The sequence below is a fragment of the Salmo trutta genome, chromosome 7 (genome assembly GCF_901001165.1).
Source record: "Salmo trutta chromosome 7, fSalTru1.1, whole genome shotgun sequence".
Lineage (NCBI taxonomy): Eukaryota > Metazoa > Chordata > Actinopteri > Salmoniformes > Salmonidae > Salmo > Salmo trutta.
In genome coordinates, this window is record NC_042963.1 from 18,216,100 (window position 1) to 18,360,278 (window position 144,179).

Genomic DNA, 144,179 nt, shown 5'->3' on the forward strand with positions numbered 1-144,179 from the left:
ACCTACAGTACCAAGCTCTAACAGCATGAAGCGAACCCATGCACGTAGATACTGTGTGGAAGTGAGGTCTTGCATCTTGCTTATCGCAATATCTGCGGTGCTGCTCGTGGCAACTTCATTACACTGAGTCTACCTTTTAACCCATCCATTCACGCACATCCCACTGGACACACACTGGTTGAATCAATGTTGTTTCAATTGAATTTTTATACGTATTGTGACGTCGAATCAACGTGGACAATACATTGGATTTGAAAAAAGTCAGCAACGTCTAATTTCAACCAGCATTGTAAACATTGAAATTAGGGTAAAACTTCAACTAAATACATTGACTTAACCTGACTAACTGGTTGTTACATCAATCTAATTTCAACAATCGTCAGAACTATGTATACGTTGAAATTTAATTATTAAAATGTATTTCATATTTGATTAGACACATTTGACCTTATTTCAATGTTGATAGTAAAATGGTATGTTTGAATCACATATTGTTTCAATGCCATGCCGTCAACCTAAAAAAATGCAAAGCCACAGTCCATTGATTTCTGCCTGAACAGTGACTCCTACTGGTATATAAAGGGTAATGCACTTCAGTAAGAGCTAGCCTACCATCCAGATACCTACCTCTATGTACTCTGTTTATCTTTGGAAACAAGCTGCATTCGATTCAGCTGAGCTATCAGGTCAACACATTTAGACATTGATCAGCTCCCAGACTGATTCCTGTACACCATCTATAGTTCAAAGTAACTTCTCTAACTTGTCTTACACAAGCTGTATGTGAAAGTAAAATCAAAGTGAGATGAGGTTGAGTTTTTGTAAGCTACATTGACATCGGATTTGCCCAAAGGACACCATCGTTCCAATGTGAAGCTGGTATAGTATCATTCGTCCACGGTTGATTGGATCTTTGGAATTTTAGAAGTAGTTACCATTAGTCACTCTCTCAGTCCTTTTCCTCAGACTTTCATCTCTCTCTGCTCATAATGGGCCAAATCTGAACTTTAAATATCCATGTTATTCATACATTTTTTGCAATAATTGATCATTGATATTAATGCATTTATGAACTTTTTCACTAAGTTCGTTACCAACTGAATATAACTTTAGGGGTGGTGTCTCCGGAGCCAGAATGAGCCTAGTCCTGAACTAAATAGCATATTTAATAGAGAATCTCCATAGAATACACTTTTTAGTTCAGGACTAGGCTAAACTATAGGTCAGGGAAGCAGGCCATATTGCATAGTCTAGTCGTGGACTATAGTGGCAGTATGTAGTTCAAAACAACTGATCGTCCCTTGAAGAAGTGAGATGATCTCTACAGTAGTGAGTTGAAGGCTTCACCCAGCACAGCCAGAAGAGGACTGGCCACCCCACATAGCCTGGTTCCTCTCTAGGTTTCTTCCTAGGTTTTGGCCTTTCTAGGGAGTTTTTCCTAGCCACCGTGCTTCTACACCTGCATTGCTTGCTGTTTGGGGTTTTAGGCTGGGTTTCTGTACAGCACTTTGAGATATCAGCTGATGTAAGACGGGCTATATAAATCAATTTGATTTGATTCACCCGCAGCCTAATGCAAATCCACCGGTAGATGTGTTAGCATCCCTGGCCGTCAGCCACGTGTTTTATGGCATAGACACTGATAGACAGGGAGGCTGTTGAAAAAACATGCTGTTTGATAGAGGTCAAAGTCCCATCTGACTACAGACTATAGGATTGTCTACAGGGCTGCAGGAAGACGATGTACCGTTCAGGTTTTTTGATTGCTCCTGTTTATGTGTGCATTTACCATTGAAGGATACAAACCATGTTAATGAACATGCAATTACTGACCCAATAAGGTCTGGATATTCAGCTGATTAAAAGCAATCAAAACTGATGGTATGATACAGGCCTGTGTTCACACTAGTCTATAAATGATGCTTCTGCAGTGACAGATATTTACCACTAGATGTCCTACATTTTCACTAGAGGAACACCTCACCATGTTTTGTTTTGACCAGGAAATATTCATACATTAGAGTAGACTGTTGCACAGTATTGGCGCCTACATTACTTTCACTTTTACCCCCACAGTAATTTGAAATACATATTAGGTTGGAAATCAGATAGAGAGCAGTGCACTGTTTGATTGTTCAAGGCTTGTCATTTCTAAATGTCCAGCTATGTTATTGGTGAGGAATTTAAATGGACATGATAACATCTCCGTCATGGCAAAGTGATGTAAGAATTCCAACATGGTGACCATGGAGCCTGTCAACTCAAGGCTGCTGGGTATCAGGCCTTTTCCAGTATCTTTAACCTGTAGTCGGTTTGCCCTACCCGCGGATGACCTCCAGGGAACAACGTGTGTTTGTCTGTGCATATGCGTGTGTGCATATGACCGCCCGTTATTAAAAAAAAATGTTACGTGCGTCACAATACCGCAGTATCCCGCTGAGCTAAAGCCTGCTTAGAGAGAGCATGTGCTTTACTGTATTATTATTGAACTGTTTTGGTGTTAATGAGATGGGGGGGACACATACACAGAGACAGAGGGAGAGCATGTCTTGTTGTGTATCTGTGTTGATGGCTTATGGACTCCTGGTCAGTTCAGAGGGCTGCCAAAGAAAAGCTACCATGAGTATTACATCACATATAGCTAGAGAGAGATGGGGAGGAATAAAGAGAGAGATAGCTGGAGAGAGAGAGAGTGAAAGGGAAAGAGAGAGATGGTGAGCGTAGGAGAGCGCGAGGGGATGACATAAAGAGATGGAGAGAGGAGGGGGGAAAAAGGATGAGCAACAGAGAGAGAGGGAAAAGACAGGGAAAGGGAGAGGTGGGTGGCAAAGCCTACAGCTTGGTATGAGAGGGGACAGTGGGGGTGCTCACTGCTCAGCGATGTGTTATGATTCTTCCCTCCTCCCTACTCCCTCTCTCTATCCCTCCCTCTCCCTCGTTCTGGCTCTGTTGCCAAGGCTACCATATAGCCTCTTGCTGCATATACCTAGACGAGGCTGTCGCTTGTGGATCTTTCGCTCTCCTCTAGGAAACAAACAAAAGAAAACCCGTCACATACACTCTCTCTCTCACACACACACACACACACACACACACACACTGATAAAGGAAAAAAGTATTTTCAGATTGCGTTGTGTCAAAGGGTTGAGCTGAGAGGGAGGAAGGATGGTAATGTGAAGAGAAACACACCCAGGTAAGAAAGCTCTGCCAGACTAGACCATACGACTGGGTAATGACAGCCTAGAGCTGCCACTACTCTCTCTCTCTCTCTCTCTCTATCTCTCTCTCTCTCTCTCTCTCTCTCTCTCTCTCTCTCTCTCTCTCTCTCTCGCTTTCTCTCTCTCTTCCTCCTCTTTGCGCGACAACATGGAGTGAATATCAATGTTTACAGCTGGCTGCTGCGCTACTGACCGTAAAAGGTAGGGAGAGAGTCATATTGTGTGCGTGTGTGCGAGTGCATGTGTGTATGTGTGTTTTCTTTCAATACTTATGCTTTGCTGCCTTCCAATATAAGCATTGAATCTAGTACTGTTTTCATTGTATAATCTAGTGTGTTTGTCTCAGTAACTGTATTGTTTGGGTATGTGCATATCTTTTCCTAAACGAAAATATGTGAGTTACCATAGAGAGATGCAACAGCTCCCATCCCTGTGGGATTCATTACGGATGTTTTCATGCAGCTCTCTCTGTGCAGTTTGATCTCTCTGGCTCAATGTAGCGCTGTACGTGATATGAATGGTGTTTTGTCTCAGTATGAATGACTACCAAAGAATGAAAATATTCGGTATACTTTGTAGTTAGATGCAGGCCTAATGTTGATGCAATCGCTCCTCATTGAGGAAGTGAGAGGTTGTAGATAAGGATGCTTTCTTTTCTGAGATGGTGAAGGATGATACTTGGCTGCACACATCTCCGCAGGATTGATTGTTATATTTTGTTTACCAACTAACCGTCCCTTGGGGGAATTCATTTTATGTTTATTTATTGATCCATTTTTTTTAATGCACTGTTGTTGAAGGGAATCCAGTGTGTGTGTCTGTGCGCGTGCGTGTGTGAAGGATTTAAGCTGCTGAGGGAGGCATGTCTCTGTCTCTCATGACCATGTCTCCTGTTACTGTCCTATCATCACTTTCAGTAAGAGCTTCCTGCTCCTGCCTGCCATGGGAGCATTAACACAACACTGTCCGATTCCTCCCGACCTCTAACCTTCCCGCCCACTGTCTCAGCTGGAAGGAAACACCAATGTGATAGGCAATTTCCTTATTTTCTATTTTATTTTCTCTGAAATTCCTTTCAAATATAGCATTTGTTCTTCTCTTGGATGCCATCTGCTGTTTTCACTAGTTCAGATGTTGGCACCTCCGCCCCCAGAATTCAATTGAGTTAGCTAGCTGGTGCACATAACATTTGCTTCCGGATGGTGCAATTATCCTTCTCCTAAACTCAATTTGACCTTTAGTTCTGACCTTGCACGCCATAGTCTTCTTTTAAAAAGAACAGGTGCAAAACTTTCCCAAGTGTGTGAGAGGCTTAGTTAATCTGATCCTTGGAGAGCTCTTGGGCCTGTATTCACAAGACGTCTCATGCCTTATTCATACTAGTGCCGACCTGAACCATACCGAGCTGGTTTGGATATTTTCTTTTCACAGTGTCCTTTCCAGCACGGTTCCAGCATCTACGGTGGATGCATAACCAGGCATACCCAGTACAGCTCAGCTCGGCTCGGTTTGGCCCTGTAGTGCGAATCAGGCATCAGACTACGAGTGCTGATCTAGCATCAGGTCCCCCCTGTTCATATCATCTTATTCACTATGATGTAAAAGTGCAAAACTGATCTTAGATCAGCACTCCTACTCTGTGCCGATTTGTGAATACAGGCCCCTGGTCTTCTCTCCTGGGACAGGGACTGTGTGAAGTCTCATACGGTGACTTGTCTTTTATGTGAGAGGCTCACGGAGGGATGTCTTTGATATCTATCTCTGTGTCTCATAATCACACGTTATTAGGCGTACTGTATTATGTGATAGACAAGACCAGGAAGCCCACACAACACGCATTCTAAAATATTATACTGTGAAAACACATTAGTCTAGAACCGTCGTTGAGGGGGTCATTTTCAACCATCTGAATTGTGATCGTAGAACGCTTAGCCGTAATGGCCGTAACTTTCCACTGGGTTTTTATCCTACTCAACGCCAAATTATCTCCACTCTAATTTGTTTGTTTGTTCCAGTGCTTTCGGGCCTCAGAATGCGTCAACTGTGGATGATTAACTGCTCGTCCATCCACTAACCTGCCATATTCGATGTCATTTACAAAATAGCCTCCAATAGCCTACTCAATAAACTGGATGCAGTCGATCACAGTGCCATCCGTTTTGTCACCAAAGCCCTATATACTACCCACCACTGCGACCTGTACGCTCTCTTTGGCTGGCCTTCGCTTCATACTCGTCGCCAAACCCACTGGCTCCAGGTCATCTACAAGACCCTGCTAGGTAAAGTCCCCCCTTATCTCAGCTCGCTGGTCACCATAGCTGCACCCACCCGTAGCACGCGTTCCAGCAGGTATATCTCACTTGTCACCCCCAAAGCCAATTCCTCCTTTGGCCGTCTCTCCTTCCAGTTCTCTGCTGCCAATGACTGGAACGAACTACAAAAATGTCTGAAACTGGAAACACTTATCTCCCTCACTAGCTTTAAGCACCAGCTGTCAGAGCAGCTCCCAGATCACTGCACCTGTACATAGCCCATCTATAAATAGCCCAAACAACTACCCCTTCCCCTACTGTATTTATTTATTTATTTATTTTTGCTCCTTTGCACCCCATTATTTCTATTTCTACTTTGCACTTTCTTCCACTACAAATCTACCATTCCATCTACCATTCCATATTGTATTTACTTTGCCACTATGGCCTTTTTTGCCTTTATCTCCTTATCTCACCTCATTTGATCACATTGTATATAGACTTATTTTTCTACTGTATTATTGACTGTATGTTTTTTTTACTCCATGTGTAACTCTGTGTTGTTGTATGTGTCAAACTGCTTTGCTTTATCTTGGCCAGGTCGCAATTGTAAAATGAGAACTTGTTCTCAACTTGTCTCCCTGGTTAAATAAAGGGGAAATAAAATAAATACAAGAAATATTCTAAAAGATGGTCAGACCTTCCGTTGCTGTCCTCCGCCGTGGTCGGTCTATTTCATATAAGGATCTCAATCGAAAAGTTTGATTTCCCCCCAAAAAAATTCCATTAAAAAGTTACCTGGGTGCTTCACGACTGAGGGTCTTTACCTGCTTACCAAAACCAAATGGCAAGAGGAACATGTCCCACTTATCGCCGGGAATCGCACAGCATATCCTTATTCTTGTAGAGTAGATTCCCAGTGCTGTTGCTACACATGGCTTGCTTATTGGGGTGTAGACTACTGATGGTAGCCTGGGTCTCTTGCCAAATAGAGAAACAAGCAACATTGTTTAAAGCAGCAACCATTAGGTTACCAGGCTATAATTGGGGCTCTTGTGTTTGGCGCTGCATACTCTACCTTCTGATCAACACAATGTACCGTAGTCTTGAACTGGGATGAATGACTGAGCGAGAGCTGCCTTCAGGACCTAAAGAGGAGGTTGGTCTCACTGTTAGGACCAACATTAATACACCGAACGCAAATATAAACGCAACATGCAGTCATTTCAAAGACTTTACTGAGTTACAGTTCATAGAAGAAAATCAGTACATTTAAATACTTTCATTAGACCCTAATCTATGTATTTCACATGACTGGGAATACAGATATGCATCTGTTGGTTACAGATAGCTTTAAAAAAAAAAATAGGGGCATGGATCAGAAATCCAGTCAGTATCTGGTGTGGCCAACATTTGCCTCATGCAGCACGCGACACATCTCCTTCACATAGAGTTGATCAGGCTGTTGATTGTGGCCTGTGGAATATTGTCCCACTCCTCTTCAATGGCTGTGAGAAGTTGCTGGATATTGGCGGGAACGTCGATCCAGAGCATCTCCAACCTGCTCAATGGGGGACATGTCTGGTGAGTATGCTGGCCATGGAAGAACTGAGATATTTTCAGCTTCCAGGAATTGTGTAGAGATCCTTGCAACATGGGGCCGTGCATTATCACACTGAAACATGAGGTGATGGCATCGGATGAACGGCACGACAATAGGCCTCAGGAACTCGTCACGGTATCTCTGTGCATTCATATTGCCATTGATTAAAATGCAATTGTGTTCGTTGTCCGTAGCTTATGCCTGCCCATACCATAACCCCACAGCCACCATGGGGCACTCTGTTCACAGCATTGACATCAGTCTGTCATCTGCCCGGTACAGTTGAAACCAGGATTCATCCGTGAAGAGCACACTTTTCCATCATGCCAGTGGCAATTGAAGGTGAGCATTTGCCCACTGAAGTCAGTTACGACACCAAACAGCAGTCAGGTCAAGACCCTGGTGAGGACGACGAGCACACAGATGAGCTTCCCTGAGACGGTTTCTGACAGTTTGTGCAGAAATTCTTCGGTTGTGCAAACCCAGTTTCATCAGCTGTCCAGGTGGCTGGTCTCAGACGATCCCGCAGGTGAAGAAGGCGGATGTGGAGGTCCTGGGCTGGCGTGGTTACACGTGGTCTGTGGTTGTGAGACCGGTTGGACGTACTGCCAAATTCTCTAAAAAGACGTTGGACATGGGTTATGGTAGAGAAATTAACATTCTCTGATAACAGCTCTGGTGGACATTCCTGCAGTCAGCATGCCAATTGCATGCTCCCTTAAAACATGACACACCTGTGGCATGGTGTTTTGTGACAAATCTGCACATTTTAGAGTGGACTTTTCTTGTCCCCAGCACAAGGTGCACCTGTGTAATGATCATGCTGTTTAATCATCTTCTTGATATGCCTCACCTGTCAGGTGGATGGATTATCTTGGCAAAGGAGAAATGCTCATTAACAGGAATGTAATCAAATTTGTGCACAGAAATTGAGAGAAAAACTTTATCTGGGATAAAGCTCATGAAACATGGGACCAATACTTTACATGTTGCGTTTATATTTTTGTGCAGTATACATACTATTGGCTCAGCGGCATACTGTATACTGTACCTCGCGCTAAGCTTTGATACGGGTGTGTGTGTTCTGTATGCTCGTCATTACCATGGTTACTGAAACTCCAGCTTTACAGTGTCAGCGCTTCAAACAACCTTCACACAAAATTGTGCTGCTCACCTCCTATTCATCCATCCATTCATCCATCCATCCATTCATCCATCCCTTCATCCATCCACTCATCTGTCCATTCATCCATCCACTCATCTGTCCATCCACTCGTCTGTCCATCCACTCGTCTGTCCTTCCACTCGTCTGTCCATCCTCTCGTCTGTCCATCCACTCGTCTGTCCATTCACTCGTCTGTCCATCCCCTCGTCCGTCTTTCCACCCGTCCGTCCATCCACCCGTCCGTCCATCCACACGTCCGTCCATCCACTCGTCTGTCCATCCACCCGTCCGTCCATCCACCCGTCCGTCCTTCCACTCGTCCGTCCAACCACTCGTCCGTCCATCCACCCGTCCGTCCATCCACTCGTCCGTCCATCCACCCGTCCGTCCATCCACTCGTCCGTCCTTCCACTCGTCCGTCCAACCACTCGTCCGTCCTTCCACCGTCCGTCCATCCACCCGTCCGTCCATCCACCCGTCCCTCCGTCCATCCACCCGTCCGTCCATCCACCCGTCCGTCCATCCACTCGTCCGTCCATCCACTCGTCCGTCCTTCCACTCGTCCGTCCAACCACTCGTCCGTCCTTCCACCCGTCCGTCCATCAACTCGTCCGTCCATCCACTCGTCCGTCCATCCCCTCGTCTGTCCATCCACTCGTCTGTCCATCCACTCATTCATACGTCCTTCTGATCACCCATCCATCCATTGAGAGGAAGGATCTTTGTGAACTTAAACCATTGCTTTCGATACAAACCCTCAATGCTGCAACGTGTGTGTGTGTGTGTGTGTGTGTGTGTGTGTGTGTGTGGTGTGTACGTCCGTTGCCATGGCTACTGGCCAGCCCGACTGGCGTCATCACTTCAAACCCACCTTCGCAGCGAGCGGAGAGAGAAAAGGACTGAAAGCAGCATCCCTCTGTTCAACACTCACACACACACACACACACACACACACGCACACGCACACGCACACACACACACGCGTTGTGGTCTCATATTCCACTGAGTTCACCACATTCATTCAGCAGTGCAGTAGAGGAGGAGGGAAAGGAGAAGAGGAATAAAGAGAGCTAAACTGAAACACGCGGAGCCTACAGATTGGACTGGGCCTGTCTGACTGTTTGACAGTCGGTCTGACTGTTTTGCTATGTCTGACTGTTTTCATGTGTCTAACTCCATTTGAGTTATTTTTTGTCTGTGACTGACTGGGTCTGGGCCTGGTTTGCGTGGTGAATGAGAGAGAAAGAGCGATTTAGTTTAGTGGTTCACAGTTCACCTTCCATCTCCATCCTCCTCTAATCACATCCCAGCTGGTGACTGGCCAGAATGATACATCTCGAGCTTACACTGGATTACTAATATCCTCTTCAAAAGGACCACTTTATTTTACTGCCTGTTACATATTTGTGCAGATGGTTTTTGGATTCGACTCATACAGAGATTAGAAATATCTGTGTAACTGAGTAAAACATTTTCTCTTCTTCCAGGACTGATTCATACAGCATGGCCAACAACTGGTGGTTGCCACAGGATACAGAATTTGACTAGATCATGTGATCTGTCTTCCTTCCTGTACCCTTAGACCTTCCAGAGGTAAGCCACCTGACCAATGGCTGGATGGACTCTGCGATTCAATAAAACAGCTGAAAAGTAAACAATGACCAAATTGTAAAGAGAATATATTAAACAGCAGAATGGTTGAATTAGTGTCTAAGTATCTGAAGTGAAATAGGCTACAACTGGAAATCGACCTGGATTATGACATTCTCGAACCTGGTTTAATGCTACTGTACATGTTGTGAGAATCTTAGTTTCAATGAGGAATCTTTTGTTCGATAGAAGAACAGGACGTACCGTACGGAGAGATCCTATTGAATCGGGAGTTGTAATATGTCATTCTGTAGCACCATAGACATCCAGTCAGAGAGGACACTGTGTGAGGACAGCATGGCTCTGACTGCCATCGTTACTCCATATGATAAGGAATATTGTAATTTAGAGCTTTGATATAAAGCTCTGTGAGGGGTGTAAATGTGCCACAGACACACACAGCACAAACCACACACAGGCACATACGCACACACGCGCACACACACATATGGAGGGATGGCTGACGCGCGTGCGTGTGCGTGTGTGTGTCAGCAATCAGGCAAATTAGCAGCACCCTTACTAATGGGGAAAGACAGATGAGTGGTACAGAAAAGGACTCTGAATAGACTGCTGAAAGAAAGAAAGAAAGAAAGAAAGAAAGAAAGAAAGAGATGAATGGTGTACACCTGTGTGTGTTTGTGTGTTGTCTGTGGATGATTATGCCCGGGAAGGATGAGAGGCACTCTGTTGCCATGAAGATGGATGGAGCTGTAAACTCCTCCCCTGATTCATCCCTCCCTCTGCAATAGAGCTCACACACACACACACACACACACACACACACACACACACACACACACACACACACACACACACACACACACACACACACACACACACACACACACACACAAACACACACATACACACACACACACAAGAGCACAATCCCAGTAAGACAAGAGGATTCGGATATGCAAGCCACTCACACCTGAATAGGCCAGCAGAATAGACCCGACACACACACGCCAAGCACTTCAGGCTTAATGCGAGTAACACACACACACACACCACATTATTGAGCTGCAACAGGCTCATTTCCTGGATGGAGGTTTCGTCGAGAGGATTCATCATTTGTGCAGATCATGGCGCCCATCACATTACTGTATTGCTGACCTACCTGCCCCTCTCCCCTCCTGGTTTGTCTCAGGGGCATCATGACCAGACGACTGAGCAGCTCGACCCGTTCCCAGACGGAGGACTCTGTCTTCCTAAAGCCAGACGAAGACCCCATATGGCTGGATGACCCTCCAACGACAGACGGCGACCTCTCTCAACCAGGAGATGGCCCCCCGGGCCTTGATGAACCCCCAGGACCAGGGACAGGTCCCCCAGGGCCCCAGAGACACCCAGAGGAACTGTGGAGGGACAAGTTGTACACCATTGTCATGGGGATGCACTGGTGTGCCGTGTTCTGCACAATTTCCCAAATCACGGTGGGTCAGCTGAGATGCTCCCAGGTTCCGACATTATTAACAACAGGGCACTAAGGCAAAGGGTGTTGTAGAAAAAGTGTTCATAAATGCAAATAGACGTGCAGTGCAACCACAGTTCGAAAAGGCCTAGCTGTGAAAGTACCTGTTCTTGTCAGAAACAAAAAAATACTTTTCAACTTCATCGGGGTGGCAGGTAGCCTAGTGGTTAGAGCGTTGGGCCAGTAACTGAAAGGTTGCTGCATCGAATCCCCGAGCTGACAAGGTAAAAACCTGTCGTTCTGAACAAGGCAGTTAACCCACTGTTCCCTGGTAGGCTGTTATTTTAAATAAGAATTTGTTCTTATCTGACTTTCCTAGTTAAATAAACATTATCTACTGGTTTGCTACGTGTAGGAGCAGATCAACTGAAGTGTTTCTTCTGATGCAATATTCCCTGTCTTGTTTGAAAAGTGAATGAACAAGAAAATATCCAGGCCTTTTTGTAGGATACTGTCTGTTAATGATGTGTTCATGCTGGGGAAAAAGACAGGAGTGAAATTAGCACTTATGCTAAATTCTAGGTGAATGAGGGCCTTATTATGATATCATACTGAAGTTGGTCACTCTACATATTGAGAACAGTCTGAATCCAATCCTCCTCTCAGGGTTATTGGGCCTTCTTCGTGGTGGATGGTAATGGGCTTTTCTCAGCCTTCTACAAATCCCTGCAGCTCCTAGACTTCTACCTGGGCGTCCTCCTATCATTCAACCCTGTGTTTGGAGTGGACGTGAGTAATTTGACACACCTGTACACTGACATTGCAACACAACACAAGCCTATAAGGTGGTAGATGCAGAGGAAAGTTTGATAAAGACTTAAACTGTAATTGACATTACTCAAAGTGTTTTTTTGACTTGCCAGTTTATAGTGTTTGGAAAACAAATCCTGTCCAGATCACAAAGTTAGGACAGTCCCTCATAGCATTCAATCATTTCCACATGTAAAGCAGAGACCCTATGATTTATTGCAAACTCTAATGCTCGGCCAGCGGAGGCTGCTGATGGGAGGATGGCTCATAATAATGGCTGGAATGGGGCAAATGGAAACGCATCGAACACATGGAAACCATGTGTTCAATGTATTTGATACCATTCCACCTATTCTGCTCCAGCCATTAGCACAAGCCCGTCCTACCCAATTAAGGTGCCGCCAACCTCCTGTGTGCTTGACGTATTGCTCTCTGATGTTTTTCTGGCTTCAGTGGCTTGTGTTGTGTACATGTCCGTTATTGACGTGCTGCTTATTGTATTAATATCATTATAGTCTGGTTGATGTCATGTGCCTATTTGTCTGATACTGATGTGTTGATGCTTCTGTCTTGGTCCAGGTCTCTCTTTTTATCTCAATGAGACTAAAGGTTAAATAAAAATATATGAAAATAAACGTCACCGGTATGTATGTCCCACATCCTCTCTCTGTGTGTCCGTTAAACAGTCCCTGTGCGTGATGGTGGAGGTGGAGAAAACCAATAATTACTGGGTCCTCCAGGCCACCGAAGGCATTGGCATGGCTATCATTGTCTTCATGGTAGGTACCTCTCACACACACCCTGATGAACACTGCGGTGTGCTTTGCACAGAGCCGGGTGGCCCTATACGCTCACTAAGCAAGTTGCGTAGGCCCCTGCAAATTACGCAAGGGCCCCGCCTCCCTCTCGTGTCAAAGCGGGAGTCGATGTTTACAACTTGGATGAGAGGATGAAGCGGAACTATCCTTCTGGTCACGAAAAGAGAAGAACAAAAAAAACACCATGAGAGTGAATTGTGGGAACAGCAATCAGGTAAACTTGTGTTCTCTCCTCTCCAAGTTCGATGTCAGCAAATAACAGTAACGTTAAGTTGATGTGCTAGCTTATAGTGCATCTCTCTCTAGTCTGTCTGTCTCGCTAACCTAGCTGGGCAGTGCATCTCTTGGTCTGTCTGTGTCTTGCTTGCGTGCCAGCCACTTCCAGTGCTGTGTTCTGTGACTTTGTGCCTGACAAAAGTGAGAGTGAAATACAACTATTTATTACGTTTGATAAACGCCAACGGGCAACGGTGTTTATAAACTGCAGCTCGGAAAAGATAACCGCGTCGCCCGTGAACATGCGTTCATACCCTATGCGCGTGCTCGAAAAGAAACTCGCGCTTTCCAACAGTAACATCTGCGGGGACCAGTCCAGACAGTATATGGGCGTGACGGCACTCCTCACAGGCGCACATCATTTTAAAACAAGACAATGATTATCTAGTCTCTCAGTCAGGGTTTAGTTACAACTCTGAACTAATGCAAGATGGAAAGCAATGGATTGACATTGACTATTGATGTATATATTGAATTTAAAACGTTGATTAGCTGGGCATACTGGGCAATATGGATCTCTCAGTAAATAATGACCATCAAGTATTCAGCCAAGCCATAGTATAAATAGTATTTTATATTTGAAAATGTATAAAAGGAAATCTGGGGGAGCCGGTTTGAATGGGCCTGATGCAGCTGATAAAATGAATAATAGTATTGTTGTCTATAATTTACAGGCGCTATGCTTAGGTTTGTCAGTAGAGGAGATGCTGGATCATCAGCCAGTACAAGCACAAACTCAGTTGATCCACATCCAGCCTCAGCCAGTACTAACAGAGACCCAGTACAGCCGTCTTCAGCAAGTACTAACACAGCCCCAGGTGAAGTACAGGCAGCCTCAGCCAGTACTAGCACAACCAGAGGTGCACAGCCAGCATCAGATACAAGCAGCTCAGACCCTAATAGAACAGTTGCTGCTCCACCAAATGACCCAGCAGATTGGCCCCCAGGCTTAACAGACTTTATGAGGACTGAGTTAGTACGCAGAGGTCCATTCAAACCAGGACTGGATTTTTCTTACCCTAAAGACAAGTCTAGAAGAGGTTTCCATTAAGGCATATTACAGAGACAGCTGTCAAATGGGGAAAAGATTACCAGGAGCTGGCTTTTTTGTTGTTGTTGTAAGCTCTTTTCAACAGACTACAACATAATAAAGGAAGGCGTGAATGACTGGTCAAATATCAATATTCTGAAACACCATGAGGGTAGTCCTGAACACACAAACAATATGATTACCGTAATTTCCGGACTATTGAGCGCACCTGAATATAAGCCGCACCCACTGAATTTAATTTTGTTTTTTATTTTGAACATAAATAAGCCGCACATGTCTATAATCCTCAGGTGCCTACCGGTACATTGAAACAAAGGAACTTTACACTGGCTTGTAACAAAAATAAATAGGCTTTAACGAAACACGGCTTGTAACAAAAATAAATAGGCTTTAACGAAATACGGCTTGTAACAAAAAAATAAAAATTAGCAGTAAACAGTAGCCTACCAAGAAAGTCATTGCTCCAGACCAAGCTCCCGTGCAGCAGCTCTATTTCCTTTTCCAACAGCCAGATCAATCGCCTTCAACTTGAAAGCTGCATCATATGCATTTCTCCGTGTCTTTGCCATGATGAGGGTGACAAAATGACTACCGTAATCAGAATGATGGGAAGTTTGAGAGCGCTCGATTTAATCTTCGGCAATTTCATTGGTCTAATGAAAGCTTCATGCCGCCAAAAAACTGAGCACGTCACAGAATGTGTTTTTTTATTTACATTTTTTATTTGAAAGCGGGAAAAATCCATATATTAGCCGCGTCATTGTTTAAGCCGCGAGGTTCAAAGCGTGGGAAAAAAGTACCGGCTTGTAGTCCGGAAATTATGTTAAGTGGAGAGAACTTGATCTGCGCCTAAGTCGGGGACAGACTCTTGACCAGATACAAATGACAATTTTGGGGGCTTAAAGAAAGAGATGGCGGGATGTACTTACACGTTTAATAAGTATTACCCAGTCTCTGGCTGAAAGAAACCTAGCATTCAGGGGTTCATCAGACAAACTCTTCCAACCAGGTAATAGAAACTTCCTAAAAGAGGTTGAATTACTGGCAAAATTTGACCCCGTTAAGGAAAATCATCTCAGCAAAATGAAAGATGGAGAGACACATGCTCATTACCTTGGGAAGCGCACACAGAATGAGCTGATACAGATTGTGAGTGACACAATTCTGGAATCAATAGTGACTCAAGTAAGAGACTCCAAGTACTTCTCCATTATCTTGGACTGTACACCTGCCATTAGTCACCAGGAGAAAATGTCCATTATTCTGAGAAGCGTGGCTTTAAAGGGAAAGCTAGAGATCAAGGAGCACTTCCTCGGCTATGTGAATGTTGAGGTTACAACAGGCTTGAATCTGTCCACTGTCATCTTAGATAAGCTGAACGAGCTGAAGATTCCATTTGAAGATTGCAGAGGGCAAGCTTATGATAATGGGGCCAACATGAAGGGCAAGCACCAAGGAGTACAAGCCAGACTGCTCAAATAAATCCCAGAGCCGTGTTGGTCCCATGTGGAGCACATACTCTAAACGTTGTCATCGCAGATGCTGCCAAATCTTCAAAAGATGCAGTTGGGTTTTTTGGGGCATGTGCAAAAGTTTTGCAAGTGTTCATTTTTACATTTACAGTTTGGTCATTTAGCAGATGCTCTTGTCCAGAGCGACCTACAGTCATTGCATTAAAATAAGGTTGGTTTATAAAAAACAGGTCACAGCAAGTAAAAAGTTTCTGTAACCGTTACTGAGAATGTTGTTGTAGTTAAGGATACATTGGTCTTCAAGGAATTTTGTATTTGTAACAAGATACCTTTTGATGTATCTTTGCCGAATTCTGGCAAGTGCCAAGTACTTTACTGTAATATTCACAGTAACTTACCACCAGCTTCCTATAAATTACTGTAATATCAGCGCAATGATACAGTACAATACTGTAAAATTTGCCTACTATACTGTAAGAGAGTAAATGCTACTGTAATCATAATATTGGTATTTTACAGCATTTTACTCTAATTACATGGGATTGGTGCAAACAGGTTGGCTGTTAGGTATTTGTATATTACAGAAGTTTTATGAATATTTGGTGTTTTATATCACTTGCACTTCTAGAGGCCTAAACAAAGGCTTCCAAACTGGCCATGATTACAAGGCAAAATAAACCAAAAGGACTTGGCAAAGCAGTCAACCAGTAAAGGTTTAAAGGTCCTGAACAGTCATTCTGAAAAGTACTTTTTCTCTCATGGCTAACTACCAGAAAGTTTGAAAAGACAGGCTGAGTAGACGGGAAGCTTATATTCATGATCTCGCCTTGACTGACAGCACTTTGAAACGCCAATGTCAAGCAACTTGGATTCCGTGAGCGGTGTTGCAGTAAAATTATCTCAAGCTAATTTAGTGATACACAAAGCAACTCAAACAGCATTGAAATTGCATCAATGGTATAAAATATTTTTTTATACATCTCCTGTTTGGCATGTCTCTTGTGATACGGTTCACAGCAGCACTGACGGATGTGTTGACTTGCCAACTGCGTCAGAGTTTTGAACGACCCTTCCCCCCCTTTGGTTCCATGCTGGCTGATGACCTAGCTAGCCAGTAACTAGCTAACACCAGACACAGATGAAAGGGGAAACATATGTATCTTTGCCATAGATGAATAGTGTACACTATTAATTATATTTGCTGACACCATTTTGGCACTAGTAGAGTAGCTATCTAGCTATATAAACAACGGCCCTCTGCAAAAACACCTTCCCGATGTTGGTTACAAGGCGGTACTTATTTAAATTAGGTAAGAGAATATTGGTGTATTAAAATGAGAGTTAAGGTGATGTCACCTTGTCTCCTTAATAATGAATCAAAGTGTTTGACATTGGGGCGGGGACCAGTAACTTTCAGATCAAACTTGATCAATGTAGAAGCAACAGTCATTTTTCAAACTTTGGTCATCATACTTTGATCTGGTTTCCTTCAAATATCATCATATTTCATGAAAAACATGATTTTGACTGTTCGTGACCTTTAAGACTTGCTGCCACTGATCTGTCCCAAATCATGATTCTCGAGTGAGTAAAAAGAGTAGTTAAAAAATAAGGAATCATTCTCTAACTTAACATCACTAATCATCACATCTACACGCTCTCCTCTGCTCACATTTTAACAGCTGTTTGTGACCAGACTAAAATAATCTCTCCAAGCCAAACCTTCATACCATAACCGCTTACCACTACACACAGCCTACATCGTTGTCACCGTATTAGCTAACATCATAGTCAACATAGCGACTATAACTAATGGGTTAGTAAACCCAAAACTCCAATCCATGTGTACAATCATGCTGTACAGTGTGCTGCAAGCAGGTTAGCAGTTATACTGGCAATAAATGACTATAAACGAAGGCTTACATCGACTTGGAAGAATTGGAGTGGTAGCCAGCTAGCTAACATAAATAGCATTCCTCTCTGAGTCAGGTTGTTGATTAGGCTAAATTAGCTGCATTAGCTGGCTAAATGAAAGTGAAAGGGGAAAAAAATACAACTAAATATAGCTATCTCTTTTTAAAGAAATGTATTTGTTCAAAACTCAACTATTGTCTTTCTCTCTCTTTGAGTCAACTACTCACCTCATTTTATGCACTGCAGTGCTAGCTAGCTGTAGCTTATGCTTTCAGTACTAGATTCCTTCTCTGATCCTTTGATTGGATGGACAACATGTCAGTTCATGCAGCAATGGCTCTGATAGGGTTGGAAGACGTCCTCCGGAAGTCGTCATAATTACTGTGTCAGTCTATAGAAGAGGGTGAGAACCATGAGCCTCCTGGGTTTTGTATTGAAGTCAATGTACTCAGAGGAGGACTGCTCTTTCTATAGCATAGACTAACCAGGTGAATCCAGGTAAAAGCTATGATCCCTTATTGATATCAATTGAGACATGGATTGTTGTATGTGTGCCATTCAGAGAGTGAATGGGCAAGAAAAAAGATTGACGTGCCTTTGAACGGGGTATGGTAATAGGTGCCAGGCGCACCAGAATTAAGGCTGTTCTGAGGGCAAAAGGGGGTGCAACTCAATATTAGGAAGTTGTTCCTAATGTTTTGTACACTCAATTTATTTAGTATCGTTTTATCTAAAAATGATAACTTTTTTAATGTTTCACAATTGACATTTTACTGAAATTCACTTGATCCTCCTCTGAGGACCCTCCACTGCTATACAGATCGTTCCTATCTTCACTTGCTATAACAAACAGCTGTTTAGTGGGCAGGGTCGTTATGGCTGAGCTCACTGCAAATTCAATACTGGTCAGATCCTTATCCTCACTCTGCTCAATGGCATGTTAGTACTTGGTACCATCAGGACCTACATGTATATCATCTTTCCCCTAACCGCCTGCTAATACATTTCTCATATCAAAGTCAGTTGGCCAAGTCACGCTCTTAACCTCTTGGGCATTTTAAACCTTTCGCATTCATAATTTTCAAAGTTAAGGATACAAATGGTTTAATTAGAAACAACAAATTTTTTAAAAAGCTTCTTTGAAAATCTATATAAATCCGAATTCAACAACAGTTGGACTGATACTACAGCCTTCTTAGACTCAATAACCCTGAAGCAACTATCAGCAGACAAAAAAATAACCACTAAAAATAGAAATCACCCAAAAAGAAACATTAGACACTGTTAAAACATTAGCGTGGAGAAAAGCACCAGGAATGGACAGCTGTCCCATAGATTTTTATTTGACATTCAGGGACAAAGTAGCGCCCCATTTACTCAAATGACTACACACACGTCACTCAATTCAGTGCTTCCGAATTCCATGTATCAAACAATTATTTAAGTTATATTAAAACTAGGGAAATCTAGAGAATACTCTGCATATAACAGTCCCAAAATTGCGACATGAAAATAATAACAAAACTCATAAGCAACAGAATGGCAAAAGTCTTACCAGACTTGATACACATGAATCAAACGGGGTTTATTAAAAATAGACACAAACAAACACAAGAACTTGTTTCAGTATAAAGCAATACGCTGAAAAACAAGATGTAGATTTATCAATAATGGCTGTTGTTGCCGAAAAGGCTTTTGACCGTCTTGAATGGCCTTTTCTAAGAAAAAAATGTGGAAGCCTTCAATTTTCCAGCTTAAATAATACATGACATAATTTTCTGGAATTTTCCAAGCTGTTTAAAGGCACAGTCAACTTAGTGTATGTAAACTTCTGACCCACTGGAATTGTGAAATAATCTGTCTGTAAACAATTGTTGGAAAAATTACTTGAGTCATGCACAAAGTAGATGTCCTAACCGACTTTCCAAAACTATAGTTTATTAACAAGAAATGTGTGGAGTGGTAGAAAAACAAGTTTTAATGACTCCAACCTAAGTGTATGTAAACTTCTGACTTCAACTGTATATATGTTTTTGTATTGTAATAAAAATGACTAAAACATCGTAACAGTGAAAAAAAATACCCTTTTCATTAACTGAACTGAGATGCTGGGATTGTTGGTCTTCTGTTTACTGAAACCATAAAAAACAGATACCTTATTTGCATAAGTATTCAGACCCTTTGCTATGGGACTCGAAATTGAGCTCAGGTGCATCCTGTTTGCATTTAACTTCCTTGAGATGTTTCTACAACTTTATTGGAGTCTACCTGTGGTAAATTAAATTTTGGAAAGGCACACATCTGTCTATATAAGGTCCCACAGTTGACAGTGCATGTCAGAGCAAAAACCAAGCCATGAGGTCGAAGGAATTGTCCGTAGAGCTCCGAGACAGGATAGTGTCGAGGCACAGATCTGGGGAAGAGTACCAGCAAATGTCTGCAGCATTGAAGGTCCCCAAGAACACAGTGGCCTTCATCATTCTTAATTGGAAGACATTTGGAACAACCCAAGACTCTTCCTAGAGCTGGCCGCCCAGCCAAACTGAGCAATTGGGGGAGAAGGGCCTTGATCAGGGAGGTGACCAAGAACCCGATGGTGACCAAGAACTCACAGAGATCCTCTGTGGAGATGGGAGAGCCTTCCAGAAGGACAACCATCTCTGCAGCACTTCACCAATCAGGCCTTTATGGTAGAGTGGTCAGACAGTAGCCACTCATCAGTAAAAGGCACATGACAGCCCGCTTGGAGTTTGCCAAAAGGCACCTAAAGGAATCTCAGACCATGAGTAACAAGATTCTCTGGTCTGATGAAACCAAGATTGAACTCTTTGGCCTGAATGCCAAGTGTCATGTCTGGAGGACACCTGGCACCATCCCCATGGTGAAGCATGGTGGTGGCAACATCATGCTGTGGAGATGTTTTTCAGTGGCAGGGACTAGGAGACTAGTCAGGATCGAGGGAAAAATGAACGGAGCAAAGTACAGAGAGATCCTTGATGGAAACCTGCTCCAGAGCACTCAGGACCTCAGACTGGGGCGAAGGTCCACCTTCCAACAGGACAACGATCCTAAGCACACAGCCAAGACAACACAGGAGTGGCTTTGGAACAAGTCTCAATGTCCTTGAGTGGCCCAGCCAGAGCCCGGACTTGAATCCGATCTAACATCTCTGGAGAGGCCTGAAAATAGCTGTGCAGCGACACACCCATCCAACCTTACAGAGCTTGAGAGGATTTGCAGAGAAGAATGGGAGAAACTCCCCAAATACTGGTGTGCCAAGCTCCAAGGCTGTTATTGCTGCCAAATGTGCTTCAACAAAGTACTGAGTAAAGGGTCTGAATACTTATGTAAATGTGATATTTCAGTTTTATTTTTAATACATTTGCAAATATTTCAAAAAAACGTTTTTTTCTTTGTCATTATGGGGTATTGTATGTAAATTGATGAGGGGAAAAAACAATTTAATCAGTTTTAGAATAAGGCTGTACGTAGCGTAACAAAAAAAGGAGCAAGTCAAAGGGTCTCTTTACTTTCTGAATGCACTGTAAATAGCTCAGAGAATCTGGCCCCATATTCAATCTCTATTGTTTTCCTCTCTGCCTTGGTCTTCGCTTGTGTCCACCTACTCCTTTGCATTTTGTGAACTTCATTTTGACGTTGCAGTACATGGATGTCCGTCCAGTGCATGGCGGCGTAATTGGCTTCTTTCACCCCATATCCGTGGAACTGTCTGTAGGCATTTGTTGCAACCTGTGGGTGCTTGACCTGGATCTGTGTTGTTGAACAGATAAAAAGATGGTGGTGAAAATCCAAGTAGGCTACGTAAGTTAAAGACATGACACTAACAAAAAACTTCTCTAATAAATGTTTCTGGTAGAATGACATTGAAAATAAACACGGGCATGAAAAGCCTGGCAATAAAGTAGCCAACTTCATAAATAGTTACGATATATTATCGATGTACACTAGTTGTTAGTTGGAGAATATGCTAGACAAGATTATGAATGCTTTTACAGAGGAGACACAAACAACTCTGTAATAATAAACACACACGTACCATGTTCATCCTGACAAAGTAACTTCTTGGTCTATTCTTGCTGCAATGGCAATTCCTCGGGAAAGGTGGCTGTGTCTTGTCGTTCAACTGTCCATTGATGAGTTCATTTATCATAGAACTCAGCTTTGTGTTCATAGTATGCTGTCTTTCCCAAAGTCTATGGCAGTGGCCACACTCATGGGCCAAGTCCTGGGTTTGAGATCATCTGCCTTGCGCTTTGACGTGATAGAAACACTAAATCTATTCTTACAGCCAATCGTCAGTAAATAAAACAGACGTAGAATTACTGATAAAGGCTTGTGGATTCGTGCCCCAAAAGTCAAGATGGTGGATAAATGAAGATGTCTTACTCAGGCCGTTTACCATTGAAAACAATGGTAACAGTTCCAGTTTACTTAGAGGGTGGCTCTCCCATATCCTCCTATGTCAATTAGTTAATAGACCAATAAGTTCTAAACCTTTCTGCCAATAACAGATAGTTTTCAGTGGTCCCCTCCCCATTCAGATGACTCCTAGACAGTCTAGGAAAAGTCTGGCTTGAGAAATTGGTCTTTGGTTAAAAACTATTTGTGTTTCTTTTTGACCATTTTAATTGAAAATAATTATGGTAAGGTACTTATTAACCAGAAATGATTTGATATTGAGATAGAAACGGCCGCATTGTACATTTAACAGTTCTGAAATGTGCGTTTTGATGCTGTGTCTCCAGATCATCCGCACTGTGTGTAAGTTGGCGTACGGTGATGCATGGTGGTCAGCGGCGATGATGGCTGACCATGGGGACAGACGTCAGTCGGTGAGTCGCCAGCCTTCCTTCACCCTGTCGGAGTGGACAGATGCCCAGGAGGACCTGATGGACCTGGAAGCTGAACCCCAGACCCCTGTCTTTGACCTGAGCCTGGACACCAGGACAGAGGGGGACATCACCACCCTCTCTGTTACACCTGTGGGCCTGCAGGAGAGGTCAGTGGGAGGATGGAAGTGTGTGGAGGTGCTCTAGGGGGAATGTCTGTGTGTGTATGCGTTCATGCCTTTTTCTTGTGTGTGGGTTGTTGTGCTTCTGCGTGTGCGTGTGCACAATTACGGCACAACGTTCTTCTTGTATGTGTCTGTACGTTTGTTCTTCTTGTATGTGCCGGTGCCGTCCTGTGTGTGTGGGCGCGTGCGTGTCTGTGTGTGTGTGTGTGTGTGTGTGTGTGTGTGTGTGTGTGTGTGTGTGTGTGTGTGTGTGTGTGTGTGTGTGTGTTAGGAGGGGCTCCAACGTCTCTCTGACCCTGGACATGTGTTCTCCTGGCTGTACGGAGCCCTATGGCTACGGAGCCCAGCTCTCCCCCAGAGACCAGACTGCCAAGGAGTACCTGAGGGAGGGAACAAACACTCTCACCCCTAGCCAGCTCCACACACGCGCTATAGACGACCAGGCCCTACAGGCTGAGTTCTATGTGAGTAAAACACACATGCCAAGGAGCGCTGTACATCCAGAGGCTACTAGAAACAGTTGGTGGGTGAGATGTGGACACAGTGAAAAGCATTAGCATACCCAGCTCCATAGAGGATACGTTACATATTTAGGCTGAGATACACATTCTCTCTCTCTCAAGACCAAGGTAATGTAGGTCTACACACTCACAATCGCACAGAACAGGTCTCCATGCAGTAATATTGTACACAATCACACGCAAGGTAGAGGGGATAATAAAGTCAGTAACGTACAGGTGCACACTCACAATTAGTACACGGTAAATCAAGGACAGTTGAAATGAGTCATTTTGTTGTTGAATTGACTCTCCTGGAGAGTGATACGCTCCCTGGAGTTAGTGATGATAACTGGAGTTGATTGGGAGCTAAAACTATGGAGTAGCCACAGATGTGGGAGGGGGCGTCATTGTCATATTTCCCAGCATGCTCTGTTGCAGGTTGTCACAAAATACTTTGTGCTGTTGTAAGGAGGACCAAGGCGCAGCGGAAGTGTGGATACTCATATTTTAATTTTCAAAAAAGGAGTAGAGCATCCACTGAAAAAACAATAAACACCACAGTGACAGTCTTACAGGTATACAAAACGCAGTGTAAAAACAACCACCCACAAACCCCAGTGACAAACGACTCCTACATATATGACTCCCAATCAGGAACAACGATTCCCAGCTGTTCCTGATTAGGAGTCACAAGACACACACAAGACTGCCACGTCCTGACCCCCAAACTACTACCACAGCTCCATCTGCTGGTCAGGACGTGACACAGGAAGATTCTTAGAATTGTTTGTTTCAATAGCTCTGTTTTCGCATGTTTTATTTTATGCTACACAATATGTAACGTACATTTTCCTAAACAAATCTAATCTGTAAGTGGTTGGATTTATTGCAATTTACTGAGAAGGCAGTTGGAGTTTAGATGATCTCGGTAGTCTCTGACAAAAGTACTCTTCCCTGACATGCAGAGTCATGGCTGATGCAAAACTGCAGGACATCCTCCCTCTTAAATGGATACCAATCGAGATTGGATGTCACATTCTAAGCCACCATAATATGGCACATTAAGAAATAGGTGAATGAGACTTTACACCCTTACACCTCAAATGGGACCATTTAAACTTCAAAATAGTGCTGAGTTTGAGTCCGTAGGAGTTGAATGAACTCTTGCGATTATATTGTGAGTAAACATTACTCAAAATAATTTACTCTAGAATACTGAACATCACTGCAGAGAGTTATTTTCAATTAATCCTGTACTGTTACGGTCGTGATAATGGACGGACCAAGTCGCAGCGTGTGTTGAGTTCCACATCTTTATTAAAAGTGAAACTTCTCAACAAAAAACAATAAACAAGCAACGAAACGTGAAGTAACGTAGTGCAATAAGCACATACAAAAACAATATCCCACAAATGCAGGTGGGAACAGGGACACCTTATAAGTATGATCCCTGAATAGAGACAACGATAATCAGCTGCCTCTAATTGGTAACCATACTCAAACCCAAACATAGAAATATATCGACTAGAACACCCCCTAGTCACGCCCTGACCTACAACACCATAGAGAACCAAGGGCTCTCTATGGTCAGGGCGTGACATGTACAGAGTGAAATGCAGAGTTAAATATCAACACTAAATTGATCATACACAACTCTGAAAAAATAACTTTCTTGCCAGAGTACCCCCCCCCCAAAAGTGCGGACTCCGCAAAAACCTGAAACCAAATGGGGAGGGTAGGGGGTGACTAGTGTCGGTGGCGGCTCCGGTGCGGGTCGTAGCCCCCGCCCAGACCCCGGATCCGGCCATGGCGCCGGGCTGAACGCCGTGCCTGGACTGGGCATTGGCGCAGAGGAAGGCTCCGGTCTTGGAGCGGTACTGGATGCCATGCCTGGACTGGGCACCAGCGCAGAGGAAGACTCCGGCCATTGAGCGGGACTGGACGCCGTGCCTGGACTGGGCACCGGCACAGAGGAAGGCTCGGGCCTTGGAGCGGGACTGGACGCCATGCCTGGACTGGGCACCGGCGCAGAGGAAGGCTCCTGCCAGGGAGCGGGACTGGACACCGTGCCTGGACTGGGCATCGGCGCAGAGGAAGGCTCCTGCCAGGGAGCGGGACTGGGCATCGGCGCAGGTTGCACCGGACTGAGGACACACTCCTCAGGTTGAGTGCGTGGAGCCGGCACAGGACGCTCCGGGCTGGAGAGGCGCACTGGAGGCCTAGTGCGTGGAGCCAGTACAGGTGGCACAGGACTGTTGACACGCACTTCAGGGCGAGTGCGGGGAGCTGGCACAGGACGTACCGGACTGGGGAGGCACACTGGAGGCCTGGTGCGTGGAGCCGGCACAGGTGGCACCGGACTGTTGACACGCACTTCAGGGCGAGGGAGGGGAGCTGGCACAGGACGTACCGGACTGGGGAGGTGCACTGGAGGCCTGGTGCGTGGAGCCGGCACAGTTGGCACCGGACTGGTGACACGCACTTCAGGGCGAGTGCGGGAGCTGGCACAGGACGTACCGGACTGGGGAGGCACACTGGAGGCCTGGTGCGTGGTGCCGGCACAAGTGGCACCGAACTGATGACACGCACTTCAGGGCAAGTGCGGGGAGCTGGCACAGGACGTACCGGACTGGGGAGGCACACTGGAGGCCTGGTGCGTGGAGCCGGCACAGGTGGCACCGGACTGTTGACACGCACTTCAGGGCGAGGGCGGGGAACTGGCTCAGGACGTACCGGACTGGGGAGGTGCACTGGAGGCCTGGTGCGTGGAGCCGGCACAATTGGCACCGGACTGGTGACGCGCACTTCAGGGCGAGTGCGGGGAGCTGGCACAGGACGTACCGGACTGGGGAGGCGCACTGGAGGCCTGGTGCGTGGAGCCGGCACAGGTGGCACCGGACTGTTGACACGCACTTCAGGGTGAGGGCGGGGAGCTGGCACAGGATGTACCGGACTGGGGAGGCACACTGGAGGCCTGGTGCGTGGTGCCGGCACAGGTGGCACCGAACTGATGACACGCACTTCAGGGCGAGTGCGGGGAGCTGGCACAGGACGTACCGGACTGGGGAGGCGCACTGGAGGCCTGGTGCGTGGAGCCGGCACAGGTGGCACCGGACTGGTGACACACACTTCAGGGAGGGTGCGGGGAGCTGGCACAAGACGTACCGGACTGTGGAGGCACACTGGAGGCCTGGTGCGTGGAGCCGACACAGGTGGCACCGGACTGATGACACGCTCTTCAGGGCGAGTGTGGGGAACCGGCACAGGATGTACCGGGCTGGGGAGGCGCACTGGAGGCCTGGTGCGTTGAGCCGGCACAGGTGGCACCGGACTGATAACACGCTCCTCAAAACGCCTGCTCTGCAGCATACTCCTAGCCAACATCATTCTCCGATATCCCTCCTCACACTGCTCCATCGACTCCCAGGCGGGCTCTTGCTCTCTCCTTGGCTCGGCCGACCACCCCTCATGCCCCCCTCCAAAAAAAATTTGGGGGGGGTTTCTGTGCCTGCAGTCCCCGGCGTCGTCGCTGTCCTTCCTCAGTCCTCTGCGACTCCCGCCAAGGAGGGGTCTCGCATCCACCCATGATCTCCTCCCATGTCCAACTCACCTTATACTCCATGGCATGCTGCTTGGTCCTTTTGAGGTGGGATATTCTGTTACGGTCGTGATAATGGCTGCGCCCGTGTGTTTAGTTACACATCTTTATTAAAAGTGAAACTTCTCAACAAAAACAATAAACAAGCAATGAAACGTGAAGTAACATAGTGCAACAAGCACATACACAAACAATATCCCACAAATGCAGGTGGGAACAAGGACACCTTAAGTATGATCCCCAATTAGAGACAATGATAATCAGCTGCCTCTAATTGGGAACCATACTCAAATCCAAACATAGAAATATATCGACTAGAACACCCCCTAGTCACGCCCTTACATGTACAGAGTGAAATGCAGAGTTAAATATCAACACTAAATTGATCATACACAACTCTGAAAAAATAACTTTCTTGCCAGAGTATGTTTTACTCTTTTTAGAGCGGGACCAAATGTTATCTGTGGCAGAGTTACATTTTCTTCATTTAGAGTGAATTGTCATTTGTGTATAAACTATTTGTGTATAATCTAAACTCATCAAAAAAAGAAACGTCCTCTCACTGTCAACTGCGTTTATTTTCAGCAAACTTAATATTTGTATGAACATAACAAGATTCAACAACTGAGACATAAACTGAACAAGTTCCACGGACATGTGACTAACAGAAATTGAATAATGTGTCCCTGAACAAAGGGGGGGTCAAAATCAAAAGAAACAGTCAGTATCTGGTGTGGCCACCAGCTGCATTAAGTACTGCAGTGCATCCCTCCTCATGGACTGCACCGGATTTGTCAGTTCTTGCTGTGAGATGTTACCCCCACTCTTCCACCAAGGCACCTGCAAGTTCACGGACATTTCTGTGTGGAATGGCCCTCACCCTCCGATCCAACAGGTCCCAGACGTGCTCAGTGAGATTGAGATCCTGGCTCTTCGATGGCCATGGCAGAACACTGACATTCCTGTCTTGCAGGAAATCACGCACAGAACGAGCAGTATGGCTGGTGGCATTGTCATGCTGGAGGGTCATGTCAGAATGAGCCTGGAGGAAGGGTACCACATGAGGGAGGAGGATGTCTTCCCTGTAACGCACAGCATTGAGATTGCCTGCAATGACAACAAGCTCAGTCCGATGATTCTGTGACACACCACCCAAGACCATGACTGACCCTCCACCTCCAAATCGATCCCGCTCCAGAGTACAGGCCTCGGTGTGACGCTCATTCTTTCGACGATAAACGAGAATCCGACCATCACCCCTGGTGAGGCAAAACCGCGACTTGTCAGTGAAGAGCACTTTTTGCCAGTCCTGTCTGGTCCAGCAACGGTGGGTTTGTGCCCATAGGCGACATTGTTGCCAGTGATGTCTGGTGAGGACCTGCCTTACAACAGGCCTACAAGCCCTCAGTCCAGCTTCTCTCAGCCTGTTGCGGACAGTCTGAGCACTGATGGAGGGATTGTGCGTTCCTGGTGTAACTTGGGCAGTTGTTGTTGCCATCCTGTACCTGTCCCGCAGGTGTGATGTTCGGATGTACCGATCATGTGCAGGTGTTGTTACACGTGGTCTGCCACTGCGAGGACAATCAGCTGTCCGTCCTGTCTCCCTGTAGCGCCGTCTTAGGTGTCTCACAGTACGGACATTGCAATTTATTTCCCTGGCCACATCTGCAGTCCTCATGCCTACTTGCAGCATGCCTAAGGCACGTTCACGCAGATGAGCAGGGACCCTAGGCATCTTTCTTTTGGTGTTTTTCAGAGTCCATAGAAAGGCCTCTTTAGTGTCCTAAGTTTTCATAAGTTTGACCTTAATTGCTTACAGTCTGTAAGCTGTTAGTGTCTTTTAACGACCGTTCCACAGGTGCATGTTCATTAATTGTTTATGGTTCATTGAACAAGCATGGGGAAACTGTTTAAGCCCTTTACAATGAAGATCTTTGAAGTTATTTGGATTTTTAGGAATTACCTTTGAAAGACAGGGTCCTGAAAAAGAGACGTTTCTTTTTTTTGCTGACTTTATTCGTTTACAACACACGCAAACAGTGACACTCTCACAATCATGCCCATTGCACACACAATTCAGTAGGGTCCTCACTTCCTCTACACAGCCATACATCGCTAAGCCACGTCCATTGTTCTGTTGCCATTGACAGGAAACTCCCATGAACTTTGTGGACCCAAAGGAGTATAACTACCCGGGCCTGGTGAGAAAGAACCGCTACAAAACCATCCTCCCCAGTGAGTAGAGACACTACAAACGGCAGCCATTTTGAATCCGTCTCTGAACCTCTGTCACAAAATGGTATGTAGCGTAGAGGTGAGAGACAACGCTGGACACACACCTTGTAATGGGATCTGGTGTTTTCCAGACGCACACAGCAGAGTGATACTCCGGACAGCAGATGAAGATGAGTTCCTCAGTACCTACATCAACGCTAACTACCTACAGGTACGTCTTTGTCTGCCTACTGCTCCCTCTCAGCTACTTCCTGTACTTCCTCTCAGCTACTACCTGTACTTCCTCTCAGCTACTTCCTGTACAAGCACTGCCACCCCAGCTGGGGGGGGGGGCAAAAAGGCTTGGGTCGGCCCTGTGTACAAGGGTCCTGTGAGATCTTCTACGTGCCCTCACTTGAACTACTGTGTTGCTTTCCTCAGGGTTACGGGGGTGAGGAGCGGGCGTACATCGCTACCCAGGGTCCTACAGTGAACACAGTGGGAGACTTCTGGAGGATGGTGTGGCAGGAACGCTGTCCCATCATTGTCATGATCACTAACCTAGAGGAGAAGAATGAGGTGAGGAGGGAGACAGGGAGAGAGGGATGGATAGGGGAGGATGGTGTGGTAGAAGCCCATTCTTCCCAGTAAATGTCCAATGTGAAACCCTGGCTATGTGTTGCCCCCTTACAGAAATGTGCAGAGTACTGGCCTGAGGACTCTGTGACCCACGAGGGCATCGAGATCAAGGTTGTCACGGTAACCCAGGAGGACGACTACAGCCTGAGGGTCTTCACTCTGAAGGTGAGACTGATAGCAGACAGACACATACAGTATACATCTGTACACCACTGCCAAGGACACCAAGGACATGTATAAATGATATATAAAATGACAATGAGAAAAAGCAGTTTGTGTTATTACATTGACCCTTTTGGATTATGGACTCACTTCTCATCCACTAAGCACTGGCCTCTGAATGAAGAGAGATAGAAAAGCTCCCACAAGTACAGCTGTTGGCTAATAATATGCTTATGAAATCACACAATGAATAACAACACCATATACCTTTTTTTTTATATAAAAAAAAAATTAAAAAGTCACTCTGCGTTCCTCTCACAGTCTGGCTCGGCAATCGTTGTAGTCGTAGCAACTAACACCTAGGTAACAGTTTGTATGTACATGCAGAGGATGAGGCTGAAAAAATGTCTCTGTGTCTCTGTTTGTTTATCTGTGTGCCCATGCATGTGTGTGTGTGTGTGCCTATGCATGTGTGTGTGCATGTATGTGTTAATGTGTGCGTGTGTGTGTCAGTTTGGTGGAGAGGAGCGCAGCCTCAGGCAGTACTGGTACACCTCCTGGCCTGACCAGAAGACCCCAGACAAAGCCCCACCCCTCCTGGAGCTGGTAGAGGAAGTGGAGCAGGCCAGAGCGGAAGCTCCGCCCACCAGCGGCCCTGTCATCGTCCACTGCAGGTAGAGTTGGAAACACAGATATGATACCCACATGATAGTCCAGGAGGGTTGGTCTGTACCATAGAGGTAGAAAGAGGGCTCTAGATGAATATAACCCATTCTAGCATCGACATTGCCATTGAGGGATTCCACCATTTCAAAGTAGTCAACTGGGTGGGGATTCCTATGGGTTGGGAGCGAACAGCCAATGTTCAGAGCATTGTCTTCTTCTTCAAATAGGGTTGCCTATGGTTTGTCAATGGTTAAATGCTATATCCGCCATCTAGTGGCCACGATAAATGAATGACACAAGATTTGGTTCAGGACGTCAGCACTGCAGGTGGCTGTAAATCACCAATATTAGCTTTACACTTTTTATAAACACAAGAGAAGAAGAAAATTGACTACTTTAAAATGGAGATAGCCACAGTGGCTCTTCCCGTGCTGTCACAGACGCCATAATTGCACAGATGCAGAGATGAGTCCTCTTTCTATCTCTGGTCGGTACCATCAATGGGGCGGATGTCTCAGTGGACCCTGTGGAAGGTCTATGCCCCTAAAGACGGAAGACGTGGCAGCACTGCAGCTCTCATAGCTTTCAGTGCATTAGTAGTTAGTCAGGTCAGAAATACAGGTGTAAAACATTCATGGTTCCTCCTCCTCTTCCTTCCTGCAGTGCTGGGATAGGTCGGACTGGCTGTTTCATCGCCACCTCCATCTTGTGTAAACAGCTGAGGAGTGAGGGCGTGGTCGACATCCTGAGGACCACCTGCCAGCTCCGCCTCGACAGGTGAGTCAGCAGTCTGTCTTGGGCTCTCTTTCTTCACACCTGTCTGTCTTCGTCTTTTTCCTGACACCGGTCTGTTCTTTCTCTCCTGTCTGACCCCTGCCTGTGTGTGTTGTGTGTGTGGTTCGCGTGCATGTGTGTGTGTGCGTTGCAGAGGCGGGATGATCCAGACGGGTGAGCAGTACCAGTTTGTTCACCACGTCCTCAGCCTCTACGAGAAGCAGCTGTCCCACATTGTAGAGGAGTAGAGACACACCACTGTACACTATACCTACTGTACTGTACACTGTACCTACTGTACTGTACACTGTACCTACTGTACACTATACCTACTGTATTGTACACTACCTACTGTACTGTACACTATACCTACTGTACACTGTACCTACTGTATTGTACACTGTACCTACTGTACTGTACACTGTACCTACTGTACACTATACCTACTGTACTGTACATTGTACCTACTGTACACTGTACCTACTGTATTGTACACTGTACCTACTGTACTGTACACTGTACCTACTGTATTGTACACTGTACCTACTGTACACTGTACCTACTGTATTGTACAATGTACCTACTGTATTGTACAATGTACCTACTGTACACTGTACCTACTGTATTGTACAATGTACCTACTGTACTGTACACTGTACCTACTGTACTGTACACTGTACCGACTGTACTGTACACTGTACCGACTGTATTGTACACTGTACACTGTACCTACTGTACTGTACACTGTACCTACTGTATTGTACACTGTACCTACTGTACTGTGCACGTGTTCTACTGTAGTGTACCTACTGTATTGTACACTGTACCTACTGTACTGTACACTGTACCTACTGTACTGTACACCCATCTCAATGTCACCCTTTAACACACACAACCACAAAAACAATAACAGACTATGTCAGCCTCATCCAGCCCCCTTCCATTTCAGAGGCCCACGTACGAGAAGCCCAATCTTGATTTAAGTTCCTTAATTCTGCAAGAATTTGACTGATTTGCTTTGCAGACCATGCTCTAAAAGTAGCAATGACTACATGTCTGTCTGGCCCCACTTCTAACGCAAACATTTGTTGTCACACTTGGCAGAGGTCTGTCCAGTAGGATATTTTATAAGATAGGTCCCATCAAGTGCCATTTTAGATTATTCACAGACATCTCCAGATAAGAAAAAGTCCAGCCTATATTCACAGTGTTGTAAAACAATCTCACAGTGAGGGATCACACATTCGTCTGAAACGTAAAGCGCCAACTAGCTTTTCTCTCCTGTTACAACAAAACCATCTCCTTACGAGCAAAAGACGTAGAAAATGTAAATGTTCAAGGTCTTGCGCTCACTGGGCCTCTTCAAATAAACACAGTGCAGCAGGCCTTTCAAAACTCCTGGTGCTTTTCAGGAGCCACCTCATCTTCAGGTTGCATGGTGCTCCGTGTTCATTACCATTGACTGAGGCATGTACCATAGATCTCTACGGAACCCCGGAGGAATGGAACCGTCAGGTAACTAGGCATTGTGTGCAGTCTCTTCAGTATTACCGTACCGTACGTATGTGTAGTCAGTCAGTCATCATGATCTCCTTGGTATTCATCAGACATCATAGCCTCATAGACTTTCACCAGCGTTGTCAGGTGATCACCGAGACTTGATGGGGGGGGGGGGGGGGGGGGGGGGGGCGTGTGCATGTCTCAACTTCTGGGTTCATACATGAGAAGTAATGACTGGCACATACAGTAGCATAGGAATCCAGAGATAGAGGTGCAGATCTACTAGTGAAACGTGCACCTGTTACTTTTTAGCGGGAGTCAAATAGCCTGGGTGCCAGTCTGTTTCGGCTTGCTTGCCAACTCCTTATGGTATTGTCATGTTTTGTCGATTCAAATATAGTCCGCAAAAGCAACAACAACAAAAACAGATCTGAGACCAGGCTAGGAGATAAACATGAAAGTGCAAAAGGGTACAAATGTAAAAGTTGCAAGAAGAAACAAAACCTCTAAACTGGAGTTTGATGGTTTAGCTTTCCTTTTTATTTTATTATTCCCCTCTAACAAAGGATGCAGGTGTTAATGATGGGTAAACCTGACCCTCCAGACCCTGCCTATCAGAGCCCTCCCTCTCAGTGGTGTTGGGCTGATGACACCTCTGCTATCAACAGTACCCTGAACACGTGTGTGACGTTAGCAGCCCATGATTGTTGTATAGATAGGCCAAGCCTACTCCGTATAAAGCACAATAGACCCACTATGGTTGTCTCTCTGATGTTCAGCTGTAAAATGTTCATTTCTGTGTCGTGTTTTGACTGTGTTGACTTAAATGGATTGCATGTGCTGTATGGGACTCTCATATGTCCGTAATCAAAGCGAAGTGATTGGTTGTCCAGCTTTCTGTTGTATAAGGGTTCTCCAATTATCTTGCTTGCTCTCTGCCAATGCTTTTGATACAGTTTGCTTTTGTGAAACCAACCAGAGATATTTTTAGAAAGTTTTTATACAATCCTTTCGAGTAGATGCCTTGTGTATATTTTCCATTTACACCACAATGGAATGTAGCTCATACTGTGGTCAAACCATTGGTTTATATCGCAAGATTTGACAGAAAAAAATGTGACAACTACCCAAGTTACCTTACAACAAAAACCATTGATTGTTTTGTCTTCAGTATAACTTTGATGCCTCTAGGCTTTGCTTCAATATGCTTTGCTTCGTGTGTCTTGAGGTTTTTATCTTCTTTTCTTTTAGAGTTTTCTTTTAGAGTCCTCACACATTCCCCATATGTGGTTTCAATTACATATAAAGGGAAACCACAGTATGGGTTCACTCTAAATGTTTATGCCAATGTCTATGACGAACAGCTTCCAGCCAGGACTGCGACGTGGTTGACACCTCCGGTACTTAACATTGACCGACAATGGTTTCCCCTTGGCGCGAAATTGATTGCGTTGTGGCCTGTGACTCCAGGCCAGATTGACTTCACAACAACATGAGAAATGTGAGCTACGTGACAGCAAAAACAGCGATTAAGAGTTGTATGGGAGAAACCTCTAGCAACTTTCATCTTGATTGAATGAAACTGGTCAATTCCAGCGAACACCCACCAGGAGACAATGTCACTGGTATGTTTGAAAGGGCACCTCACAGAGTAAAAATGAGCAGCAGTATTTCATCCTCTGATTGAAATGTTGAGTTCTGCGGATGGAAGAGAGCTGAAGTGGAACCGCTAGAAACTTGGGGAAGTTGGAATTCAACGATGAAATCCTTTCCTGATAACGCTCGTTGCAATTGATCCAACCGCTTTATTTCGAGTGCTTGTTGTCTGTGCTACCAGGTCTTATCCTGGTGATCCTAGTGAGGGAGAACATCATTGAAATAGCCAACCCAGTGAACAAAATTGGTTGAAAATACTTTGAATGTGTCTTTTTGGTTGGAAAGATGTTGAAAAGATGTCTTCTCAAACAGTTTTGCTCACTGGGAAACTATCAGACGTACTCCAGCCAACCAGCAAACAGCCTACTCTCCTCTGCTACTACAGTATTGCTTTTAAATTGTGAGTTTTTGCATCCAAATAAAAGTAGATTTTCATGAATCTGTGTTGTCGTTTCTCTTTAGAATGCCTGCTGTAGCAGTTGTCAGTACACAACTATAACCACTAGATGCCAGACTATACAATGTAATACAGTGCCATACAACGACTACAACCAGAGAGAAAGAGGCAAAGCAAGAGGGTTTACTCTACCCAAAATCTGTCCACAGAATTTTTGTAAGGAGGTCAATGATAGAGAGTCGAATTTAGACAACTTAAAATGCAATTCCTCATTTGCTACGCCCGGCTTATTTGATTGATTAGAAGTTTCGTAATGGTTAGGTTGTTACGAATGTACTGATATAAGTGGACACCTGGCATTTCAGCAACTTAAAAAAATAGACTTTATATCGGAGTTGTGACTGTTGTATCTGCCCTTTCATTGGCTGGAAGGATCTCCCCCCTGCCAGCCTTCCATCGTTGAGGACATGTATTTCCATTGTTAGAGCGGTCACTTGCTAATATATCATCTTTGCTATGACACATAAAGACCATCCCATTTTATTATGAGAGCAAAATAGCTCACAGTGAGCATTGACCACCACTACAATTGTAGGTTTTTATGCCTATAAATATTCATATGGATCTAGTGTTGATGTTGTTACTGTATTTCTTGGGTAGGCCTGTTTTAGACTGTAATTTATTGGTTCTCTCGGGTATATGTGCTTTTTCCCTTTTTGTTCCTTTTTTGGTTAACTGGTTATTCTTTATTTTCATTCAGTATTGAGCTCTATTAGAGTTAGTATTTGTCTTGGCTCTATACAAAAAAAAATGTAGATCCAATTTTGTGGCTCTTGACTTTCTCATGAGATGTGTCTTTATTTAACTAATGTCAAAGTAACCCGAAAAAAAATCCTAAATTCTTTACAATTCAAAATGGCGGTTAGAGAGTTGATTTTTCATTCATTCCGTGGTCATACAGACAAGGGGGAGATGAAGAGGGACATCACACAGAGGTTAGAGCGTTGGACTAGTAACCGAAAGGTTGCAAGTTCAAATCCCTGAGCTGACAAGGTACACATCTGTCGTTCTGCCCCTGAACAAGGCAGTTAACCCACTGTTCCTAGGCCGTCATTGAAAATAAGAATTTGTTCTTAACTGACTTGCCTAGTTAAATAAAGATAAAATAAAAAACATATCCTAAGATCACAGGCAGCCAGATGGTGGCACCTTAATTAGGAAGGAAGGCTTCACTCCATTCCAGACATTATTATGAGCCGTCCTCCCCTCAGCAGCCTCCTGGGCCCAGGATTCTGCACACCCATCCAGCAACCTTTGAATCGCGGTTGCACAAAATATAATTTTCCTCTCTCAGCGACAGTGCATGACCCCTACGGTCCTTGAAGCGTGTGAGCTCTTGACAGCATGTTGCGTCGCACGCGAGATCAAGGAATAATCGTGCACGTCTCCTTTAAAACCAGTGTCCCTTTAATCCACGGCTCAGGAGGCTGACGTCAACTAACCCCTAAGCCGCAGACTCCGATTGGCTGAAAATGACGTCAACCTGATTTTTTTTCTCTCTCTCTCCCTTCTGAACCATGACCTCATCCATAGTTCATTTTAGTGCTAAAGGCACCTTCTGTTTTCCAGGGACGTTAATGCCTAGTAAATGCAGATTGCTTATCTGTAATTGCGGCCACACGGCATGACCTATATACAAGCGAAACAATTGTAGTGCTTTAATGTGTTAATTTCCTTTATATTCCAGCGCTGTCAACTTTGCGCTGTGACCATAGTGGCTCTGCTGTCGCACAGTGTTTCATTACCCTCGACCCATGACAAGTAAACAGTGACCAAAGTTAAAGCGCTTTGAAGAGGGCTGGCGTGACACACTGTTCCTTTACACATGGAGGTTAGCTGATCACAAATCACCAATCCGGGGACACAGAGGTGAGTGTTTGTGGAGCCCCCCCCCCCCCCCCCCCCCCCTTGTGCAGTGTGTGATCAATCACTTCAATATAAGGTGATTTTCCCTAACCCTTACCCTTTTCCTAAACTTAACCTCAAGTCTCCTAACCTGCTACGTTAATTATCCTAACATGCTATGTAAGTTAACCTAACGTACTACGAAAAAGTCACTTCGGTATCAAAGTGGGGTGAAAATAGTTTTTCCCGTTTGTTTTCCAGTGATCAGTCAGCTATTTGTCAAATAATTCCTCCCCTTGCCGATTACGTTAGCAGGGGGCTAACGTTAGTTGGCTTGCTACAGTAGTGCGGCGTGGTTACGTCCCCCTGCCGTCTGTTAGTGCGCAGCCCCGTATAATGGAAAATAATCAAACCTGGGCTTATTTCTTCTTTATTGTTACAAATACCTCGTATCTTCACATTTTTTCTTTTCATTTTACGGTAGGTGGAATGCAGTTATTTTCTGTTTTTATTTTGGGGCTATTAATCATGTGCGCGATTAATGGGTGGTCGTTTCGCATGCAGATATCCACACGTCACAACAGAACTGTAAATCTACTGCACCGCACTATCATTCTCAATTGACGCACCCGCGCCTGTAGCCTATAATGTAGTCTAATTATCCCCAAGAAATATACTACTAAACATTTGACCACAAGTATGTCTGTTCCATATCTGGTCTTTATTGTGGTCTGTCTCCATTGGGTGTATTGCGGTGCGTTATTTTTGTGTTGCTGCTCGGTTTTATTTTCGCGTCTCTATTTATACTGGATCGTGGGGGAGCGGGTATTGTCACCAGGCCAGAACACCCCGTGGTTTTCATCGTGCTCAAAACCAGAAATACATCGACATAGGCTATATATCTTAACATTTTATTTGTGGATATTTTTTTCACCCCCGTCTTCAATTATTTCCCTACCTTTATTGTTATAATCGTGTTATTGACCTGTGATTTTATAACAACGTGCGGTAATAACACTATAGGCTACTGCTAATGTTGTTTTCGTTACGTGATTGTTTATGTTGAGATATGAATATGCCAGTGTCGCTGAGATACAGCTGTATTGATCACGGAGAGCAGCCCTGTGTGATGTTATCTCCTGACGATGCTGTCCCTTCATAGCCACAGGGAGTAGAGGTGATGCAGGGTGTGCTGCCCCCCCCCCCCCCCCCAAAAAAAAAAAACATTTAAAAAAACAATCGCACCACCCCCAAACTACTTCCCGAGGCAATGTGTTCCTTACCCTGTTTATCAAAGCATTCAGAGTTGGCCTACCTCCTGCACTATCGTTACCTGGAGATTGATAGAACAGATATTCCCATTCTAACCAGTTCTATTTCTATCATGTTGTATGTTAAGCAGATGAAGCTGTAGGTGTTGTGGGCAGCATTCACGTGTTGAACCAGATATAGGACCTTCGCTTATAGGTACACCTGAAATGTAGACATAGTGGGCTATGTAACAGTGTAGCGGAGAGCGAGAGAGAGAGAATAGTGGAGATGATGAACATCCTTGCTTACTGTTTGTGCGTGTCCTGTGTGTTACAGCAGGTGCAGCGACAGTACTGAGGGTGGTGATGCAATGTCTGTACGGTCTGCTTTCCCCTCTGAGAAGGTGCTCTAATAACAGCTGGCTGTTACAGTATATGGTTATTGTGCTGTTTGAGTTCTGTCCCTCAGATGTGTGGCCCTGTGCCTCACTGGATCCCCTGGATCCCAGACAGTTCCATGTTAGCAGCAGTGAATAAGGCCTGTGTGATGGTGGTCGTCTGTAGCTCAGTGGGTAGAGCATGTTGCTTACAATGTACGACTAAGTTGCTTTGGATGAAAGTGTCTGCTGAATTGCATATGTTCTTATTCTATTATGATGGCCCAGGGACAGGGGGGTAAATGGTAGATAAGTGCCGTCACACACACACACACACACACACACACACACACACACACACACACACACGGCGGGGTTGAGAGATCAACTGGAGTGCTACATGTCTCTATATCTGTCAGCTCAGCTCACTGACCCTGTTGTCATACCCCCATCATTAGTATCCACACACACACACAATGGGCATGGAGTCTAGGGTCAGATTGAATCCGCAGGGAAGTTCTCTAGTCAACACGCTTAACAGTATTGCCTGTATACGTGTACGCTGTCAACGAAGCTATATTCATTCATAAGGGAGGGTAACTAGTGTTTATTTACATTTTGACTGTATTCCACTGGTATTTTCTATTGGAAATCATTGTCTTTGGGTTAAGGAAATGAGAGCTTGGGATTGTAGGTTAACCACACATGAGATGTGGCATTATTTATAGAAACATGATCACCTCATTATCAATGGCCATAGTGTTCAATGAAGATTGTGTTCTTTGTTGAGCCGGGGTTGGATCTTGCTGCGGTCACCACTGTGGCATTTGTAGGAGCAAAACAGTCTCGTCAGATGTTACACTGGTTATGTTACACTGGCGTCCATATTGAACTGATTATCACAGCAGGGGCACTAGCCTTTAGGCCCCAGGCCTGCAAGAGACCTGCCTGGGCTGCATCTCAATAGTCTACAGCGGCCTCCTTTCCTCCCACCTTCATCGCCACTCAGGCCCTCGTCTATGGTTTTTCCACATCAGTGCAGATGAAGGAAAGGAATCAAGGGGAGGACTATTGAGATGCACCCATGTTTTGGTGGAGTTGTCATATAGGTGAAGGGAAAGAGGAGACGGCTCTGAAGTCATATGTTTATTGTGCTCTACAGATTCCCCATGTTTTGGTCGAGTTGTTATAGGTGATTGCTGGTCAGTAAAATAAAAGGTTAAAGAGGACATGACACGGGATGAAGTTACTGTTTGTGTTCCACAGATTCCTATGAGGTCTATGGATGACGTTATTGGGAGTTGATGATTAACCCGGATGAAGTTACCTCGTCGTTGGGTGTCCTCCAGTTGATCTCTTTGTTTAACCACAGGGTTATGTGTAATTATTGACCATAAGAAGACAGCCAGCACTGCGTTGTTTATTTTAAATCTATTCAATAGAAATGAGTTTATTACTAAATCTAATAACTAAAATCATTTACTCAGTTTGAGAGTGTTGGTTATTTTTTAATTCATGTTTCGTTACTCCTGGGCTGCTACTACAGGACCTAAAGTTGCATATTTTTGATAGCCTCGTCCTGACAATATATGAACCTGTTTCAGATGCACTAGTAATTGGTTAGTTGTGTTGGAGCCAGCCTAAGTGGTGGTACCTTACCCTACCAGTACCCACTACACAGCATCCTCCCTCCCTCTGTCCTCCTCGTGCCCCCTGCTCTAGCCGATACGGGCTGTTTCTATGGCAACCCGAGAATCTGCTCCAGTCAGTTCCACCTGTTCCACTCTTCTGTTTCCAACTTCTCTTCTGTATATCCAAGATTTAAAAATAAAAACAGACTCCCCCAGGCTATTTTAGATAGAGTTTTTTCTTCTAAATCTCTGAGGGTTTTTTTATGGTTTCTAAATACAAGATGGAGGAGACTTGTTTTGCAGGAGAGGGAATGAAGTTGCCGTGTTCAATAAGGATACTGCGTTGCCATGTTGGATGGTGGAGGATTCTGAGGTTGGGGGCTCCCCTTCTCTGCTCTCTTACCTCCCTCTCAGTCTAGACAAACAGAAGGGAATGAGAGGCAAGCTGTGATGCAACGATGGCGTGATAGCTGGTACCTCTCTCCTCCCTGTTACAGATGTAACCTGCACACCCCTCCCTGCCTTCCTTGTTGTCTGCATAAGAAAACGAGAGCGAGTGAGTGAGGGAGGGAGGGTGGGAGATGGGAGGGCGGGCTCTGGCGCCATTAGACATAAGCAGCCTCAGTGTGTGTTGTGCTCAGCCTGTTCTTTAGTACTGCACTGTCTGTCTGTCTGTCTGAACAACTCGAATGCCATAGGCATGCTATGCAATGTGATGTTATAAAGCATCGTAAGGATGACATAGGGATGCTAACATCCTTGGTGCAGTGAGGCTACACTAGCTGCTAGCTCAGGTGAGGAAACCAAATGCGTTTTTTGTATTTGTGTGGGAGAGAGCGGAAGGGGGGCATGTGTGGATTTTTGTTTACATGCATTGCATGTGATGTCTTTTGTTGGCCTACTATGGGTTAGTCACATGTTATCACCCGGTACTCTACGCTGCACCTTAGAGACTGCTGCCCTATATACATTGAACACTGGTCACTTTAATAATGTTTACATACTGTTTTACCCAGCTTGTACACTGAGTATACAAAACATTAAGAACAGGGGAACACTATGATCCCTTACTGAATGTCACTTGTTAAATCCGCTTCAATCAGTGTAGATGAAAAAGAAGAGACGGGTTACAAAGGATTTTTAAGTCTTGAGACAAATGAGACATGGATTGTGTGTGTGTGCCATTCAGAGCGTGAATTGGGCAAGACAAAATATTGAAGTGCCTCTGAACGGGGTATAGTAGTAGGTGCCAGGCGCACTGGTTTGTGTCAAGAACTGCAACGCTGCTGGGTTTTTCACGCTCAACAGTTTTCTGTGTGTATCAAGAATGGTCCACCACCCAAAGGACATCCAGCCAACTTGACACAACTGTATGAAGCATTGGAGTCAACATGTGCCAGCATCCCTGTGGAACACTTTCAACACCTTGTAGAGTCCATGCCATGACGAATTGAGGCTGTCCTGAGGGAAAAAGAGATGGGGGTTGCAACTCAATATTAGGAAGGTGTTCCTTGTGTTCGGTGTCATCTTATGTAACTACTGCTGTACACATCTTTTCTGTTCATATACTGTCCATACTGTGTAAACACACTATCATATACATATATATTTATATTCCAGACTCTGACATTGCTCATTGTGATGTTTGTTCATTTATTTGGGGGGGACATTTCGCTGCACCTGCGATAATATCTGCCAAATACTGTAGATTTGATTTGTTGTTGCGTATGCTTTAGATTTGTAACCATGCATATTGCGTGTACGTGTGTCTACTCTTTCACGTCTAGACACGGTAGAGTAGAGCAGGGAATAGCGAGCACAAGACGTTGAAAAAGACATTCCAAGACGTTGAAAAAGACGTCTTTTCAACATCTTTTCAACCCCCCGAAAAAAGATGTACTTCCAACGCCTTCAAAATATTTTGCTCATAGAAGTCCCAGTGTCTTTGCGTTATGCTGGAGGAGTCCGTTAGCTCTAGCTGTCTACGTGTAGAGGTTAGTTAGTTCTTCCGTGTTCAAGATGCCGCGCTAGCACTGGGTGCGTTGCCAAGCAACCACCTACCTCCTATTGTCTATATATCTCTTTTCTATCTCTCCTCTCTTCTATTTGCCCTCTCTTCTATCTTCCCCTCGCTCTCTCTCTCTCTCTCTGATCAATCTCTCCTCTCTCTGCTCCATCTGCACGGCTCTCTCCCCCTCCCCTAGCCTAGAGCTAGCTGTGTTGCTAGGCTGAGAGGTCCTTGCGGAATAACAATCCCTCCTTTCCCCTCTTCTCCTACCCTCCCTGTGCGGGGGCGATATGTCATAGTAGGGGTTAAAGGTTGTTGAGTAGATCATGGCCCCCGTCCACGGACACTGCTGACTGACTGACTGCTGACCAGAGCTCTCTCTCTCTTTCTATTTTGTCTGTCACCCACCAAGTCCCCACTATTCTACTGGACAGGACTGAATGTGTCTTGTTTATCTCGCTCTCTGTCTCTCTCACGCACGCTTTTTCTCTCTCCCACCTCTCTCTCACACATACACACACAAATTCTTTCTCTTTCTCTCTCACATAGCCTTTCATCCCCTCTCCCACTCCTTACACACACGTTGCCTTTCTTTCTCTCTGTCTCCGTCTCTTCCCCCTCTCTCTTCCTCCCTTTCTCTCTGTGTAGTACATGGTTGTCAGTGTGTGTGTATGGTGAATGGTGCATTCCGCAAAAAAATGCTGGGTTGTTTGGATGACCCAACTGCTGGGTTGCAGGCGTTGGGTCACTTAGTTGGGTTGTTTTCTTTAAAAACTGCTGGGTTATTGATGCTGGGTGCTGAGTTATTGACTGCTGGGTTATTTATGCTGGGTGCTGAGTTATTGACTGCTGGGTTATTTATGCTGGGTGCTGAGTTATTGACTGTTGGGTTATTTATGCTGGGTGCTGAGTTATTGACTGCTGGGTTATTGCGATAAGATCCAGCGTGTCAGCTCAGAAGACCAGAGGTGTGGCTTAGTATGAGCGTTGCTTTCAGATAGTTAGTTATTTTTGGCCACCCGTGAGACAATGTCATTCCGGTTAATTTGTTCTGTTGTATTGTTATCACATGTTAAGGTTGAACGCTGACACTTTTGAAGCTTTGATAAGGCTTACACGAGTGTATGAGTTCTCCAAAAACCTATGCATATCCCAATGTTGGAATATGTAAATAATAATGTTATACATTTCATATTAGAACATTTAATGTGCAAAAATATTAAAGGAACATTTAAAAAATTGTTAACATTTTTTTTATTAGGATCCCCATTATATGTTGCGAAAGCATCAGCTACTCTTCCTGCGGTCCACACAAAATATGAAACATGACATAATACAGAACATTAATAGACAAGAACAGAACTACATACATTTAAAACATCACACATAGCCTGCATATTAGTAAATATGTCACGGATCCCTCCGGTACTGTTGCTCATTCCGTGCACCAGTTTCGGAGGTCTACGTCACCGGCCTCTAGGCACTGAACTGTGTCATTATGCACACCTGGTTCCAATTCCTCACTGACTGTATTTGTATAAATGTGCCCTTTGTTTCACCATTGGGCTGTCGATTATTGTTCCAATGTCCTTCGGTTGTGTGAGTACCTGTGCCTTGTTGCTTTGGCTTTCGTGCCGCTTGTATTGTGCAGATGATTACGGGTCTCGTACCATGTGGTATTATTGTGCGCTTGGGTATTTATTTGAGGTACTCCTCACTCTTTTGTTTGGGTTTCTTCCCTTGTGTTTTGTTACGTGTTTGTTTGGTCTTCGTCCCCGTGCCTTTACACGGCACGCTGTAATTTGGGTCAATAAAAAACCCTATTGCGCATTCCTGTGCCTGTCTCCTGAATCCTTTATACCAATGTGACAAAATACACACAAAATATCTAGGTCAAATAGGGAACAAGTGTTGTGTCGTGAGATGTTGCTTTAAATGTTTTTTTTAAACAAGAATTGCTGTTCACTTGAGCAATCTGAGATGGGAGTTCCATGCAATCATGGCTCTATATAAAACTGTACGTTTTCTTGAATTTGGGGACTGTGAAAAGACCCCTGGTGGCATATATGGTGGGGTAAGTGTGTGTGTCAGAGCTGTGTGTCAGTGGACTATGCAAACGATTTGGAATATTCAACACATTAATGTTTCTTATAAAAATAAGTGATGCAGTTAGTCTCTCCTCTACTTTTGGCCAAGAGAGACTGGCAGGCATAGTATTCACTGTGATTACAGTGAAGATCAAGAGATGCCTGTCACGCCCTGACCATAGAGAGCCCTCGGGGTTCTCTATGGTGTTTTAGGTCAGGGCGTGACTAGGGGTTTCTAGGTATTATTTTCTATGTCTGTGTGTGTGTATGGTTCCCAATTAGAGGCAGCTGAATATCGTTACCTCTAATTGGGGATCATACTTAGTATGTCCTTTTTCCCTACCTGCTAAGTGGGATATTGTTTTGTATGAGTGCCTATGTGCGCTACGTATTTCACGATCGTTATATCTTCGTTGTTTTGAAAGTTTCACTATTAATAAAATGTGGAACTCTACTCACGCTGCGCCTTGGTCCAATTATTTATATGAAGGTCGTGACAATGCCGCTCTGTTCTGGGCTAGTTGAAGCTTTTCTAGGTCCTTATTTGCAGCACCTGACCATATGACTGGGCAATAATCAAGATAAGATAAAACTAGAGCCTGCAGGACTTGCTTTCTGGAGTGTGGCATCAAAAGTCGAGCGTCTCTTTATCACGGACAGACCTCTCCCAATCTTTACAACCATTGAATCAATATGTTTTGACCATGACAGTTTACAATCCAAGGTAACGCCAAGTAATTTAGTCTCAACTTGCTTCAGCTGAGGTCTAGAACGTAGGGAATAATTTGTACCAAATACAATGGTCTTAGTTTTAGAGATGTTCAGGACTAGTTTATCACTAGCCACCCATTCCAAAACTGACTGCAACTCTTTGTTTAGGATTGCAGTGCTTCCACTATCTGTGGTTGCTGACGCATATAGGGTTGAATCATCAGCGTACATAGACAAAAAGGCTTTGTTTAATGCCAGGAGTAGGTTATTAGTAAAAAAAATAGAGAAGAGTAAAGGGTGTGGACTTACAGTTTGTAATATTTCTGAAAGTCTCTTTTAGGACATCCACCTCATCTTGGGAGAATAGTAAACTGTTCTTAAGGTCCTGGACCTCTCTGGTCAGGTCCATCAGTATTTGGACAAAGCTCTTGAAGCTATTGTCCAGTTTTTATAACAACTGCTTATAGCCTCTGCTTGTAGAACCCTCTTTGTTTGTTTAAAATATCCTTCACTTGTGATAGAGAAACACTGTCCTCAATGCTATTCCTACCGGCTTTGGTTTCGGATGTCACGGTAGCAACTTAGGCTAACGCTGGTACTCCACGCAGTTCCAGACAGGGCAGATGGAAACAGCAAAAAACAGCAGGGATTTAGACAGCCACAAGGCTTTGTTCAAGCGTTCAGGAAACCTTTGCTAGCTTGATAGCTAGTTAGCAGCTAGGCTAGCTGCTACACCAAGCAGCTCTTTAGACTTTTGGTATGCCTCATCGTGGGATCCAAATTCAAAAGGTAGTCCAACTTTTTCAAAATAACACTTTTTCAGAGACTTTCAAGACATCAAACCGAGCTCTCCTTCGTTCAGCGTTCTGCACGCGTCACCTCTAATTAAGGTGACGTAACAGGGTGGATCAGTCAGAAAGCCGTACCCCTCCTGAAAATAATTTATAGTCCCAGTCTGTATTAGATAGAATGTTGCGGCCCTGCCCGCCAGTGGGGAAGACAACCCGTGGTTACCTAGGTCGCCTTTTTCAATTTCCTTGTCGCGTGCTTGTTTTAGTCAATTACGAAACTACATTTAACAAAAGTACAACATGTCTAAAGATGACATTTTCAACATTGCCTGCTCCCATTGCCTGCTTTGAAAAATGTAATATTGTAGTGTAATATTGTAGTGCTCCCTTTTTGGATGCTGCTCAGACTTTTCATGACGGTGCTAGCAGCCACGTGAGTGCTAGCTAGCTAGCCAAGACCAAAGACACAAACGGACTCTAGCCACAGCTACAAGTAGCGAGTGGAGTTGCAAATGGACTATACTTGTCAAGTTAAATGTCTTCCCTGTAATGAAATGTTTTCCACACCCATTGAGTAGCTAGGTGTAGCCTACTTGGACAACGGGCCCCCACATTTCCCACTCTCCCATGCCTAATAGCCTGAAGCCATAGGGCTCTTCTCGCAGGCTTCATTTCCCTATGTGGAAGCATTACAAACCGTAACGTCTAGGTCGGGATTTTTGACCTGCTTGCTTTTTTTTTTATGAACACAGCAGCTTATCGGCATGTTTTGTTATTTCCGTATGACTAAAAGTTGACGACGAAGTTTGCTTTTTTACAATGGAGGTCAGTAGGAAAGAATGTTTTCCCCAATTTGTGGGCGTGGTGAAGGGGAATTCCTTATTATTACATGAATATTGACTCGGAGTATGGATTACATTAAAAAAAAGACCCAGCTGCTGGGTCAACCTAACTGGGCCTCCCGAGTGGCGCAGCGGTCTAAGGCTCTGCATCGCTGTGCTATAGGCATCACTACAGACCTGGGTTCCGCGACCAGGAGACCCATGAGGCGGCGCACAATTGGCCCAGTGTTGTCCGGGTTAGGGGTTTGGCCCGGCTGGGATGTCCTTATCCCATCGCGCTCTAGCGACTCCTTGTAGCGGGCCGGGCGCATGCACGGCGACTTCGGTCGCCAGCTGGACGGCGTTTCCTCCGACAAGTTGGTGCGGCTGGCTTCTGGGTTAAAGCGAGCAGTGTGTGAAGAAGCAGCCCGGCTTGACGGGGTCGTGTTTCGGAGGACGCACGGCTCTCAATCAAATACAATTTGATTTGATTTTGATTTGACAAGCCTGTAACTACCAATTGGATATGACAAAATTGGGGAGAAAAAGGGGTAGAATATATTTTTTTAAATAAAATAAAATGAAACAACAACCGATGGTTAAATGAACCCATGTTTGGGTAATCTAAACTGCCCAACATGTTGGGTTATACACGTAACCCAACTGGCAGGAACTGCACTGTGTATGTTCACATGTGTATGCATGAAGTGTGTGTGTGTGTGTCAGCTGACAGTCTTGACAGTTGCGGGGGTGGCGGTGGGAGTGAAAGTGATTATGTGTGATAGATGAGAGGAGGCAGTCCATCAAGTTTGTAGAGGGTTCTCTGTGATAAATGACACGCACACAGAGACACACACAGAGAGACACACACACACACACACACACACACAGGCTGTTCATCTGTGCCCAGACCTGCTCTGTGAATTCCCCCCCCCCCCCCCCCCCGGCTTAATTTATCTCAGCCCCTCAGTTTCTTGTTTCACGAGCTGCCACACAAGAGACCCTGCACCCACCACAACAAACAAACACACACACACAGTTTCAATTATACCATGCGTACAAGTCCGTATATAAAGCGCCTGTCTATTGTTGTGATCTCACCTGATAGTCTTGATGAAAGCGCCCTCAGATCTCAGGACAGATTGAGCCTAGTGGATGATCCAGAGCCCTTGTGAAGTCTTAAAATAACATTTTATATCCATGTTTAGTACTCCAGTTATTTTTATACGCGAGGTGAGCGAAGTCTGCACATAAGAACTGTAAATGCAAAAATACTGTGCACACTTGACATTGAGATAATGGGACTGATGGCTGATGTGGTTTGTTTTATGTTGCTCTAATAGCAGCCCAGAGTCTGGTATACGTGATCGAAACATGGAAGACAATAGGCTACTTAGTTCTCTTGGTTACTGTGTGGTGTCAATCATCACCATGTCATGTTTCCAAACTTCTCAGGATGAATGTCTTACGCCCATGTGTTTCAAAACTCCAGCAAAGTTAAATGGAAATGTAAAAAATCTTCTACTTCATATTCATCATTTTCAGCACCACCCCAATGTCAACATGTGTGAAAATTGTGCGTTTCTATGTTTTCTAGTGAAAGAGAGAGAGGGAGATATGTGTTTCCAATGACATCACCGGTGGTGCATCATGTGATTTTTCACCAATTATAATTGGTTGATGATGTCATTGGAAACACTTATCTTCTATATTTTTTTACTACAAAAGTTGTGACATTTCCCTTTAAGGTTTCATCTCCTTAAAGTTAGTGGCAGCTCAGTTGCCACTAGTTTAGTGTTACAAAGCACTTAATTTATAGCCATCCACATGAAAAGGGACTCTATTGACCTTCTCCCTTCGCTTTTTTTCTCTTTGCTTCTCTCCTCAGACACCATGGATCTCCTGAGGCCTGCTCCAGTGGCAGTGGCTGCTCTCCTCCATTGACCTCCTCTGCTCTCTTCCCCTCTTCCTCCACCGATACTCCCTCTCTCCACTCATCCACCCCTCCCCCCTCAACGCCACCCCTCCCCCGTCCACCCACCCATCCTCTTGCGACCCCTGGTTGTGGCATCATGGCGGGGGAGAAGGGACCAGCCAGGCGGAGCGCCATGGACATAAAGCGCCTGGCAGGGTTGATCCAGAGGGGGGCGGGGCGCCTGCTGGTGATTGACAGCAGGACCTTCTCGGAGTACAACGCGTCCCACATACAGGGGGCAGTCAACGTGTGCTGCTCCAAGCTGGTGAAGCGGCGACTGCAGCAAGACAAGGTGTCCGTCACCGAGCTACTGCAGCCCAATGGCAAGGTCAAGGTAGGTTAAGGGGACAGGGGTTAGAGGTCTGAGGGTGGATGTGAGTCACCGTTTATTGTCCTTCAAGAAGAAATTTGTTCAACAGTTCACCCGGTAGGATGGTCATGCTGGCCAACGGGCTGCCCACAGTGTATCATTTTATGTCTATGTTCTAGGACAGTGTTTCCCAACCCTGGTCCTGAAGTACCCCCAACACTACACATTTTTACTGTAACCCTGGACAAGCACACCTGATTGAACTTGTCAACTAATCATCAGGCCCTCAATGAGTTGAATGAGGTGCGTTTGTCCAGGGCTGCAATGAAAACGTGTTCTGTTGGGGGTAGTCGAGGACCAGGAAACACTGAGCTAGAAGTCCAGTACCAGACACCATTAATGTTCTCTGATGCTGCTCAGGTTCAGGAGTCTGTTACGTGCTGTTCTGTGTTGTGTGGTTAGTCTGGATCTCTCTGGCGAGCATCTTCTCTGCCCTGGATCTCTGGGTGCTATATTTGGCTGGCAGGCAGTTGGACTTTAGGTTTATTGCTTATTAGTGGCCCTGAAACTGGATCCTCCCTTTTTCCATGACTTCTGCTCCCAATATGACAGCCTTTTTTCCCCCGTAGCACGGCCATGGCATGCGACATAACTCCTGTATTTTTAGTCACTGCGTGAAACTGGAGAAACTCAGCGGGGAATCCCAAGTGTGTATGATGTGTGTCTGCCTGTTTGTGCGTGCTCTATCCAGGGGTTTTACATGACACATAAAATAACATTTGTCACATACTTAGTAAACAGGTAGACTAACAGTGGAACGCATACGTACTGGCCCTTCCCAACAAAGCACAAAGAAAAATAGAAAGAATTTGAAAAAAATGAATCCATCACAACAGAGCTGTGGAAGTTCCATCCTCCCTACAGCAGCACCAAGACAGACACAGTGCTATAGTGGCATAGTTTGAACATAATCCAACAAGAAATGCCAAAGAACATGGCCAGAGCATTGCTTCTGGAGCCAGATGACACATTGCCCTTTAGTATCATGAAGACGGAAACATTTGGTGGGTTTATTTTAGGTGTAACACATGCAGTTTGAGTGGTAGCTCATAAAAACCAGTGTTCTACTTCCTGATGTGAATCACCTGACCCTGGATGCCAGACCTGGCATGTATGAGTGTGTCTCGTGCTCCCTCTCGTTCTGTAACGAGGGTCGTATAAAGGGGACCAAGGCACAGCGTGCTCATATTTACTTTTAATGAATATACTATAACAAAACCAAAAACAGTTTCGTCAGGTGACATACACTAAACAGAAAACTACCAGACAAAACCCAGGAAGAAAAACCCCTACTTAAATATGATCTCTAATCAGAGGCAACTAGGATCAGCTGCCTCCAATTAGAGATCAACCCAAACAATCCCAACATAGAAATAGAAAAACTAGAATTAAAACATAGAAATAGAAAACATAGAACATCACAAAACACCACCAGTCACGCCCTGACCAACTCTACTATAGAAAATGACATCTTACTAGGGTCAGGATGTGACACTTTCCTTCCCTAGCAGGTTATATTAATGCTTTAATCACCTGTAGTCACTCTCTCCAACTCAGCCTGTGAATGTAAATTAACTGTGAAAATTAGAGGTGTCTGACATGAGTGGAAGCAGCATCGCCTTAGACCTCCAGTCAACTTAATTAAAATATGCTTTATTTTCAATACTTCTTGATGTCATTGTTCCCTGGGATTGAAAGACATCCTTAGCTTGACATGCTCACTCTCTCTCTCTCTCTCTCTCTCTCTCTCTCTCTCTCTCTCTCTCTCTCTCTCTCTCTCTCTCTCTCTCTCTCTCTCTCTCTCTCTCTCTCTCTCTCTCTCTCTCTCTCTCTCTCTCTCTCTCTCTCTCTCTCTCTCTCTCTCTCTCTCTCTCTCTCTCTCTCTCTCTCTCTCTCTCTCTCTCTCTCTCTCTCTCTCTCTCTCTCTCTCTCTCTCTCTCTCTCTCTCTCTCTCTCTCTCACCCTCTTTCTCACCCTCTTTCTCGCTACCTCACTCTTTCTCAGATTCAAATATGCATCATTCGCATACTGCCAATGCTCAGGCTTACAACCAGGTTAGGTTAATGCCATTATTAACCTGAGCAGGATGTTGTTGCGCAACCCTTTTTTTAATAGACCAATGGCTAAGGTCCCCCAGTCAGTGTGTAGAGACCTTGGTCTGATTGGGATGCTAGAAGTTGTAAACATAGTCATTTCATCTGACACTTTTATTCAAAGCCTCTTATAGAACTATTTTGGTATTGACAGTGATGATACACTGAGTATACCAACTATTAGGAGCACCTTCCTAATATTGAGTGCCCCCCCCCCCCCGTCTTTCCCATTCACCCTTTGAATGTCACACGTACAAAATCCACTTCAAAATTGTCTCAAGACTTAAAAATCCTTCTTTAACCCATCTCCTCCCCTTCATCTATACTGATTGATGTGGATTTCACAAGTGACATCCGTAAGAGATCATAGCGTTCACCTGGATTCACCTTATCAAATCAAATCAAATGTTATTAGTCACATGCGCCGAATTCAACAGGTGTAGTAGACCTTACAGTGAAATATGTACTTACGAGCCCCTAACCAACAGTGCAGTTTAAAAGAATATGGATAAGAATAAGAGATAAAGTAACAAGTAATTAAAGAGCAGCAGTAAAAAATAACAATATATGAAGGGGGGTGCCGGTACAGAGTCATTGTTCGGGGGCACCGGTTAGTTGAGGTAGTATGTACATGTAGGTAGAGTTAATTTAAGTGACTATGCATAGATGACAACAGAGAGTGGCAGTGGTGTGGAGAGGGGAGGGCAATGCAAATAGTCTGGGTAGCCATTTGACTAGATGTTCAGGAGTCTTATGGCTTGGGCGTAGAATCTGTTTAGAAGCCTCTTGGACCTAGACTTGGCGCTCTGGTACCGCTTGCCGTGTGGTAGCAGAAAGAACAGTCTTATGACTAGGGTGGCTGGAGTTTTTGAGTACAGGAGGGGGCTGAGCACGCAGCCCTGAGGGGCCCCTGTGTTGAGGATCAGCGTGGCGGATGTGTTGTTACCTACCCTTACCACCTGGGGGCGGCCCGTCAGGAAGTCCTGGATGATGCCTATGTCAAGGGAAGAGCAGGTGCTCTTAGTGTTTTGTATACTCAGTATACATTTGAAGTGGGTAAAACTGTATGTAAACATGCGTCTGTAACTTTCCCACTCCATCATTATTCATGATTCATTCAGGGTTATCCGTAATCATGGTAGAATCCACATTAATGTAGAAGTGTTTAGAAACGTATTCTATTCTTGTTTACAATAAAAGGGACTCCAAAATGTCACAATAATACATGATGAATCATTAATTTCTAATGGGGCTGAGAGGCTGACAGGTCTCACAGTGGTAAGGCACCAAGTGGGGTGTCCCTCTTTCCTTCCCTTTCACTCTCTCCATCTTCCTCTCACGCTATCTGTTTTATTTTATCCTTTCTCTTTCTCTGTGTGTCTTTTCTCTGCACTGCTCTCACACACACTCTGTCTCTCTGTCCTGGTGCCCCCCCCCCCCCCCCCCCGCCTCTATTTCATCATCTCTCTATCAACATCCCTCTTTCCTCTCTTTCTCTGTTCCCCTTTTCTCTCTCTCTTCCCAGCATTGCCCTGTGGCTGGCTAGCTGTTGTTATTATTCCCCCCCCCCCCCCCCCCCCCCCCCCCCCCCCCCCCCCCCCCCCCCCCCCCCCCCCACACACACACAGTAAAGAGGATAATGCTGCCGATTAATGGTAGGCTGGATAAAGCTGGAACTAGCCGGGTGAGAGGGAAGGTCCACACGGCCCCAGAGAGTCCTTTGTTATTGGCTAAGCATGACATCATCCCCCTTTGTGTGGCCACTGGCAGGCCGCGAGTTGGGCACGTGCAGACCGGCTGTGTGGTGTTAATGCAGGCTCCCACCCAACCCACCACAAACACCCCCACACAGCCTGCCAAGGAAGCAAAGGACACCATAGTGGGTCTTTGTGGGATTGAATGTAGGAAGCTGAAGAGGGAGGGAGCGAGAGAGGGCGTAGTCATGGGTGGGCTACCTCCTGCCTGCATCCCATTGAGTGAAAATGGCAGGCGTCCCCCAAGGCTCTATGCTCGGCCCTTTCAGATTTCATCATCACAGGGTTAGGTTCAGTGAACTCTGTGTATGGACTGGAATCAAAATGGTGTCTTCCCTCCCTCCCTACACAACCCCCATGTAGTTCACTGGCAAGCTCTAGTAAACTAGGTCAGTTAAATACAGTAGGCTGTGTGTGACCGTATTTGTGTGTGGTGTGTGGGTGAACCTTGAGCTCCACAGTATTATGGCTCCCTACTCAATGACTGTTTTATGGTCAGGCTGGGTGGTTTCTTGGCTTAAGCGACGCTAATCCCTCCACACTGCTCAATGTTGCTGAATGTGGTGTAAGAGTGAGCCTGGGCCAGGGCAAGGCCTGACAGATGGCGTGGAGATTGACTAGCTCCAGTCAGGGCCAGGGAGACACTTAGACCCGCCCTTTAGGGAAGTCACTATACTCTCCTGTTCTCTACTGCAGTACTATATTGTACTATGTAGACTGACAGTGTAGCTCAGACAATAAAACTAAAGTCGCACACACTCGATTTTTGCCCCTCTCTCTCCAGTTCATCAGCAGTTGTTTCAGTCTCTACTGACAACCCTTTACTGAGGTTCGGTTGTCACCGGTTAGTCTTTGATGGTAATTGGTCCATTCGGCTGAAGACTGGGTTCCGGCAGCACGTGTTCCATAAAGCCGTTTACTAAATAAGGATCTCCGTAACTTCTACTTAAGGTCCACCATATGCCACCTCCCAGTATCCTCCTTCAACGCCACCTGCTAAGGATCCTGGGTAATGACTTAATGTAGTGCAATGCCTCGTGGGTCACCCAGAAGACACAGATGCGTTGTCGTCTCCTTACTAGACATTACAAATATCTTCCATAATTTGTTGTGAATATGGATGAGACGTAAAGAAAAATGGCTACGTTTACATGATGCGTATGATAAGCGCCATATCCCGAACCATAGATGTGTGTTATTTGCGTTCACTCTAGGTAGTAGTGACTGAAAGTGGATTGTCAGTTCACGGTATCATTCTCATTTCAACCCAAGACTCCAGTATACAATAGGTTGCACAGGTGTCATATTCTGACCCGTTGATGTGTTATTTCCAGGTAGTGGCGGTGACGGAAGCGTCGTACTGAAGTCCATCCAGGTACAGCCGTGTAGACATAGTTTTTAGGTCCATTTCCAGTTCTAGTTAGGTTTACAGTAACATGGCTATTGCACCACTCAGGGTAACCCAGTGTGTGTCAAAGCCATGTTGACCGTAAGGAGGGTGCAGCAGGTCTTTTGGTGATTTCCTTTAGGGCAGACAATTTAAGCAACACTTACATTTTAGCCCAGCCGTGACCTGACCTGACCTGACTGACGAGAAACATTATGTGTTGATGCTGGTAAAGCCTGGTTAAGACACACAACAACAGGGAGAGACTAAAGGGTCACTCCAGAACCAGAGCTGGGAAGAAAATGCATTCAAAGGCCAGTTTATTAGGTACACCCATCTAGGACCGGGTCAGAACCCCCTTTGCCTCCAGAACAGCCTGAGTTCTTTGGGGCATGAAAACGTTGCTCAATTTGTATCAAGGAAAACATTCCCCACACCATTACACCACTGCCACTAGCCTGTACTGTTGACACCAGGCAGAATGGTTCCATGGACTCATGCTGCTTACGCCAAATCCAGACTCTGCCATGAGTATGACTCAACATGAACCAGGATTTGTTGGACCGGCAATGTTTTTCCACTCCTCAATTGTCCAGTGTTGGTGATCGCCTGCCCACTGGAGTCGCTTCTTCTTGTTTCTAGCTGATAGGAGTGGAACCCGGTGTGGTCGTCTGCTGCAATAGCCCATCCATGACAAGGACCGACGAGTTGCTCGTTCCCGTGATGCCGTTCTGCACACCACTGTTGTACTGCGCTGTTATTTGTCTGTTTGTGGCCCGCAGGTTAGCTTGCACCATTCTTTCCGTTCTCCTTCAACTTTTCACCCATAGGACTGCTGCTGATTGGATGTTTTTTTTGTTTGTTGCACCATTCTTGGTAAACCTTACATACTGTCGTGCATGAAAAGTCCAGGAGGCCGCTCAAAGTCGCTTAGGTCACTTGTTTTGCCCAGCATTCAATCAAACAGTAACTAACTGCCTTGATGCCTGTCTGCCCGCTTCATATAGCAAGCCACAGCCACAATTTTCATTGTCTGTAGGAGCGAACCGTTTTCTTGAACGAGGCCAACCGGTTTATATGCCCTGTTTTCTCACTTTTCGGGTTTAAAAGTGAAAGGCAGCGAGAGGAAGGGGGTATGGAGAAGAAGGTAGAGAATGACAGAGAAGGAGTGTGGAAGAGATGTTGTACTGTGATGTGAAACATGGCCATGCTGGTGTGACAAGGTTGGCCCATGTGACACATTACCTCTTGAACTACAAGTTGCACGTGCCCCTTTTATTGGACAGGTGTGTGTGAGAGAGAGAGAGATTGTGGGTGAGGGGCAGTGGGAAGGTCCCTTCATGGTGCCCATTCGTGGTGTACGGTCATCATCGGTCATTGGAGTGATTTGGTCACTCGATCTGTCACACCCTCTCGCAGCAAATGATAGAGGGGACCTTTGCCCAAACACGTCTGAGCAAACACACACACACACAGTGCCAGCTGCCAGTGCCAATCAATGACATCATATCACCATTGAGTGTTATCTTTACTGACGGGCTGACGGGCTTTACTCACACCCTGCTAGTGGACTCTGCTACAGAGCTTTGATGGTTAGAACCGTCACCCACCTGCAACATTCTACTGGGAATCACATGGACAGATAATAACTGTCTGTGGGGACTGGCAGGCAACAGATCACTGAACCAGTTCCATGAATTCCTGACCTCTGAGGTTTTTGTCTGATAGTAGCACAGTGGTGATGTTGGGTGACCAACACACACACACTCAGCTCTGCATTACCCTTGTGACCAATGACCCTGTGCGCACCTGTGTGTGTGTGTGTGTGTGTGTGTGTGTGTGTGTGTGTGTGTGTGTGTGTGTGTGTGTGTGTGTCTATGTCTATGTCTGTGTGCGTCTGTGTTTGGCATTCCAAGGTCCTCTCTGCAGCACCTAATCTCACGTTTCTCCTGTCTGTATTCCCTGCAACAACACACCTGTTTCTATTCTTTAGCACCCCCGTCTTCTCTGCAGTAGCAGTTGAAACCATTGCGTTTCTACCCAGAACATTTTAAGCTCTCACTGCATGCCATTTCCCCCTACTGCCTGTGTCATGTTTGTTGCTCATACAGTTATATTTGAAGCCAGACGTCTCGCTGTTGTACACAGATAGTACTTCAGCTGAGAGGGTGAGGTCTTAGAGTTACAGACGAGTCACAGAGGGAAAATGTTTTTCTCCTCTGTCGTACATTTATTTTTTTATATTGCACATTTCCCAGGCAGTGTGAGGATACAGTCCTTTTCTATTTCTCTGCTTCTCTCGCTCCCCCTCCCTCCTTATCTCTGCAGAGGAGGGGAAACAGAGGACATGATTAGCCACTTTTCTCTATTTACATCCTGCTGTGATGCCAGCTCACTGTTGGCATTTTGACTTCCACGCTCTATCGTTTTTTTTTTGCCACTCTCTCTCTCGCGCTGTTTCTCTTCCCTTCCTTTTATCTGTCTCTCCTTCTCTGTTGTTCCTATGTAACACCTGCAGTGTTAGTGGTAGAACAGCAGTATAGTAGTGTAGTGTAGTGCTGCAGCCTGCAGGCTGGTGAAGGTGTGAGGGACTGAGCTGGTTCGTATGCTGCAGTAGGTCGACTCCAGAGGTTATTAACCTCTAACAATGCAGTAATCATGCAGATACTGTAATACTGTCTCTTTACTAGGGTTGGGCTCAATTCAGAATTTTGGAATTGACTCCCATTCAACTCATGAGTTGAAATTGTAATTGAATTGGCCACACCCCACAGGATGTAGAATTGGAATTTGAGTGACAGGAAGTAGAATTTAAGTGCAATTCAAAGAAACTCCACTCAGTCATAGAACATCAGTTTCATTGAATCTGACAGGTCACACGTCCAGATACCAAAGGATATATCACTTTTAAACTTTATGCTTAGATTAGCCAATTATATTTCCACCAACCATTTCATTTGTTTGGCTTCTTTTAGAAGACTTCAGGGTCAACTTGAGGGTTCAACTAATGCATTCTGGGAAATATTTTCCCAATATTAAACAAAATGTAAGTGATTAATTAAATATAATAACTTAGAATATTCGCATACAGGTTTTGTTTTCCTTGATAATTCATTTTAAGAGTTTGTCCTGAAATGAATTGTTTCATTTTATATTCATGTATATAACGACATGTTTTATGTAAAATATGAATATTTGTATAGACTACACCTAATATGGAATAGAATAGGCATTTGAATTTAAGTGAATTTAATTACAATTTCTTTAATTCAAATTCGAATTACAATTCTATATTCTGTTTACTACTTCAATTCAAATTCAATTCAAATTGAAGAATTTAATTGGAATTTGAGGCATTCTCAATTCAATTCTAAATTGAGCACAACCCTGCTCTGTACCATCTCTCTCTCTCTCTCTGTTTCTCTCTCGTCACTGTACTTTTCTCAGAGCATGACAAAACATAAAAGGTTTAACCGGAGATAAGATAAACATGAAGAGAAGGAAGGTGATCTAATGGTGAAAGTAAAGATGATATCTTCTTGAATTATGAATATTGTATAATTATCTGAACCCCTGTCCGGCATAGATGCATCTTGGATACCTGTGCAGGTGAATGTGAATCATTTGGGAAAGGAAACCGCCTCCCGGTGACATCACCTTAAGGATTAAAGGACAGCCTTTAACAGTGACCCATTTACACTTATGTACAGTGTGTGTGTGTGGGTCAGAGTGAGAAGCTGTTCTGTAATCCTCAGGTGGTGATTTCACCCTCTGGCTGTAGCTCTGATCCCGTTAGGATGGAACACCCTGTACAGCGAGGGAGGACAGGGGGGAAAAGACATCAGGGGTGAGAGGAGGGGGAGATGGGAGTGTCTCAGTAGGGGTTAGGGTGGAGGCCCTGTTGACCTTTGACACACACAAACACACACACACACAACTTACATTTACATTACATTTACATTTAAGTCATTTAGCAGACGCTCTTATCCAGAGCAACTTACAAATTGGTGCATTCACCTTATGATATCCAGTGGAACAACCACTTTACAATAGTGCATCTAAATCTTTTAAGGGGAGGGGGGGTTAGAAGGATTACTTTATCCTATCCCAGGTATTCCTTAAAGAGGTGGGGTTTCAGGTGTCTCCGGAAGGTGGTGATTGACTCCGCTGTCCTGGCGTCGTGAGGGAGCTTGTTCCACCATTGGGGTGCCAGAGCAGCGAACAGTTTTGACTGGTCTGAGCGGGAACTGTGCTTCCTCAGAGGTAGGGAGGCGAGCAGGCCAGAGGTGGATGAACGCAGTGCCCTTGTTTGGGTGTAGGGCCTGATCAGAGCCTGAAGGTACGGAGGTGCCGTTCCCCTCACAGCTCCGTAGGCAAGCACCATGGTCTTGTAGCGGATGCGAGCTTCAACTGGAAGCCAGTGGAGAGAGCGGAGGAGCGGGGTGACGTGAGACAACTATTCCTGTAGAGCATCAGGCTGGGCTTCAGAAAGAATCAGTGTACTCTGATGGGTTCAGGTGACTGCTTTATTGGAGGTTGTGTTTAAACACAGACTAGACGCTCAGGTTGAGATGCTGTCGCCGCTCTCATGGGTCACTGAACACGCACAAGGAAAAAGACTGGTGACAACAGTGTGATAGAGGTGTTATGCAGGTTTTGTAGATGTGTTATAAACATGTCACAGGGGTCTTTTTTTTAAAGGGATACTTCGGTATTTTTGGCAGAAATTCCCTTTATCTACTTCCCCAGAGTCAGCTGAACTCGTGGATACCATTCTTATGTCTCTGTGTCCAGTATGAAGGAAGTTAGAGGTAGTTTCGCGAGCCAATGCTAACTAGCGTTAGCTAGCAGTACCCATAGACTTCCAGTCATTGTGCTAATGCTAGTTAGCAATTGCGCTAGTGCTAGTTAGCAACTTCCTTCAAACAGCACACAGAGTTCTTGAAATGTTCCGTATTTACTGACCTTCATGTTTAAAGTAATGATGGACTGTTGTTTCTCTTCTTATTTGAGCTGTTCTTGCCATAATATGGTCTTGGTCTTTTACCAAATAGGACTATCTTCTGTTTACCACCCCTACCTTGTCACAACACAACTGATTGGCGCAAATGCATTAAGAAGGAAAGAAATTCCACAAATGAACTTTTAACAAGGCACACCTGTTAATTTAAATTAATTCCATGTGACTACCTCTGAAGCTGGTTGAGAGAATGCCAAGAGTGTGCAAAGCTGTCATCAAGGCAAAGGATGGCTACTTTGAAGAATCTCAAATATGAAATATATTTTGATTTGTTTAACACTTTTTTGGTTCCTACATGATTCCATATGTGTTATTTCATAGTTTTGATGTCTTCACTATTATTCTACAATGTAGAACATAGTACAAATAAAGAAAAACTCTTGAATGAGTAAGTGTGTCCAAACCTTTGACTGGTACTGTGTGTATATATATATATATACACAGTATATATGGCTCAGTCTGGCTGTACCCATACCAGCCGTCTGTGTGTCTGTCTGACCTTGGCCTGCCTCAGTCACGTGTGTGGTTGTTGGCCCATACATTCTGAGAAGGCTAATGTGTAACGGTAAGCACAAACACACACTGTCACACACTGAGGCACGCACACAAACACACAATATTGCAGAGTAATACACTCTCAAATACACACACTCGTCCACTGCATTGCTAGAACTGTGTACCGTCCACAGTATAAGTATGTGTGGGTACCATGCCCCATAACACTGTAAAGCTCAGTGAACAGTGTTCCTGGAGGATGTGCAGTTTTGCCCAGCATCTACAGTATAGTGTAGCCTTTATGCTATCTGAAGGATGGAGTGAGTGTGTGAAAACAACAAGAAGAAAAGGGTTATTCCAGTCTCTTTTTCTCCTCCCTTCTCTCTCTCTCTCGCTTCCATCTCTTTCTCCTTGGCTCACTCTTATTCCATCTCTTTTCTCAGCCATCTTAACCTCCCTTTTCTTCTCGCTCTCCTCTCTTCTCTCCTCCTTCTTTCTCTCTCTCTCTCCTGTCTGCCTCCCCTCTCTCTCCTGGTGCTGTCCAGCGGTTGTTTAGTGATGCGGTGTTTCAGAGCTGCAGTAGGCTAGGCGCTGGCTGCTGGTCATGTGACCAAAACTTGCCTGACAACATGGAGAAGGAGCCTGGCTGGCGTGTCTCACACACACACACACACACACACACACGTACACACAAGCACGTAGACAAACACAGGCGCATGCTCGCCTCTCCTCCTCTCTGACAAACACGTGTGACAAAGCATATACAGCATGCTGATGCACTGAAGAGGGCTTGCGCTGTCCACTGACTACCACGCATTTGGATTGTTTTGTTTTTGACAGATAGGACTTTATCATTAAATTGCCATGATTTACTGTTACAGTGTCAATTCATGGTTATCAATGCAAAAACACCGTTAGATTTTTTTTTACTCTGTGTCCATGTTGTGTAATAATTTGCTATGTTCGCACATTTTGTTCCAGTAACCCTACCACCCGCCCAATTTTATCCTCATCAATTTACATACAATAGCCCATAATGACAAAGCCAAAAAAGTTCTAAATGTTTGGAAATTAATCAAATAAAAAACCAGAAATACCTTATTGACTTAAGTATTCAGACCCTTTGCTATGAGACTTGAAATTGAGCCAAGGTGCATCCTGTTTCCATTGATCATCCTTGAGATGTTTCTACAACTTGATTGGAGTCCACCTGTGGTCAATTCAATTGATTGGACATGATTTGGAAAGGAACACACCTGTCTATATAAGGTCCCACAGTTGACAGTGCATGTCAGAGCAAAAACCAAGCCATGAGGTCGAAGGAATTGTCTGTAGAGCTCCGACACACGATTGTGTCGAGGCACAGATCTGGGGAAGGGTACCAAAACATTTCTGCAGCATTGAAGGTCCCCAAGAACACAGTGGCCTCCATCATTCTTAAATGGAAGAAGTTTGAAACCACCAAGACTCTTCCTAGAGCTGGCCATCCGGCCAAACAATCAAGAACCCGATGGCCACTTTTACAGAGCTCCAGAGTTCCTCTGCGGAGATGAGAGAACCTTCCAGAAGGACAACCATCTCTGCAGCACTCCACCAATCAGGCCTTTATGGTAGAGTGGTCAGACAGTAGCCACTCAGTAAAAGGCACGACAGCCCACTTGGAGTTTGCCAATGGCAACTAAAGGACTCTCAGACCATGATAAACAAGATTATCTGGTCTGATGAAACCAAGATTGAACTCTTTGGCCTGAAAACCAAGTTTCACATCTGGAGGAAACCTGGCACCATCCCTACGGTGAACCATGGTGGTGGCAGCATCATGCTGTGGGGATGTTTTTCACCGGCAGGGACTGGGAGACTAGTCAGGGTCGAGAAGAAAGTTGAACAGAGCAAAGTACAGATCCTTGATGAAAACCTGCTCCAGGGGCGCTCAGGACCTCAGACTGGGGCGAAGGTTCACCTTCCAACAGGACAACAACCCTAAGTACATAGCCAAGACAACGCAGGAGTGGCTTCAGGACAAGTCACTGAATGTCCTTGAGTGGCCCAGCCCGGGCCTGGACTGGAGACCGATCGAACATCTCTGGAGAGACCTAAAAATAGCTTTGCAGCGACGCTCCCCATCCAACCTGATAGAGTTTGAAATGATCTGTAAAGAAGAATGGAGAAACTCCCCAAATACAGGTGTGCTTGTAGCATCGTACCCAAGAAGACTCTGGGCTGTAATCGCTGCCAAAGGTGCTTCAACAAAGTACTGAGTAAAGGGTCTGAATACTTATGTAAATGTCATACTTCCGTTTTGAATTTTTTATAGATTTGCCAAAATCTCATTATGGGGTATTGTGTGGAGATTGATGAGGGGGAAAAAGAATGTAATCAATTTTAGAATAAAACTGTAACGTAACAAAATGTGGAAAAAGTCAAGGGGTCTGAATACTTTCCGAATGCACTGTAAATGTATAGGTAAGTTTGTTAGGGCATTTTTCCCTCCAGATGAACAAAAGCAGTAAGCCCCTGTCTTTGAAAGTACAGATAGGATCTTAATTTGATCACTCTTTTGGTGCTGAGAATTTTCCTGCATAGTAGGAAATACAAATGTGTGGTGTATTCAAGGTTTAAAAGGTTTCTAAAGTTTTGTAATTTCCACTTTAAAATGTCAGACTTGATTAGCCCTAACAAAAAATGTATCAACCCCTTCAAAAAAATGAACATAAATGTATCCTTTAATGCAAACAGCATTGCTGTGGTCTTTTGTATCTGTGCAACATAACCATGTTTTACTCATTCGTTACGAGACCTTCATACCTGCGTCCATTGATACTGCCGTACCTTCATTGATCTCTGACGTCTTCTTCCTCGTTCGTGTTTCTGCAGGTTGAGATGGGCAGGAAACAGGAAGTGGTGATGTACGACCAGAGTTCCAAAGAGGCGGGGCAACTATCCAAAGACTGCTTTGTCCACATCCTACTGGGCAAGTTGGAGGGCACCTTCCACCGAGTCTCCCTGCTCACCGGTAGGCACTTACTCTGTGTGTGCTTGTGTGTGATAATAGAAACCTCCATCCTAGAGGTAGTGTTTACCAGCAAATGATGCCATGGTGTTTCACAACAGATCTTCACAGCTGATCCCAAGTCAGTTATTGTGTGTATGTTGAGATGTGGCCTGCATTGAACAAGTAGGCATTTCACTGTTGGGACTCTTCTCATTTGGGTAAAAGTCTGTCCTCTGTCCTCCAAGTGACCCGGAAACCGTTTGAGTGGTCAAGGAGAGTGTAAAGTCGTTAGTAGGCGAACGGAAGAGTGTCCTCCCCTCCTGGAAATCGACCTCTCGTCTAGGATAGTCATATGTATCATCCTACCGGAGTCCTTCTCAGAAGAGTTTTGAAATCTGCCACACTCCCTTTGGTCAGCTGTTGCTTTCTCAAAAGAGAAAAGCATGCAAACATTTAAGAACTGTGTGCTACTCATCCTGTCATCTATATAATGTCTTGCACAACCAAATTAGTTTGTATCACTTTACACAGTTCTTTTGCGATTCTACCCCTGTAAAAGTAATTTGCCTGATGACGCGCAGTGGAGGGTTGTCTGATTTTTTTTTTAATCGCATTTCCGTCCACGTTCCCTCTCCTCGCCGCCTCTCCTCAATTATCTTTGACCTTTTTCAAAAGGAGGCGAGAGAGGACGGAGGAGAGAGGGCAGGAGTTGAGCAAATCCAATTGAGAGAAGGCCTAGATCTCTGCAGCTGCTTCGACTGGAGCAGAGTGCCATGTGTCTGTTTGGGCAGCAGGTGTCACTAGTGAACATCATCTGTAATAGTGTCCATCATCCATCATGTTCCACTCACACGTTTATCCACATACATACCTTTTCACTCTTAAAGATGAAGTGAAGGAGGAAAGAAGGAATTAGGAAAGGAAGAATGAAGGAAAGAAGCAATACCGAGTAATTGTGGACACCGATGAGTTTTGTGTTACAAGCCGCTCCAAATAACTCCCCCCCCCAAGCCCCCATCCACACTACACACACCAAACACTTCTCTCTCTACTATCCCTTTAAAATTGAGGATTAAGCTTAAGTTAAACTAATACCTGTCTATCAAATCAGCCAGTCTTTTTACCTTTTTTGGGGGGGTAGCCATTCTTATCAACCAGTCTTATTTACCATACTTAACAGCTTGTCATATTGGCTGCTAAGCACCCTCAAAGTTAGAATGGAGGCCTGACGTGTGTATTAGCTGGCTCTGCAGAGGCTTAATAACTTCTCAGTATGGGACTGCAGCGCTGCAGAGACACAGTGGCAGTAAGCACATAGAGGCTTATGCGCACACACACACACACACACACACACACACACACACACACACACACATGGATGCACAGACGCACAAACACACATAGACACACACAGGGAGGCTTAGGACCCTGGCTCAAATGTGTCAAATGAATCACTCAGGATTGGGAGAGAGACAGTGTGTGTGAGTGTGCATGCTTGTGTGTGTGTGTGTGTGTGTGTGTAAAGATGTCCTACTCCTGCAAATCTCCAATAGCATAGTCAGATTACACTTTCCATGAGTCATTCGTAGAGGTTCACTCTACCTTAATGTACTTAAGATCCCCAATTTGTCACAGACACACACACACACACACACACACACACAAAATCACATGTACCATGTAAGCCTGAAGAAGAAAGATCCCCTGTCAGCGGTTCTCTCTCTCACATTTCTTCCATTTCTGTCCCCTTCTCTGCTGTTTCCACGACAACAGTGGAAGAGAATATCCTGTGGGATATGATTCAGCCAATGAGAAGGACTGTTGTTGCGTAGTGTCGATGTCAGTGGTGTTAAGTCATAGCAGAATATCGTGTGTGTGTTTTCGAGTTTTAATGTCACGTGTACAAGTACAGTGAAATGCCTTTCTTGCAAGCTCTAAACCTAACAATGCAGTAATCAATGTAGCTCTAAAAATAACATTAAGGTAAAACAAAAACACACAAGACATAAAAATAAGAAATGTGTTTGTATCCGTGTCTGTGTACGTGTGTGTGTGTGTGTGTGTGTGTGTGTCGGGGTCATGGGCGATAACAGTGGTCTCTGTCCCCAGCTGAGCTTCACTGGGTCATAAACAGGACTAGTTGTCTGAGCCCGTCCACCACCTGTAATGATGTCACTTCCTGTTTAGAGTAGCGTGTGTGTGTGTGCATGCATGCATATGCGCGCGTGTGAGAGAGAGAGAGAGACAGAGCACACAAAACAGAGTGACAATGTGGGGGAGAGAGTGAGAGGTACTGACAAAGCAAGAGAGAGAGATGCCAGCTCCCCTGCTGTTCTGAGGTCGGCAGTGCCGGCCTGTTGGCAGCCAGTCGTCATGGCAGCACAGCAGGGCGGCAGGATGTGACCGGGTCAAAAGTCAATCTGGTCACACGTCTTATGGCATTGGCTCTAGCATCTGGTCACGCGTGTGTTACTGGCCGTTTTTCACTTCATCCTCTGTCTCCTCTACAGATTTAGATCTTCAGTTAACAAAGTTCATTTATTTCCTCCATCCACCGTCCCTATTCCCCGGATTCATTTAGCAGTTATTGTAGTTTAATTGGCTCAGAATACCCAGGGAATCACCCCTCCTAAACCCCATTTTTTTCCCTTTTTTCCTCACTTCCCTGCTCCCATCCAACCCCCCTATTCTCCCACCCCCCTCCCCCGTCATTAACAGTGCTGATGACCTCATGATCTAAGCTGACTGCTTGGTGTGGCCCTCTCGACTCACACACATGCACGCGCAGCTATGCACAAGTGCTCCAAGCTACAAGAGGAGAGGATGGTGGGGAGGGAGGGAGATAAGTGGAGGAGGAGAGGCTAGGATAGAGGGATGAAAAGAAGCCTTAAATGGGATAGACAGAGTGAATACAGGAATAATTACAGCAGCTTGGTCTCGCTGTCTGGGGGAGAGAGGATTTACTGCCTAAACGGTTATGTACACACAGGCATGCTAAATGAAGGATTAGAACACACACACGCGTGCTGCTAAACTCACACACACACACAGATACGCAAAACCCCCCCCACACACACACACACACACACATCCAGAAGTAGCCTGTGCTATAGTGTTGATGCCGCCAAACACCAAATGGTAATGCTCTTTTAAGACATTCTGAGGCCCTACTCAGGCTTGTCATAACAGAATAGTTAATAACAGCTTGGGACTTTATGGAGCCCATAGGAGGTGGTGTTTGGGAGGGCGGGAAACCGCCAATGGTGCTTTAAGTGCAGACGTAGAAGTCAAATCAATCAGTGGATCTACTCGATGCTGTAAGTGCTTCCTTCGCTATGTTGCGGGTGATGTCACGAGTGTCATGTGAGGTCCAGTCCCCATAGGGTTGTTTTTACTCGCTAAGAGGATTATGTGTATGGCCAGATGACTCTTCAGTGTTTGTGTTTCAAATGTGTGTGTGTGTGTGTGAGAACCGTGCTTGAGAGAGGAAAACTTAGCATCAGTAGAACGCAGGCAGTGCCAGACACACATACACAGCCCAGCCAGAGCCAGTCCCCAGTGGGTTTAGTCCCCAGCCGGTTTGTTTCTCACGTTGGCTATGCTGAGAACAGAGTGCACTAGAGCATAGCTCTTATCCTGATGTTATTATGAGAGGGAGAGAGGGGAGGGGGGGGATGTTTGTATGAGCAATGAGAGATAAGATGATCGAGGAAAGAGAAAGGTAGAGATGTGTTGAGAAATGCACCCTCTGCAGATGAGAGTGCGAAGAGAGAGCGAGAACAGGAGAGAACGGCGAGAGAACGAGGCAGAGGTCCAGCTGTCGGGTGTGCAAGCCCTGCAGATGTGGAGAGAGGGTAAGAAAGGGAGAGGATGGAGAGAGAGAGAGAGGTAGACGTATAGGTACGGCGAGAGAGAAAGGTAGAGTGAGATGCAGGGGTGAGTGTGTGTGTGTGCGGTCTACAGATGTGTAGTGACTGTTCCTAATCTCTTCTATTGCCATCTGCCACTGTTTTTTTCCCCCCTCAGGATTACTAAAGCTACATACCACTGGGCCGCACACACACACACACACACACACACACACACACACAGAGAGAGACCGACAGAGAGAGAGATCAGTAAAGCGAGTGAGAGAGAGCAGGTGCCTACATGCCCTACACTGGCGACGAGGATGGAATGGAAAAGAGATTGTGATCATCAAGTCTGTGTGCTGCATGCCAGATCCATCCAAAGCGCTTTACATTGTGTGTGATCATTATTCCACCTCCACCAATGTGTATCACCAGAGAGGAAGAGGCGAAATGAGAGGCTTTACTCTGCCCAAAATCTGTCCACGAATATAAGCCCACGAAGTGTATGGCGGTCAACTAGTGTTGAATTTGGTCCCCAATATATTTTTTTGCTAATTTGCTACGTGAGGCTTATTTGAACGAATATACATTTTCGCATTGGTTTCGTAAGTTGGTTTGAATGCACTGATACAAGTGGACGCGCATGGCATTTCTGCAACTTTGGAAAAGTTGGGAGCAATCAGCCAATGAAGAAGAAAATGTACTACTTTAAAATGGTTTCACAGATGCTACAATGGCACATATACAAAGATAAGTATTGTATCTATCTCTATGCCCTGTTGTTCAGAGGTGTATCTGCCCTCTCATTGGCTAGAGTGGTCCCACCTGCCTTCCATCTTTAAGGACATGTATTTCCATTGTTAGAGCGGTCACTTGACTATCTTGTCAATATAATAGACAATCTTTGGTAGCACCGACATCAGGGATACACAGCAGCCATTTTGTGCCAGATATTAGGAAATGAAAAATATCGCTTACGCACACACAGAAGCCGCGGTGTGAGGGCCTCTAGGCTTTGATGAGATCAGGTTTGGGTGTAACTGCACAGTCTACAGTACAAAGGTCAATCCAGTTGTGCTGTTATACAACTGGGCGGCGGCCCCTGCGTGTGTGTGTGTGTGTGTGTGTGTGTGTGTGTGTGTGTGTGTGTGTGTGTGTGTGTGTGTGTGTGTGTGTGTGAGAGAGAGACGCTGAGGAAGTGAGGTAATTGTGGGAGGCAGACTCTCACAATGCAGCCGTTCAGAGACATTCCAACGCACTACATAAGGAGGTCTGTGTGTGTATGTATGTGTTGGTTAGACAGACCTATTGAGGAGGTGAGGTAATTCACCTCCTTCCATCCTGATGAATGACGGTCTGTCTGTGTGTGTGTGTGTGTCTGTGTGTAAACGTCATTTTTAATGTCGGACTGTAGCATGACCTGCCTGAGCCCTCTCAGAATGAAAGCTTTATGTTTCTCTTTCATTTCCAGTACTGGGTGGTAATCTCTGTGGCTATACACAGCCCGAGGAACGCAATAATGTGGCCAACCCACAACCCTGGTGTTCCACGGGCAGTGCTCTAACCTACTGAGCCAATCGGAAGCAATAGCCAAATAATAATCCCAGACCATTTTACTAGCAGTCAACTGCTCATACTCTGAGTATAAAGTATTTTTAATGTTTAAAGCCACCCTTAACTACACTGTAATACATTGAGCGTATTTCCATTTGGCGCATCGTTTGCTATTGAATTGCATAGAAATGTTAAATGTTCTCTAACAAACTCACTACATTATGGAGTACCAAGCTAAATAATGATTGGATGTGTGTGGCCTGAAATGTATGTATAGGATCATGGGATTGGATTGTTTATGTTCACAGCTGTATTTTGATTGGTCACAGATGAGGTCATTGAGGTCACAGTTATCTTATGGTTGGCTGCCAGGGGTCATGGTCCTGCCCTTTTTTTCTCTCTCTTTCCCTCATCCCTCTCATCCAGCTCTCCTTCCCCTTCTCCCCATTCACCCCTCTACCCTCCCTCGCTTCCTATCTGCTCCGTATCCATTACGTACCGGGGACTCTTGGCAGATCAATGATTTCATTGAGAAGGAGCCAGTGGTGCCATTAAGAGGTGAGCTCACCTTCCCGAGGGAGGTCTGGCACATTATACTCAATGACCTTCTCCCTCTCCCCTCCTCCCTCGCTTCCCTCCCCCTTTCTCTGACTCTCTGTCCCTTTCCCTCTCCTCCTCTCTTAGCTCCCCTTTCCCTCTCCTCTCTGATCCCCTCCTCTTATACCTCTCCTACCCACTCACTCTCCTCCACCTCCCCTTTCCTCCCTTCCTCTCTTACATTCATCCTCTCCTCCTTCAGTATTTCTCTTCAGACTCCTGCGGTCGTCACATCTGGCGCCAGTGGCCTGTGTACTCTCACCCCTGGCCCGTAGACACACACACACACAATACACACACACAGACACACCTGACCCCGCCCCAGTCAGCCCCGGCCCGAGGAGCAGAAAGGTCAAACTGATGACCTGTAAGAATGCCAATGACATCACCTCTCCTGAATACGTACACAATGGCACACTTGCATACATGAGTTGCATACTCTATGGCTACAAACAGTCACAAAGACAAACACAGTGGTTGACATACAATGCAGGGGCACAAATACTCGCCTGTGTGCACACACACCCCAGAGGACCTGGTTTTCTCAGCCGTACCCTGTACGTTTTATGTAACAGTGTTGTGTTTCTGCCAGTGTTCTCATCATCCCCCGTCTCCCTGGCCTCACATGATGAGCTTGATGTCATCTTCCCTTTTCCCCCTCAAAACTGCAGCATGAAAACATGCCGGCCAGCGCGTGTGTGTGTGTGTGTGTCTGCTGCTGCCAAATGTTTCCAATGTGACGTGATCTAGCTGTGTTTCTGCTCTCCCTCTTCCCCCTCTTCCTCACTCCCCCACTGGCTTAAAGGGCCCACACACAGGGAGACACACGCAGAAACATTCACTTAGAGAAACAGGCAGTAGGCACGCATGCTTTACATTAGATGCATACACATGAACAAACATGGCAGTCACACACTTGGACACGTAAACCCTTATGGGCACCCGCCTTCCCGCTCAGTCTGTTTCTTCGTGCTTTGCTTTAACAGCCATGTGACAATGTGACTTAGACATGCCACTGTTAAACAGACTGCTATACACTCTAAAACATGGACAGTGGTCTAGGCCAGGCGATATTCACGTCAGGGTTGGCGTGCATCTTCAGTGGAAAAAAACAGCAGCAGAATGAGGCTAGACGAACATCTATCCCAGTTCTACCTTGGCCTGGCCCGGGTCCATTAGATTCCATTCATTCTCTACCACTTTAGTCGCGACTGCGTCATTCCGTAGAACAATGGTGGATTCCTGTTTACCCTCGTGCCTGACTTTGATCCACTTTATCTCTGGCATGCCACCAAAACCCCTTCCTTGTTTACCTGGGTGGTTGCCATGGTGTTTATGCAAGTAGCCAGCGGATTGTTTTGGTCCCATCTGGAACACACTTCACCCATGGTGGGGATGATTTCAGGCTCGTCTTCCCAGAACTGGTGCGTGCCAGAGTGAGTCAGAGTTGCGGCATACTGTACGAGAGACGAGAGAGCATATGGATTTACACCATACGGAGATGAGTGTCTTGGCCAAAAAGATGTGGGGCATTTAGAAAGGATTGTAACTCACTCGTTCATTCATAGAGTATGGTAAGTATATAGCCAACACATACACACACACACACACACACCGAGGAACTGGTATTGTAAATACATGTTAAATACACACACTCCCGTTGACCCTCCTGGACTTCGGTTTCCTGATAAAGGCGGGAGATTTTCCATCACCGCGGAAACAGCAGGCTAAATCTGGAGTTCCTGTCAAGCCCAAGGCCCCTGGTGAGGAATGCTGCAGTTCGTCATCATTCCTCATATCCCTCCTCCTTTCTCTCTCTCTCTCTCACACTCACACACACACACACACACACACACATATACAGTATTGTCACGTCCTGACCAGTATAGGGGTTATTTGTTATTGTAGTTTGGTCAGGACGTGGCAGGGGGTGTTTGTTTTATGTGGTTCAGGGTGTGTTTTGTGTATGTGTTTAGGTAGAGGGGTATTTGATTTATTAGTCCGGGGTTTGTTAGTCATTGTTCTATGTTAGTATATTTCTATGTTCTATCTAGTCTTTTGTAGTTCTACGTTTAGTTAATTGGGGTTGGACCTTCAATTGGAGGCAGCTGGTTATTGTTGCCTCTGATTGAGGGTCCTATAATTAGGAGTTTATTTTTCATGGGATTTTGTTCTTGTTTAGCTGTTTGCCTGACAAGACTGTCAAGTTCGTTTTGTTTTGTATACGTTTTATGTGTTTTCCTTCTTCACCAATAAAAAAAGATGAGTGTACATTTTCCCGCTGCGTCTTGGTCTCTACCCTACGACACCCGTGACAAGTATACACACTCTTTACGTATTGATCAATGGAGATGATTTGTTTGGCCATCAAGCCCAAAACTTTGGCGGTGATATCATTTCATGAAACTTTTTTTTTAATAACTTTTTCTTTCACGTAATATTACTATAGTAAGTGCCTCTTCAGCTAAAATCATATTGTAATGAAATGGTGACTGATAACAATGGAGCTCTTTAGTATTACTTGTACTACCTGATTAAAGAAGCAATAAAACTGGCCTTCTTTAGACTAGTTGAGTATCTGGAGCATCAGCATTTGTGGGTTCGATTACAGGCTCAGAATGGCCAGAAATAAATAACTTTCTTCTGAAACTCATCAGTATATTCTTGTTCTGAGAAATGTAAGGCTATTCCATGCAAGAAATTGCCAAGAAACTGAAGATCTGGTACAATGCTGTGTACTAGTCCCTTCACAATCTGGCTCTAACCAGAATAGAAAGAGGAGTGGGAGGTCCCGGTGCACAACTGAGCAAGAGGACAAGTACATTAGTGTCTAGTTTGAGAAACAGACGCCTCACAAGTCTCTATGGGGGTGCCACAGGGTTCAATCCTCAGGCCGACTCTTTTCTCTGTATACATCAATGATGTCGCTCTTGCTGCTGGTGATTCTCTGATCCACCGCAACGCAGACGACACCATTCTGTATACTTCTGGCCCTTCTTTGGACACTGTGTTAACTAACCTCCAGAGGAGCTTCAATGCCATATAACTCTCATTCCGTGTCCTCCAACTGCTCTTAAATGCAAGTAAAACTAAATGCATGCTCTTCAACCGATCGCTGCCCACACCTGCCCGCCTGTCCAGCATCACTACTCTGGACGGTTCTGACTCAGAATATGTGGACATCTACAAATACCTAGGTGTCTGGTTAGACTGTAAACTTTCCTTCCAGACTCACATTAAGCATCTCCAATCCAAAATTACATCTAGAATCGGCAACAAAGCATCCTTCACTCATGCTGCCAAATATACCCTCGTAAAACTGACTATCCTACCGATCCTTGACTTTGGCGATGTCATTTACAAAATAGCCTCCAACACTCTACTCAGCAAATTGGATGCAGTCTATCACAGTGCCATCCGTTTTGTTACCAAAGTCCCATATACTACCCACCACTGCGCCCTGTATGCTCTCGTTGGCTGGCCCTCGCTTTATTTTGCCAAACCCACTGGCTCCAGGTCATCTATAAGTCTTTGCTAGGTAAAGCCACGCCTTATCTCAGCTCGCTGGTCACCATAGCAGCACCCACCCATAGCATGCGCTCCAGCAGGTATATCTCACTGGTCATCCCCAAAGCCAATTCCTCCTTTGGCCGCCTTTCCTTCCAGTTCTCTGCTGCCAGTGACTGGAACGAACTGCAAAATCACTGAAGCAGGAGACTCATATCTCCCTCACTAACTTTAAGCACCAGCTGTCAGAGCAGCTCACAGATCACTGCACTTGTACATAGCCCATCTGTAAATAGCCTATTCAACTACCTCATCCCCATACTGTTATTTATTGTATTTATTTTGCTCCTTTGCACCCCAGTATCTCTACTTGCACACTGATCTTCTGCACATCTATCACTCCAGTGTTTAATTGCTATATTGTAATTATTTTGCCACTATGGCCTATTTTATTGCCTTACCTCCCTTATCCTACCTCATTTGCACACACTGAATATAGACTTTTTCTATTGTATCATTGACTGTATGTTTGTTTATTCCATGTGTAACTATGTGTTGTTTGTGTTGCACTGCTTTGCTTTATCTTGGCCAGGTCGCAGTTGTAAGTGAGAACTTGTTCTCAACTAGCCTACCTGGTTAAATAAAGGTGAAATAAAATAAAAAAACAAGTCCTCAACTGGCAGCTTCATTAAATAGTACCGGCAAAACACCAGTCTCAACGTCAACAGTGACGAGGCGACTTCGGGATGCTGGCCTTCTAGGCAGAGTTCCTCTGTCCAGTGGCTGTGTTCTTTTGCCCATCTTAATCTTTTATTTTTATTGGCCAGTCGGAGATATGGCTTTTTCTTTGCAACTCTGCCTAGAAGAGACATTTTCGCAGACATTTTCCTTAAGCACAAAAATGTATTTCTACTTTGCCAATGTAATCCATCCACCTGACAGGTGTGGCATATCAAGAAGCTGATTAAACAGCATGATCATTACACAGGTGCACCTTGTGCTCGGGACAATAAAAGGCCACTCTAAAATATGCCGTTTTTTTACACAACACAATGCCACAGTTTTGATGTAGAGTGCAATTGACATGCTCACAGCAGGAATGTCTACCAGAGCTGTTACCAGAGATCTGAATATTCCTTTCTCTACCATAAGTTGCCTCCAACTTAATTTTTGAGAATTTGGCAGTACGTCCAACCGGTCTCACATGCAGACACGTGGACCCACGCCAGCCCAGGACCTCCACATCTGGCTTCTTCACCTGCAGCATCGTCTGAGGCCAGCCCCCCAGACAGCTGATGAAACTGTGGGTTTGCACAACCGAGAATTTCTGCACAAACTATCAGAAACCATCTCAGGGAAGCTCATCTGCGTGCTCGTCGTCCTCACCAGGGTCTTGACCTGACTGCAGTTCACAGTCATAACTGACTTCAGTGGGCAAATGCTCACCTTCAATGGCCACTGGCACGCTGGAGAAGTGTGCTCTTCACGGATTAATCCTGGTTTCAATTGTACCGGGCAGATGGCAGACAACGTATATGGCGTTGTGTAGGCGAGCGTAGGGCTGGGCGGTATACCATATTTTACGATATACCGTTATTGATGCACGTACCAGTTTGGCTTTTTACTTTAACTTCTATAACGGTATTTGAATGTTTGGTTTGTTAAGTGTGATACGCCGTGTCTAACGTCCATTTTTAGAGTTTACTCCGCTATTTGAGTCATCTCTCTCTGCTCTCTCTCCATGCCGCTTTCCACACTGACCTAGCCCCGCCACCTGTCACTCAAGGAGCACATTGGTTTTTCCTCGACCACGAGACACTTGCATTCAGTCTGCATGGTCAATGCAGCACATGCAACAATGTTGATGATAACGATGTTGTTTTCACTTTGCTTCTTAATGTAAATCTACTAGCATTCTATAATTACACTATTAGTTTGGGTTTCTTACATCTGCAAATGGCTAGTTTGTCTTGTGTTAACAAGTTGGGCCTATATCGTGTTATCCGCTAATGCCAAGTCAGAGTCAGAGCAAACTAGCTAAACAGCCTAATAATGTTGTTTGTGCAACAGTATCTTCTAAATCAAAGAGTAATCCACGAAGCATGAATATGTTAGCTATATGAAGTAGCTGAGAGAAAACATTTAATGTAGCCAAAGATTATAGGGTCCCCTAGGAAACACTTATCAACACTTTGGTTCCTACCCTGTCACAATAACTCCTCCCTGTAATTTTCATTTGTTGTCATGTCAAACAACACTGTATTGTATAGAATTAGAATACTTATTCTATTGCCATGATTCCAACAGTTCACCTAAGTGTTTTGCTCTGAATCGCAAGTAAAATCGCAATTGCAACATTTGGTTAAAAATAAGGCCTAAATTGTTGGCCCATATTGTGCAGCCCTATGTGGCAATTTGGAAATTATCTCAAATGAGTGCAGGAAATGCAGAAATTGATGAATGTAGAACATTATTTTTGGTTGAAGTTGAATTGAACAGTATAAAACAATCAGACTGGAGAGAGGCCCATTTAAATCACTTACAATGTATGTATTGACAGCCTAGGGTCATTCACTACTCAAAATAACTTTTAATATTAAAAAAACAAAATACTGTCATAAAACATTTTTAAAATACTGTGATATGATATTTTGGCCATTTCGCCCAGCCCTAGGCTAGCAGTTTGTCACGGCTGTTTAAATGATCGGACCAAAATGCAGCGTCTGTTTCGTTCCACATCTTTATTAGACCGTGAAACTCAATGCAATATCAAAATAAACTTTAAGACAAAACAACAAACCGTGACACAGGAGGAACAAACACACTCACAAAATATAATCACCCACAAAAACACAAGTGGGACAAACATCAACTTAAATATGACCTCCAATTAGAGACAACAACAACCTCTAATTGTTGCCTCTAATTGGAGGTCATGCCAAACAAAAACCAACCTAGAAATACAAAACTAGAAACTAAACATAAAAATACAAAAACGGATAAACACCCCCTGTCACGCCCTGACCTACTATACCATAGAAAATAACAACTTACTATGGTCAGGACGTGACACAGTTTGCTGATGTCAATGTTGTGAACAGAGTGCCCAATGGTGGCAGTGGGGTTATAGTATGGGCAGGCATAAGCTACGGACAACGAACACAATTGCATTTTCTCTATGGCAATTTGAATGCACAGAGATACCGTGTCGATATCCTGAGGCCCATTATTGAGCCATTCATCCACCGCCATCACCTCATGTTTCAGCATGATAATGCACGGCCCCATGTTGCAAGGATCTGTACACAATTCGTGGAAGCTGAAAATGTCCCCATTTTTCCATGGCCTGCATTCTCACCAGACACCCGTTGAGCATGTTTGGGATGCTCTGGGTCGACGTGTACGACAGCTTGTTCCAGTTCCCGCCAATATACAGCAAGAGGAGTGGGCCAACATTCCACAGGCCACAATCAAACTGCCTTTATTTTGCTGGATCCCAGGAAGAGTAGCTACTACATTGGCAGCAGCTAATGGGGATCCATAATAAATACAAGAAACAGCCTGACCAACTCTATGTGAAGGAGATGTGTTGCGCTGCATGAGGCAAATGGTGGCCACACCAGATACTGACTGGTTTTCGGATCCACGCCCATACCTTTTTTTTAAGGCTCTGTGAGCAACAGATGCATATCTGTTTTCCTAGTCATGTAAAATCCATAGATTAGGGCCTAATGAATTTATTTCAATTGACTGATTTCCTTTATATGAACTGTTACTGCATGTCGTGTTTATATTTTTGTTCAGTGGACATTTATTTGGCTAATTTTAAATATTTCACGTGTCCTATTATTTTTTTGTTTAATCTAAAAATAGATTTTAAATGTATTTCTTTCCGTATGGCTTGTGCAACCACTTCCTGTTTTAGATGTGGCGAAGTAACATTAGGGTCCCCCACAGTGGGAGAGGGAGACGCCTATGGCGGGTGCAGTGTGTGTGTGTGTGTGTGTGTGTGTGTGTGTGTGTGTGTGTGTGTGTGTGTGTGTGTGTGTGTGTGTGTGTGTGTGTGTCAGGGCCATAGAGGTCCGACTCCTAAGAGATCCTGTATGTAGATGTATTAATGTCTATGGGGACAGCATGACTGGTTCCTCTGAGCCTTGCGTCACCTCTGGCTCTATTGTTCTCTGTCAGGGCACTCTGCTAATAATGTCACTCACTGCTGGGTGGATGTGACCCGGAGTACTGCCTTAGAACAGCCAGAGCCAAACGCGGTTCTGTCTCTATAGGGGCTGCCATGACAGGAAAGCACACCCTAACCCAGGGCACAGGGATGGCCACTGTCTTCATCTCCACCCAAAACATAGCCCTCCTGAGGATACATGTTTATACTGTATATAGATGTTTCTATGACATTACTTTATCCAGAAATATATCTTAGTGCATATTGTGTCAGTTGGAAGGATTCTGAAAGGACTCAAATGCATATTCTTAAACCTTTTTTTAGACCAAACTTGCTAGGAAAATAGTAGCATGTTTTTTGCAACATTAGTTTGCAACTTTTAGGAATTACTACCAACATAAATTGGCTACAATTTGAGGTTCAATGTATTCAATGTTTTATGATCAATTCATTCAGTGTTTTTCTGTCAGTTCGTTCCTTTATATAAAGGGACTGGGTGTGCTGTGACATAATTTCCTGATCAGGAAATGATGTGGAGGGAGAGAGGTTTGGGGGAGGGGGAGGTGTGTGTGTGTGGGGGGGGGGGGGGGGGGGGTGTAAGGAAAAAGAGGTAGACAAACTGAGAGAAGATGAGAGGAAAATAAGGACAGATAAGGAGAGAGAGAGAGGCAAGGGAGAGCGAGAAATAGAAACTAAGATGGAGATAGAGCGAGCCTATTGAGCAGGGTTTTCATGATAGATTATCTATCTAACTAACTAACTAGAGGAGCAGAAGGGGCTGTGTGGCCTGTAGCACAGTAAGTTCTGTTCTGGGACCTCTCTGTCTGTCAGCTGCCTGCAGCGTTGATAGGAGCTAATTAACACTAGTCTGACCTGGCTTCAGCCCAAGTCTATCCCAACCATGTCAGCACACTCATTTGTGTGTGTGTGTGTGTGTGTGTGTAGACATCCTTCCATCTGGCATAGTCAGCGAGGTCGTAAACTTAAAGAACACTGTCAGAGAAAGACGGAAAGAGAAAAGCATAAAGAGAGAGTCTTATTTCCATGCGGACCACAACCGTTAAGCCGTATTTCCATAATCCATTGAATCAATATTTGCCATCATAAAAGTGGCAATTAATATTTACATTAGATCAACCTCTGCTTCTTTCCCCTAGTGACCAGTGTGTTACAGCTTCCTATGAGCATTATAATGAATAAACCATCCGTTATGCTAGAGTACACCCACCCTGATAGACAGTCTCCTCTAGGGAAATCAGACCTGAGCCACACACACACACAACGACGTAACCATTTAATCACAACTAGTTCTCACAGTCTCACGTCAAAATTAGACGTTCATCCTTATTTCTCAAACGTCAAATTTTTGGCACGAGAGATTTGGGTTACGTTTAGGCATTAACTCAGACCTGTTAAGGTTAGGTATTAACTCTGAATGGTTAAAGTTTGGGAAAGTATTAAAACAAAAATCTAAAATAACAACTTTCTATGGCTGGATTTGAACATGGTACCTTTGGCACTAGAGGCAGATGCTTATGCACATCCGCCATCCCTGAAACCTACTTGAAGGTAACGGCGCTCACTGTTGCCCCCTAGTGGCAGGTTTCCACATCATCTCCCGACGTCCTCAGACATGGATGGACGTCGAACACTGACTTGTATCACGGGTGATCTGGCTGTTAACCAACCCCCATCCCCCATTATCATATGGTAAGCATACAGACACACATACGCACACACACAAACCTTCCCCCATCCACAAACTCTAATGGGGATAAACACAAAATGCAAACATACGGTACATACACAGTGAACACCTCACACTGGGATTTTGAAGGAGCTCATCTGGCTGATGAAAGGCAGTATGGTCCTGACTGGCCCCCAACAGAGTGTGTGATGGCTTTCCCTACCCCCTGTGTGTGTGTGTGTGTGTGTGTGTGTGTGTGTGTGTAATTCTTCCTCCCTTGCCCGTGGTTGATGGAGTTTATGTCTGTATATTTGTGCAGTCTGCTTCTCCCAAGGTCTATCTCATGGGGGGGTAGATTAGATGGGGAGGGGGTCTAGCATCAATCAAGCAGACGCATCCTAGAACACAACTTAACCACCAGAGTGCATCTTAACACCCCAGGGTTACTGTCTTAGTATTGCACACACACACACACACACACACACACTACTGTCCTACTACCCTCCAGTGTACCGACCCCCTCTATGGAGGACTACCTCACCAACCCTCCCCCTCTATCTCTCCCTTATCCCCATGGTACCCCACCATCTCTCCTCCCCCCCATATATCCCTCTCCCTCCTCCCTCTCTCGTCCCCCAGTGACTACCTCACCCCCCAGGCATGGCAGCTGTGTTCTGTTCTCCTGTAGGCATTACGTCACTGATGGAGCAGCCCTATTACTGATCCCCTGACAACCAGCCCTATCAACACACACACACACACACACACACACACACACACATATATATTTGTATAAGCCCACTTGCGCAAACACACACACACACACACACACACACTTCATTAACCTTCATTAACCTAAACCCCCCTCACCTGTTCTGTAGTCTACCCTGAGGCGATGGCGCTTTCACCTGATATCTGCACACACACCTCCTGTTGTGTAGTCTGGCCTGGGGGTGATGTCTCTTTCCGCTGGTATCCTGACAGATGATCCTGTGGAGAGACAGAGGACAGACAGAGAGAGAGAGGAGAGGAGATGAGAAGAGGGGAAGAGAGAGAGCGAGAGAGAGGAGATGAGAAGAGGGGAAGAGAGAGAGAGAGAGATTGCATGCGATCACATTCACACACACACATTATAGTAAACAGGCACACTATATCCACGTTCACAGAACTTGCACGTTAGCTATAGCTCATGTATTTTGACTGTTAAACTTGTTGCTGTAAGTTACGCATCGTGTTTTGCCACTGCGTGCTTTCTCATAGAAAGCATATCCTGTCAGACTTTCAACCCTGTTCAAACACCCTTTTAGGAGCATTAAAAGTTGCATCTTTTGAGAGAGAGATTTGTGCCCTTCATGCATCATTTTATCTGTCTCTGTCTGTACGAGCCCTAAATGTACTGTACTCTATTGCCCCTCCCTCCCTGCCTTCCCTGTCAAGTGTGTGGGCTGTGGGTGTGAGACAGGCAGGCAGGTGGTGCAGCTCATTAGCCGGCAATCTATCCTAGCCCCGCTGTGCTAACACAACTTAACAAACTTCATGGCATGAGGAACAGGTCATAGCTCTGCTCTCCTCTCTCTGCTCACTCAGCCAATAACAAACAGAGGGAAATATACCTTTGCATTGCATTGGTGGAAACACTGTAGCAGGGTGTTGTGGGTAATGTAGTCTCCTGTGATCCACTAAAGGAACAACACCGTGTGTTACAACTGCCAGTTTTTTCTTTATCGGTCCTGGTTATGTTCACTCAACCAACAAAGAAACAGTAATACTATGAGCACAAGACGTGGAAAAGATGTTGAAAATACTTATTTTTGGTTCAAAAGACATTTGCAACGCATTGGTGGAAGTAACAGGCTTTCAAAACCGCTCCTGTCGTTTATTTGTAGGGTTAGAAGTTATTGGTCTCTATTTTCCCAAATGGCCTTTACTCCTCTTCTATTTCTCTCATCTCCATCTCGCTCTCTCTCTCTCTCTCGATGTTTGTGTGTATAAACGTTGTGGTGTTGTCCCAGTAACAGGCCCTCTCCCAGTCTTAGCTGGTCTGGCTTGGTGAGGTGGGGGGGGGGGGGGGGGGGGGGGGGGGGGGGGGGGGGTCAGAGTGACCAGCACACCTATTTATGGCCAGGCAGGCACACGTGTGCAGTAAATAAAAGCAATTCCCTGGAGTTTTTAGCACCCTGCCTGCAATCCCCTAATTAAACACCTGCTATTCTGGGCCTTGTTACCCTGCTGGGGGGAGCAGAGGAGGGGGGAGAGGGTAAGGGGAGGAGAAAGAGAGAGAGGACAAAAAATATTTATGTTAATCTACTGAGGATCACTTAGTTTGCTGCTCAAAGAAATGTACAGGAACGTAATGGACACTAAGTTGGTGGCTGGTGAGTTGGTGTTGGTGACAATAGTGACACTAGATGGCCATTAGGGAGTGTCACCTATGATACCAACTGAGTTTGATATCATTTCCAGATGGGTGGATAGGTACAGTTGAAGTCGGAAGTTTACATACACTTAGGTTGGAGTTATTAAAACTCGTTTTTCAACCACTCCACACATTTCTTGTTAACAAACTATAGTTTTGGCAAGTCAGTTAGGACGTCTACTGTGTGCATGACACAAGTCATTTTTCAAACAATTGTTTACAGACAGATTATTTCACTTATAATTCACTGTATCACAATTCCAGTGGGTCAGAAGTTTACATACACTAAGTTGACTGTGCCTTTAAACAGCTTGGAAAATTCCAGAAAATGGTGTCATGGCTTTAGAAGCTTCTGATAGGCTAATTGACATCATTTGAGTCAATTGGAGGTGTACCTGTGGATGTATTTCAAGGCCTACCTTCAAACTCAGTGCCTATTTGCTTGGCATGATGGGAAAATCAAAAGAAATCAGCCAAGACCACAGGAAAAAAATTCTAGACGTCCAGAAGTCTGGTTCATCCTTGGGAGCAATTTCCAAATGCCTGAAGGTACCACGTTCATCTGTACAAACAATAGTACGCAAATTCTGACACATTCTGTCTCCTATAGATGAATGTACTTTGGTGCGAAAAGTGCAAATCAATCGCAGAACAACAGCAAAGGACCTTGTGAAGATGCTGGAGGAAACAGGTACAAAAGTATCTATATCCACAGTAAAACGAGTCCTATATCGACATAACCTGAAAGGCCGCTCAGCAAGGAAGAAGCCACTGCTCCCAAACCACCATTAAAAACGCCAGACTACGGTTTGCACCTGCAAATGGGGACAAAGATCGTACTTTTTGGAGAAATGTCCTCTGGTCTGATGAAACAAAAATAGAACTGTTTGGCCATAATGACCATCGTTATGTTTGGAGGAAAAAGGGGGGGAGGCTTGCAAGCCGAAGAACACCTTCCTAACCGTGAAGCACAGGGGTGACAGCATCATGTTGTGGGGGTTCTTTGCTGCAGGAGGGACTGGTGCACTTCACAAAATTGATGGCATCATGAGGCAGGAAAATTATGTGGATATATTGAAGCATCTCAAGACATCAGTCTGGAAGTTAAAGCTTGGTCGCAAATGGGTCTTTCAAATGGACAATGACCCCAAGCATACTTCCAAAGTTATGGCAAAATAGCTTAATGACAACAAAGTCAAGGTATTGGAGTGGCCATCACAAAGCCCTGACCTTAATCCTACAGAAAATTTGTGGGCAGAACTGAAAGTGTGTACGAGCAAGGAGGCCTACAAACCTGGCTCAGTTACACCAGTTCTGTCAGAAGGAATGGGCCAAAATTCACCCAACTTATTGTGGAAGCTTGTGGAAGGCTACCCGAAACATTTGACCCAAGTTAAGCAATTTAAAGGCAATGCTACCAAATACTAATTGAGTGTATGTAAACTTCTGACCCACTGGGAATGTGATGAAAGAAATAAAAGCTGAAATAAATCATTCTCTCTGCTATTATTCTGACATTTCACATTCTTAAAAGAAAGTGGTGATCCTAACTGACCTAAGACAGGGAATTTTTACCAGGATTAAATGTCAGGAATTAGGAAAAACTGAGTTTAAATGTATTTGGATAAGGTGTATGTAAACTTCCGACTTCAACTGTATGTGTAATTGAGGGGGTGTGTCTAATGAGGGATGATTCTCCAAGAAGATGCATGGCCTGTTTCCAATTGACCTAGTTCTTCTTTCTCTCTCCCTCTCTCACTCACCACGTGGGCTACAGATGTTTACCTACTGCTAGTTCCACCACTGTAGTCACTCACCAACTCACTCACAGCCTTATAGCATGAGGTGAGCTCAGCCACTTGAGGAACAACTGGACTCTAATCGCAGATCTGGGACCAGTCTGCCGTGCCCCAATCCTAACCTCAACTATTAGCAGGCTAAAAACGAAACTGAACAATGTTGCTCATTCAGTTAACCATTTTCCCTGCAACAATGTAGAATATTTACAGTTCTGTGATCCTACATGAAGACAATGAATGGTGATGGCGTTAGTTTGATCATCTAGATCAGGGGTTTTCGAACCGCTCCTCTCCTCCCACAGCCGTTCCATGTATTTGATATTTCCCAGAGGTAGCACACCGGATTCAACTTGTCAATTCCTTATCAAGCCCTTGATTAGGTGAATCAGGTGAGCTAGTTAAGAGCTAGAAAAACCATTTGAGATGTCTGGGGGTCCCCGAGGAGAGGTTTGAATCATATGATTAAGGTGATGATAACTCAATCAACTTGAACTTGATGATCAAGGTAATGTTTGTGATGCAAAAGTAAAGCTCTGAGACCGCTCTGACTGTGGCTTATTACTGGTGTGTGCGTGCAAACACAGGCGCTTAAGATAAGAGCCAGAGCAGGAAATGTGGAGCAATTACTCATCGTGCACGCATACACCCATTATCTCTGTCTTTGCATACAGGCAACATACACAAGATGATGTAATCATACTGGAATTCAAAACATGTTAACATGTTCTCGTTTTTTCCCATACTCACACACTCCAATACCTACCGGTGTGCTGTACAACACACCAGACCTGGGTTCAAATAAATGTACTGTATATTTTATTTTTTATTTAAATACTTTTCTGTGTATTTGAGTTTTCAAATGTCTCAATTGGAAGTATTTGAAAGTTATATTGTATTTGCAAATGTCTTTTTCCAAATACATTATTTGAAATACCAAACAGATCTGGTTCAAATTCATGGGAGTATTTACATTTGTTATAATACTGTGTATTTGAGTATTTGAAAATACTTGCCAATACTTTCCAAATATATTTCCAAATACATTCCAATACTCAACTACTTGTGCTTTCAAAATACATATAAATACTTACTTTCAAATGTCCAGATGTGTTATTTCATAGTTGTGATGTCTTCACTATTATTCTACAATGTAGATGTGACGTTCGACATAATAATGATGGTCGGACCAAGGCGCAGTGTGAGTAGCGTTCCACATAATTTATTATAAAGTGAAACTTAATGCAAGTACAAAACAAATAAAGAATAGACGAACCGTGACTAACAATTCAACTATACATAAACAATATCCCATAACCCCCCAGTGAAAAACAAGCTACTTAAGTATGATCCCCAATTAGAGACAACGATTACCAGCTGCCTCTAATTGGGAATCACACCAATCACCTAAACATAGAAAAACTAAACTAGAACCCCACATGGAAAATAACAACTAGAAATCCCCCTGTCACGACCTGACCTACTCTACCATAGAAAATAAAAGCTTTCTATGGTCAGGACGTGACAGTACCCCCCCCCCCCCCCAAAGGTGCGGACTCCGAACGCAAAACCTGAAACAACAAACAAAAAGGGAGGGTTAGGGTGGGTGTCTAATGTCAGTGGCGGCTCTGGTGCAGGACGAAGAACCCTCTCCTACTGTGGATCCGCCAGCATAGGATGCGGCTCTGGTGCAGGATGAAGAACCCTCTCATCCTGCGAATCCGCCATCATCGGTGGAAGCTCTGGACCGCCGACCGTCGCTGGAGACTCTGGACCGCGGGCCCTCTCGGGAGGCTCCGGGCCGCGGCCCCTCTCAGAAGGTTCCGGACCGGGGGCCGTCGCCGGAAGCTCCGGACTGGGAGCCGTTGCCGGAAGCTCTGGACTGGGAGCTGTCGCCGGACTGGGCAGGCGCACTGGACGCCTAGTGCGTGAAGCCGGCACAGGTGGTGCCGAACTGGTGACATGCACTTCAGGGCGAGTGCGGGGAGCAGGCACAGGACGTACCTGACTGAGGACACGCACTTCAGGAAGAGTGCGAGGAGGAGGCACAGGACGTACTGGACTGGGAATGCACACTGAAGACCTGGTGTGTAGAACCGGTGCAGGATATACTGGACCGTGGAGGCGCACTGGAGATCTGGAGCGTAGAGCTGGCACAACCCATCCTGGCTGGATGCTCACTTTAGCCCGGCAAGTGCGGGGCGCTGGCACAGGACGCACTGGGCTGTGAAGGCGCACTGGCGACACAGTGCGTAGAGCTGGCGAAGGATATCCTGGACTGTGAAAGCGCACTGGAGGCCTGATGCGTGAGACCAGTACAGGTGGCACTGGACTAGAAACACGCACCTCAGGGAGAGTGCGAGGAGGAGGCACAGGACATACCTGACTGGGAACACGCACTTCAGAGCAAGTGCGAGGAGCACGCACAGGACGCACCAGACTAGGGACACGAACGTCAGGGAGAGTATGAGGTGACACAGGACGTACTGGGCTGTGAAGGCGCACTGGAGACCTGGTGCGTATAGCTGGCCTCAATTGTACCGGAACTTTAACACACTTCTCAGGACGAGTAGAGGGAGCTGACACAGGACGTACTGGGCTGTGAAGGCGCACTGGAGACCTGGTGCGTATACCTGGCCTCAATTGTACCGGAACTTTAACATACTTCTCAGGACGAGCACGGGGAGCTGACACAGGACGTACTGGGCTGTGAAGGCGCACTGGTGACCTGGTGTGTATAGCCGGCCTCAATGGTACCGGAACTTTAACATACTTCTCAGGACGAGTACGGGAAGCTGACACAGGTGGCATTGGATGACTAACACGCTCCTCAGGGCGAATGCCGTGCATACTACGCCAAACCAACAGCTCTCTCTCTTCACTCTCCTCCAATTTATCCAACAATTCCTCAAAAGTCTCTAAATCTCCCCTCCGTTCACTCTCCTCCAATTTATCCAATAACTCCTCAACAGACTCTGACTCACCCCAAAATGCCTCTTCGCTCTCCGACTCGCCCCTTGGCCTCGCCAACCAACCCATGTGTCCCCCCCAAAAAAATATTTTGAGGTTGCTTCTTGGGCTTGGGTCGTGGCTGCGAACCCTGCCGTCGTCGCTGTCCTTCCTTCACCGCTTGCGTCTCCCGCCATGGAAGGCGATCCTGTCCTACCAGGATTTCTTCCCAAGTCCAGGATCCCTTCCCATCCAGAATCTCCTCCCAAGTCCAGGACTCCTTCACCTGGTCACGCTGCTTGGTCCTGGTCGGATGGGATATTCTGTCACGTTCGTCATAATAATGATGGTCTGACCAAGGCACAGTGTGAGTAGCGTTCCACATAATTTATTATAAAGTGAAACTTAATGCAAGTACAAAACAAATAAAGAATAGACGAACCGTCACTAACAATGCAACTATACATAAACAATATCCCATAACCCCCCAGTGAAAAACAAGCTACTTAAGTATGATCCCCAATTAGAGACAACGATTACCAGCTGCCTCTAATTGGGAATCACACCAATCACCTAAACATAGAAAAACTAAACTAGAACCCCACATAGAAAATAACAACTAGAAAAAAAACCTGTCACACCCTGACCTACTCTACCATAGAAAATAAAAGCTTTCTATGGTCAGGACGTGACAGGAGAAAATACCAAAATTAAGAAAAACCCTTGGATGCGTAGGTGTGTCCAAACTTTTGACTGGTATTGTATATGTATATGTATATATACTGTGTATATATATATATACTACCATTCAAAAGTGTGGGGTCACTTAGAAGTTTCCTTGTTTTTTAAAGAAAAAAAATTGTGTCCATTAAAATAACATCAAATTGATCAGAAATACAGTGTATAAATGGTTAATGTTGTAAATGACTATTGTTGCTGGAAACGGCAGATTTGTTATGGAATATCTACATAGGCGTACAGAGGCCCATTATCAGCAACCATCACTCCTGTGTTCCAATGGCACGTTGTGTTAGCTAATCCAAGTTTATAATTTTAAAAGGCTAATTGATCATTAGAAAACCCTTTTGCAATTATGTTAGCATAGCTGAAAACTGTTGTCCTGATTAAAGAAGCAATAAAACTGGCCTTCTTTAGACTAGTTGAGTATCTGGAGCATCAGCATTTGTGGGTTCGATTACAGGCTCAGAATGGCCAGAAACAAAGAACTTTCTTCTGAAACTATCAGGTCCTGACCAGCAGAGGGAGGTATTGTATCAGTTTTGGTCAGGATGTGGCAGATTTTTTGTATGTTAAGGGTTTGTGTTGGGGATTGGACTCCCAATTGAAGGCAGGTGTGTTGAGTTGCCTTTGATTGGGAGTCCTATATAGAAGGGTGTGTTTTTCTTTGGGATTGTGGGTAGTTGTTCTTGCACTGCGTTTTGTGTGCCTGCAAGACTGTTCCTGTCGTGTATATTGTTTTTGTCCAGTGGATGCTTTACTCCTTTTTTTAATTAAAATATGAGTATCCACATACCTGCTGTGCCTTGGTCCATTTTTGAAGACAGCTGTGACGGAACTACCCACCACCAAAGGACCAAGCAGCGGAAGAGGAGGAAGCCACAGGAGAACAGGGTGGATGAATGGACATGAGAGGACGTCCTGGACGGCAAGGGAGTCTACACTTGGGAAGAGATCCTGGCCGGAAGGGATCGCCTCCCATGGGAACGGGAGGCAGCTGGACAGAGGAACCAATGGGAACGTTATGCTGGAACACGGCTGGCGAGGAAGCCGGAGAGGCACCCCCAATACATTATTTTGGGGGGGGCACACGGGTAGCTTGGCCAGGCCAAGGAAGAGGCGTAAGCCAGCTACCCATGATTACAGGGAGGTGCGTATGAGGTGGAGGGCGCCATGTTACGCTGAGGTACGCACCATCTCGCCTATACGGACGCACAGGCCAGTCCGCTCTGTACCAGCGCCCCGCAGGTGCCAGGGCAAGGGGAGCATCGAGCCGGAAGGGGTGATGCCAACCCTGCACTCAAGACCGCCAGTGCGCCTTGACGGTCCGGTGTTTCCCGCTAGACGCACTAGCATGGAGGTGCGTGTCTCCAGGCTGGCACATCCAGTACCAGCCCCACGCATCAGGCGTCTAGTCCATCAGCCCAGCCTTGCCAGTCAAGAGTCGCTAAAACTGCCCGCCAGTCAAGAGTCACCAGAGTTGCTCGCCCGGCGCAGCTATTGGCGCCACCGAAGTGGGGGACGCCGAAGGTGGAGCGAGGTCCACGTCCTGCACCTGAGCCACCTCCTGGAGAGGTGGGTTGGGGAGGGAGGGTGTAGCACAGTGCCGCCATTGACGGCAGCCACCCTCCCTTCCCTCCCTTATTGTTTAGGGGGATATTTTTTGTTGTTTGGGGGTTTGTTTTTTCTTTTAGGTGCATTCCGGGGTCTGCACCTTGAGGGGGGGGGGGGTACTGTCACGTCCTGACCAGCAGAGGGAGGTATTGTATCAGTTTTGGTCAGGATGTGGCAGGTTTTTTATATGTTAAGGGTTTGTGTTGGGGATTGGACTCCCAATTGAAGGCAGGTGTGTTGAGTTGCCTTTGATTGGGAGTCCTATATAGAAGGGTGTGTTTTTCTTTGGGATTGTGGGTAGTTGTTCTTGCACTGCGTTTTGTGTGCCTGCAAGACTGTTCCTGTCGTGTATATTGTTTTTGTCCAGTGGATGCTTTACTCCTTTTTTTAATTAAAATATGAGTATCCACATACCTGCTGCGCCTTGGTCTTCTCTCCACTACGAATCTTGTGACAGAAACTCATCAGTCTATGCTTGTTCTGAGAAATGAAGGCTATTCCATGTGAGAAATTGCCAAGAAAATGAAGATCTGGTACAATGCTGTGTACTACTCCCTTGACAGAGCAGCGCAAACTGGCTCTAACCAGAATAGAAAGAGGAGTGGGTGGCCCCGGTGAACAACTGAGCAAGAGGACAAGTACATTAGAGTGTCTAGTTTGAGAAACAGACACCTCACAAGTCCTCAACTGACAGCTTCATTAAATAGTACCCGCAAAACACCAGTCTCAAAGTCAACAATGAAAAGACTACTCCTGGATGCTGGCCTTCTAGGCAGAGTTGCAAAAAAAAGCCATATCTCAGACTGGCCAATAAAAAGAAAAGATGGGCAAAAGAACACAGACACTGGACAGAGGAACTCTGCCTAGAAAGCCAGCATCCCGGAGTCGCCTCTTCACTGTTGACGTTGAGACTGGTATTTTGCAGGTACTATTTAATGAAGCTGTCAATTGAGGACTTGTGAGGCGTCTTAAGTCTGATCAATTTGATGTTATTTGAATGGACAAAAATTGTGCTTTTCTTTCAAAAACAAGGACATTTTTAGGTGACCCCAAACATTTGAACATTAGTGTGTGTGTGTATATATATATATATATATATATATATACACATACACACACACACACACACACACACACACACACACACACACACACACACACACACACACACACAGGCATTGAGTGTGTGGGTTGCCAAAGCAGATTGAGTAATGTGTTTCAGAGGGAGTGATGTCTCCTACTTGTTGTATGCACACACACTGCACATTATAAATCACACACTATTTAATTAAACACAAACACACAGAGACACAGTGTATTTTGCTAAAAGCCCATTGAGCAGTAGTTGCCGTCTCTCTCTGCTCCAGCTCGCTAGGCCCCTGAGGTAGCCACATATTTGTCTGGTGAGTAAGGAATGTGGTTACATGCCTTAGACATTAGCTATGACAGAGCGCTGGCTCCACAAGAGAGGGAAGGAGGGAGCAAGGGAGGGGGAGGGACCATGGGAGGGAGAGGAGAGGAGGGGGTCAGAATCTTAGCTCACGGCAAGTGAGCTCATTCACACCCCGCTCCCCCCACCCTCCCCGGGCAAGCGAGAGCGAGAGGAAAGAGAGAACAACTACGTCATCCTCTATACAGAGGAAAGGGAGAGAGGGAGGGGGAGGAGTGTGAGCGAATGAGAGACTCGGAGAGTGAAGCAGCACAACAATAGGGTACTGCTCTTCTGGCTGTGGGCACACACACACAGAGAGAAGGCACGGAGAGACACACTGTAGCAACTGCAGGCGATACAGCACAGGACAGACAGAGAGAGATACATGTACACCATTTGTTTTCTCCATAGTTATTTATTTCATTATTCCTCAAAATACTGCTGGACCTCTATGGCTTTGTTAGATATTATAGGATAAATCTCATTCTTGGTCGATTTTGATCTGAATGAGTTCTAGAACTGGCTTGTGGAACTTTGTGGACAGTACATCTACAGATGTTTGGGAGTAGCTTGCTTTCTGTTAGCGGGTTCCGTCCGTTCTCTTGAGTTCTGGGACTAAGGTTCTGCTCCTTGGACTTCGGGACCGTCTGAGTTGAGTAGACGCCACCAGTGTGAGTAGTGACGACTCGGGGCTTTGCGGTGTCGAGTTTTGAACCTTTTTCGGGAACCAAGTGATTTGTTTGTTTACCCGTTCTGCCGACTTATTCCTGGGGGACTCCCCCGGTCTGGACGTCCAGTCAGTGTATACCAGATCTGAGCGCACTAGAACGCGTGTATGTTGAGCGTGTTGAGGGCGATGCCTCTGGACGTGGTCATAGCCCCGGCGGAGGACTGTTTCTGGCCTGTCCTGCAGGAGTCAGACAGGAGGCTGAAGATCAGAGTCCGCAGGACCAAAGAAGGGAGGGAGTTACGAGGTGTGTACTGACCCAGGCTGGGGGGCTTTGTGGGAGGGGGGACCCTCACATGGGGGTATTGAGCTATGGGGGAGCTGGGGGCACAAGGGGTATGTTGCAGAGGTTGTGGGGTACAACTCTACAAGGTACAAGGGTAGGGGTTTAGGTGGGTAAAACAGTATTGAGGTGGGGGGGTATGGCTTACTTACTGGAGATCCAGGCATCCCTTGAAGTCTGGGATTCGCAGAGGCTTGAAGAAAGAGAACGAAAGAGAAGATGGACAAGCAGAATAGAGGGATTTATCAGAAGGATAGAAGGAGATGAGAGAGAGCTCAGCTCTGCAGCGTGACATAGTGCTCACTCTCTCTGCCTGTGCTCATTGACATGTAAAACTATCACAAAGGCCCCCTTTCTCTCACATTCTGCCTCTCTCTCGCTCTCTCTCTGGTTCTCCCACTCTCTCTTTTCTCTCTTTCTCTCTCTTCTGCATTGACAGTTTTATCGATTTGTGTGTGCACTGAAGCCAGGTGTTTTATATTACACATTTCACACAGCAGGAGTAGACAATGCTGAGGTGTCACTGTGTGTGTGTGTGTTGCACAGTGTGCAGAGATATAATGTACAGTTTGTGTATTTCCAACATTATGTATGTATGTGTGTGTAGCTATATATTAGATGTGCTGGAGAGTGTGTATGCTCTGCATGTGGTTCAGTGCAGTGAACTGGTTCAGCGCTGTGAGCTGGTTCAGCGCTGTGAGCCGGTTCAGCGCTGTGAGCCGGTTCAATGCAGTGAGTTGGTTCAGCGCTGTGAGCCGGTTCAATGCAGTGAGTTGGTTCAGTGCTGTGAGCCGGTTCAATGCAGTGAGCCGGTTCAGTGCTGTGAGCCGGTTCAGTGCAGTGAGCCGGTTCAGCGCTGTGAGCCGGTTCAGCGCTGTGAGCCGGTTCAGCGCTGTGAGCCGGTTCAATGCAGTGAGTTGGTTCAGCGCTGTGAGCCGGTTCAATGCAGTGAGTGGTTCAGTGCTGTGAGCCGGTTCAATGCTGTGAGCCGGTTCAATGCAGTGAGCCGGTTCAGTGCTGTGAGCCGGTTCAGTGCTGTGAGCCGGTTCATCGCTGTGAGCCGGTTCAATGCAGTGAGTTGGTTCAGTGCTGTGAGCCGGTTCAATGCAGTGAGTTGGTTCAGTGCTGTGAGCCGGTTCAATGCAGTGAGTTGGTTCAGTGCTGTGAGCCGGTTCAATGCAGTGAGTTGGTTCAGTGCTGTGAGCCGGTTCAATGCAGTGAGTTGGTTCATCGCTGTGAGCCGGTTCAATGCAGTGAGCCGGTTCAGTGCTGTGAGCCCAGCACTCCACACCTGGTCCTGTTCACGCTGTGCCATGGCTTCAAGGCAGGAGCCGTCAAACTCGTTAGTCAAGATAGAGACAATTACACGTTTGTCATCACCTGTTGAAAATGAGCGGAAGGTAGCCGAGCGGTTAGAGCGTCGGGCCAGAAACCGAAAGGTCGCTTGTTGGAATCCCCGAGCCGACAAGGTGAAAAATCTGCCGATGTGGCCTTGAGCAAGGCACTTAAACCTAATTGCTCCAGGGTCACCGTTGATAATGGCAGACTCTGGCCATGACCTCGCTCTCCGAGGGCACTGGATAAGAGCGTCTGCTAAATGACTTAAATGTAAATGTAATAAGCAAAAAACACATTTCCAGTGCCAATATATTAATACACACTTTTAAATGTGTGAAAAAGGACAAATAATAGCACCCACCAAATGATTATTATTATTCAATAGAGGTGTAGTTAGTGCCATGGTGGTTATTCTCAGACTGTGTTGCCCTCAGGAAGTTAGCTGCCTGGCTGCTACAAACCACCCCCACTACTTACACTCAAACACACATAGCCACATACTAACGCTACCATAAACATAACATAGGCACAAACAGATTGGTTGCCCTTCAATCCGCTACATTGCAATTTTGTTGTCCTTTGTGACACGCTGATCGAGTGGCTACCCTTGGCCCCCTGCTGCTTTAGCAGACTCTTTGTGGAGCAGAGTGGAGTGGGGCATGTGTGCAATGATGTCATAGTGGGGGGGGGGGGTGAACATTGAAATGCTAATGTCCCCTACAGAGCAGAGGGGACAGCTGGAGGGGCACAGAGGATGGCGTCATGTCTCCCCCCATATGAATGATAGAAGAGGATGGAGGGAGGGAGGGAGGGAGGGAGGGAGGGAGGGCAGTCATTCAGACAAATCAATTCCCCCGTGGTGGAGAAGGGAGGGGGGAGTGTGCGTGCGTGCGTGCGCATAGTGATGGGCGTCAATTACAAAACACCCTAAAGACCAATGTGTTAAAACAAAACAAGATGCTTTTGCAAAGTATTGTACCTAATTAAAATACATGTATGGTGTATTTTGAAATACTAAAATCACTCTGGATCACTGGGTATTGTCATGGGCCTCGTTGCGGGGCGGAGCTTATCAGAGTAATACTCGGCACGTTTTGCGATTTGTTCATTTTTACATATACATGTATACTTCGTTTATTTAGCAGACGCTCTTATCAGACTTTTGATACTAATGTAGGGTGTAAAAGGGGGCCACAAAATATATGGTATAGAAATATAAGGTATATAAAAGTTTTTGGTATTTTGACAATACAAATTACAGCTTTCAAAAAATGCACAGGAGTGTAGTTCAGCCCAGTGTAATACAACATACTAAATACTCAGAAGTAATTCAGATACAACAGAAATACTGGCCATATCTGCGTGTGTGTGTGTGTTCCCCTCCAGTAAGGCATAATGCTGGGTTTGGGTTTTGGGGGGGGGGTTTGGGTTTTGAGGGCCAGTCAATAGTACCAACAGCATGTTCAGTCAATATCTGTGATTTCAGGCCATACAAACAGACCTTTTATCATAACTGAGACTGTTTGTAGTAATGGACAATGTGATTTGTTTTGGTGGAAAAGCGTGTGTGCTGCTTCCCAAATATGGCAACACACAAGCCATGTGTTCTGTGGAAAAGGGATCCTTTGTCCCCATGAACTTTCTACCAATACAAGCTTTCCATTTCTTTCCTCAACTCTACATCTGATAGATGTTGTGTTACACTTATCGACACGTATTTCTCTACGACATCCATTCACGTGTGTAGCGTCTTGATTTGTGTACATTACCCTACTTCTCCCTAAGAGTTCCCTGTGGAGGGATGGGGAAACAAAGGGGAAAAGGGAGCGCGAGACCATTCGGTAAACAAGGGAGAGCCGGGGCGCTCCGAGAGAGGAGAGGATAAAACACGTGACATAATGGAGCGGGGGAGAGGGGATGTGGGGGAGAGGAAAAAGGAAGTCAACACTGGCTGGTGAAGCTGATGGCGAGCGACACAGTGCCCTCTATCCCCCGTGCCCAGTGAGTCGGCTACCAGACTGAAAGGTGGCTACTCCACAGCCAGGGTCAGTTTAGCTATTCAGCTGATAATGGGGAAGGTGAGACCCTGGGGGAACAGGAAAGTGGTCCTAGAGCAGTTGTTTTAGCCAGTAAATAAGTGGAACACGAGCCCCAACCAGAACAGGCTGTTGTCTGAGGCGAAGTGCATCCCAAGTGGCACCCTATTCCCTATGCAGTGCACTACTTTGGGCCCTGGCTCAAAAGCAGTGCACTGCATAGGGAATACGGCGCCATTTGGGAAGCAGGCCTGGTCTGTGACTGTGCTCCTCAGCGCTTACAGGCAGTTGACTTTATGATGTCATCGCATCAGACAGCTGGACCTGAGTGTGTCATGGGTATTTTCAATGATGCGGGTTTGGATTGGAATGGAGAGATGTGTCATCAGGTACTTTTTTGGGGGGGATGTGAGTGTATGTCACTCTGGCACATCATCAGGTACTCGAGAGTGTGTGTATGTGTATGAGGGCACTCTATATATGTGTGTGTGCGCGCATGGTGGGTTTTTCCATAGTGACAGCACCCCAGGGACAATAGGCCCAACGGTCGGGCCACATCGTCCCGTGTGGGTTGCCATAGCAACATTAAGTCTGAAGGTCAGGTGACCGGTGACAGTGAGTGTGTGTGTGTGTTATCAGTGCTGACTACGAGCCAACGAACACAGCACAGGCCCACGGTAAACCTTTGGACAGCTCAGTGGTGTGTGTGTGTGTGTGTGTGTGTGTGTGTGTGTGTGTGTGTGTGTGTGTGTGTGTGTGTGTGTGTGTGTTTGATAGGTGTTGACATAACGCTGCTGAAACGTAATAGCCCTCAATAGACCCAGGGCACACAATCCTGTTGTGTTATCTCTGCTCTCTGTACCTGTGGAAGAGAGTAGGTCGTTTTGCACAAAGGCAGCACTAGCTATTGAACACCCACTGTCCCATGCTGACTTTATCCTCTCAACAACTCTCTGATAATGTCCTCTAATGAAAAAGGAAATGTTTCTTACGTGACGTGGGGTTTTCCTGTTTTTCAGGAACACACTCCTTCCACGGTCAGAGAAGCTTAGAGAGAGAGAGAGAGAGAGCACAACCAGGAAGAGATCTTTCCTTCCACTGTTCTGTTCTATGCAGTGTGAATAAAGTGCATTTGGAGGAAGGGTGGCTCTGAGTGAGGAATATTCCAGAAGTGATTATATCTCTGCAGTCGTAGACTACTGCTGAAAGAAAGGTAATTGAGGGAAGAGGGGACTCCCTTAGTCATAGTAAGAGCGCACTCTTTCTTCATTTGTTTTGCGGCCTTTCTCTCTCTGCCTGCTGACTGCATGTGGAGAGGTGATGTCATCTTTTTGCCCGGTTGCCATTAATAGCTGGAAACAGGCAGGCCCTCCTCTCAATCCTCTCTACTCTTAAAGAGACGGGCGCCAGATATAGCCTTCTGTCTGCCTGCCTATCAGTGGGTCAGAATACACTCTGCTCTCACTGACTCCACTACGACCCATATTCAGCACAGCAGCACTCTGGTGTGTGTGTGTGTGTGTGTGTGTGTGTGTGTGTGTGTGTGTGGCAGTAGGCCAGATTGGGGCAGGCAGGGCTGAACCTAGATTAGGTTCTAATCCTTCGGCTGGGGCTCAGGGTTTCCTTGAAGCACTCCTGCTTCTCTTCGCTCCCTCCCACCTTTCCTTGCTCGGCGAGGTCATTCACTCTCCACCCCCCCCCCTCCTTAGACCCGCCCAGAAGTTATACAACCATGGTAATGCAGAGTAATGATGAGTGAGTGTGTGTGTGTGTTTGTTCATGTGTGTGTGTGTGAGTCAGACTTGGAAAGCGAGAGTGAGCAAGATTGTGTAAGATTGTCTTTGTGTGGTTTTTGCGTGTGTATGCAGGCTTCTGTACAAACAACTGTGGTGTGTGTGTGTGTGTGTCTGTGTGTGTTTGTGTACTGCGCGGTTGTGTGCGCGCTGGACGCACATGTGTGTGCGTTTGTATGAGCGTGTACTGTGCGGTCGTCAGGAGGATGTTACTGGGCCTCTGTGCTGGCCCTGCACCTGTGGCCTCTCTCATTCCCCAGCCCTGACGCAAGGCTCTGCTACAGGACATGAGCTCATGCAGGAAACAGAGCCGCACACACACACATACACACACACACACACGGTCTCTAACACACACTAACGCACACACAGGCCAAAAGTGGATCCGCCTGCTCTTAAAGGGCCAGCAACACACATTCCTCAGCGCCCAGCAGCCAAACTAACCCCCCAGTCAAAGATGCGGCAGAGAAAGTTTTCCTACTGATCTGGGAGCAGAGGCACTATCTCACATTCTAGCTCCAGTTGTTATCTACAATATGTCCACAGTTTCGAATGGTTAGGCGATGTTGTTGGAACACACGTTTGTAACATAAGGGGATTCAGCGAGCCCAAAGATACTGTGTATCGAGTCGTGTGTTCTGTATGTGCGGCTGAACCAAATGCAGTGGCTCCCAAACGTTTTGCCAATTTGGGGGAAAGTTGTATTGTAGAGTATAACTGATATTTTTTCTCCTCTGTCTCTCTCTCTCTCTCTCTCTCTCTCTCTTCTCCTGTAGGGGGCTTTGCTGCGTTCTCCTCCTGTTTCCCAGGGCTGTGTGAGGGCAAGCCAGCTTTGCCTATGAGCATATCCCAGCCTTGCCTACCTGTAGCTAATGTAGGCCCCACACGCATCCTACCACACCTCTACCTGGGATCGCAGAAAGACGTCCTCAACAAGGTGAGCCCATAGCAGAGAAGGGGGAATATGGACATTTATTTATTCATCACGGCCACAGTTGTTATTATGTATGTAGTGCTATTTATATTCATATTGTTTTACATGACCATTTCCATTATTTTATTTCACTAGTCGTGCATGTACCCTGCAATCACACCTGCAACCGTACACATGTGACTATTGAACACTGAATCGGAGTAGAGGGGACTGTGAGCAGAAACTAAGTGTTAACTTTGCTGTCAGTTTTTTGGTTTGTTATTGCCTTTCCTAACAGTCCCGTCCCCCCCCTCCCCGTTTGTGTTTCTCTTTGTGTCTGTCTGTAGGACCTAATGGTTCAGAATGGCATCACGTACGTGCTGAATGCCAGTAACACCTGTCCCAAGCCTGACTTCATCAGCGAGAGCCACTTCATGCGGATCCCTGTCAACGACAACTACTGCGAGAAGCTGCTGCCCTGGCTGGAGAAAACCAATGAATTCATCGGTAAGTCAAGAGTCTCTGGGTGTCTTTGTATGTGCGGTAGAATATGCGACGGTAATATGCACTAGTAACCCGAGCGGTAGTGTATGTCACACGACATAGTGAAACAGCCCTCATATTCAAAATATCACATAATCACAATGTACAGCACCATACAATTCTCTTTGCTTTCACAAGTGGTACTTGAACACATACAATAACATGCATCAATAGCAACACTCCCAAAGCCATGTTAATCGCCATGGCGGCGACCCCCCCAGTGCTGAACAGGAAGTGGCGGATCGTTTTCAGTGGCCTTTCCATTCTCTCGGACTCTCTGTTCTGACTAACTGTTCCTGGGTGTTGTGTACAGCTGTGTGTGTTCACACGTGTTTGTTCCCCCCTTCCAACAGACAAAGCCAAGGTGTCAAACTGCAGAGTCATTGTGCACTGCCTGGCTGGAATCTCACGCTCGGCAACCATCGCCATCGCATACATCATGAAGACAATGGGCCTGTCATCGGATGATGCCTACAGGTACACTCTCTCTCCCCCCGACACTCCAGCTGAGCTTAAGTTGCAGCGTCTTTAAAAAGGCGACTCAGTGTTTGAGGAAACGCTAGACAGTCAACTCTGCTCCCCAGTTGTGAGAAATGAAATTGTTATGGTTGCCAGAGGAACTGTACAAAAGTGTACAATAGGAACTAGCGGTGTTGTCTGGAGAACATAGACCTAGGATATTTTTTTCAGTTAGTTCACACCAGTTCATCTGGGGGTAACCTGCTACTTAAAGGGATACTTCAGGATTTTGGTGATGAGCCCCTTTATCTACTTCCCCAGAGTCAGATGAACTAATGGATCCCATTTTTATGTCTCTGTGTGCAGTTTGAAGGAAGTTGCGAACTAGCGCTAGCGCAATTAGTAACTAGCCTTCAGCGCAATAACTGGAAGTCGATGGGTATCTGCCAGAACCATAGACTTCCAGTCATTGCGCTAACGCTAGTTAGCATTGACTCACGGAACTACCTCTAACTTCCTTCATACTGGACACGGAGACATAAAAATGGTATCCACGAGTTCATCTGACTCTGGGGAAGGAGATTGAATCACAAAGTATCCCTGCATGCAACCCAACATGCAACCCAACAATCAATATTAGGTTGACACAGGAAGTAGCTTAAAGGAACTTTACAAAATATTTGTATTGCTTTACTTTGCAACTGGATCCCCAACTCTAACTGGAACTAACATTTCGCTCACTTGTTTCCCCCCTAACCAGGTTTGTGAAGGACCGGCGGCCTTCGATATCGCCCAACTTCAACTTCCTGGGCCAGCTGCTGGAGTTCGAGAAGGGGCTGCGGCTCCTCCAAGCGCTGTCGGATGACAAGACCTCAGAGGGCAAAGGTCAACCCCAGGGTTCAGAGGTCAATGGGGTCAGCTCAGGTTCAGAGGTCAATGGTCATCATGACTTTTCATTAGCAGAGCCCCCGACCCCTTCAGAACCCAAGCTCCCCTCGCCGACCTCCCTCCAGCAGGGCTTCAACGGCCTCCACCTGTCGGCCGAGCGCATCCTGGACACCAACCGGCTGAAGCGCTCTTTCTCCCTGGACATCAAGTCTGTGTACTCCCCTAGCAGCCCCCACTGCCCGCGCCTGGCAGCGACCACACACTCCGAGGACGTGCCCAAGCTGTGTAAACTGGACAGCCCCCCTGTCAACGGCATCTGTCCCCAGTTCTCCCCTGCCCCGGACAGCCCTGGCTCAGCCGAGTCGCCCTTCCCCTCCCCGGGGTGCGGCGGTAGCATCGGAGGTCTTGGCGTCGGGGGTCCCAGTGAAGGGGGCGTTCGCTCTGGAGGTCCCTCATTGTCCAGGCCCAGGAGGAAAGCCAAGCACGGCTCTGGATCTGGTGGAGCTGGATCCACAAGCAACTCCCCGGTCCACTCCTACCTCCCACACCCCCAGTCCCTCAGCCTGGCTCTGGGACGCTCCCTGCCTGTCCACAAGAGCCCCAGCCTGGACGACAGTCTGAAGGGCTCCATGCTTCTCTCCCTGCCCACCATGGGATCTGGGACCATGTGGACCAAACACAGAGACACAGTCCAGGCGACTACCCCAGTCACCCCTACCACCGACACCCCCTGGTACTTTGGGGCAGAAGAGGTAGGGGAAGGAGGGATGGAACTCGGAGGAGGCGGTGGAGGAGGGGTGGAAGTGCGATTTGGAAGCAGCTCAGCGTACGTGGCGTTCGGGTGTAGCGAAGGGGTGCGGCTACGGGAGAAAGTGCCGCGGGACAAAACGGCGTCGTCGGCGGCGTCATCATCACAGCGGGACTCCTCGACGACCGTTGCTAACGGGACGGGCTCCAACAGCAACGAGAAGCAGTTCAAGCGGCGCAGCTGTCAGATGGAGTTTGAGGAGGGCATCTCCGAGACACGTTCCCGGGAGGAGCTAGGGAAGATTGGGAAGCAGTCTAGCTTCTCCGGGAGCATGGAGATCATCGAGGTATCTTGACAAACCGGACTCCGGACCACAACCTGCTCGCCCAGGGAGGGGGGGAGGGGGGCAAATGGACCTGAGGGGGGAGGACAGAGGGGGGAGATTTATAATCCCTACGCAGACCGTGTTAAAGACTCAAACTCTGAGAAGACAAACAAATGGACAGAGAGTTTCTGTGACTAGACATGAGGTTCAACTGTCAATTTACTACTACTGTACATCTACAGTACTACCAAACAAAGCTCTAAAGAGAGAAACTCTGGGGAAGATGGAGGCTGTGGGGCCTGACACTGAACTATTTCCTCTGTATGGTGTCAGTTAGACAAAAAGGGACCCTGGGGCAAATCACAAAGGGCTCCCTATCCCCCATATAGTGCACTACTTTTGAACAAATGTCACCGAAAGTATAGCACTAGTTAGGTTATAGGGTATCATTTGAGACGTATAGCCAAGCGGTTTCCTCCTAAAGCTTGACTTCAGCCCCAGTGAACCCCAGCATGGCTCAGTCTGCCCCACCATTCATTAAAAAGACTTAGAAAGCGCTATGTACCCCAGAAACACACCACAGTGAGATACTATTCAGAGTCTACTAAGAGACTATACCGGTGATACTGCATCAAAACAATGAAGGATCCTCCATGTTGGCGTGTCAGCCCATCATGGTTCATGAGGACTCATAGTGACCGATAAAGACTGACAGTGTATTTTCCCACAATCCTCGTCTGCTCCCTTGTTTCCAGTGTTAAACGGTGTGACGTGACTGAGGTTTGGGGCGGTGGGGAGGGGAGGGGTTAGGTCTAAGTTACGACCTCCCTGTAGTGGCGTTCCGTACACGCATGTCTCACTCCACACCCCCCACCCCCCCATGTATACTCCCCACCCATGCCCCCCTTCTCCCAGCCTCTACTGAGCATGCTCCAGAGTGGCTGGCGACAGACAGACAAATACTATATGAATATATATAGCAATTTTAATGGACTTTTAATCAACATTTTTTCTCATAGTTTTAATTTATTTTATCTGTTCATTCTGGTAATGAGAAATAATAATGTTTTGTGGACTTTTTCCTTTGTTAATCTCAGTTTTTGTTGAATGGTATTTATGAAACACATACACCAACACACACAAAACTACAAGCAAGCAATATGTGATGTTCATTATTTGGAGGGAGAGTGATGTATTTTGGGTTTCATCTGACGTTAAAATGCACTTTTGTCACTCTCTTCAAAAACAAGTATCCCATCCACTTCCTAAGGGTACCAACACGCTCTTACCCCTGGTGATATTACCAGACGTGTGGTATGGTGAAGAACAGTCATCTGAGGGGTTTCTAGCTACTTCCCTATGAGCACAAAACGTTTGAAAGACATTGAAAAGACGTACAAAATATGTCTTTTGGTTTGAAAAGACATTGAGAAGACGCTGAAAATACCTATTTTCCACGTCTTGTGCTCACTGTGTTGACTCTTCAGTTGTGTGTATTTATGATGTTATTTATTGTGATGGTGGGCTCCTACAGTTATTAGGATATCTACTGGGAGACTGTTAGTGTGAGGAGACTGAAGAACTTTATTCAACCCAGTACTCTTCTAAAGAGCAGAATTATTGTAGGAAGGACTGTTGATTTCTCGAGGGCTAATGACAACAACAACTACTGGTATATGCAAGTAGATCCACACAGTTGACAATATTAGAGACATCCACCTAACAGTGCTAGACTGATTCTGTTGGCTAGTTTCCACACAGACACACACACACAGAATTACACAGTGTTGGGATATGAGAGGAGCCCAAAGCTGAAACAAACCCCCTCCACACACACATAGTCACACACAAAGATACACCGTCACCTTTCGTTTGTTCTCAGGGGATCTTTCAGTGAGCCAAGCCCGGAGCAGGATACACAACTGCTGGCACATCAGCACAATGCATGTCCCCCTCACTCCCTCGCTCTCTCTATCGCGCTCACTCTTATTTTCCAAAGGTATGATAAAAACAAAATGGAAGGGATGAAACTAGAATGGATTTGTTGTGATTCAGAGGTGAATGAATGAATGCTATTGCTCTCCTGGTGCGAGATTGTCTATTTATTTATGATATACGTATATGTGTTTCTTTTCTTTTTCTTCGGTTATCTTTTCTCTATGCCGAACTTTGACCTTTGACCTATACCTTTGTGCTGCTGTAAGGTCAGACCTGGATTTCCTGTGTTCAGTTCTCTTCCTAGCCTTTCCTTCTACTCTCTATTTTTTAAAAGATGTTATAATAATTTAAAAACATGTTAAGAGAAGATGCAGGCTGTCCCGATTGCTATAATTGTTGGTATTGATGTATTATTATTATTATTATTATTATTATATAATTATTAATATGTTGTGTAAATAGCAACGTATCTAAGAACATTGATGAGTTTAGGTAAGTTTTGAAAAGAAAATCCTGATACCTTAGGCTGCTTGACGCAAAAATACCTCAGGTTCCATTGAAAGGCTTTTTCCTTCCCCTGTACCTGTTTTGTGAAAATGAGACAAAAAATGCAAACATTACAAAAATATGAACTGTTCTCTGTCTCTTTTTTTGGTTTTACGTGAGTCCTTCTTGGGGTGGTGGTACACAGCTGTAGGACAAAACAAAGCCATGACCAGACTGTCTTTATCCCTAAGGGAAATGTGTCTTCAACATTGTAGCTGTACTATCACAACAATACATGAAATACACATACAGTACCGGTCAAAAGTTTGGATACCTACTCATTCAAGGGTTTTTCTTTATTTTTACTATGTTCTACATAGTTTTGATGTCTTCACATTATTATACAATGAAATAACACATGTATTAACCCAAAAAGTGTTAAACAAATCAAAATACATTTTTCAAAGTAGCCACCGTTTGCCTTGATGACAGCTTTGCACACTCTTGGCATTCTCTCAACCAGCTTCAGAGGTAGTCACCTGGAACACATTTCAATTAACAGTTGTGCCTTGTTAAAAAGTTAATTTGTGGAATTTCTTTCCATCTTAATAAGTTTGAGCCAGTCAGATGTGTTGTGACAAGGTAGGGTATACAGAAGATAGCCCTATTTAGTAAAAGACCAAGTCCATATTATGGCATGAACAGCTCAAATAAGCAAAGAGAAACGACAGTCCATCATTACTTTAAGACATGAAGGTCAGTCAATCCGGAAAATTGCAGGTGTCACTTGGTTAGCTAGCAAGAACTTGAACGACTGTTATCCAGTTAGCATATCTCTTGCGTTCGCAAATTCACTCTGGCTACTGTATATATGATTTCAGAGCACTCTCATCTAAGTGTGCCAGAGCACAGAACAGCTGATGAATTATTTCTGATTGCAGAGGATAAGTTCATTAGAGTTAACTGCACCTCCGATTACAACCCAAATAAATGCTTCACAGAGTTCAAGAAACAGACACATCTCAACATCAACTGTTCTGAGGAGACTGCGTGAGTCAGGCCTTCATGGTTGAATTGCTACAAATAAACCACTACTAAAGGACACCAATAGGAAGAAGAGACTTGCTTGGGCCAAGAAACATGAGCAATGGACATTAGACCGGTGGAAATCTGTTCTTGGTCTGATGAGTCCAAATTTTAGATTTTTGGTCCCAACCGACGTGGCTTTGTGAGACAGAGTAGTAACCAAAAAAAGTGTCAAAGTAGCCACCCTTTGCTTTGATGACAGCTTTTCACACTCTTGGCATTCTCTCAACCAGCCTCATGAGGTAGTCACCTTGAATGCATTTAAATTAACAGGGGTGCCTTGTTAATTTGTGGAATTTCTTTCCTTAATGCGTTGTGGAGCCAATCAGTTGTGATTGCAGAGGACAAGTTCATTTGAGTTCAAATCAAACTTTATTTGTCACATGCGCCAAATACAACAAGTGTAGACTTTACCGTGAAATGCTTACTTACAAGCCCTTAACCAACAGTGCAGTTCAAGAAGAAGAAAACATTTACCAAGTAGACTAAAATAAAAAGTAATAATAAAAAGTAACATAAGAATAACAATAATGAGGCTATATTTATTTTATTTTAATTTATTTTATTTAACCTTTATTTAACCAGGTAGGCAAGTTGAGAACAAGTTCTCATTTACCTGGCCAAGATAAAGCAAAGCAGTTTGACACATACAACAACACAGAGTTACACATGGAGTAAAACAACATACAATCAATGATACAGTAGAAAAATAAGTCTATATACAATGTGAGCAAATGAGGTGAGATAAGGGAGGTAAAGGGAAAAAAAGGCCATGGTGGCGAAGTACATACAATATAGCAAGTAAAACACTGGAATGGTAGATTTGCAGAGGAAGAAATAATGGGGTGCAAAAGGAGCAAAATAAATAAATACAGTAGGGGAAGAGGTAGTTGTTTGGGCTATTTATAGATGGGCTATGTACAGGTGCAGTAATATGTGAGCTGCTCTGACAGCTGGTGCTTAAAGCTAGTGAGAGTGATAAGTGTTTCCAGTTTCAGAGATTTTTGTAGTTCGTTCCAGTCATTGGCAGCAGAGAACTGGAAGGAGAGGCGGCCGAAGGAGGAATTGGCTTTGGGGGTGACCAGAGAGATATACCTGCTGGAGCGCGTGCTACAGGTGAGTGCTGCTATGGTGACCAGCGAGCTGAGATAAGGGGGGACTTTACCTAGCAGGGTCTTGTAGATGACCTGGAGCCAGTGGGTTTGGCGACGAGTATGAAGCGAGGGCCAGAGTGTACAGGTCGCAGTGTATACAGGGGGCACCAGTACCGAGTCAGTGTGCAGGGGTACAGGCTACTAGTTGAGGTAATCTGTACATGTAGCTGGGGAGGAAGTGACTATGCAAAGGTAACAAACAAACAGCGAGTTGCAGCAGTGTACAAAAGAGAGGGGGGAGGGGTGTCAGTGTAAATTGTCGAGTGGCGATTATAAGAATTGTTCAGCAGTCTTATGGCTTGGGGGTAGAAGCTGTTGAGGAGCCTTTTGGACCTAGACTTGGCGCTCCGGTACCGCTTGCCGTGCGGTAGCAGAGAGAACAGTATGACTAGGGTGACTGGAGTCTCTGACAATTTTATGGTCTTTCCTCTGACACCACCTATTATAGAGGTCCTGGATGGCAGGAAGCTTGGCCCCAGTGATGTACTGGGCCGTACGCATTACCCTCTGTAGAACCTTACGGTCAGATGCCGAGCAGTTGCCATACCAGGCGGTGATGCAACTGGTCAGGATGCTGAGCGGAAAAAGGTTTTGTCGTGCCCTCTTCACGACTGTCTTGGTATGTTTGGACCATGATAGTTAATTGGTGATGTGGACACCAAGGAACTTGAATCTCTCGACCCGCTCCACTACAGCCCCGTCGATGTTAACTGGGGCCTGTTTGGCCCTCCTTATCCTGTAGTCCACGATCAGCTCCTTTGTCTTGATCACGTTGAGGGAGAGGTTGTTATCATGGCACCGCACTGCCAGTTCTCTGACCTCCCTATAGGATGTCTCATCGTTGTCGATGATCAGGCCTACTACTGTTGTGTCGTCAGCAAACTTAATGAGGGTGTTGGAGTCGTGTTCGGCCACGCAGTCGTGGGTGAACAGGGAACACAGGAGGGGACTATGTAGGTGTCCAAACTATTGACTGGTACTGTAGATATAGACCAAATAGATGCTGTCAATGGTGCCCATCTACATTACACATGGTGCACATACATACATCACATTCTAACAATAGTATAAAATCTGGCACGGTGTAGTGCTAGGGTTATAATCATAGTCAGAATGTGCAAGGGTTCAAGGTGAATTCCATGGCTCTGTCCCACAGGAAAGAGGAGAGACAGACCCCCAAGCACAGGGTCCCAGGAGAGAGCGAGAGCCAGAGAGGGAGGGAGAGGATGTGGGAATAGAGAGTGGATCTACGGCCATGTCACTATGGAATTTCTGTTCTCCCCTCTCTCTCTCTCTCTCTGAGATTGGGTCATTGTCAGTGTTATCCCTTAATTTCCTCTCACACACACACACACATACACACAAATTATTATTATTTATCCTGCTAACAGTCACTTTTGTACCTCTGCTAACATGTACATATCTCACTACTTTAGTATCCCTGCACATTGAAATGATGGTACTTTTCTTATTTCTCTTATTTACTTATTTTATGTTATTTACCCTTACCTTGCTATTGAATACTGCATTGTTTGGAAAGGGCTTGCAAGTAAGCATTTCACTGTACTGTTTTATGTGCATGTGATCCGATTTTGATTTGACACACACACACACGATACATCTACACACATGCCTCTGGCCAAATGTGAAACTCCTCTGTTTCCTTGTTCCTTGTTCCTCGTTATCTTCCAGCTTCCAGCGACGGGAGGATGGTTGGATGGGTGCGGTTTTTTCCCAATGATGTGATGTGTTTGAATAGTGATTACCTTCACAGGATGAGAGAATAGGTGTGTGTGTGTGTGCGTGCGTGCGTGTGTGTGTATATTTCAGTGTGCGTCTTAGAGAGAGAGAGAGAGATAAAGAAAACATTTGCCCTCAGCAGAATCAACAAGAAAGAAAAGATTAGTTTGACATAAAGCACCATGTTATTACAAGCATCTCTGTATGAATTGGATGGTTGAATGAGACAATAGCCATTTTGGTTTCATGACGTCATGGATTTCAGAACACTTTCTATTAAAACGTCAACAAATGTTACTTTTTACCGACTTGATCGTAACATCTAATGTGTTGTTCTGTACGCACTGAGGCACGCATTTAAAATGGTGCAGTTTGAGAATTGAACGTTACTGCCGTTTCGGAGAAGTTCTGCCTAGGGCACGGTATGAATGTTTAGTCAGCTGAGAGCGAAACCCAAACAATGAACAAATTGGGGAAATGTATGTCTTCTCGGAGCAACCGCACACACACGCACACATAATTCCAGATGGCCCCTGGCCTTTTCAATGAGCGTTACATTGCAACCAATAGAAAGAAGACTGGCAGGGGTAATGCATTATTCATCTCGGTTAACGCAGAACTAAAGTCTAGCGTAATTGGTCAGATCCTCGATTAAGTTCTGGTCTATATATCTGTTAAGAGAAGAGATAGAATGAGGATCGGAACTGGAAGGAAGAGCCCACTCTCTCTCTTTGCAAGTTACGGCCTTAAGTCCCGTCCACTTCCGAAATTCAGAAGATGCTAACACCTGTGAAATCGTGATTTATGCAAAGCACCGGAACTAATGCTGTTCTATGGTATCGTTTATGTGTTCGTAGTCTGTCCACATCTACCATCATTACCATCATAGGCAGCGGGTGGTGTGTGTGTGTGTGTGTGTGTGTGTGTGTGTGTGTGCAAGCGCAGCCTGACCACTAGAAATAGACTTCGATTTCGGACGTTTGAGAAGGCCACGAGAACGTCGATATATGCCTTCCTCGCAGACCCCGCCAGGATAAAGCGAATTGGCGAGGGGACAAATGTTTGGGACGTTCTTGCATCGGAATTATATTGAATTCTGCATATATCACGTTATACAACAATAAACATAAAGTTCAAACGCAGAGACTCAGAGATCACGGAGTGCTTTTGAAGTGACAGGTTGGCGGTAAAATCTGTAGCTGTCACGTCCTGACCATTGAGTGCTCTTATTTTTATGGTAGAGTAGGTCAGGGCGTGACTGGGGGGTTTATCTAGTTTAATTTTTCTATGTTGTGCTCTAGTTTATTTTTTCTATGTTGGGGTTTTTGTATGATTCCCAAATAGAGGCAGCTGGTCATCGTTGTCATCATATTTAAGTAGTTGTTTTTCACACCTGTGTTTGTGGGAGATTATTTTGAGTTAGTGCATGTTGCACCGCTGTCGTCATGGCTTGTGTTTCGTTTATGGTTTGTTTGTTTGGCTAAGTTTCACTATATAATAAAGATATGGAACGATACGCACGCTGCGCCTTGGTCCGTTCCTACACACAGGCGTGACAGTAGCCTATCTGCCCTGCGCTGTGTCAGCGTAAAGTAGGGTCCTTCTAGCATTCAGCAGGAGGCAGGCAGGAAGAGGTGCAAGTGAGCGTGGGATTCACTTGCACAGCGCTGGTGTTTCAAAAAAGATGACAGTGATATTTATAAATATATATGCAAAGTTCTGACTTAAAAAATGTCAGCATTCAAAAGAAAAAGCCTCATCAGGCAACACCTGTCTGAACCAATAAAGCGCAGGTTGGGTCTACCAGGCTCAGATATGACTAAATAGAGCATCCCCAAAGGAGCACTTGAATACATTTGGCCACCCCTTTTCTTGGCGTGCAGAACAGGTATATGTATGTACGCTAAAGCACGCATTCACACAACATTAACCATGACAGAGAAAACGGACACGTGCTCTCCAAACAAAGAAAACAAAGAAATTGACATTAAATTGGTAAATGCAATTAAGTAAACCAATTTTTTTTAGCACAAGTGTTGCGCCGTTTGGGAGCTCTCCGAACAACGTTTCCACTTGGAGAATGAGAATGGTATGAAAGGATATTATGTTTAATGAATTATCAAAATATACATAACCAAACATTCTAAATGAATGTGGGAGCACAAATTGGCTAAGCCCCCTTTAGCCCCCTCATGGAGCCGAGTACGCTTCCTCAGTGCTCCTAATAAAAAAAGCGCATTGCTCAGACCACTGCGCCACAGCAGTTTACAATGTTCTTGGAAGCCATGACAATACTTGATGATACTTGAAGCTATGAGATTGGTTGGTTTGCGACGCCTTCCACAAACCATAGCCCTTAACCACTGGGAATTAATACCTAAACTGTTAACCTTTGAGTTGTTTCTGTTTCAACCCTGTAACCACGTACAATTAACGCTGTAACCAGTCGGAATTAATATGTAAAAAATAGACGCCGTGATACGTTGAATTTCGAAAGGAAACTACGAGGTCTTGTTGTGTGTGCATGAATGTCTTCTGAGCAAAGAAGCTTGTATTATGGCTCTTTTGGGATTCCCCTTGGAAAGACCATGATAATGGACTATATCACATGTCAAAGTCATTCAACAAAGGGCAGGTTTTCAGTCCACCCTTGTACTTGATTGATGAATTAAGGTCACTGATTAGCAAGGAACTCCCCTCACCAGGTTGTCTAAGTCTTAATTGAAAGGAAAAACCAAAAACCCGTAGACACTCGGCCCTCCGTGGAATGAGTTTGACACCCCTGGACTATATTCATCTGACCATACTCTCTTTAGGCTACCTAAAATACATGTCTATGGTCTGCCTCAACTGACTGATTGTGTGTGGGTATTCAACTTGTTCATTTTGCTAGCTACCTGCTACAGTACACATGTGCACATAAGATAAAGATTGTGGTTGTACTACCGTATGGATTGTACTGTATTAGCTAAATGTCAGTGAATGGTATTGGTCACCTGAGGTAGAGTACCTCATGATAAACGGTAGACCACACTATCTACCAGGATAGTTTTCATCTATATTTTTCATAGCCGTCTATTTACATCCACAAACTGACACTAAGACTGCACTCAACCAGCTGTATAAGGCCATAAGCAAAAAAGAAAATGCTCATCCAGAAGCAGCACTCCTAGTGGCCGAGGACTTTAACGCAAGCAAACTTAAATCCGTTTTACCTCCTTTTTACCAGCATGTCACATGTGCAACCATAGGGAAAAAAAGTCTTGACCACCTTTACTCTACACACAGACGTATTCAAAGCTCTCCCTCGCTCTCCATTTGGCAAATCTGACCATAATTCTAACCTCCTGATTCCTGCTTACATGCAAAAACTAAAGATGGTAGTACCAGTGACTTGCTCAGTACGGAAGTGGCCAGATGACACAGATGCTACGCTACAGGACTGTTATGCTAGCACAGACTGGAATATGTTCCGGTATTCATCCAATGGCATTGAGCATACCACCTCAGTCACCAGCTTCATCAATAAGTGCATCGACGACGTCGTCCCCACAGTGACCGTACGTACATATCCCAACCAGAAGCCATGGATACCAGCCAACATCCGCACCGAGCTAAAGGCTAGAGCTGGGAGAAGAACACTAATCCGGACGCTTATAAGAAATCCCGCAATGCCCTCAGACGAACCATTAAACAGGCAAAGCCTCAATACAGGACTAAGATTGAATCCTACATCATCGGCGCTGATGCTCGTCGGATGTGGCAGGGCTTGCAAACTATTACAGACTACAAAGGGAATCCCAGCCACGAGCTGCCCAGTGACGTGAGCCTGCCAGACGAGCTAAATGCCATTCATGCTCGCTTCGAGGCAGACAACACTGAAGCATGCATGAGAGCACCAGCTGTTCCGGACGACTGTGTGATCACGCTCTCCGTAGCCATTGTGAGCAAGACCTTTAAACAGGTCAACATTCACAAGGCCGCGGGGCCAGATGGATTACCAGGACGTGTACTCAGAGCAAGCGCGGACCAACTGGCAAGTGTCTGACATTTTCAAACTCTTCCTGACCGAGTCTGTAATACCTACATGTTTCAAGCAGACCACCATTGTCCCTGTGGCCAAGAAAGTGAAGGTAACCTGCCTAAATGATTACTGCCCCGTAGCACTCATGTCGGTAGCCATGAAGTGCTTTGAAAGGCTGGTCATGGCTCACATCAACACAATCATATTGGAAAACCTAGACCCACTCCAGTTTGCATACCGCCCCAACAGATCCACAGATGACGCAATCTCAATCGCACTGCACACTGCCTTTTCCCACCTGGACAAAAGGAACACCTATGTGAGAATGCTGTTCATTGACTACAGCTCAGCGTTCAACACCATAGTGCCCACGAAGCTCATCACTAAGCTAAGAACCCTGGGACTAAACACCCCCCTCTACAACTGGATCCTGGACTTCCTGACGGGCCGCCCCCAGGTGGTAAGGGTAGGCAACAACATATCTGCCACACTGTTCCTCAACACGGGGGCCCCTCAGGGGTGTGTGCTTAGTCCCCTCCTGTACTCCCTATTCACCCATGACTGCATGGCCAAGCACGACTCCAACACCATCATTAAGTTTGCTGACGACACAACAGTGGTAGGCCTGATCACCGACAATGATGACACAGCCTATACGGAGGAGGTCAGAGAAAACAACCTTTCCCTCAACGTGAGCAAGACAAAGGAGCTGATTGTGAACTACAGGAAAAGGAGGGCCGAACACACCCCCATTCATATCGACGGGCTGTAGCTGAGCGGGTCAAGAGTTTCAAATTCCTTGGTGTCCACATCACCAACAAACTATCATGGTCCAAACACACCAAGACAGTTGTGAAGAAGGCACGACAACACCTTTCCCCCTTAGGAGACTGAAAAGATTTGGCATGGCAAAAAGTTCTACAGCTTTACCATTAAGAGCATCCTGACTGGTTGTATCACCGCCTGGTATGGCAACTGCTCGGCATCTGACCATAAGGCACTACAGAGGGTAGTGCGTACGGCCCAGTACATCACTGGGTCCAAGCTTCCTGCCATCCAGGACCTATGTTCTAGGCGGTGTCAGAGGAAGGCCCAAAAAATTGTCAGAGACTCCAGTCACCCAAGACAAAGACTGTTCTCTCTGCTACCACACGGTAAGCGGTACCGGAGCGCCAAGTCTAGGTCCAAAAGGCACCTTAACAGCTTCTACCTCCAAGCCATGCTGACTACTGAACAATTAATCAAATGGCCACCCGGACTATTTACATTGACAGCCCCACCCCCCGCTACTCGCTGTTTATTATCTATACCCCTACCTACATGTACAAATTACTTCGACTAGCCTGTACCCCGTATATAACCTCGTTATTGTTCTTTGGTGTTGTTATTATTATTATTTTGTATTTTTTATTCAGTAAATATTTTCTTAACTGCATTGTTGGTTAAGGGCTCGTAAGTAAGCATTTCCCGGTAAGTTCTACACCTGTTGTATTCGGCGCATGTGACAAAAAAAATTGGACTTGATTTGATTTGAATGAAATGTGTCCCAAATGGCATCCTATATCCCTATAGTGCACTACTTTTGACATGATCCCTATGGGCCCTGGTCAAAAGTAATGCACTCTATCAGGAATGGGGTACCATTTAGGAAACAAGACAGACTTTTGCATATGTGCGTGTGCAGTGGATCAGAGTGGATCATCCCTGCCTACAGTATGATCTGTTCTATCTATGTCTCTTTGTCAGGGTGCCCTTGTTGAGTATTAAGATCTGCTCGCTAATACACATCTAACAGGTCACCTTGCATTTGGTGAGGTCTGCATTATGAGACAATAGGAGTATTTTCTAAACATTCTTGTATACAGTTGAAGTCGGAAGTTTACATACACCTTAGCCAAATACATTTAAACGCAGTTTTTCACAATTCCTGACATTTAATCCAAGTACAAATTCCATGTCTTAGGTCAGTTAGGATCACCACTTTATTTTAAGAATGTGAAATGTCAGAATAATAGTAGAGAGAATGATTTATTTCAGCTTTTATTTCTTTCATCACATTCCCAGTGGGTCAGAAGTTTACATGCTACCAAATAAATGTACATGCTACCAAATAAATTGTTTAACTTGGGTCAACTTGGGTCAAACGTTTTGGGTAGCCTTCCACAAGCTTCCCACAATAAATTGGGTGAATTTTGGCCCATTCCTCCTGACAGAGCTGGTGTAACTGAGTCAGGTTTGTAGACCTCCTTGCTCGCACACGCTTTTTCAGTTCTGCCCACAAATTTTCTATAGGATTGAGGTCAGGGCTTTGTGATGGCCACTCCAATACCTTGACTTTGTTGTCCTTAAGCCATTTTGCCATAACTTTGGAAGTATGCTTGGGGTCATTGTCCATTTGGAAGACCCATTTGCGACCAAGCTTTAACTTCCTGACTGATGTCTTGTTTTTAATGGTGTTTTGGGAGCAGTGGCTTCTTCCTTGCTGAGCGGCCTTTCAGGTTATGTCGATATAGGACTAATTTTACTGTGGATATAGATACTTTTGTACCTGTTTCCTCCAGCATCTTCACAAGGTCCTTTGCTGTTGTTCTGGGATTGATTTGCACTTTTCGCACCAAAGTACGTTCATCTCTAGGAGACAGAACGCATCTCCTTCCTGAGCGGTATGGCGGATACGTGATCCCATTGTATTTATACTTGCGTACTATTGTTTGTACAGATGAACGTGGTACCTTCAGGCATTTGGAAATTGCTCCCAAGGATGAACCACACTTGTGGAGGTCTACAATTTTCTTTCTGAGGTCTTAGCTGATTTCTTTTGATTTTCCCATGATGTCAAGCAAAGAGTTTGAAGGTAGGCTTTGAAAAACATCCACAGGTACACCTCTAATTGACTCAAATTATATCAATTAGCCTATCAGGAGCTTCTAAAGCCATGCCATAATTTTCTGGAATTTTCCAAGCTGTTTAAAGGCACAGTCAACTTAGTGTATGTAAACTTCTGACCCACTGGAATTGTGATACAGTGAATTATAAGTGAAACAATCTGTCTGTAAACAATTGTTGGAAAAATTACTTGTGTCATGTACAAAGTAGATGTCCTAACCAATTTGCCAAAACTATAGTTTGTTAACAAGAAATGTGTGGAGTGGTTGAAAAATTAGTTTTAATGACTCCAACCTAAGTGTATGTAAACTTCCGACTTCAACTTTGCATATAATGTGTGCATGTGTGTGTTCCTGCGTGCCTGCGTACGTGCATGTGTGCAAGTGTGTGTTTGTGTGTGCGTTTCTGTGTTCCTGCGTGCGCGTGCGTGTCCTCCTCCTCTTACCAGTTATTGATGGGCAGCAGACGCGGCCATGTTGAGTGTCGGTCTGGCGCCTGATCCCAGGCCTTATATATGGAAACTGTTAGAAGTGTTACATCAGTACGTCATTCCACACTTTTCCACTCTCACGCACTAACACACCCACACACACACCCACACACGCAGGCGCGCACGCATACACACAAACAGAGGCAACTAGGCCTACACTCACACACATTGTTAGGAGCGTTACGTCAGCACGGCATTCCACACTTTTCCATTGGCCGGCCAGAGTGAGCGATTCCAACAGGATTTCTTCTCCACTTTTTCTTTCCATTGAAAGCAATTGTCCTTATATAACCCTAACTCTGGGGGCCCACTTTCTCTCCTGCTTCGCTCGCTCCCTCTCACACTCTGTTTGTTTGTCTTGTTCTTTTAATTCTCTCATCCTCTCCTTGTTTTTCCCTTTTCTCTGGTTCTATCACTCGCTCTCTTTCCCTTTAGAAAACCAAATGCGGACTAGGCAGCCCCAAGTATCATTTGTGGGAGCCTGAGACTTCCATACTGTGTGCCACACTTTATTTATATACATCTATACGAGCATCACACATACAAAACGCACATATCGTCTCACTGTTTCAAATCATTTTTATGCCATAGTAATATACACCATTTTGTAGACAACGTTTATCCAAAGCCATGTGTGCATACATTATATGCACAGGCGCTCCCGGGAATCAAACCTACAACCCTAGCGCTGCAAGCGCCATGCTTTTCCAACTGAGCTACAGAGGACCATGCAGATGTTCAGTAAAGCCATCAATGAATGGATGAATACAGTTGCTCTGTGACCTGCAGTTAGAATGCAGCCGCTGGCTCACGGCCGTGAAACTGTCCTGCAAAGCTTATAGGTAATCCATCCTAATTCAGTTAGTGTTGCCATGGTCACCTATGTATTACATTGCGCTACCTACGGGGAGCGAGAGGGGACATTAAGACTGCAAAACAGTGGAATTGGATTCAAAACAAAGGATGCAACGGAGGTCTTGCACGAGAGGCTAATGTTGACAGTGCAATATGTCTCAATGAAAGATGGTAATGTTTGTTTATATTCGTTGTCATAATCAGGGATCCATTCATCGTTAAGTTCTTCGATTTTGTCCAATTTCTTCATTTCATACATAATTCAGTTTTGATCTGATTAAATGGGTCTAAATAATGAGCTGGGTTTGCCGATTGATAGACTTCTGTTTACTAGACAAGGCTTTCTGGTCATTAGCCTACAGCGTTACGACCAAGATTGTACAGTATTGGTTTACATACACAATCTGTAAACTACATGGAGAATAGAATGTACAGAAACCTGAACTGCATTCGGAATGAACAGGTCCCTCTATTTGACTGAATTAAATGGATCAACGATGTTTCCAATTGACTGGGTCTGCAACATAGTGAGAAGGGTTTGCTTTGCGCATTGGCCAGCTCAAATTTGCCAAAGCTGTTCTGGGTGCTCATGCTGCTGCTATTGCGTAACTTAGTGCTGCCACCTACTGTTGGCTGTCAGTCAAACTCCCCCATCTCCCATTTGTCACATTGGGGAAGGTGAAAAATAATCAATAATTGTGTTTCAAAAAGTCTAAATAGATACAGACTGCAGTTGTCCTCAGGTTACGCTTACCATTTCACTTTATAGATGCCAAGGGGAGACAGACGGAGAGGGAGAGAGAAAGCGAGAGTGCGTGAGAGGGACATAGTGTGCATCGTGTCTCTACTCTCTGTGTGGGAGTGAGAATGTGAGTGTGTGGTTCTCTCTGTACTGTCTGTGCATACTCTCAAAGTGCTGACTAAAGCAGCTGGGCGTGCTGACGCCTGTCTCTCTAATGGTGTACCAGCCTGAGACAGCACTCTGCCCCTATCAGCACTCTCACTGTTTCCATCAGCACATAGCCCATAGCCCCGGCTCTATAGCCTGGCCCCAGCTCTAAACACCAGTCCCAGCTCAAAACACCAGCCCCAGCTCTATACCCCAGCCCCAGCTCTAAACACCAGCCCCAGCTCTAAACACCAGCCCCAGCTCTATACACCAGCCTCAGCTCTAAACACCAGTCCCAGCTCTAAACACCAACCTCAGCTCTAAACACCAACCTCAGCTCTAAACACCAGCCCCATCTCTAAACACCAGTCCCAGCTCTATACCCCAGCCCCAGCTCTATATCCCAGCCCCAGCTCTATACCCCAGCATCTATAACCCAGCCCCAGATGTAAACATCAGCCCCAGCTCTATAACACCAGCCTCAGCTCTATACCCCAGCTCTATAACACCAGCCCCAGCTCTATACCCCAGCCCCAGCTCTATATCCCAGCCCCAGCTCTATACCCCAGCATCTATAACCCAGCCCGAGCTGTAAACACCAGCCCCAGCTCTATACCCCAGCCCCAGCTCTATATCCCAGCCCCAGCTCTATACCCCAGCACCTATAACCCAGCCCCAGCTGTAAACATCAGCCCCAGCTCTATACCCCAGTCTCAGCTCTATACCCCAGCATCTATAACCCAGCCCCAGCTGTAAACGCCAGCCCCAGCTCTATAACACCAGCCTCAGCTCTATACCCCAGCTCTATAACACCAGCCCCAGCTCTATATCCCAGCCCCAGCTCTATACCCCAGCATCTATAACCCAGCCCCAGCTGTAAACACCAGCCCCAGCTCTATACCCCAGCCCCAGCTCTATATCCCAGCCCCAGCTCTATACCCCAGCTCTATAACACCAGCCCCAGCTCTATACCCCAGCCCCAGCTCTATACCCCAGCCTCAGCTCTATACCCCAGCATCTATAACCCAGCCCCAGCTGTAAACGCCAGCCCCAGCTCTATAACACCAGCCTCAGCTCTATACCCCAGCTCTATAACACCAGCCCCAGCTCTATATCCCAGCCCCAGCTCTATACCCCAGCATCTATAACCCAGCCCCAGCTGTAAACACCAGCCCCAGCTCTATACCCCAGCCCCAGCTCTATATCCCAGCCCCAGCTCTATACCCCAGCTCTATACCCCAGCCCCAGCTCTATATCCCAGCCCCAGCTCTATACCCCAGCTCTATACCCCAGCCCCAGCTCTATATCCCAGCCCCAGCTGTAAACACCAGCCCCAGCTCTATACCCCAGCCCCAGCTCTATACCCCAGCTCTATACCCCAGCCCCAGCTCTATACCCCAGCTCTATACCCCAGCACCTATAACCCAGCCCCAGCTGTAAACACCAGCCCCAGCTCTATACCCCAGCATCTATAACCCAGCCCCAGCTGTAAACACCAGCCCCAGCTCTATACCCCAGTCTCAGCTGTATACCCCAGCTCTATAACACCAGTCCCATCAGCACTGTTACTCATCAGCACATAGCCCAGCCAAAACCCCTTTATATACAGTATACGCCATTTAGCAGATGCTACATCCAAAGCGACTTAAAGTCAATTTACATTTTGGTGGTCTCTGGAATCAAACCCACTATCCTGACATTGCAAGCGCCAAGCTCAATCAACCGAGTTACAGAGGACCACAACTCGCCTGTGGTATAAAGGCATATTCTGAGAGGGTTGGTAACCCCTCAGCCCCATCAGCACTCCATCAGCACATATCCCATATCCCAGTGTCTGCACCTCAACAACCACATCCTGGACCACCACAGAGTAGGTAGAATTCTACCCAGCCTAACAACTGATACTGGGTCAGACCGTTTCTCATCCGCCCCAAGGACAAGCAGAATCACATGACATGACACTGTACACCACACACGCACACACACACACACACACACACACAACTGCAGGCTGACAACTCTGTGGTGTGACTGGTTGCTACTCTCTGTTATCATTTCCCTGCTCTCTGGCGATGACATCAGAACAACATGTGGGCTATTTCTGTTTGGTTGCCGGGTGAAAATTAGGTTGTGTCTGATGTGCTGAATATGAAAAAAAATAGGCCCATAACGATTTCATGCAATGATAAGCTTTATGAAAACAGTTCTGCTTGGTGCTAGCGCGTAGCTTTAACTTGAGGTCATCTGGTAAAAGGGACTTTTCTCGCTTGAACTGCAAGCCTGTTTGTTTTATGTACATAAACTCTATTAACTAAATTACCAGCTCTAATTCACCCCTACTCATTCCTCTCTTCCCTGTCCTCCTTAGCCCTATTTCTAACCTTACCCTTTCATCATCCTTCCCTCCTTCCCTGTACTCCTCCACCTCCACCCTTCTCCCCCTCCTCCCTGGGGTTGAGTGGAGGAGGCTGAAGCCAGGTAGGGCTGTAGACACATGGTTAATGTGGCTAAGACTGACTCACACACACTTAGACGTCAGGCGTCAGTGTGGAGCCTGCTATGACACACGCACGCACCCACATGCACGCACGCACACACACACACACATAAAGTGTGACTGGTAATATAATCTGATACCCATAGTAAACCACATAGTGCACATTCTTTGATAATACGAAATAGACCAAGCAGGCAGTGGACAGATGATGTATATCTGTCTGTCAACAATGACCTCAGAGGGTTTACAGTAAACAATTAGCAGGGCACTTCCACTATTCCACTAAAGCCAATGTCACTTCGTGTTGACGGCTGGTTATATATTCAATTACCTAGGAGGCCTTATAACAGAGCAACCAGCAGTGTAATAATAACCTATGGATTTAGCATGTTACAGGCCAGTAAATGCATGTCATGCAGCAAATGACACAAGAATTCAACGTAATGGAAAGTGTTACGTAAAGCATTACCCTCTGGCCAAATAGTATATTTAGTGTGACCTGTGCCCTCTCCCCGCCCCTGTCCCAGTGTTCACCTTGAGGGCAGAAGTCCGAACACGGGTGAAATGTGACCACAGCATCCTCTGGGGTAAAATGGGATGTGACCGCTGCTCCCAGACAGGAAACACACAGAGTCAGCTGGACGATCAAGTGATTCTCCTCAGCAAAACATCTCTGGTGAGGCCACACACACACACACACACACTGGCACCCGTAGACGCAAACACACACACAAAGATACACTCCTTGGAACACACAGGCTCCTCCTTGCGTGCGCGCACACACACTCACTCTCTCCACTTTGCATCTAGTACGCATTGATTATTCATGCAGGAGTAATGTGAGGTGTCTCAGTTTTAATGCCTGCTAATGGCTTTGAGACTTACCTTCGCTGGCTATGAATAACTCATCTCAGTTACGCCACAGACGATACCTCATCCTCACTGCCTTAGTTGACATGAGGGTGTGTGTGTGTGTGTGCGAGCGCATATTGCTGTTAGCTGTTCCCAAAATAGCAATAGGCTATGAGAAACAAAATGGTTTATGTGTTTAACTACGCTTGAGTATTTCTTTCTTTACTTCACTACCTGGCTGAAACGTTGCGATAAACGACAGAAGTATACAACAGTGTGCAGGTATTCATTTTCCTTCTGGGTCAACCTCAGTGCCCTTGTCATCTTAGTGCCCTCGTCGCTTCCAAGAATAGGTCTGAGGGGTGAGGTGTGGTGAGGTGGGAGCTAGGCTGGGATGGGTGCGTATCGATCCCTGTGTGCTGCTTCCGTATCGACGGAGAGATGTGTTTTCGGGAAGTGATCTTGGCAGGCCCAGACAGACGGCTGGACAGACGGCGGGACAGACGAACAAACAGACAGGCACCTGGACAGGACAGGACACACGGGGCACCATGCTGGCACCATGCTGGCACCATCAGCCCTGCTGCATTGACACTAGAGACCCTGGTATACCATAGAAAGGTCAAAGGTAACATCTCCTGAACGGTACCTGGGAGCTCACAGTGATTCGGTAATTTCAGACATTTCATGTGAAGGTATAAGCATTACCCTATGACAAATAGGGGTAGGTTGTAAAGAATCTAAGGACCATGAACGTAATAAGAAACCTTAGGTGCACCCACTACAAAATGCACCCACTACAAAATGCCCAGTCAGAAGAAGGATGAGGCAGATATCCAGGTTAAGGGGGCTTTATTGGAAGAAGATGTCCACACACACACACACACACACACACCACATTCATCTGACCACTCATGGTTCAGATAACTGAGAATCATGTCTAGTTTGAATGAACATAAACTATGCTTTTTTACCCTTATTTTACCAGGTAAGTTGACTGGGAACACATTATCATTTACACACACTTTCTGAAAGGAAAGAGGAGTAAGAAAACATATAGCACTGCTATAATATGAATGACATGGCTGTAAAAGCTAGCACAGGTAAGTGTATAACAGCAAGGGCTATACAGTACACTACAGCAGGCATAAGGCCTAGTCACATGGCAATAGAGTAAACAACTTACTGGACTTTTGTTGGAGGAGTTCCCACATATGCTGAGCACTTGTTGACTGATTTTCCTTCACTCTGCAGTCCAACTCATCTTAAACCATCTCAATTGGGTTGAGGTCAGGTGATTGTGGAGGCCAGGTCATCTGATGCAGCCCTCCATCACTCTCCTTCTTGGTCAAATAGCCTTTACACAGCCTGGAGGTGTGTTGGGTCAATGATAGTTCCACTCAGCGCAAACCAGATGGGATGGTGTATCGCTGCAGAATGCTGTGGTAGCCATGGTGGTTAAGTGTGCTTTGAATTCTAAATAAATCCCAGACAGTGTCACCAGCAAAGCACCCTCACACCTCCTCCTCCATGCTTTACGGTGAGAACCTCACATGCGGAGATCAACCGTTCACCTACTCTGCGTCTCACAAAGACACGGCGGTTGGAACCAAAAATCTCAAATTTGGACTCATCAGACCAAAGGACAGATTTCCAACGGTCTAATGTCCATTGCTCGTGTTTCTTGGCCCAAGCAAGTCTCTTCTTCTTATTGGTGTCCTTTAGTAATGGTTTCTTTGCAGCAATTCGACCATGAAGGCCTCATTCACGCAGTCTCCTCTGAACAGTTGATGTTGAGATGTGTCTGTAAGTTGAACTCTGTGAAGCATTTATTTGGGCTGCAATCCGAAGTGCAGTTAACTCTAATGAGGTAGTCTGGGTCTTCCTTTGCTGTGGCGGTCCTCATGCGAGCCAGTTTCATCATAGCGCTTGATGGTTTTTGTGATTTGTTTAACACTCTTTTGGTTACTACATAATTCCATATGTGTTATTTCATAGTTTTGATGTCTTCACTATTATTCTACAATGTATAAAATAGTAAAAATAAAGAAAAATGCTTGAATGAGTAGGTGTCCAAACTTTTGACTGGTACTGTATATTTAAAAAGATATTCTCCTGTATTATTTTCCACTAACCCTACCATCCCTCCCCTAATTGGAGTAAACTAATGGACAACAACATTTAGGCTTCTACTTCCAGCTTATACTACAGTGCATTTCAAAAGTGTTCAGAGCCCTTGACAATTTCCACATTTTGCTACTTTACAGCCTTATTCTAAAAGTGATTAAATGTTGGGGGGGTTCTCATCAATCTACACAAAGTTTATCAAAAATTGCAAGTTTATTAAAAATGTAAAACTGTAACGATGTGCGCTGAGAGTAGGGAAGCAAGTTCAGGGAGCGAGTGTTTTAATAAATAAATGTAACATAATACAAAACAAGAAACACGAACAGCGCACAGACATGAAACTGAAACAGAAACAATAACGCCTGGGGAAGGACCCAAAGGGAGTGACATATATAGGGAAGGTAATCAAGGAAGTGATGGAGTCCAGGTGAGTGTGATGATTCGCAGGTGCGCATAACGGGCGTGCGCCATAATGAGCAGCCTGGTGACCTAGAGGCCGGAGAGGGAGCACACGTGACAAAAACAGAAATATTACATTTACTTAAGTATTTAGACCCTTTACTTAGTACTTTGTTGAAGCACCTTTGGCAGCGATTACAGCCTTGAGTCTTCTCAGGTATGACACTACAAGCTTGGCACAGCTGTATTTAGGGAGTTTCTCCCATTCTTCTCTGCAGATCCTGTCAATTTAATCAATTTTAGAACAAGGCTGTAACGTAACAAAATGTGGAAAAAGTCAAAGGGTCTGAATATTTTCAGAATGCACTGTATATACATTTTACGGACACTGTATATTTTTATAATAGTTATCTTTCGTTTGTTTTTGGTCCCATCCTTCAGCTCCACTCAACCCCTCACATCTATTTCTGAACACCATCCAGTTTTGATTGCTATTTGCCATTCATTTTTCAGCTGTGCTGTGATGTTTCACAAAAGTTCTGAACCTTTCTATTCTAATATAATCTACATTTTGTAAAAAAATAAAATAAAAAAATGTTGCTAAGAGTATTATTATATTATTGATCGATAGACTTACTTTTTAAATCACCCAGCAGTGCTATTTGCAGAGGGGAACATAACTTGGCAGGGGGTCTGGGTGTCCTCTCATTTTTGGGGCATCTAAAGCACATTTCCTGCATTTCTAATCTAACATGACCCATTGCCCTTCTAGCCATCTCTATTTACATGAACAAAAAGTAAGCAAAAATGCCCAGTCATCAAGCTAGGTAAGAGATCATTATATATGTTTAAGTTATTGATAAGACTGAACTAGATCCATAATTCAATAATCAATATTGTGTTGCACCTTTAACCAACAGCCTTACAAATGAACAACTCTTACATTGATTGTCTTTACGACATCCTCTACATCAAACTTCAGCCAGACCGCCCAGACAACCCGAGATGCCTACATGCCCGGACCCCACCAGTCTAGTCAATAACTCAACACAGCTTCCTTGACATCTTTCTTTTTATGTCTCAAGGGAAAGGTTTGGAAAATAAAAATAGAAGGAAAACACACATACACCTACACATTAACAGTACACACTCCATATAATTCATATCATAGGCCTAATAGTACTATAGAGCTCTTTTAAACTTGCACACAATATAGCTGGGTCACCCTGTCCTGCCCCTAGGGGTCTACGGCCCTGTAGCTTCCCAACCCAACACCCCACTCAGCTTTAGGATCTTATCGAAGCATTCATTATTGGTTTCAGGTCATTTCAGGTTGCAGGCCAACGCCAGAGTGACAACAGTACACCAGACCCCCAGGGCCAAGACAGAGCAGCCCAGCAGCTAGGGATTGCCTAAATAGTTATCTCCCCTGACGTTGGCATGTTTTCAATACAGACTCCTTTTGTCGTACAGTATTCCATATAAGGCATCCAGACTTATGAAAGTTGCACAGTATACCCTTCATCTTAAAACAAATCTAGTGATTCGGTACATAACTTGAGATTTCTTCCATACATTGTGGGAGGATAACCAACCTTCCAATTAATGGCAATGCATTTATTAGCCACTATAAATGCTAGGTTACATAGTTTCTTCTGATAGTAGTCTCCAGTATCAACATTTCCAAGCAAACAAAAACAGCGAGAAGGGAGAATCTGTAGACATGCGGAGATAAAAGAACATACTCTTTGCCAAAATTCAGCCAGCCTTCACAAGACCAACAACATTATGCAAATACAGTGAATTCAGAAAGTATTCACACCACGACTTTTTGTTGTTACGTTACAGCCCTTTTCTAAAAATGGATTAAATCGTTTCCCCCCCCTTATCAATCTACACACAATACCCCATAATGACGAAGCAAAAAAAGGTTTATATCACATAAATATCAACACTTATTTTTTACATATTTACATATTTGACAAATTTCACATTTACATAAGTATTCAGACCCTTTACGCAGTACTTTGTTGAAGCACCTTTGGCAGTGATTACAGCCTCAAGTCTCTTGGGTATGACACTACAAGCTTGGCACACCTGCATTTGGGGAGTTTCTCCCATTCTTCTATGCAGATCCTCTCAAGCTCTGGAAGGTTGGATGAGGAGTGTCGCTGCACCTCTATTTTCAGGTCTCTCCAGAGATGTCAGATCGGGTTCAAGTCCAGGCTCTGGCTGGAGCCTGGACTTGAGGACATTCAGACTTGTCCCAAAGCCACTCCTGCGTTGTCTTGGCTGTGTGCTTAGGGTTGTTGTCCTGTTGGAAGGTGAACCTTTGCCCCCGCCTGAGGTCCTGAGCGCTCTGGAGCAGGTTTTCATCAAGGATCTCTGTACTTTGCTCCGTTCATCTTTCCCTCAATCCTGACTAGTCTCCCAGTCCCTGCCCCAGAAAAACATCCCCACAGCATGATGCTGCTGCCACCACCATGCTTCACCGTAGGGATGGTGCAAGGTTTCCTCCAGAAAGGATCCTTGGCATTCAGGTCAAAGAGTTCATCTTGGTTTCATCAGACCAGAGAAGCTTTTCTTCTCATGGTCTGAGAGTCCTTTAGGTGCCTTTTGGCAAACTCCAAGCTGGCTGTCATGTGCCTTTTACTGAGGAGTGGCTTCCGTCTGGCCACTCTACTATATAGGCCTATATGGTGGAGTGCTGCAGAGATGGTTGTCCTTCTGGAAGGTTCTCCCATCTCCCCAGAGGAACTCTGAAGCTCTGTCAGAGTGACCATCAGGTTCTTGGTCACCTCCCTGACCAAGGCCCTTCTCCCCAGATTGCTCAGTTTTGCCGGGCGGCCAGCTCTAGAAAGAGTCTTGGTGGTTCCAAATTTCTTCAATTTAAGAATGATGGAGGCCACTGTGTTCTTGGGGACCTTCAATGCTGCAGGAATTGTTTGGTACCCTTACCCAGATCTGTGCCTCGACACAATCCTGTCTCGGAGCTCTACGGACAATTCCTTCGACGTCATGGCTTGGTTTTTGCTCTGACATGCACTGTCAACTGTGGGACCTTATATGGACAGGTGTGTGCCTTTCCTAATCATGTCCAATCAAATGAATTTACCACAGGTGGAGTCCAATCAAATTGTAGACACATCTTAAGGATTATCAATGGAAACAGGATGCACCTGAGCTCAATTTCGAGTCTCATAGCAAAGGGTCTGAAAATAAGGTATTTCTGGGGTACTGAATATAGATTGATGAGGAACATTTTTGATTTAATCAATTTTGGAATAAGGTTGTACCTTAAAATGTGGAAAAAGGGAAGGGGTCTGAATACTTTCCAGAATGCACTGTATGTCCCCTTTTGTGCCTCCAGCAAAATAATACAATTTCTGAGTGCATGATATTCAGTTTAACTGGCATATAGTATTACGTTCTATGGATGGTCTTAATCTTCAGTAATTTCTGTCTGAGATTATAAGAACATGACTGGGCATTCTAACATCTGTATCCATTCATCATCAATAGCGTCTCCCAGATCTCACTCACATTTTTGTTTTACATGTTTTGTGTCATCGGGAAAAGCCTTTATTAACCCTTGATACAGTTTAGAAATCAACTTTGGAGATTTGTCAGCCAGCCTTAAAATAGCATCTGGCTTGTCCAGTGTTTCCTGGACAGAGAGAATAATGTGTTGTATCTACAAAAACTCACCTCACCTCTGTCACAGACTGGTCTTCCCTGGCTGCCTGAACCTGCTGAGACCCCTGTCACCATCTGATCCCCCTAAACTGAGGCATGACAAATAATTACCTTGGTGTACATTTATTCCTTACGTTATCCAATAATAGAATCAATGGTTCAATAATTGAAATTACCATTACTCCCAGATCCCAGACTGTAGCTTTAAGCTTAAGCTGCTCTCATGTAGCTACTGTAGGTCTACCCATCAATTCAAGATGGAACTGAGTATACTGCAAAATTCACATGAGCTCCGTAGACTGGTCTTCCCTCGCAGTCTGACCCTGCTGGGACCCATGTCACCATCTGATCCTGCTAAGACATTATGAGCATAGTGTTGCTTAGTGACTGCACTAGAGGGCTGCATTCTCGCTGGACCTGCGGGTCCCTACAGAGATCTTTGCGGCACGGAGTGCATATTTTCATGCTGCATGCTGGAGCATTATTATTTTGAAACGGTCCTCTTTCTGCCGTGTATACGTTAGCCTTCGAATTGCATTAAAAGCACGTATCTTTCTCATTATTCACACTGTCAGAATTCGCTGCTTCAACTTCAGTAGCCTATCGCTCCAAGCTGGGCGTGGGAGTTCAAGTGCGCCTAGCACGTGTGGTCTCATTGAAATAGAGTACACTGCCTACATGGGCGGAGAATCATGTGGCAGGTACCTCATGCCTGAGGTGGAAACCCGGTGAATTAGCAACTGATGAAAAGGCTTAGGCTCTGTCCTCTATTCTGCTGGTCAGCCTGGGTGGTGACTTGGACCGGTGATAAGTCGTTGAAGGTGGTTAACTGACGTAATTATTGAGTTATTGTGGCAGGTGAGCTGGTTGGCGCAGATGGACCACATCTTGTGGAGGATCCTCTCTGTTATCCTTGGGCTGTAGCAGTTATTGGCTCCGGCTCGAAAGACCATGAAAAATAGCTGTAGAGAATCTAAAGACCATGAAAAATAGCTGTAGAGAATCTAAAGACCATGAAAAATAGCTGTAGAGAATCTAAAGACCATGAAAAATAGCTGTAGAGAATCTATGGACCATGAATGTCATAATAAACCTTTAGGTGCTGGCTTAAGGCCAATAGCAACCACTACAGAATTTCCGGTCAGAACAAGGAAGAGGCGGATGTCCAGGTTAAGGGGAGTTTGATGGAAGAAGATGTCCACATACACACACACTGACCACTCATGGTTCAGATAACTGAGAACCATGTCCAGTGAGACCTGACATTAACTATGTTTCTGAAAGTAAAATGAGGCTATAGCACTGGTATAAAATTAATAACATGGCTGTACAAGCTATGTCATTCATAACAGCAAGGGCTATACACCACAGAAGGCCTAAAGCCTAGTCAAATGGCAATAGACGAAACAGCCTCGTGGACATGTACACATGAAACTCAGGTCAAATGTGCTCAAATAAACATTACAGTAATGTTGAAATGTATACGTAATATAAATACGATGAGCACGAGCGATACACATAGAATAGAAAATAGCCTAGCACCAGAAAATGACCAATGCTAATAAATGGCTCATCGCTAACAGTCGTGCTAAAATGCTCATGCATTCCAATGCAAAATGCAAACGGTAGCGCTAGCGGGAGCACGGGCTAGCTAACAAGCTCAACACACATGGTAATTACACACAATAGTCCACAAATCTTAGCTCCACATGATATGACACATTTACATTTAGATGCACAGACAATTAAACATCAAACGGACAGGGACTCAGTCCACGGGAGGAAAAGTTCAGCAGGTGGGAATACTGTGGTGGTGCTCATCAGGATGGGGGAAAGCATGTTTCTGAACATAGGGTGTGCTGGGATCCAACACAAAGTGAAACTGAAATCCAGGAAATCTAGGCCGATGATAGTCTGAACGAGATGTGGCGATAAGTCATTGGCTGACACTGACCAAAGTGGGGGCTCTCTGAATGGGAGACTAAGCTGCCTGACTAGAACTAACCAGAAAGGATGGCTAGAATCAGCTGACTGAAGCTGGCCGTTTTAACACCCTACATGATATCACAAACACTGGGTGACACTACTGAAAGGCACACAAAAGAGTTAACTAATCAGCCATGCTTGAAATCGGAACATGCACACCTGTTGGAAAGGGCGGCCTCTATTGAGCTACACATATCCCTGCAGTAGTAACTGTCTCATTCACGCCACTAACAAACAAACATCCCACAGCTCTCTCTAGTGGTCAGCTGTGGTACTACACCGGCTCTAAGACGATTCAGTCAGCTACCCTGTCAATCACCGCACTGACTCCGCCTCTCAAAGAGCTGATTGGAGCACACCAGTGCAGTGACGCGTCAGTCAGCCAATCCCCTGACTCTGCCTACTGTTAACAGGGCTTCTATTCTCAATGTTCCCTCACTTGCCTCTGTTCAACTGTTATTTATAGAATCCTCAGGATCCAGGGGGGTGAGTGGAGGGGGAGGAAGGGAGAGATGGAGGGAAGGGGGGAGTGGGGAGAGAAAGGGGGCGTGGGCAGATACCAATGAGATAGCCACCATAAGTGGTGATGGTTTTTAGAACATCAGCGAGAGGGAGACAGAGAGAGGAAAAATTAGATGAAGAGAGGGACGGAGGGTGAAAAAGATAAGTACAGTACATCAGGAGAGCCATAGCAGAGGGACAGACAAACTGGGGACACTGTACCGTACAGAGACAGAGAGCGTTACAACACTGTATATAGACATAATATGACATATTTACTATCCATTTCACTTGCTTTGGCAATGTAAACATATGTTTCCCATGCCAATAAAGTCCCTTGAACTTAATGAGAGAGAGAGACAACCAGTCATCTCAGCAGAGCAGAGTACAGATTGATCCTCTCCTACCAGGCTGTCAGGGATTCAGATTAATGGTCCATCCTCTGATGGAGAGAGCATGGCTGGGAAGAGAACAGTGGCAAATATAAGAAGAGTGCATAAGAGCACAGTGTCCAAAGCAGACCTGAGTACTTGCCTATAGGCTTCAGCTCAATAGGCTAACACAGGCTTACAGTATGGCGCACAACAGAGATTCAAACCTAATCTGTACCTCATTAAACAACAATAGTACAAGTATTCATCAGTGCAATGCTGTGTATGTATCATCTACATGTATCACCAGTGGTGGGAAAAGTACCCAATTGTCATACTTGAGTAAAAGTAAAGACACCTTAATAGAAAATGACTCAAGTAAAAGTCACCCAGTAAAATACTACTTGAGTAAAAGTCTAAAAGTATTTGGTTTTAAATATACTTAAGTAACAAATGTACATGTAATTGCTAAAATCTACTTAAGTATCAAACGTAAAAGTATAAATCATTTCACATTCCTTATATTAAGCAAACCAGACGTCACAATTTTCTTGTTTTATTATTTTACGGATAGCCAGGGGCACACTCCAACACTCAGACATAATTTACAAATGAAGCATTTGTGTTTAGTGAGTCCGCCAGATCAGAGGCAGTAGGGATGACCAGGGATGTGTCCTGCTAAGCATTCGAAATGTAATTAGTACTTTTGGGTGTTCATGGAAAATGTATGGAGTAAAAAGTACATTCTTTTTTTTAGGAAGTAAAAGTTGTCAAAAATATAAATAGTAAAGTAAAGAACAGATACCCCAAAAAACGACTTAGGTAGTACTTTAAAGCATTTTTACTTAAGTACTTTACACCACTGTGTATCACAACAGTGTCAATTGCCCCACATTTCTATGCATACTGCATTACTTCCTAACTAGCTGCATTCATTGTGATGCCTGTATTCAGTACACATGTCTATATGATGTCATACTAATAAAGAATAATTCATTTCTCTTTGCATAACTGAGATGGCAGCCATAGACTTAGATAGACAACTCTAGTGCCCAAAAGCCAATTTTAGCACAGGCAGCACAATTGAGGACTTTTACAATTTTGAAGTAGTCAGCTGGGTGGGACTTCCTATGGGTTATGGAAGGATCACATGATTCCATCCAGATAATCAGAAGGGATCAGCCAATTAATTATACTTGTGAGCAAACATTCCATAACTGTAGGTGGTTGTAAATCACCAATCTTGGCTTTATACCTGCTCAAACAATACACTCCAGATGGCAGTAGAAGTAGTAGAAGAAGAAAATGGACTACTTATTAAAAATGTAGATGGCCTTACTGTATGAAAGTGGTACTTCCTGTTGTCTCGTTTGGGAGCTTAGAATGGGCTTCAAATTTGCATAATCAAATTCATGAAAACACAGTCATATACAACCTGGACTCAGGGGTAGACGTAACATAGTAAATTCAAATCCGGGACACTCCAATTAGTATGATATGTTACATTTCGTAGTGTTGTAAGTAAAAATACTTTAAAGTACTACTTAACCTGTTACATCTAGGGGGCAGTATTTTCACGGCTGGATAAAAAACGTACCCGATTTAATCTGATTATTAGTCCTGCCCAGAAACTGGAATATGCATATAATTATTAGCTTTGGAGAGAAAACACTCCAAAGTTTCTGAAACTGTTTGAATGGTGTCTGTGAGTATAACAGAACTCCTATGGCAGGCAAAAACCTGAGATGCTTCTGTTCAGGAAGTACCCTGTCTGAACATTTCTTGCCCTTCTTGATTCTCTCTATCGTTTACAAAGGATCTCTGCTCTTACGTGACACTTCTCACGTCAACAATGGAGTCTCACAGCCCGGGAAAAACAGGAATGATGTCATTCAAAGCCCTGGCTGAAGCACACGAGAGCAAAGCTGAGTGGTCAGTCAATGGACTAAGCCTTAGGCGCGTGACACGCCCCGCCCCCGGCTTTCGGTTTTTTCCTCAGTTTACAGACAGGCAGATTCCCGGTCGGAATATTATCGCTTCTCTACGAGATAAATTGCATAAATATTGGTTTTAAACAGCGGTTGACATGCTTCGAAGTACGGTAATGGAATATTTCGAAATTTTTTGTCATATTTTGCGTCATGCTCGTGGCCGAGATTTAGCGTTGGGATAGTGTCTAGAACGCACGAACAAAACGTCGCTGTTTGGATATAACGATGGATTATTTGGGACCAAACCTACATTTGTTATTGAAGTAGAAGTCCTGGCAGTGTATTCTGATGAAGAACAAGCAAGGTAAGAACATTTTTCTTATAGGAAATGTGATTTTGGTGAAGGCTACACTGGGTGGGTGTCTAAATAGCTAGCCCTGTAACGCCGGGCTATGTACTTACATTATTGCAAAATGTGCTTCATCCGAAAAGCTATTTTAAAATCGGACATATCGAGTGCATAGAGGAGTTCTGTATCTATAATTCTTAAAATAATTGTTATGCTTTTTGTGAACGTTTATCGTGAGTAATTTAGTAAAATCACCGGAAGTGTTCGGTGGGAATGCTAGTTCTGAACGTCACATGCTAATGTAAAAAGCTGGTTTTTGATATAAATATGAACTTGATTGAACAGACATGCATGTATTGTATAACACAATGTCCTAGGTGTGTCATCTGATGAAGATCATCAAAGGTTAGTGCTGCATTTAGATATGGTTTGGGTTTATGTGACATGATATGCTAGCTTGAAAAATGGCTGTGTGATTATTCCTGGCTGGGTACTCTGCTGACATAATCTAATGTTTTGCTTTCGCTGTAAAGCCTTTTTGAAATCGGACAGTTTGGTTAGATAAAGGAGAGTCTTGTCTTTAAATAGCTGTAACATAGTCATATGTTTGAAAAGTGTAAGTTTTCGGATTTAGAGGAGTTTGAATTTCGCGCCCCGCCCATCATTGGATATTGGAGCAGACGTTCCGCTAGCGGAACGTGTAGATGTAAGAGGTTTAAGTAGTTTCTTTTGTGTATCTGTACTTTACTTTACTATTTATATTTTGGACAACTTTTATGTTTACTTCACTACATTCCTAAAGAAAATATTGTATTTTTTACTCGTAACATTTTCCCTGAAAACCAAAAGCACGTGGACAAGAAAATTGTCAAATTAACGCATTTATCAAAAGAACACGTGGTCATCCCTACAGCCTCTGGTCTGGTGGACTCACTAAACACAAATGCATCATTTGTAAATAATGGCTAAGTGTTGGAGTGTGCCCCTGGCTATCTGTACATTTTAAAAACAAGAAAATGGTGCCGTCTGCTTTGCTTAATATAAGGAATTTTTAATTATTTATACTTTTACTTTTGATACTTAAGTGTATTTTAGTAATTACATTTACTTTTGATACTTAAGCATATTTAGTAATTACATTTACTTTTGATACTTAAGTATATTTAAAATCAAATACTTCTATACTTTTACTCAAGTTGTATTTTAATGGCTGACTTACACTTTTACTTGAGTCATTTTCTATTAAGGTATTTATACTTTTACTCAAGTATGACAATTGGGTACTTTTTCCACCACTGACATTTCGTTTGGTATGTATTCATTTGTGGATGTCCATCATCCATTTCATATGATATGTTACAAATTACAATTCATACAATAGGGCAGCAGGTAGCCTAGAGGTTTTGAATCCCTGAGCTAACTAGATGAAAAGTCTATCGATGTACCCTTGAGCAAGGCACATAACCCTAATTACTCCTGTAAGTCGCTCTGAATAAGAGTGTCTGCTAAATAACTAAAAGGTAATATCTTACGAATTGTAATTCGTACAACATATGAATTTGCAAAACATATGATATGTTACGAATTCCAATTTCTTGTTGTCTAGGTGGCTAATGCTAATGTTAGCTATGTGTTAAGGGTTAAGGTTATGGTTAGCTAAGTCATTGCAAAGTGGCTAGTAAGTAGTTGCACATTTGCTAATTAGCTACAATAATTTACTTATTATATTTATTTCACCTTTATTTAACCAGGTAGGTAAAGCAAAGCAGTTAGACACATATAACAACACAGAGTTACACATGGAGTAAAACAAACACACAGTCAATAATACAGTAGAAAAACAAGTCTATATACAATGTGAGCAAATGAGGTGAGATAAGGGAGGTAAAGGCAATAAATAGGCCATGGTGGCGAAGTAAATACAATTGTAGATTTGACAGTAGATGAGTGTGCAAAGTAGATATACTGGGGTGCAAAGGAGCAAAATAAATAAATAAATACAGTAGGGGAAGGGGTAGTTGTTTGGGCTATTTATAGATGGGCTATGTACAGGTGCAGTGATCTGGGAGCTGCTCTGACAGCTGGAGCTTAAAGCTAGTGAGGGAGATAAGTGTTTCCAGTTTCAGAGATTTTTGTAGTTCGTTCCAGTCAATGGCAGCAGGGAACTTGAAGGAGAGGCGGCCAAAGTAGGAATTGGCTTTGGGGGTGACAAGTGAGATATACCTGCTGGAATGCGTGCTACGGGTGGGTGCAGCTATGGTGACCAGCGAGCAGAGATAAAGCGGGACTTTACCTAGCAGGGTCTTGTGGATGACCTGGAGCCAGTGGGTTTGGCGACGAATATGAAGCGAGGGCCAGCCAACGAGAGCGTACAGGTCGCAGCGGTGGGTAGTATATGGGGCTTTGGTGACAAAACGGATGGCACTGTGATAGACTGCATCCAATTTGTTGAGTAGGGTGTTGGAGGCTATTTTGTAAATGACATCGCCAAAGTCGAGGATCGGTAAGATGGTCAGTTTTACGAGGGTATGTTTGGCAGCATGAGTGAAGGATGCTTTGTTGTGAAATTTTTAAAATGTAACATTTGTTGAGAAATTATAAAGTTGTCCGTGATGAGATTCGAACATGCAAACTTTGGGTTGCTAGCCATTCACGTTATACGCCTCCCACCAGCTATATGTCTCATTTTTGACACCATGCTGGTCTATAAATAAACACATTTTTTTGTTGCATTTTCCAAAAGTCCTTGCTGGCAACATTCAATCTAATAGAAAACAGCCTGTAACTAACGGGTTCTTACCGTCCTCAGCTCAAGCAGGCATGCTACGGCTTGCTATCAAGGCTGCAGGAGTTGTAGTTCCATTGACACTTTTCTAATTTGTCAAGTATTTTGATTAAATGCATTGGGTATGAGCAAATCAATACACAAATATGAATATAATTGTATATATATCCTATATGACTGTTTCCATAAATGTGATTATATAAGCTTAAAGCCCATTCAAAAACAGTATGGGACTTGCAACGGTAACTACCCACTGGGCGCACACTGGTTTAATCAATGTTGTTTCCAAGTCGTTTCAATTAAATTAGGTTGAACCAATGTGGAATAGACGTTGATTTGACGTTTACCATTAGACACCAATGCGATAGCAGCTGGGTCTGGTCTACTTAGTTCATAGACTTCCATTGAAACAGAAACATTTGTGAGTGGGATGTCTCGCTTCCTCTTCTCTCTAAACGTATGGCGCTGCTCGTCGTCTCACAGCCTCCATAATGGGACAGATACAAAGATGCGCCTTCTATCTAAGTCTATGGAAGCAAGTTGAAGGAAAATGGGTCTTCTTAGAACTACATATCCCATTGATTTCCAAATCTCACCACGCAGACGCACGAGGAATGGGCTCGGTTGGACCCATAGAGATAGTTAGAGGACACAACATTTTATCTGTCCCTCTATGGCATCTGTGAGAGCATGGGCAGCGCCATTGAGGCCCTCTACATTTTGAAGTAGTCCATTTTCTTCTTCTAAATCAAATCAAATCAAATCAAATTTATTTATATAGCCCTTCGTACATCAGCTGAAATCTCAAAGTGCTGTACAGAAACCCAGCCTAAAACCCCAAACAGCAAGCAATGCATGTGAAAGAAGCACGGTGGCTGGGAAAAACTCCCTAGGAAAAACTCCTGAGAAAGGCCAAAAACCTAGGAAGAAACCTAGAGAGGAACCAGGCTATGAGGGGTGGCCAGTCCTCTTCTGGCTGTGCCGGGTGGATATTATAACAGAACATGGTCAAGATGTTAAAATGTTCGTAAATGACCAGCATGGTCAAATAATAATAATCATAGTAATTGTCGAGGGTGCAACAAGCACGTCCGGTGAAACAGGTCAGGGTTCCGTAGCCGCAGGCAGAACAGTTGAAACTGGAGCAGCAGCATGGCCAGGTGGACTGGGGACAGCAAGGAGTCATCATGCCAGGTAGTCCTGAGGCATGGTCCTAGGGCTCAGGTCCTCCGAGAGAAAGAAAGAAAGAGAGAATTAGAGAGAGCATATTTACATTCAAACAGGACACCGGATAAGACAAGAGAATACTCCAGATGTAACAGACTGACCCTAGCCCCCCGACACATAAACTACTGCAGCATAAATACTGGAGGCTGAGACAGGAGGGATCAGAAGACACTGTGGCCCCATCCGATGATACCCCCGGACAGGGCCAAACAGGCAGGATATAACCCCACCCACTTTGCCAAAGCACAGCCCCCACACCACTAGAGGGATATCTACAACCACCAACTTACCGTCCGAAGACAAGGCCGAGTATAGCCCACAAAGATCTCTGCCACGGCACAACCCAAGGGGGGGGCGCCAACCCAGACAGGAAGACCACGTCAGTGGCTCAACCTACTCAAGTGACGCACCCCTCCCATGGACGGCATGGAAGAACACCAGTAAGTCAGTGACTCAGCCCCTGTAAAAGGGTTAGAGGCAGAGAATCCCAGTGGGAAGAGGGGAACCGACAAGGCAGAGACAGCAAGGGCGGTTCGTTGCTCCAGCCTTTCCGTTCACCTTCACACTCCTGGGCCAGACTATACTTAATCATAGGACCTACTGAAGAGATAAGTCTTCAGTAAAGACTTAAAGGTTGAGACTGAGTCTGCGTCTCTCACATGGGTAGGCAGACCATTCCATAAAAATGGAGCTCTATAGGAGAAAGCCCTACCTCTACTACTTCTATGGTTGGTAAACAAACTAAAAGGGTGCAAACTGCCACCCGGAGTGTGCTGTTTGAACAGGTATAAAGCCAAGGTTGACAATTTACTGCCATTTGGAGTTATGGAATGTTTGTTCACAAGTATAATTCATTTGCTGATCCCTCCTGATGAAGTGGATGCAATTATGTGATCCTTCCGTAACCCATTGGAAGTCCCACCCAGCTGACTAACATTACTTCAAAAGTGTGAAATTCCTGAATTGCTCTGCTCATTCTCAGTCATTGTAAATAAGAATGTATTATTAACTGACTTGCCTAGTTAAATTAATACATTCTAAAACTGCTTTTGGGCACTAGAGTCCTCTATCTATCTCTATGGTCGGATCAGTGTTTACTTCCGGATTTCGTTCGCAGCAGCTGAAGATTGCTGTAGCTAGCGGTTTGAGCTCCAGAGCTAATACAGTACAAGGATTCATGACAGAGTGTTGCTAGCTAGACTAGTGGCATCGCAAGACTCGATTCACTCGGTCCTGCAGTCTGCGAAGGACATTCGACACGCCAGCGGACGGGGACGTAAAGCGAAGCCCCAGCAGGATACCTCGCTGACTGGAAATTGGACCGAGACTTTTGCCCGCTCTTCTCCACTCGTCTTCGAGCTCAAAGTCACTCAATGCTGCGCTCCTCTCACTCAGCGCAGCACCACGGCTCCGACTAGGTAGCTAGCTGTTCATGTTCTTGTAGTTATCTAGGCTCAGAACAAGGACACCAGCGATACGTTTTTGACATTTGACGACCGAATTAGGCACAGGGAGAAACCGATCCACGAAGAGACGGGAGTCGGGGCCAGGCGGGGAAGCGAGGGGTGCCCGGATAAAGTAAGGGGGTCGCCTCCAGCAGCCTTGGCGGATTTATCCCTACCCTAGTTACAAACATCATGGATTGGTTAATGGGGTGAGTACAGCTAGCCCTTTCCCGTTGACAGCACATAACGTTACAGTACCAGTTACTAATCTCTTTGTGGCCGGTAATATTTGACAGCTACAAAACAAACGATGTTTAGCTCTTTTACTATCAGAAAATGCACGATACATAATACTATGATGGTGGTAATGACTCCCCTTTCCTCTGGATGTCTAGCTACCTAAGTACTGTAGATATCATCATGGCATGTTCTCATTTTTGGCCAACGCGGTAACATTAACCGGCGAGACGCTATTTTGAGCATCCGGTGCAGTGTGGCCTGACGGTGCACAGCAAGTGGCCAAGAAGATTAGGTCGTGAAAATGTATTTTTATAGAAGCCCGTCACGCAGGCTACACTAACGTTAACTAGATATCTAACTAGTTAGCTTTCAGGTAGCTAGATTTATCGGACTCGCCGTGTTCCGTGTAACGTCATTTCCCTCGCAAGGTGCATTGTTTGGCTAACGTTTCGATCAGATTTCAACATGGAAGCAAGCTAACTATTTAGCCAGCTAGGTTTTGCTTACTACGTTGACTTCGTCTTCACTGTAAATTGGCTAGTTTAGGTAACAAGTTAGCGGTAACTAGCTAGCTGGCTGCACACAGGCACGGTGACTTGTGCGGATTTTGTTACGTTTTCGTACGCGTCTAAAGTACATGTTAGATCATCGCCACAATGTATCATATTTTTAGAGGTTATCATGACGGTGTAGTTTGTTTCGGCCAATTGAGCTGTAACTACAGGCAAGCCAGGTGTGTGTGGCGACGTCATCGTGGGAATTGACACCTCGTTGAGAATGCGATGCTGACCTGTCACTTTATTTTCTGGGTGACACTTCCGTCTTTAGAGTTCTAGCTCTGAAGATGGGACTTGTATATCTTGTAGCTTGTTTGATAATGGATTGTAGAGTTGTAGCTCAGTTTCTGGCTTGGTTTTTGACAGGTCACATGTATCATCTGTAGGGGTAGGGAGGGAGCGATTGTGAATTGTATTATACTTCCATGCCCAGTCCTGTCTTTCCATCATGACGTGAGACATTTACATTTTAGTCATTTAGCAGACGCTCTTATCCAGAGCGACTTACAGTAGTGAATGCATACATTTCATTTCATGCATTTTTTGTTGTTGTTGAGACATTGCAAGACAAGTGTATTCTCCCATTGGGGTCGTTCCATGTAATTTCAGCAAGCCGTGATACCATCTCAGATTGTTCTGAAATCGTTTCTGTAGTTGGAAACAGATAAGATAAGCATTGGGGAAACATTATTTGAATGAAATGCCACATGAAGCGGGAAAATGCTAATATATGTACCATGGACTTGCTTTGGATTTGTGACACACACTAAGAAGTTAGCATTTGAAACAGTGGCCAGGTAAACAACCAAAACATGGGTTGCTGTCATACCTGGTCCATAGAAAACCAATATGTTATTTTGGTGAACTATCCCTTTAACGAAGGGGATTCTTAAAAAAAAAAAGACCTAACAACAAGAACAGCACCACCTAATGGTCAGAACCTGGTGAACCTGACAACTTCAATAACGAGGTTTCCATTCAACCTTTTAATGTGTGTAATGTTGGATAAAAAAAAAAATATGACAGGCCTGATGGAAACAGCATTTTTTTCCCCCCTGTAAACTTTACAAATGTTGACAAAACAAAATACACTAGACAAGGTGGGGTATTTTGTGCATAATTCGTTCTACCTACAAACATTTTGCGTGGGTGATATGCTTGATGCTCCTTTTCCAATACATTTCGAGGGTCTTATTCTGGTGACATGATCATCGATGCTGGGTTGCAGTTTCACGGATAAAAAATAATCTCACTCTTTTGTCCATAATAATCTTATCATCCATCCCTGTTCCTGGAGAGCTACCGTCCTGTAGGTTTTCACTCCAACCCTAATCTAGCACACCTAATTCTAATAATTAGCTGGTTGATAAACTGAACCAGGTTAGTTTCAACTGGGCTTGTGAAAACCTACAGGAGGGTAGCTCTTCAGGACAGGGTTGGAGACCCCTGATGTAGGCTATACGTGTATCTGCACTCAGTTGGCTAGAGTGCATGTGCCAATACGCGAGTGGCCACACTTGCTATATCATTTTTTGTTTTTGTGACAACCATCAGTAGAGGAAACCCATTTAACTTGTATTTATGTGCACTACGTCATCACACACAGCCTTTTTTCCGCGACAAGTACATTTGATGGAAACACATTTCTAGTGGGAAAATGTGCACATAGTTTTATGCATTTACATTTACATTTAAGTCATTTATCAGACGCTCTTATCCAGAGCGACTTACAAATTGGTGCATTCACCTTATGATATCCAGTGGAACAACCACTTTTTACAATAGTGCATCTAAATCTTTTAAGGGGGGGGGGTTAGAAGGATTACTTTATCCTATCCTAGGTATTCCTTAAAGAGGTGGGGTTTCAGGTGTCTCCGGAAGGTGGTGATTGACTCCGCTGTCCTGGCGTCATGAGGGAGCTTGTTCCACCATTGGGTTGCCAGAGCAGCGAACAGTTTTGACTGGGCTGAGCGGGAACTGTGCTTCCGCAGAGGTAGGGAGGCGAGCAGGCCAGAGGTGGATGAACGCAGTGCCCTTGTTTGGGTGTAGGGCCTGATCAGAGCCTGAAGGTACGGAGGTGCCGTTCCCCTCACAGCTCCGTAGGCAAGCACCATGGTCTTGTATGAGCTATATACAAATTTCTCTGAACAGGGGGGGAAAACATCACCAAATTCATTGAGAATACATTACATAGGATGAAGAAACAGTACTCTAAGCCACAGCGCCATACTACTTGTCAAACATAGAGAACTGATACTATATGCTCGTTGTTGATGTGGTATTGGCATGGGGTGTGAGGAATCCATGGAATGATCATCTTATTTTTCTAAGAACATATGATTTCAGAAAATTTTGACATGGCGGGTGTCAATCCTCTTTCTTGTGCTTTTTGAGGTGGAACAATCCATTGGCCTTATTTGTTTCTTGACTACAGATTTTGTTTCCTGACTTAGTCACACAATATTTACAATGCAAACGCTGGTGAATCAGGCAAGGGCAGAGTCTGATTCATATTTGCCTGCAAAGAGAGGAGAGTAATGAAAATGTAATTGACAACTTTGCCATGGCGTGATAAGCTCAGAACATATGTACGTGATTAGCAGACAAATGCATTTTTCTGTTTGAGCTCACTCAAGGAGTGCATCAGCTCGTGTGGATATCGACCTCTCAATGAACTCTTAGCCTAACTGCCAGTCACTTGCTGTGTGCTTTTTATAATGTAAACCCTCCTGTATTTTCTGATATTATTTTAATCTGTCGCAGCTTCATTCTGTGTAGAAGAGGTCTATGTATTGTCACACGGCATATCGAAGTGCATTTGAAAGAGCTCGCCTGTCTGTCCGTCCGTCTGTTATTCGTGAGTGAGGTTATGGAGAGATCAGTGCTCCGTCTTCATACAGACACACAGCTTCTCTCACTGTCTGCCTGTCTTGTGGTCCTGGGCCACCACTGATATCATTACCCAGGCAGGATCTAGAACACAGCACAGGAACAGAACACTTCCTTTGTCTGCCCCGGCAGTGTCAAGGCAGGGGTCCCCACTGAAAGGTGTGCCGCCCTAGCCCAGTCAGTGTGAGGGCAGAGGAAGGGGTGGAGGCCTGCTGTTTGGGTGGTTCTCCTCCGCTTGACATTCTGGCTGAGAGATAACAACAACAAGGCAGTCACCGCCCCATTGGAATCCCTGCCAGTATATGAACCAGGCACCGGCTTCGACTAATTAGTTTGTATCTGACATTCATCGCCTTGTTGATGTGGTGGTGATGACTAATGTATTTTCTTTTTCTTGGAAAAATATTTATATTTCTCTCACCCCCTATGCTTCTCTCTCACTGCAATTTGCTCTCTCTCTCTGCTGTTTCCTGAAGTCCGCGACCAGCTCTTTTGTTTTGTTAACGCTGAGTAAGAGGTTATTTTCCTGGCACCACCCTCCCAGGGCCCTCACCTCCTCCCTGTAGGCTGTTTTGTCATTGTTGGTAATCGGGCCTACTACTGTTTTTTTGTTGTCTGCAAACTTGATGATTGAGTTGGAGGCGTGTGTGGCCATGCAGTCATGGGTGAACAGAGAGTACAGGAGGGGGCTGAGCACGCACCCTTGTGGGTCCCCTGTGTTGAGGATCAGCAAAGTGGAGGTGTTGTTTCCTACCTTCACCACCTGGGGGTGGCCCGTCAGGAAGTCCAGGACCCAGTTGCACAGTGTGTGGTTCAGACCCTGGGCCCCAAGCTTAATGATGGGCTTGGCGGGTACTATGGCGTTGAATGCTGAGCTATAGCTGCTGGTGTGTGTGCGAGACCTAAATGCATGCAAAGCGTTTTTGCCCTTGTCCAGAGTGCGTCACTCCTGAGAGTGGAGTCTTGAATGAGTTAACAAAGCGTGTAATCACTCTGAATACAGACGATGAAGGGTGAAGGATGACACAGCCACAATGAATGGAGGGATGACATAGAGAAGACGATAGGACCAGGACTGATGGATAGAGGGAGGGAGAGAGGAATAGATGGCGACGGGGCAATATGTCCCTAACTGATAAGGGAGAGAAGGAAGGAAGGCAAGAAGGACCCACAGACAGATGGAGGAGCGATGGAGTGAAGGAGAGGGGGCGCTATGGGAGCTTCTCTTGGGGTTATGATACAGGGATGAAAAGCTTAATGATGCAGGGAACGATGGGGTGGAGGGAGGTACCCAGAGAGACTGGTGGAGGGAGGTACCCAGAGAGACTGGTGGAGGGAGGTACCCAGAGAGACTGGTGGAGGGAGGTACCCAGAGAGACTGGTGGAGGGAGGTACCCAGAGAGACTGGTGGAGGGAGGTACCCAGAGAGACTGGTGGAGGGAGGTACCCAGAGAGACTGGTGGAGGGAGGTACCCAGAGAGACTGGTGGAGGGAGGTACCCAGAGAGACTGGTGGAGGGAAGAAGAGGGTGAAAAGGGAACCCATGACGGGGTCACGTGATGAAGAGAAGGTTGACAGGACCATGACTGCTGGAGGAAGGGAAAGGATGGATAGAGATGAGACAATGTGGGAGTTGTTGATGCAGGCCTCGACATTAATGCTTGTCCTCTTGTATAAAATGTAGCTTTTTTATTTAACTAGGCAAGTCAGTTAAGAACAAATTCTTATTTACAATGACGGCCTACCAAAAGGCAAAAGGCCTTCTTGCGGGGATGGGAGCTGGGGTTACAAATCTAGAACAAAACACACCTCCCTTGTCGTGATACGCCCCAACACTACGTAAAGAGAGACCTATGATGACAGCACAGCATGGCAGCAACACGTGACAACAACACATGGTAGCAGCACAAAACATGGTACAAACATTATTGGGCACAGACAACAGCACAAAGGGCAAGAAGGTAGAGACATCCATACATCGTGCGAAGCAGCCACAAGTGTCAGTGTCCATGACTGAGTCTTTGAATGAAGAGATGGAGATAAAACTGTCCAGTTTGAGTGATTTTTATTTTTATTTTTTTATTTTTTGCAGCTCGTTCCAGTCACTAGCTTGATACTTTAAATACTTCAAAAAATAGTCGGACAAGAAGAATATACCACTACGTTAACAAAAGTATGTGGACACCTGCTCATCGAACATCTCATTCCAAAATCATGGGCATTAATATGGAGTTGCCCCCCCCCCCCCCTCCCCTCCCCCCTCTCCTTTGCTGCTATAACAGCCTCCACTCTTCTGGGAAGGCTTTCCACTAGATGTTGGAACTTTGTGGGGTCTTGCGTCCATTCAGCCACTAGCATTAGTGTGTGTGTGTGTGTGTGTGTGTGTGTGTGCGGTAATCACAAAGTTATCCGATAATCACAATGTCAAACAATTACTCCAGAGAGGCCAACATTGGAATAATATTTAAATACATTTTTCATGTACGTACATAAAAAAGCATACAGGTCAAAATGTAGGTGATATGCATACTGGGTACAGACTCATGTCCAAACAAATGCTGAAATGATTGAGGCGCCAGAAAATGTAGCCAAACTTTAATTACATAAATATAGGCTTAACGCCAGTCATGTTTGACAGTTACCATCTACAGTCTTTATACTGTCAACATCAAGTGGCTTCAGAAAGTATTCATACCCCTTGACTTATTTTATTTTACCAGGTAAGTTGACTAGGAACACATGTTTTATTTAAGGCAACAACCCAGGGAATAGTTACAGGGATGAATCAGCCAATTGGAAGCTTTGATGATTAGGTGACCATAATGGTATGAGGGCCAGATTGGGAATTTAGCCAGGACACCGGGGTTAACACCCCTACTCTTACGATAAGTGCAATGGGATCTTTAGTGACCATAGAGAGTCAGGACACCCATTTAACGTCCCAGCCGAAAGACTGCACCCTACACAGGGCAATGTCCCCAATCACTGCCCTGGGATGTTGTTTTTTTAGACCAGAGGAAAGAGTGCCTCCCACTGGCCCTCCAACACCACTTACAGCAGCATCTGGTCGCCCATCCAGGGTCCAACCCTGCTTAACTTAAGAGGCAAGCCAGCAGTGGGATGCAGGGTGGGTATAGCTCATTCAATGAATCATCAAATTGCAGGGATCAAATGGCTTAAGGTAGGCACTTTAATGCAAGTAGCTAGCTAAGACCTGTTTTATAATCTTGTAAGGCCATCATTTTCATGTTTCACTAGGGCGGTGACGATCATAGAATTTTTGGTAATGTTTTTTGGGTCATGCAAATTACCATGGGCACAGTTTAACCATTCAAATTGCAAAATGAAGGCTAATTTTCTCCCTCCTGCTGACTGTAGCAGTTGCCCCATAGAAATAGAATGAATAGAAAGGGTGTCTCCATTCAAGTCAATGATGGCATAATCGATAGACTGGCAGACATTTTGAGTGTGCCCATGCCAGGAAGTAAAAAGCAGGAAGTGTACCCTTCAATCTCTGCTGTGATTTGTTGAATCAACTCGACTGACATTACAAAAAATACATTCCATGGCATGAGCCACATCAGTTGGCCTCATTTGAGTGAGCATTGTACATTACCATGGCAATCCAGCATCAGTTGATGGAACATTTCAAAATACCATGGAAATGATTGCATCACAGTCAGCCTTTGCCAGTGTACCAATGAGTTTACCAGTCAAATTGCCAGGTTTAGAGCTTCCAAGCCTGTTCTATTCATTCTATTTCTAAGAGTGGCCCGCTCGCTGCCATTGCGTTGCCTAGCAACACAGTAAACAATCTATCACGCAGCGGTCATGCCTCTGGGTCATAGACTTGATATTCGCTAGCCTAGCTGATTTCACCTTTTGTTTTTTAGAAATTCACTTTCGATTAGAAATGTCCACACTCATCAAGAATGACATCGAGTAGTTTATTTCAGCGCACAGAGGGAAGGTTTCTGGTTGGATTTTAGATCATCTTTACAAACAGGAGAAATATGCGCACTGTAGCTGGTAATAGTCTTTGATATCCCAGGCCTTGGAGCATCGTTAACTACACCACATCGACGTTCTACTCTGATGCGTGGAGATTGCTCACTTTCATCCAGTTATGATCAATTATTATTATGATCAGTTATGATCATAGGTATTGCTTGCTATTTTAGATTTGTTAATATATCTTTTTTTACTTTTCCATTCTGACAGTTTATATCTCTATTATTCTTGTCCAACAATGGTATTTACCTGTCCTGGAGCCCTGGTGTGGGTCCCTCTGGGTGCGGAAGGCAGCCTGGCGTGTAGGAGCCGACAAGGTAAGCATCTGTTCTGCCCTTGAGCAAGGCAGTTAACCCCCAACAACACATGCTCCCGGGCGCCAATGACGTGGATGTCGATTTAATTTAGCCTCTGAAGACACATTTCGGTTGAATGCATTCAGTTGTGCAACTGACTAGGTATCCCCTTTTCCCTTCACTTTCTACTTCTAGTGTGCAACAGCTTGTTGTCAAGACCTTCACACGGTTGGCAGAGGATTGGGGTTTCGGTGTGTTGTATTCTTGTGTATGTTGGTCCCATGACCAAATGTACCCCTTTTGGAGCCAGGTGAACTCATTGCTGAGGGTTCAATAGGACGTTAAATGACAGGGGAGCTGCACAGCAATGCCTACATGTCTTTTCCTGCTGGGGGAAACAGGCGGGCGCGACAGATGTTTAATCCCTCCTGCTTTTCAATGATGGATTGGTAATACATGAGAGAGAAATGACAACTGCTAGACAAAGTGGTGTTGGCTTTAGAGTGCATGACCTTAACAATGGCTGTATTTGAGTGCGGGTGGTGAATAGAACACAGGCTATATGTCAGCCTGCTCAGACAAACATGGAGACTGGTGAAATAGAGTGCCGCCAACTGTTGGTGGTCTCCGAAAGTAGGGCCGGCGCCTCTGTTCAAAGGCGTGGTAATGAGCGAACACACTTTATTGCACGCACTTAATTAAGACACACACACACCAATTTAGCAGGAGGGGATGAGTAAAACTACAAGATAAAAACAAGAATATGTAGCAGTGCTAAGCTAACGATGGTTTAAGCAATGAACACGTGTAGGCTAATGACAGGGGAATAGCAGTAGGGTCTATACATTGCAGCAGCTAATGTAGTAGCAAGGAAATGGAAGCATACATAATGTCTAGGCGAACCGAACGAGTGTGCTTGCATACTCCATTAATAGACATTCGCTTGAAAAACTAGAAAAAAGTGACAATAGTACTTTGTCCGTTTTGAGACACCATAGCCAGTATACACTTCCTCAAAATAGTCAGAATTCTCAATAACAAAATTGCATTAAAATGAGTCGTCTCTTGTTCAATGACGAAGTACTTTATTGAAGAATCCCTACTGTTGACTAATCACAGAGGAAGGGTCGTAGACTTTGGCTACCGACTTAAGCTTGCCTCCAAAAAAATATTGCGCGTGTGTGTGCCCGAATGGTCAAAAACCCTCACCGAAGTCCAAAATGTCACAAAATGGCGCCATAATATATACACAAACTCTTCCGAACTCTTTCACTGGGGAAGCATGCCAGACACCTCAAGGTGTTAGCATTACACCAAGAACGCAATGGCAATGAACATAGCAGACTATATACAAACGGAAGCCGTAACATTAGCACTTGGCTAGTACGCTAGGCCTTGCTAAATAGCGAAGGCAACGAATGGACTCGCGTAACAACAAGGGCCATCTTAAGCCTATACAGGTAATGAGCCTAGGCAGTACTGTATTTTTATTTAACCTTTTATTTAACTAGGCATGTTCGTTAAGAACAAATTCTTATTTTACCATGATGGCCTACCCCGGCCAAACCCTCCCCTAAGCCGGATGACGCTGGGCCGATTGTGAGCCGCCCTATGGGACTCCCGATCACGGCCGGTTGTGATACAGCCCGG

At 45.1% G+C, this 144,179-nt stretch overlaps 3 protein-coding genes across 7 annotated transcripts in view; all 3 read left to right on the forward strand.

Annotated features, from left to right (window-relative positions):
- The first annotated feature begins 2,971 nt into the window (after positions 1 to 2,971).
- On the forward strand, positions 2,972 to 31,526 carry LOC115197045 (tyrosine-protein phosphatase non-receptor type 5). 3 transcript variants are annotated; one of them, XM_029758179.1, is made up of 14 exons: positions 2,972 to 3,193; positions 9,726 to 9,831; positions 11,039 to 11,324; positions 11,969 to 12,091; positions 12,799 to 12,891; positions 22,410 to 22,663; positions 22,950 to 23,142; positions 28,927 to 29,011; positions 29,143 to 29,222; positions 29,432 to 29,569; positions 29,684 to 29,794; positions 30,305 to 30,465; positions 31,121 to 31,234; positions 31,386 to 31,526. In XM_029758179.1, exons 3-14 carry the CDS (start codon positions 11,046 to 11,048, stop codon positions 31,477 to 31,479), a joined length of 1,725 nt encoding a protein of 574 aa, XP_029614039.1. In that variant the 5' UTR covers positions 2,972 to 3,193; positions 9,726 to 9,831; positions 11,039 to 11,045; the 3' UTR covers positions 31,480 to 31,526. The 3 variants fall into 3 exon arrangements, with proteins under 3 accessions (XP_029614039.1, XP_029614041.1, XP_029614040.1); XM_029758180.1 differs by lacking the exon at positions 2,972 to 3,193 and adding an exon at positions 3,350 to 3,419; XM_029758181.1 differs by lacking the exon at positions 9,726 to 9,831.
- A 4,848-nt stretch (positions 31,527 to 36,374) lies between these two features.
- On the forward strand, positions 36,375 to 98,886 carry LOC115197046 (dual specificity protein phosphatase 8). Of its 3 annotated transcripts, none has more exons than XM_029758182.1 (7): positions 36,375 to 36,713; positions 48,254 to 48,674; positions 62,334 to 62,472; positions 95,723 to 95,883; positions 96,207 to 96,366; positions 96,756 to 96,879; positions 97,622 to 98,886. In XM_029758182.1, exons 2-7 carry the CDS (start codon positions 48,438 to 48,440, stop codon positions 98,850 to 98,852), a joined length of 2,052 nt encoding a protein of 683 aa, XP_029614042.1. In that variant the 5' UTR covers positions 36,375 to 36,713; positions 48,254 to 48,437; the 3' UTR covers positions 98,853 to 98,886. The 3 variants fall into 3 exon arrangements, with proteins under 3 accessions (XP_029614042.1, XP_029614043.1, XP_029614044.1); XM_029758183.1 differs by lacking the exon at positions 36,375 to 36,713 and adding an exon at positions 37,047 to 37,169; XM_029758184.1 differs by lacking the exons at positions 36,375 to 36,713; positions 48,254 to 48,674; positions 62,334 to 62,472 and adding an exon at positions 88,980 to 89,743.
- Positions 98,887 to 134,193: 35,307 nt separating this feature from the next.
- The window catches only part of LOC115197048 (MOB kinase activator 2), an 80,227-nt gene continuing 70,241 nt past the window's right edge, over positions 134,194 to 144,179 (forward strand). Inside the window, exon 1 of the mRNA XM_029758190.1 lies at positions 134,194 to 134,745. Within this exon, the coding sequence (XP_029614050.1) occupies positions 134,729 to 134,745 (17 nt within the window). The 5' untranslated portion in view covers positions 134,194 to 134,728. The remainder of the gene's footprint in view (positions 134,746 to 144,179) is intronic.

Bases quoted from the DNA above. Each gene is read 5' to 3' on its own strand.
- LOC115197045 (XM_029758179.1), top strand. From the start codon at position 11,046: ATGACCAGACGACTGAGCAGCTCGACCCGTTCCCAGACGGAGGACTCT. The intron at 11,325-11,968 runs GTGGGTCAGCTG...TCCTCCTCTCAG, and splicing joins GCACAATTTCCCAAATCACG to GGTTATTGGGCCTTCTTCGT. The intron at 23,143-28,926 runs GTGAGTAAAACA...TGCCATTGACAG, and splicing joins CCCTACAGGCTGAGTTCTAT to GAAACTCCCATGAACTTTGT.
- LOC115197046 (XM_029758182.1), top strand. From the start codon at position 48,438: ATGGCGGGGGAGAAGGGACCAGCCAGGCGGAGCGCCATGGACATAAAG. The intron at 62,473-95,722 runs GTAGGCACTTAC...CTTCTCCTGTAG, and splicing joins CCGAGTCTCCCTGCTCACCG to GGGGCTTTGCTGCGTTCTCC. The intron at 96,880-97,621 runs GTACACTCTCTC...CCCCCTAACCAG, and splicing joins TCATCGGATGATGCCTACAG to GTTTGTGAAGGACCGGCGGC.